Source organism: Henckelia pumila, chromosome 1, assembly GCF_033568475.1.
Source record: "Henckelia pumila isolate YLH828 chromosome 1, ASM3356847v2, whole genome shotgun sequence".
Lineage (NCBI taxonomy): Eukaryota > Viridiplantae > Streptophyta > Magnoliopsida > Lamiales > Gesneriaceae > Henckelia > Henckelia pumila.
Window position 1 is genome coordinate 95,611,251 of NC_133120.1, and position 130,206 is coordinate 95,741,456.

The 130,206-nt window shown below is 36.7% G+C and overlaps 6 protein-coding genes, 2 long non-coding RNA genes and 3 other non-coding genes across 13 annotated transcripts; 6 read left to right on the forward strand and 5 right to left on the reverse strand.

The window, feature by feature from the left end:
• Positions 1 to 8,101: 8,101 nt before the first annotated feature.
• LOC140876250 (protein DMP4-like) lies at positions 8,102 to 8,865 on the forward strand. The gene has a single exon (XM_073280166.1). It carries the CDS (start codon positions 8,112 to 8,114, stop codon positions 8,748 to 8,750), a length of 639 nt encoding a protein of 212 aa, XP_073136267.1. The 5' UTR covers positions 8,102 to 8,111; the 3' UTR covers positions 8,751 to 8,865.
• Positions 8,866 to 10,208: 1,343 nt separating this feature from the next.
• LOC140888029 (uncharacterized) lies at positions 10,209 to 14,674 on the forward strand. Of its 2 annotated transcripts, XM_073295704.1 has the most exons (8): positions 10,209 to 10,434; positions 10,509 to 10,684; positions 10,881 to 10,994; positions 11,341 to 11,409; positions 11,513 to 11,569; positions 11,741 to 11,884; positions 13,995 to 14,075; positions 14,188 to 14,674. In XM_073295704.1, exons 1-8 carry the CDS (start codon positions 10,287 to 10,289, stop codon positions 14,251 to 14,253), a joined length of 855 nt encoding a protein of 284 aa, XP_073151805.1. In that variant the 5' UTR covers positions 10,209 to 10,286; the 3' UTR covers positions 14,254 to 14,674. The 2 variants fall into 2 exon arrangements, with proteins under 2 accessions (XP_073151805.1, XP_073151810.1); XM_073295709.1 differs by lacking the exons at positions 13,995 to 14,075; positions 14,188 to 14,674 and adding an exon at positions 13,817 to 13,986.
• A 5,468-nt stretch (positions 14,675 to 20,142) lies between these two features.
• Positions 20,143 to 21,206, forward strand: LOC140874959 (uncharacterized). The gene has a single exon (XM_073278461.1). It carries the CDS (start codon positions 20,205 to 20,207, stop codon positions 21,057 to 21,059), a length of 855 nt encoding a protein of 284 aa, XP_073134562.1. The 5' UTR covers positions 20,143 to 20,204; the 3' UTR covers positions 21,060 to 21,206.
• Positions 21,207 to 40,724: 19,518 nt separating this feature from the next.
• Positions 40,725 to 40,814, reverse strand: LOC140876558 (small nucleolar RNA snoR114). Its single transcript, XR_012148862.1, has one exon. It is a non-coding gene; the product is annotated as a small nucleolar RNA snoR114 (small nucleolar RNA).
• Positions 40,815 to 40,823: 9 nt separating this feature from the next.
• TRNAG-GCC (transfer RNA glycine (anticodon GCC)) lies at positions 40,824 to 40,894 on the reverse strand. Its single transcript has one exon. It is a non-coding gene; the product is annotated as a tRNA-Gly (tRNA).
• A 1,511-nt stretch (positions 40,895 to 42,405) lies between these two features.
• TRNAR-CCU (transfer RNA arginine (anticodon CCU)) lies at positions 42,406 to 42,478 on the reverse strand. Its single transcript has one exon. It is a non-coding gene; the product is annotated as a tRNA-Arg (tRNA).
• Positions 42,479 to 43,994: 1,516 nt separating this feature from the next.
• LOC140861564 (uncharacterized protein At4g28440-like) lies at positions 43,995 to 45,599 on the reverse strand. Its single transcript, XM_073264590.1, has 2 exons — positions 45,177 to 45,599; positions 43,995 to 44,435 (listed from the first exon to the last, which is right to left on the reverse strand). Exons 1-2 carry the CDS (start codon positions 45,454 to 45,456, stop codon positions 44,242 to 44,244), a joined length of 474 nt encoding a protein of 157 aa, XP_073120691.1. The 5' UTR covers positions 45,457 to 45,599; the 3' UTR covers positions 43,995 to 44,241.
• Positions 45,600 to 46,277: 678 nt separating this feature from the next.
• On the forward strand, positions 46,278 to 48,901 carry LOC140875259 (protein DEHYDRATION-INDUCED 19-like). 2 transcript variants are annotated; one of them, XM_073278911.1, is made up of 5 exons: positions 46,278 to 46,636; positions 46,718 to 46,857; positions 47,786 to 47,863; positions 47,968 to 48,257; positions 48,567 to 48,901. In XM_073278911.1, exons 1-5 carry the CDS (start codon positions 46,534 to 46,536, stop codon positions 48,676 to 48,678), a joined length of 723 nt encoding a protein of 240 aa, XP_073135012.1. In that variant the 5' UTR covers positions 46,278 to 46,533; the 3' UTR covers positions 48,679 to 48,901. The 2 variants fall into 2 exon arrangements, with proteins under 2 accessions (XP_073135012.1, XP_073135013.1); XM_073278912.1 differs by having other exon boundaries at positions 48,570 to 48,901.
• A 1,524-nt stretch (positions 48,902 to 50,425) lies between these two features.
• LOC140875006 (uncharacterized) lies at positions 50,426 to 53,623 on the forward strand. The gene is made up of 4 exons (XR_012148298.1): positions 50,426 to 50,918; positions 51,801 to 53,006; positions 53,133 to 53,204; positions 53,338 to 53,623. It is a non-coding gene; the product is annotated as an uncharacterized lncRNA (long non-coding RNA).
• A 1,765-nt stretch (positions 53,624 to 55,388) lies between these two features.
• LOC140890503 (uncharacterized) lies at positions 55,389 to 84,667 on the forward strand. The gene is made up of 3 exons (XR_012152206.1): positions 55,389 to 55,660; positions 55,786 to 56,025; positions 84,450 to 84,667. It is a non-coding gene; the product is annotated as an uncharacterized lncRNA (long non-coding RNA).
• Positions 84,668 to 105,026: 20,359 nt separating this feature from the next.
• LOC140869548 (uncharacterized) lies at positions 105,027 to 107,735 on the reverse strand. Its single transcript, XM_073272968.1, has 8 exons — positions 107,670 to 107,735; positions 107,542 to 107,595; positions 107,144 to 107,197; positions 106,842 to 106,981; positions 106,381 to 106,497; positions 106,155 to 106,276; positions 105,966 to 106,076; positions 105,027 to 105,065 (listed from the first exon to the last, which is right to left on the reverse strand). Exons 1-5 carry the CDS (start codon positions 107,733 to 107,735, stop codon positions 106,431 to 106,433), a joined length of 381 nt encoding a protein of 126 aa, XP_073129069.1. The 3' UTR covers positions 105,027 to 105,065; positions 105,966 to 106,076; positions 106,155 to 106,276; positions 106,381 to 106,430.
• Between the last annotated feature and the right edge of the window lie 22,471 nt (positions 107,736 to 130,206).

Genomic DNA, 130,206 nt, shown 5'->3' on the forward strand with positions numbered 1-130,206 from the left:
TGGTAACTGTTGTTGTACGCGAACTCAATCAATGACAACTGATCTTGCCACGCTGGACCAAAATCCATAGAACATGCTTGCAACATGTTTTCAAGAGTACGGATCGTGTGCTCTGACTGCCCGTCAGTCTCTGGGTGATATGATGTACTCAAACTAAGAGTAGTACCCATAGCGCGCTGAAGACTCCCCCAGAACCTGGAAGTAAACCTGGGATCTCGATCGCTGACGATGCTCACAGGCACTCCGTGCAATCGAACAATATCCTGGATGTACAATCGTGCCATCCTATCAAAACTAAAGTCTCAGTTATAAGGAATGAAATGTGCTGACTTGGTGAGTCGGTCCACCACAACCCAGATAGCATCACAATTCCTCGAGCTTACCGGTAAATGGGTCACAAAGTCCATCGTGATCAACTCCCATTTTCACTCAGGAATAGGTAAACTGTGAAGCAACCCTCCAGGTCGTCGGTGCTCTGCCTTGACCTGCTGACACACCAAACATCTAGATACACACTCCTTTTCATTCCTTTCCACCAGAAAGAACATCGTTTGCAAATCTTTGTACACTGAAAGGATTCTCATACTTTATGACTAACACTTGTCATAACACCTGTGACAACGTCGTTGTCCATAATTCTTGATTTCTTGAATCCCTCAGGTTCTCTTATTGGAAATATCAATACAAATATTATTTTTGACTCAAAAGTTGATTAGTACAATATCTAGTACTAATATAATGACATCTATCTCATAACTTGAGATAACATCTGAAAATGAGAATACTGATTATCCTGCCACGGATAACATTTTCTTGCTGAATTCTAACTTACTTTATTAGATGAACAAAATTGTTTCATCAATCTATGGCAAATCCTTAAACCAAAACAATCTAGCTAACCCTTAATTCAATCTCATTGAATCAGACTTATAAATGACCTAACGCATCCAATAGACATCCCGGAAAAAAATTGGTGATAACAATCCCGCTGAATCTGATAACCTTAGATCTCAGCTGCTATCCTTTTTCCATGTCTAAAAAAAACTTGATGCTATCCTGTTAGTATCCATTAAAATTCAAATGCTTGCTAGATCAATTTCTGTCACTGAAGTCCGAGAATTACTTCAAATCATTCCTGAGAACTGAATATCTGAGTACTGTACTCATCTTATCAGTCTACCAAAAATTGAATAATTCCAATCGTTCTTTATGCAAAAGAATATTTAGCTCTTCCGTCACGGGGTTATAACATCTGTATCTACCTCAGACAAATAGTTGCAAATAGTCATTGGCACCAAACTTTCACCAATTTAACTGACCATTTCAAAACATACATGAACACCTAAGTGCTCAGCTTTCACTAACCAAGTGAATTCTCATACTGATGAATCCATGATGTAACTTAGCAGGCTCATGACATCTGTCAATAGAATCGAGTATCTTTTCAAGGTTATCAAACTGACACCAAACTATATTTTTAACGTAACTGTCGCAATGATCATAGTTCACGTCTCCCAGTATAAGTCATCCCAGTGTCCTCATCTTTGCTTGATAACCCATTAATAAAATTTCAATTCTTACAGGGAAACTTACCTAAGTAGATTCATCACTTAGAATTTCCTGTTCATCTTGTAATCAAGATCCTGATCACTAATTATACCTCTGATAGAATCAGACAATACTGGTAAAACCTCCTGGTTCTCCCCCAGTATCACGTGCAAGAACTACCCGTCCAGAATATTCACTTGTCAAGGAATCCTTTCCAAGACTATTCTGTCCACAGAAACGAAAGTCTGTATCTCTGATGAAGTCAGACGATAACTCAAATCCCTTGGAACTAATCCTGTACCAAGTATAACTCCAGAAGACTCAAATAAATCCTGAATATTCTCCTGATAGTTATACACATTGCTATGACTATACAAACAACGAGACTAAGGTAAGTCTTCCTATAATGCCAAACTGGAACAAAAGAATCCTTCCAGAGTACACCGGCATAAGGTCGCACTTACTATACCATCTCGGAACCCGACAGTCAAGAGCATCCTGGCATAAATCATCCCCGACTCTCTGATATTATGAAATATTCCTATCTGGACCAAAATCACTGGTCAAGGAAAATTATCTGTAGAGGCACAACTCAAATCCCGAGTTTGCAAACATCTGATAATTAAATCCTGTTGAATATCAATTCAACTAATCTTTGAAATCATAAATCTAGATCAAAACTTATCTACTCAGAATAATTACTTGTCAAGGAAAAATTCATTCCAAGACTGTTCTGACAACGGAACATCTTTATCTCAAATAAACGATAACTAAACCTTGATACCACACCTAGTATCTGTCCTATCCAAAGTCATACCCTGTTGTGACTGTTGCCAAATTTCCAAACTGAGTAACCTTCCCTATATAGTCCCTGGAGCACCAAGGCCTCCAAACAATCTCCGAAGTATAGAAACTTCCAGAGGAATAACCGACTAAGGGTGGCGCCCCCTCATGTCTAGTACTTGTCACAATCCACAACTCTTGGTATTAGTTAATCTGTCATCCTGATGAAAATCCATCATCACTAGGTAACAACCTAAAAGGATTAAAGCAGCCAACTGTTTTAAGAAAATACGTCTAGAACAAACATTCATGCGTCTTGATGAGTCACATCATCCCTGGAAAACACTTGGCTTAATAGAATATTCTAGGTAAAACATCTAGAACTATTCATTAAAAACATGCAAAATTCCCAAGTACTCATTTAAACAATGATAATTATTTTATTCAATATAACCAAGTTAATCTCAAGATTACAACACTTGAACCACAAATCCAGGTTCTAATACAATCTTTATTACAATCCCATGTAATACACAACTTAATCAAAAGATTACACTGAAAGATGTACAATACAACAATAACTGAGTACATCAAATACTGAAATCTTTAATACATATGATTGCAATTGAAATTCAATATTTACATTCCTGCGGAAGTCTTTCATTCCGTCTACTGATCTTGAACATGAAGTTTTGCTCAGGTCAGTAGACCTTCTTCATCGCAAGATCTCAAAGATAAAATCTTGTCAATCTACCGGATCCTTCCAATATTGTTGGGTTCCTTATCTGGTAGATGAGACAAGATTTTCCCGTCAATCTCTCCAACTACTAGTGAAGAGTCTTCCGGGGTGGCTTCCTTGGTCGACTTAGAATGGATGACTACATGTCACACATTCCGTTCAACCTGGAGAAGTGCCTGGCGTTGAAAACTGGATCTTCTCTTCCAGCTCCATCCTGCTGGGATCCACATAATATGATCCTCCGCTGCCAACCTTGGCAATGACGATCTTGGAAAAGCCTAGACATCCTGCTATTTCAATTCCTGATACTGCTATCGTTATGAATCCAACTTGTAATCCTACAAAGGATATACCAAAATCAATACTATGTCCCAAAGAATCTTATTGCATGCTTTGATACCATAAATGTAGTGACCCGCACCATGATCACCTACTAATCAGAAGCTTAAGCATGCAATTAATTAATAAAATAATCTTAATCAGAGAAACTGCGGAATTAAAGTAAGTCAAATACCAGGTAAGCAAAACCTAGTGGTCAACCCCGCTATCCAGCCTTGGTCACCACCTAACCTCCCTGTCTCCGGGAGAACTACCTGCATCTGCCCCATTGAATAGGGCATCCAGCCAACAGAAAAAATAACCGGAAGTGAGCCTAACATGCTCAGTACGAGAGTATGAGTATACACTATTAAATGTGCATGAATGAAAATGAACTGGGTACCAAGACACTCAGGTCAAGAAACAAGCTCAAAGACCGGGCCCAGGGTATATAGCACGCTGCACCGTCGCATCAGGAGGTGGCTCATATACCCAGTGGATAATGGTGACTTGATACTAGTACATGTGTCCAACCATCACGGTGACCTGACACAAGACTTACGTATCCAACCATCCACAAACTCGTAGGTTGAGCGCCCTACTACAGGATACCTCTAAGGTAAAGGCTCAATATGCTCATGTATGCAACATATAGTCGTGACATGCTGTATATAAAGGTATATAAAACATGCAATCACATAATTCATGCAAACACATAATACATGCATACTCAATCTGGATATCTCGAATAATACTTCTGTACCTTACTAAGGCAGATCCTAGAAGCTCCCCCTCTAGGTCCAAGCCTATCATGCAGCACTACAACATAAATAACCATGCATTACCTAGCATGCCAAACATCACCTACTAGGCTCTAAAAGCCTTAATTAAACTATAGCCTACTCCCTATTTACTATAGGGAACCAAAGCCATACCTTCGTCCGTCGTCAACCCGCTGATGTCGCATGCCCCAGAGCCTTGGCATAGCCTAGCTACGACTCCTAGACGCCTCGCCAGAGCTCCGCCACCTGGCTGCTACTGCGGACACTGTCCGCTATAAAATAAATTATTTCCTACTACAACTCTTAAAGAAAGAGTCCCGAAGCCCTTAAATAGAGCGATTACCGGGAGAGGAGAGGGAAAATTGCACTTAAAAATGAGGGATTCGGACCCCTATTTATAGGCCACGATCGAAAGCTCTGATCTTCTGATCGGAAGCTCCGATCGGTGCATGTTTGCCATGTTTTGGACGGCCGAGATCGGAAGCTCCGATCGCAGGATCGGTTCCGATCTCTTGCATCTGGCCACGTGTTTCAATCTCCTTGACACCTGTTTTTGGTTGAGATCGGAAGCTCCGTTCTCGGATCGGAAGTTCCGTTCTCGGATTGGAAGCTCCTATCTCGGATCGGAAGCTCCGATCTGCCCGGTAGCTCCGAACTGTTTCTCATGCTTCCGAACTGGTTTTGGTCCTCCGGGACCTCCGGGACCTACCCCACCATTTTCGGACGTTCCAGATTTGATTTTCCACTTATTTTAACCAAATAAGGACTCTTTAAACATGTTTTGACACTTTTAAAATTATATGTCATTTTCTAACATGTTTAAAATCACATAATCTTATAAAATGGAATCGGGCTACTACAAATTATCTCTTTTTCACGTGGAAAACATCAGAAGAAAAGGGTAGAGAGGCAGTACACGGATGAAACCCTCCAAACTCCATTTTTGTCTCTTAAAAAGCTTTGATTTTGTGCGCTCCGGTTGTCAGAAATTCCAGATAAATATATATCTGCGATCACCGCTCCGAGACCTTTGTTTTGGTACAAGTTTCATTCATCTTTCTCAGACTTTATTTGTATGTTGAAGATAGAAATTTATGATTTTAATATATAAACAATTATGAGCTGTACCGATTACGTATTCGCAGACGGTTCGAAAAAAAACTATCGTTCGGATTTTATATGATTTTATGAAGCAAAATTCGAACCCTACCCTATCTGATTATGATGTTTTTGATGATATTGATATGAGATTATAAGTGATCTTGATTGTTGGATTGTTTTGGATATTGTTTGGATTGCCGGTTTGTAGCCGTTACGCCGTCGATTCGCAAAATGTCAAGACTTTGATATGATTGATTAAAAGGAGCATGGTTTGAGTTGCATCTGATCTTGTTAGTTATTTGATATGTTATTTCTCAGCTTTCATTCGAAGATTGACGATTCGAGAATCCCGATTCGAACCGAGAAAGAGTTGAAGCAAGGTTTGCTAGTATTGTATTTGAAATGAAGTTGAGAAGCTGAGCAAATTTTGACATATTGTCGTTGATTGTATTTACAGATTTGAAGTAATTTCAGACTCGACATCGAAAGGTATAAATGACAGCTATCCAGATGGGATAGAACCCTCGAGATAGCTATTATTCTCGAGTAAATCACATACGTTCTTGTTATTGTTTTGTTATGTGCTTCTATGTGATTTATATGAGTATTGATGATTTGTTTGATTATGTGATTACATGTTCAAGATGTTTTACAGTCTTTAATGCATACAGCTTATGTTGCATTCATCTTCAACTTCAGCCTGTAAAGCATAAAGGGCAGATTAGCCTAGAGTGTGAAATGACGTTTGGAGAATTATAGTTGAGTGGAATGGATTGCAGCCTTAGCTTTTAGAGCCAGAAGACTCTCTATAATTGCGCCAAAGTCAGAGGATTAAAATACTTGATGCCGCCTCGATTGGGAGTGTCGGCGGTTTGATAGTTATTTTATTCCTCGGGATCCCAAAGAACCAAGTTTTATTGATATCAGCTTTGATAGCCTATTCTTCAAACATGCATTGCATTTATTTTATAGCATTAGATGAGATGCTATTGTTATTGCATGTTTTGTTATTTATACTGGGATTTTATTCTCACCGGAGGTATTCGGCTATTGCTTTGTTTTGTATGTGTGCATGGCAATAGGTGGGATAGGAGCTAGTCAGAAGAGACAGTGATGGCTCGAGATAGAGTTGTAGCATGTGAGGATACGGGTTGTAGCAGCAAAACATGTACTTTGAGTGGATAAACATGTTAGAAAAGAATACAAGAATGTTGTATAAGTAGTTGAATATGTCTTAGCTTGTGTATGGAAGATTATCAGATGTTATTAGATTGCATGTTTATTATTTTGAAGCTTGTATCAGAGTATGTGTTGGTATGTTTCAAGTTTGGACAGCAAAAATATTTCTTGCATTTTCTGGAAAATGTAGCCCGCTCGATCGGTAGAAATTCACCGATCGAGCGAGGCCCTTATTTTGCAAGGCAGAGAAATCAAGTTTTGTGCCCGCTCGATCGGTAGAAATTCACCGATCGAGCGAGGCCAAGAATGTCCTGGACCCGAGAGCTTCAAGTTTGAGCTCGCTCGATCGGGCAACTTTTGCCGATCGAGCGAGACAGTGTAATTTAAAAAAAAAAAAAAATTTAGCTCTTGGTTCTTTATATTCTTTGTGTACTTGATTAATTTTTAATTCTAATAAATTGCTCCAAGATAAGATTAGCAACCCGGATCCCCACAATATCTGTGTCATAAAATTGATTCATGAGATCGTCTAATTAATATGAGTTTTTGTGGTATAATTTTGGTCACAATATTCATATAATATATAAAATTTTATAATTATATACCAAATATATAAAATATAATTTTATGCCGCACTTTTTCAATATTAGTCACACACTCAAAAATATTTCTATATTTTTAAAAATTATGTAGTAGGCAACATATTTAGTCATAAACTGGATAATTTTAAAAAATTCCTGAAAAATACCAGATGTAATTGCAAAAATTTTCCAACCATGTTTTTATATGGTCAAGAAGTTGAGGTCTCTCCCCTACTCAAAAACAAGGAGAGGGAGACTTTAGAATAACAAAGGAGTCGGGGTCTCAAAAACCGAATCCTCACGTAAACCAAGATCCTTGTTTTATTATGAGCCCGTTTGGATTTTGTAGACATTTTTTAAAATAAGTGCTTTTAAAAGCTATAATTTTTGGCTTTTAAAAAAGCTCTAATTTTGACTTTAAAAAGTGCTTATTTAAGCACTTGTTTTGTCAATCAAACACCTTGTTAACTGAAAAGCACTTAAAAAAGTGTTTTTTTGGCCTGATTTTTGAAACCAAGGGCCTATATTTATTTATTTTAAAAACATTTGTTTGTTATAATATATTATTTTATTTATTATTAAATTTATAATATTTATTCAAAAAAGAATAAACCCAAAGAAAAGTGTTCCCAAAAAAAAATTTAAGTTATAGCGGTGACTACAACCTCATATATTCGGAATATGGACTTTACTTGCCTCTTCAAATTTCGTGTCTATATCTTCCCGCTAGCAGAAACGCTAATATGGTAGCTCGTAACATTGCACAATTTAATTTGCTCTTTCTGATCCCTCTCCTATCTCGTGAACTGAATGTATTCTTCTATCTTGGATTAATTAATGGATTATGCATCTATCTTTTCATGATATGTAATATATTCTCTTTACTTCAATAAAATAAAATAAGTTGATGAGAAAACTCACACTTTTTGTACTGTTCCGTTTCTTGAAAGCGAAAAGTATCTTAGCATAGAACACTCCCTTTGCTTGCACTCAAACAAAAATCTCCTTAATTCAACCCATAAATATACCTCCAAAGAACCAAGGAAATCTACCAAAACCAGCCTAAAAAACTCCCAAGAAATGGAGATTAACGTGGAAAACGAATCAAAATACCACGATAGTAACGAGCTAGAACTCCCTTTACTCGTCGACAAAGCACCACGCGAAATCGAACGAAACCTCGTCCAACAAGCCATCAGCCAAACGTTTGAAAGCACGGCTCACTTGGCCAACCTTCTACCAACAGGAACTGTACTAGCTTTCCAACTTCTTTCACCAATATTCACAAACCAAGGTCATTGTGATCCCGTTAGCCGTATAATGACCGCGGTTTTAGTATCCCTTTGCGGGTTGTCTTGTTTCTTGTTGTGTTTCACGGATAGCATCAAGGATCAAAAGGGGAACGTGTGCTACGGTCTGGCCACGTTTCGCGGCTTTTGGATCATCGATGGATCGATGCATCTACAACCTGAGGTTGCGGCCAAGTATGGGCTCAAGTTTATCGATTTTGCGCATGCGTGGATGTCGATACTGGTATTTTTGGCCGTAGCTTTGTTTGATCAGAATGTGGTGGGGTGCTTTTACCCGAATCCTTCGGATGAAATACAAGAGATAGTTACGGCAGTGCCTGTGGGGATTGGGATCATTTGCAGCATGTTATTCGTTGTTTTCCCGACGAGACGACATGGTATCGGCTTCCCTGTCGCGCCCAATACTTGAAATCTTGAATAATGTTGTAACAGTGGATTTTAATTATATATATATATTTTTTTTGTACATGTGAATAAATGGAGTAGCATTGGTATTAATTAATTCTAGCTTGGTCATCACAAAATTCCAAATTTAATTTTTTTTTTCATAAGAATTGGTTGATGATGGGATCATGAAAATTTAATTATAATATTACATATGTAGAGACTAGAGAGTATGTCTGTTTTAATGTATTTTGGTGTAAAATTTATCTATGATTGATGATTCCATATATCATTAATTAGCGTCCCTTCTTGGGCTATTTTACTTTTGTTTAACTTACGATGAGGATTTGTTACGATTCAGTTTTGGATTCGAAAACGTGTCTCGTATTTGAGACTTTGATATTGATTTCATAATTCGATAATATTTAATACACTTACACGTTTGATAATATTTAATACACTTACACGTTTCGTCAGTTATAATGATAATTGATGATGATGATAATAACAATAACAACAAAGATCTAAAAATGAAAAATAAAATAAAATTTACAACACTACTAATTAAAAAATGATAATATTAACGAAATTGGGATCAAAATGGTTTAATCTGATCTGACTATTAGCTTCAATTTGTTTATATTGGGTTTTGAACACGGGCAAAAAAATTTATTCACTTTTATAAGCACGGGTGAGCTTCAAATTTTTTGTATATATTTTTTAAAAAAATTAAGTTAATTTGGATACCAATTAAAATAATAGATTTTTAATTATTAATGTTAATATAATTATTTCTAAGATTTTTGCATCGTTACCATTATTATCAATTTATATAATATTATTTATTGTTATTAATTACTTCTATAACTATGATTGTATTTTCATTTAAAGCATGAAAATAATTAGACGTATTTATCGAAATATAAAAGAAAATTTTATGATAATGAGACCATGGCCCTCGAACAGTTAGAAAAAGGTATTTTGACATAAAAGTAATGTTTTCTTATGAGTTGGATATAATCGGAGATATGTTCCATAAAATTGAACTTTGAGATAATTTTAAAATAGGTTTTGTGTATTTATTTTTATTTTGCCAATTTTGATATACTATCCAATACTTACTTATTTGACACTTATAAATTATTTTCATCTGCGCAATTCTTGCGAATAAACCAATATTACTCACATTACATTAGATAAAAAATAAATAAAGCAGAAAAATAAATAAAACGATACTCAATATATAAAAATCAAAAGAAAATGCCTGATTTTCCTCCTAATTTTTACTTCTATCAATTTTTTTTTTATTTTTTTTTTCGAAATGCTTCTATCAATTTTAATGTGTATAACATGTTTTTTTTAAGGTGTGTATAACATGTATTATGCCTTAAACTTAAAAAAAAGAACCATGTTGTATTATAACATAATTTGTTATACGATCATACGAGTAAATAAACAATATTTGGTCGATACGTGAATTGGGCTGAAAAAACGATTTAAAAAAAAAAAAAAAAAAAGGTTCCCCTCGCGGTAAGATAGTCATTGGTTGACTGAGCTAGCAATGGCGGCATCGGAGTTTGTTCTTCTAGCCGCCCTCTTGTTGCTCCTTGTCTGTCTCGCCCAACCGACTGATTGCCAAACGTCGTCGTTTTGTTCTGATCGCGTCGCGTATGAGCTCCAAGAGGCCAAGCTCAGAATCGCGCGACTTGGTATTTTGTTTGCGTGAGAATCCCCCAATGGTTCACTAGACTGCTTGCTGATTTCTTTTACGTTTTGTCCGCAGAATCCATCCTGGAGGAAAGAATCCGAGATGTAAATGCCAAAAACAATCATCTCAGTGAATGTCAGAGGAAAATTGAAGAATTGGAGGTCGAGATCGATCGGCTCAAATCGCTACTCTCGCGTTTTTTGGTTGATTCATCTATTGCAAATCAGAAGCTCGATGCTCTTGAAGAAGAGGTGAACTGCGGTTAATTTAGGATTTCTCCTGTGTTTAGGATTTTAATTAATCCAGTTTGAGTAGCCAACCCGATCGTTTTTTAAATATCAACTTCGGAATTAGAATGTATGTTTTAATCTTTTAGCGGTGATAGATTAGTACCCTCTGCAGGTTTTCAGATTGTTACTGATAAGTAAATAGATGCCGGAACTGTAGGTACAACTTCTTTGGGCTGCCTCTCGGAAGAATAACTTTGAGATTCATGGGTTGGAGTACAAGGCATCAGATGCTGAAAGAAGGTTACAAGAAATTATCGATCAAGTTGAAGGGGTAACTTAACTAATATTATTCAAAATTCATTGCACCGCTAGCTTGTCATGGAATCATAATCTTTATTTGTTAGTTCCTGAACCATAATTGTTTCACTGAGAGTGTGAATGCATGCTGTCTCTGCTTTCTTGAAAAAACGTTAACACTTTCTAATATCATGAAATTCACTTTGATAAACTTCTCTTTTCGCCGAGTAATCCCATTGTGGGAAAAAAGATTGAAGGAGAATATGACTTTATTGTGTACAAAAAGAGTGTGTTGACGATATAGAGGATCCACTCGTTGGAACAAGGAGGTGCCCTGCTGTATTTTTCTGATATTCTCCTTTGTCCTTATTGGTTTGTAGATGGCTGAAATTGTATCTGAACAGTGGCTGCAAATTCAGCGACTCGAGCAGGCTGTTCACATGGCAGAGGTATTTTTATGCTCCCTTTCTGGCGGATACATTTGCAAAATACTAAATGAAAATCTTTATTTAAACTTCTTGGATTAAGCTTCGAGTGAATTTCTTGTTGCAGATTAGAACATCGAAGCTTAAATGGGAATCTGGCTGGAGGAGATGTCCGATGGTAAAGGTATTTTGCCCATTTAACATTTGTTCTGTATAGGTTGATCCATCTCATACGATAGATGACACATTCAATCCACAAACAGCTGCTTCATAGCTTGTACAATTATAATCATTTTTTGCACACGGATTTCTTCAGAAATAAAATATCCTGACCAAGTTACTCTTTGTTCTGTAGTCCTCTAAAATCCTGCTAGGCAATTGGTTTAAAAAGTTTGAGGGGATTCTGTATCCTTATGCTCCAGCAACAGGATCTGTGCTTGGTTTCTTCAAGTCTCAAGCTTTGCGACTGTTCTCTGCTACGAAGTGTTATCATCACCAGGTTGATTCTAATTTTCACCCTTGTAAATGTATTATTCTACATTTCTACTCCACCTTTTTCGTGTTGAGTTATAAAATTCTTTCTGACACAAAGCTTTAGCCTGTATGGTGTCTGCTTACAATACCCTTGCCTCAATTTCTATTTTGTTTATGGTAATCCAGTTTTGTCTCTGAAGAATATATGATTATTTGTTGTCAGATTTTGGATAAATTCACTACAATCTTGAGAAAAGAACACGATTAATGATTACATATACACATCGTATTTGGGCTACAGTGTACATAATAGACTAAAAACTGCAGACTGATCCAAAACCAAATCGAAACAAAAGACATGAGATCAGTGGTTTTTAAAATTATGTTTGATATCCAAGATTCGTACTGAATTTTGAAATATGGTTTGGTTTGCTCTTTGCAACTCTTTTTATCCCTAGTTCTGACAGAAAAGAATGAATGTCTATGCCATGAGTTAAACCAAACCTTATGCCTTTTAATTGGTTAAACTTATGTCATTTTCATTTTCATTTATATATTCATGTGTGTGAGCTTTGTATAAATATATTAGATTTAAATTAATTTTTTTTTATGCTATTAACGACCAAGAACTATGTTAATATGAAGTTTTCTTGATTGCTATCTCATCATGTTGGGAAGATGTTTTGAAATTCTCTAATACAATAAAATTTTGGCTTAAAAATTTGGAATAAAGAAAATATTAGGCAATAAAAGAAAATAATTCGTTTTAAACCACAGCGAAGCCACAATTGTCATTTTGATTTTGTGTTTGTGTGGGAAATGCATAAACTGAAACCAAACATTTCGATTGGGATGGCACTAAAATCATCCCTACCAAACTGATGCTCATCCATAGTTTTTAGGATCTAGTGCCATGACTTCAATTTTAACTATGCTTGCATATTGCATTGAAAACCACAAATTGGATTGAAATAATTTATCTAGAAAAGTGATGAGTCGCAGGCATTTCCGAAATGAAAGAGTGAGGAGAAAGAGACATGGATGATGGATCCATGAATTTCCAGTATGGTTGTGAATACTTGAATGTAAAACTGTCTTACAAAAAGGTGTTTACCAGTTGTAAATAATTACATGAATGTGATGCAACTGATTTAATAATTTCATGAATAACTCAAGCGAGGAGATGGTTTGGCTTAGCAATTTGTGTTTTTTTCCCATTGTTAAGATGGATAAGTTCTATATCTTAACTGGGTAATCAACTGGGACCAGACAACGAGGCTATTCTTTTTGCTGAAAATTTTGAAAGATCTTGTTTATGGGCTGCAGATGAAGACAGCATTTACCTAGTTACTAAGACTTGGGACAAGATCATGTTTCGTGTCCCCCTATGCTCCCTGCTTGGCCCACCAGACAATGGAGATCGATTATCTGTTTAAAATTTAAAGTTTCACTTGCACTTCATTGATTATAATACCTACTAAGTTTGGCGTTGCGTAATGCTAGCATTATTGCTTGATGGTTACATTATTTTTCAAGAAACAAAATTTGTAGAGAACTGAAAGGTGAATATCAATTGCTCGTTTTCCGCTAGCTCGTTTTGTTAGTGTGATGGGTTAAAATGAATTATAATTCACCCAATGAGAGTCATACTTGGGTTTGTATAACTATTTATGTTAAATTATGATATTATTGTCAAACCCCTTTTATAATAAGGAAGTTTTGTAACAATTGTTTTCTATTTTAGCGTTGGTACAGAAGTCACATGTTTGAAAACCTGGAGACACGATCTTCAGATTTGACCAAGGTTAATATTAGTTTTGGTCCTGTGTTCCCCGGGCATGTGAGGGGCAATGTTAAAGTATAATTCTGTTCTTCGTCATGAGTTTGTGGTTTTTTAGACTAGTGGTTTGTTAACAGTTTTTGTGTACATTATTAACTAAATTGTTTTTGCCTTCAGCTCTCATAAAAAGTTGGAACCAAAATAATATTTGAATTAAATCCTCGAAGCTTTACAGTACTGAGAAATTTCCAGCTCTTCGTTATCAGAAATTCCCGGAGACCTGTTTGCCTAGACCTCGGTAACACCAGCATTCATTGTGGTACGATGATAAATTTAATGTTGTGTTGTTTAACAGTTGCAAGGTTACGTCAAGCAGGCGATGAAAGGCAATGAATTTACTGCTGTTCTTGCTCATGAGGAGCTGATATTTATGGTGGTAGGTTCTTTTCGTTATCTTTCACTATCAGTTTTCTTCCCGCGCTCACACACCCTTGAAACATTTCTTTTCTTCCCCATTGCTCTAATTCTCACCCAACTGTCCCCTTCAGGCATCGGCCCTGGTTGCTTTTCCAATTATGAGTGCCTGCATGTTACTCCTATCACATTTTAGTTAGTTGGATGTCATTGTTGTTGGGTACACTGAGGCGCTGGCCTAATCCATCTTGAGCATATGAGGTGTAATCGAATGGCATCGGTTCATCCTCTGTCATGTGTTGCTACAACGGACTCATCTCTCAAAGGACTCGGTTTTAATTTCGGAACATCAGAGTCTGGATTTTCACTTTCGTTTAAACGACAACTTGAGCTGTTCAAGAGGGCTTATCATGAATTTGATTTCAGATTATGTATATAATTTTTTTACAAAAGAAAAAAAAAATTGTACGTGAATTCCATTTTTTGGGTCAATCACTGCTTCCTCAAGCTAACTATTGGTGGCCCTTTTTTTTTAAGAAAAAAAAAATCATTTTTATTTTGATTTTGGCAATTTTTTATCCTTTTTGTTTCTCATTTATTGAGGGATAAGAATTTTTCGACGCCACATTTCTATGTCTTGTCCCACCTATTAACTAACCCAACAACCGAGCCGGACCGCCACAATCAGCTACTGCTCAGGGCCACCCAAATAATATGCCGCCTCCTCGATTGGAAATAGAATAAACAGTACCCTGTCCCCGGGGATATTATATGGTCGATAATTTTTTTGGAACATATTATATGGTCGATACTGTTTCTAATGTTTTGTACTCTTTGTGTCACGTTATCGCATATATTGGTTGGACGCTTATCGTGTGTCTCAGATACTTACTTGTCATGCATACAATTATACAAGTCGTGGGTAATATTCATCCTTCTTTGTTTGCCACTCCCTAAAATCTCTTGTTTTTATTCAGTAAGTTCCTTCCTCGTGCTTAATTATTGTGACATGGATATTCATTTCCTTTGGAAAAGTATGATTATACCTCAAGTACTACGTACACGAGACTTGAAACTAAAACATTATGTAAAATGTAAGATTTTGGTAATGGTTTTTTTATCGCGTTGAATACAATAGTGGAGACATTTCAAAGGTAGAACTACCATTTGCTCTACTTGTACTGCCGTTATTTACTCCCTCTGGTAATGAATTTATTACTTTTATTACAAGGACTAACAAATTCAATTTTCAAAAAGTTGACTGGTTTCCTTTTTAGCATGTTTCTTGGTTGTAGATCATATTACGTATATACACGTACATGCAACTTCATGAAAGTGCCCCACCCTCTTTAGAAGTAGAGTTAAGTGTTCCAATAACATTTCAACCACCATTTGCGCCTTATAATTAGAAATTATATGACCTTTTAATTTTGATTTTTGGTTAGTGGCACATACGTTTCTCTTTATTTTATCTACAAGTGTTCCATTTTTTCCTTAGAAAATGAGCCGACATTTTCATGAACATTTCAAACCCAATTGCATCCATAGATTCCATACCATTGCATGATCTAATTGATTTTTTTTAAAATTTTTGGGGAGTTTGTTATGATTGAGTATCGAATTGATGCGTGACAAATTCTTTTTGCTACGTGGATTTCATGTTTTTAGAATTTATGGAATCCCGTCATGTTATATTGTCTCAAATTCATCAAGAAATGTTTTTAAATTTAAAGAGTTGAGGAAGGCTAAGTGGACCTCTAATGTCTTGTTGTTACAGTGATGGGTGTCACTAGGGTGAGGCGAGTCATGTGATTTAGTTGGAAAAACGAACAAGAAATGCACATGCCCATATTTAATGATGGCAAGACAAATATTAAACGACGTGAAATCGACTCCGACTAACCTCCCATATTACAAAAACTATTTTTTCTTTTTAATTTAAACATTTTCTCATTAGAATTAGGACAAATATTCAAATCGTTTTCCAGACAGTTCCACAAATTTAATGGATTTAATTATGGTTCGTACGTGGGTTATTTAGTTTTTTTTTTTTCTTTTTTTGGAGGTGAAACTCATAATTCTGAAAAAAAAAAACTCTAAAAGTTTTCGAGTTTGGCATCAAATTAACTTTCATATTCATTTTTTTATTTAGAACCCAGTTTAATTTCTAAATAATGTATTCCATATTAACTGAGTGGGGTCGGATCCTATTTGAATTCGAAATTAGTTTAAAAATTTAATGAGTAATAAATAGAATATATATATCAAAGAGGGAGGCTATTTAATATTCAACTAATTGAAAATTTATACTTTCTTCCGCCAATCACGTAAGAATTTCATGGAACCCAACAAAGGACAAAGGTAAAGGCGTTTGACAAAAGGAAAGATTTTGATTTACCTGATTGGAATCCCTAAGCTAACCAACCCCATCGTCTTAATTCCTGGATTTGATGACAACCCATTGCCATTTACTCACAGTGGGTCTCGTAAAATATATAAAATCATGTTATATAATTAAAATTTTAATGTAAATGGCATACTTATAAGTACATACACCCAACCCTATTTTAAGTTTTTTTTAGATCACTTGAGCTTATGCCATCCGTTATATCCTTTTAGGGGGAAAAGAGTATGCATATATGAATAAAATTAGGAACATTATAAAATTGATCGTGTGCATTTGTTTCTTTGTGTTTTTTGATCATTTATATGTAATTAGATTTTCATATGAATATTGTATCATTCAATGTTTTAGACAGACACGTCATCAACATCGTATTCGTGCTGCATCATTGCGAGATCGACCAAAAAGACTAAACTTGAAAAAAATTATAAATGACCAAAATATTTTATATTGGATCCAAAATTACAAGTTTATGGTAAAATTAACCATAACATGAGGGTGGGAAAACTTTAATATTAACAGGCAATTATGATGGCTCGTTCTTCATATCCATTAATCATGTTGTTTCCTTATCAACTGTCATCATAACAAGATGGTAGGCTTAATTTTGAAGAAACCCCATAATTTTAATATATGTTTTAATGAACCACATGCAATATTTAATACATAATGGGGATACTGTTGAATTAGCGACTTATAGGCTACCCAATTTAATGATTTTACTGCATCTCCATTCTCCTCCCCAAATGTTTACACAAAACATTAAATATGATGGATGAAAAAATTCGAATTATAAATATATATTTTCCATAATAATAAGATAAATAAAATAGTTTTTTTTTTTGGAAAAAAAAAAAAAAAAAGAAGCTAGATGCCTAGAAGTAGATAATGAATTGATGGTAGCTAGAACGGGGAATGGCATGCATTTGTTCGTCCAACCAATTAAACTGAAAACTGCCGTATATTTTCTCGAGTTGTTAATTCTTATGTCCAATAATCTATATTATTTTATTTACTGAAATATTATTAGTTTTTAACTATCAAGTTTCAAGCAACACAATAACTCGGTGGAATAAATACGTGATGTGTTCACAATCTAATTACAAAATCTTGTACTAAAAAAAAATAAAATTACAAAATCTTTAAAAAATTAATGTTAAAATTTGCCTTTTAAAATATAAAGATATATTTGTGCATATATTCCAAATACGTACAAAATCATTTGGAATTTACTCGAGTTGTCTTCCTTGCTCGCATTAAATTTTTCCGGTGTGTGGCTTCAAAGTGGGCGGACCCCATCCCCGCCACACCCCCTTATAATTATTATATTTGCCTTTGAGAGAAAATAAAAAGCAAGTAAATAAATAAAGGATAAAAAAGAACAAAGGAGATGGAGCTTCTTTTGCTTTTTCTAACCCAAAAACAAAGATGTTAATATATATCACAGATGAAAAAAAATGGATTTCAATTTGAAGGATCACATAAACATTATTAGAACTAGTATAATTGCATACGCGTTGCGTGTATATAAAATCATATAATATATTTAATATTGTATGTTATATATAAATATTATATTTTTAATAATATTTAAATTTATTTTTTAACATTTATAAAATAATATAAAAATAAATTTAAATTTTTTTTATCAATTTATCTTATCTACAATGTTTAGTTGAGAAAAATATGAAAATTTGAAATATCAAAATTTCAAAAAAAAAAAACAAATAAAAATAAAATTGTAATATTTATATTACATAAGGGCAATTTTGGCAATTTAAAAGATGGTGTCTGAGGGGGAGATTCTTTATATATAGGGAGAGATAAAAACGCCGGTTGAGTTCATGTTGATATAAATATAGTATCATGCTAATAAATATAACTAGTAAATATAAAAGTCCTAAATTGATTTGAACATATGAGATATATAAAAAATATATTAACCAAATATCTTTCTTTGATATTATAATGTGGGACTTTGGTTGAATACCCAACAATATTCTTATACTAGTATCTCATCGAATAATTTACATCCAACCAAGAAAATCGGGTAGTAATTTGATTTTTGATTTGAAAAAAATAATTAAAATTTTATTGGATTGGGAGGGGGGACCGTATTTGATAGGCATGCCATCGGTATAGATAGAGTGGAAAAAATAAAACAGGGTCCATGTGTTTGTACCAATTTTGTACCAATTTAGAGGGCACATGTTTTTGTATGTCCCACCCACTCCACAATCCACGCATAATAACCCGGCCAAACTCCCCACCCTTTTCTTCCCGCTTCTATGTTCTTCTCCTTTTGTTAATCCTAATTTTTTTTTTCCAATGGTATATATATTGTCGGTTAATTGAGCGGAACTCGACTCGACTCGACTCGAATCGACCGGACCAAAAGTCTAAAAAAACATAAAATCTTTTGAAAAATATTAATTGCTTAATCCAATTATACTCAAGGACTTCGAAATTGATTCTTGTATTGTATCCACCCTTGATCGCGTAATTGTCCATAGTTCACTCTCCAATATTATGTCGTATTAGTAGTATACATAGCTGAATATATTATAATTATGTCAAATTCTATAATTTTCTTGAATAAAAACATGTTTGCCACCCCAGGATCTAAAAGTGATTTTGCAATATTTATAGTGATTTTGTACCTTGAATTTAATTTTGAGTAGTCACTGTTGGGCAGGAGCAGCTAAAAGTAAGTGTGACTCCATTAATTGGACGTAACTACCCCAACCAAATTCAGTTTACATCCTTTTCCTTATTTTTCAACTGTATTTCGCTCGCGCTATTATAAACTCACTACCCTTTTCAATTTTCATTATATGTAGCCAAGTAAAGTAAATCTTGGGATTACAAATTAGCTACCTATTTTCATCATAGCAATAATAATAACAACAATAATAATAAATATAATTTATATAGTTAATTTTCATGTGAAATATAATCATATCTGAAGTAGGTTATTCGTTTGAAAATTAATAATACACTGTTTGTATTTCAAAAACAAAACATCTCTTTTAAAAATCTGAAAGAATAAATAAAATGGAGAGAGACGGTGCAACTAACTCTTCACATGAGCATGCCCAAATGGCCAAATCTTACCAAATTGTATGTTTATTATGTTTTTTAAAGCTGTAATAATAATAATAATAATAATAATAATAATAATAATAATAATAATAATAATATATCATCGATGCAGGAGACCTAATCTTCAACCGTACCCCTAGGCCTAGCTATCCCGTTTGAACCAAATAATTTTACACAAAAAGTCTTGTCGTTTCATTTTATGGATTAATTTTATAAGGTAAATTTTAAATTGAATTAAATTTATAAAAAAATATTATTTTTTATTTCAATTAAATATATTATTTTCACTTTGTATAAACATCAAATTGAATTGTCTAATGGGGTTTTGTACATGCTGCCCACACGATAGTGTCCTGTGGACAACGTGTACTCTCATGATTGATCCAAATCAATGGATCTTATGTTAGTCCCACTGATTTGGACCAATCAAAACTTGCCACACTATCCTGTGGGTAGCATCGTACAGTTCCGTCTAATGGATTATTCAACAGTAGACCTACAGATGAGTTTAAAATTTCAAATACAAATAAACACCTCACACACAAGACACACACAGAGAGAGACACCTCTCTATAAAACACACACACAACATATTCACAATTGGCTCACACACACACATCGTCTCTTTAATTTCCCTATTCGCCAATGGCTTCCTCTGTGGCCATGAAACTCTCAGTCATCCTCTTCCTTACCCTGTTTTCCTCCATGAAAACACAAGCAAGAGACAGCCAGTTCTTCAACAAAGTTTCCTCCGATGTTGTCCCAAACCAACAACAACCCGCCGCCGCCACTGTTGCTCCAAACAAAGAGCAACCTCTCAACAACCCACAGCAAGAACCCACTTTCCTGCCGGAAAACGAAAACGGCTACGGCCTTTACGGCCACGAAGCTGGCCAACTTCCTCCTTCCACCACCACCACCACCTCCACGCCCGCTTTCTCCCAAGAAATCCCCAACAAACACCTCCCAAAGAACTACAACCCGGTGGCCTATGTGACAGAACCAGAAAACGTAGACGACAGCAGCAACTCCTTCTCCGAAGACACTTACGCCAACAACAACAACGGAAACTACTACAACAACGACGCCCGAAACTACAACGACAACCGTGCGCCGCAAGAATACCAATTCCAGACAGGGCAACCAAAGTACAGAAGCTACACCGCCAACACCTTCACCGCGAACAGCAGATACAGCAACGACAACTTCAACTACAACGGCGGCAGCAGCTTCAACAGCGGCCCACAAGGATTATCCGACGCCGAGTTCGACGGCCGCGAGTACAATGGCGTCCAAGAAAGCAGCTTCCAGCCACAGGGGATGAGCGACACCAGATCCCTCGAAAATGGCAAGTACTATTACGACGTAAACAACGAGAAATACAGCGAAAACCACCCCTATGAAAGCTTGAATGGGGTTCGGGACAACAATTACAGGAACAACTATGGAAACAGTTACCAGAGCCAGTATGAGTTCCCAAATGAACAGAATTTGCCTTGAAATGAGAATAGATTAATTATATATATTTACAGTCTCGCCATTAATTAATGGGTTTCAAACGTATAGGTTTGATTCATATTGAAACTACAGATCATCATGTGTTTTTCATTTTTTTTTTCCAGCTTGTTTTTTGTTTCTCTTTTGATTCTCCAAAGTTTAAAAATGCGTGGATGAAATCTTGGATTTTTGGATTCTGTAATGGCCTGAAGACTTTATTTCAATAAATTGTACATTAATTGTTATAAATTATAATCATATATATATATAGAGAGTTTTGAGTTGATAGTTTAGATTCGATTTCATATCTAGTATACAAATTTTGGTGTCGGTCCTTTCAATTAATTCGTGTTTTGGTGATTTAAGCATTCAAATTTGGGGGTTATCATGTAATTTGGTTGAGAAATCTATGATAGTGTTTTAACGTGACATTGAACATGTTAGTGTTTTTCGATGTTAAACGAGGATAAAAAGCCAAAAATATGGTTTAATTATTGTTTTTTTTTCAAATTAATGTTGACTACTAAGATTGGGATAACAAACACTATTGGTTTTTTTAGATACATTAATTATACAAACACTAATTTTGACCTACTAAAAAGGGGCAGTTTTTTTTATATGATTGAGCTCATCTGCACCATTCATTGTGTTGATTATTTTTCATTTTGTAAATGATAAATCCACCATTTTCGAATTCTTATTATAAAATATTAAAAAAATCAGTTCGATTAATTTTATAGTATATTATGAATATATGTTCGAGTTAATTCTATCTTAAAATTATACATGTATATATACTCAAAAAAAAATTGTTGTTGCATTTAAGAGGCGGAAATGATTGTACAATTTTGTCATTTGTTAGTTGAATTAGGTCTGTAACTTGTAAGACTGTAACTACGTACGGCCTGTTCGTATCTATTTAATAATTTTCTTTTTATGCTTGTTGTTTTATTAATTTATAGCTATTACTCGGTATCCATTATATTCTAATACTATACAGTTTTATAGGAAGAGGAGATGCTGAATTTTTTTATTTTTATTTTTTGGCTGAGAATTATTCATGAAATGAGGTAGCTTGTCGCAAAAGTATTTAGTTCAATAACATAGACAAAAAATCGGGGGAATAAATGTGTAATGTAATATTTACGAAATGAATTTAACATAATGACATTCCAATTTCCACGGCAAAGAAAGGAGTCACTTCATTTCCAGACATTGCCCAAACTTAAGCGTCAAGGCTCCAACTCTTTTTGACTATGATTTTTGTGTCCCACGCGGCCCAAAAAAGTAAATATAAAGAAGAAATTAAGTAAAAGGTAATATTATATAAAGAATAAATTAATTAAATATCAAATAATTGCCAATTACACGTAAAACTAATACAAATTTAGGAATAATTGCATCAACACCCTCGTAAAAATTCTAAAAGACATAAAACACCCTGTGTAAAATTAATAGCATGTTAGACCCTATGTTTTAAAAAAATTAGCATAAAAACCCCTATGAAAGAGTATAAATGTGCCCAAGTTTGTATAACATAGGGGTGAAATACGCTACATTTTAGAAAATTGAGGGATGCATTAGCCAATTAATATTTCTTAGAGGTTTTATGACTTTTAAACTTTTCACAGAGGATATTAATGTAATTAGCCCTACAAATTTACTTTACATAAAGTGTTCTGTCGAGTGCACAAGTCATATTTTCAATCTACATATAAGAATTGTACGGATGTTTATCTACATTGTAGTTATTAATATCTAATGGTATAGGTCATGTATGTTTTGGATTATACTGGAATTTTTTTTTACCATACCATTGGTGTAATACAACAAATGTTTTTTCATGACTCTCTTATTGTCATTGGATAATGATTATTCATTGTTTGATTCATAAATAAGATTATAAAAGATACATAATAGATAAATCAGCATGATACCAATCATTTGTAAAACTTGAGTCAAACATTAGATTAAACAAAGATGAATAATCAATCGATATTTTATTTTTTACACCAAATGATACCTAACGATATTATCCTCGCGATTAACATAATTGTAGCCATGTGGCTAAAAATGGATAAAAACAACGCATATGAAATCCTACAAGGGATCATTTAATCGATTTAAATGCTTAAGAAATGATTACTATTTTAGTAAAATTAGCAACATATACATAATATTCGATTTTTCTTAATTCGAGAAGGGTATACCCATCCTTTTGGCCTAATTCATAATTGCATAAAATGATGATTATTAATTATAAGCTGTGGAAGTACTAATGTGTGGATTCCCATTTCACGAGGGCTTGGCTTCATCAATGAAATCGTGTTTCTATAACGAGAAGCTGGAAATGCGAGGTACTCATTGTGTTTGGAGCAAAAAAGGTAAAAACGTGTAAGTGGTTTCAGTGGATGGGTCGACACGACTATCGTTATAAATTATTACAGTTCCCTTCTTCGTATGAGCAATTAATTGGCCTGCAGCTGCCCCCACCGCTTACTACTTTTTTCACTACATTCTCGCCCTAAAGTAATACTATTTGGGGAAAAAAATAAATCGTTTTAATCTGAATCTATTTATTTCCTTGGTCAGAAAATGTAAATTCTATTGCTTCCGAAAAGATAGAAATAAAAATTAATTAGTAAGGCTTCAAGAATTTTTCATTTTTTTTGTGTTTTTTTTATATCTTATTTGATTATCTATTTAAGATCTTACTGTTTAACAGAATAAAGTCAAAATTCAATTCCACACATCAACTTCACCATATTCAAATAAAAACGTGAAGGGTACTTAAATTGGGTTAAGAAATTGAAAGTTGATGAGCAGAACTTGGACATTGCAGGGAACCCCAGTGGTAAAAAAGTGTCACGGTTTCACAAAATGATCATATTTATTAATATTATTGTTGTTGTTTGATTGATACTACGTTCAGCTAATCTAATTAAGATACCCTTATTTTGTAAAAAAAAAAATTGAGACTGTAAAAATATTTTAATTTACTAAAATGTATAAGCAAATTTATGAGTTCCACCTTATGCTTATCATGTATTGTTTATATGTGATTTAAGAATGATATATGATATCACATTAAGATATCCCGGGTAAATAGGACCTGGGATGACGATACCCCAGGTAGATAGGACCCGGGAAGTCTCGGGACAGCGGAGCAGGTCCTAACCCGACTATCTTTAGGAAGTGTGGTGATATCATATTACGATACCCCGGGTGGATAGGATCCGGGAGGATGGTGTAACCGCAACATATTAAGGAACCCGGGACTGGGTGGCAGTAACCTGGGATCTACGAGGAAGGGTTAACCTGGGAGGCCTTAGCACCCGGACCGATACAGGAGATCGAAAGGAACCCGGGTAAGGGGCCTGGGAGCTAGAACCTCCCGGAATAAGCCTTCGGAAGTTAGGAAAGGAAAGGAAAACCAGTGGGGCCCCGGCCTTTCTATTTTTAGGGCCACGAAACGACCACGTTTATTTGAAATGTGTCAGGTTCAAATCACAAATCCAATCATTATTAAACACGATCCAAAGGAATGGGCTCTGTCCGGAAATTATGGGGGTTTAAATCACACGTGATAACCAGCTTATCACCCTAAAAGTTGTCAGTAAGGCCATACCCAATAATCATTGAGGACCCGGGTGGACGAGTATAAAAGCCCATCCTGGGGGGCAAGGTAGGGAGATGGACTCACTCTCTAAAAAATATTCGTAGAACTTCGTCTCCAAACGGATAAGATATTCATATATTTTGTATCTTCACCTACCTTTTTCGCTCGGGAATTTACCCATCCCCAGGTAGTCATTTTGTGATAATCGCATCATTGGCGATCTTGGACTTCAGACAATTTTTGCTTCCAACTATGAAGAGACCGGATTTCCGCTTCATGAGCCTCTTGGAACCGGGTTGCCTGGGTACGGAGCTAGGCAATGCATTCTTCAAGGGAGCCACACCGGTTGCTCTCTTTAACCTGGTTTGAATTAGCTTCATCCAGGGCATGTGTTAGCATGCACAAACCTTGTAAAAAAAAAAAAAAAAAAGAAGAGAGAAAAACAAGTTAGGCGAAGCAAAGTGCAAAAGCTTTTCTTTATACAGGAAGGAAGGGATTTACCGTGTAGGCGTAGGAGATACCCTCGGAGAATTTGGAAGCAATATCACGGGCGGACAATAGGGAGTGATCCTCAGGGGACAGTAGACTCTGGAGCTGAGCCATTTTGGAGGAGGTGGTGCCCGATAGAAAGAGAGGGGACCGGGATCCCCAGGCAGCGGCGCTCTGCGGACCACCCCAAACATGGCTGGTTTGCTCTTGGCTAGCAGCATATGTTTCCCAGCCGGGCACCTGAAGGCCCATCGGAGGAGTCGGGGTTGGAACCTTCTTAGAGGAGACCCCCTCAGAGTCGCTCAGGACAATCATCTCGGACACCTGAGCAGCCTTCCTCTTACGATGGGAGAGGGGGATCTCATCTTCTAGGTCCTCCTGAGATAAGGACAGTAGATCTCGAGACTCCAGTTGAGGTGGGGCCAACATCAGGGTCCGGGCCTCCGGAACACCAGCGCTCCTTAGGGGGGAGATAGGAACGGAGAGGGTTGGCTGGATGAGAGCAGGGACGGAGGAAGGTGGAGGATGTGGCTGTGCCAGGGCGCGGGTTTCCTCCTCCGTCCTTGCCTTCTTCCTCCGCTCTGCCAAGGCTTGAGTTTTTTCTTTGGCAGCTCTCCTCTCTGCAGCCCGCCGGGCAAACTCTTACCTCATCATGTCGAACGGATCTGCAACGAAAAGGGCAAATTAGGGACAAAATGATTAAAATTGATAAAGCAAGCAGTGGGGACAAATCCAGAGATTACCAGGTTGAGCGCCCGGGACACCGTAAGCGTCGATCACCTGGTTAAGGGGATCTTCCTCCCGGGTACCCAACCCGTAAGCTATCATATTTTCATTGGTTAAAAGAACAGGGGAAGAGAAGTTTTTGTTGCCAACCAATGCCAGGCTGCGGACATAAGGCTCCTCGACTTTATAATGATCCGGGAGCTCAGGTTGAGAAGGGAGGCTGGATAAGAAGCCAGTCCTAAAGGTAAAAGGGGCCGGGGGACGAATGAAAAAATATCTTTCCTTCCATCCCTTCATAGAGGAAGGGATGTCGGAAAGAAAGCGAGTGTTCAACCGGGCAGCCAAAGAAAAAGCCCCTTCATTAAATCGGCAGGTAAAGAAATAGTGAAGAACGAGAGGGGTGATGGCTAAATTGTGCATTTTAAAAAGAATGTAAGTGGAGGCCATAATGCGGAAAGAGTTCGGATGAAACTGGTTAATAGGAACCCTAAAAAAATCGACAACTGCCAGGTAAAAATGAGATATGGGAAATCGAAGGCCGCTACGAATTTGGTCTCGGAAAAAGGTGTAACAACCTGCTGGGGGGGTATCGGGAGTACTCCCCGGTAAAGGGCGGAATAAAGAATGGGATAAGGGGATTTCCCCCGAGCCGCGCAGTTCCTCTGCGGCCCCTTGAGATAGGGTGCTGGGAAGATAGGTGTACCAACCTAAGGCCGAAGGGGCAGAGGCGAGGGGTGTGGGGTTTTTTACTTTCTTTTTTCCTTTTCCTTTCGTAAAGGAAGAAGAAGCAGCGGAAGTTTTAGTACGAGAGGAAGAAGTTTTCCTATAAACGCGGGGACGGGAAGGAAGAGCAGAGGCGGAGCGAGCATCGCTCGAGCTACCACTTGGCACTTCATCTCTCGGCGAGCCTTTGGAATTCGCCCCAAAGGTAGAGGATGTACCAGTAGACATAAGGAAAAGAGGAACTTACAGGATAAAGATTGAACAAGGGTGTGCGTGGAACAATCGACGAAAAACATGAGAGGATTGCAAGAAAACAAAGAATAATCGCGCAAAGAAGAAAGACGGTGAGAAGAAGAATGAAGGGTCGCGAGGATTAAATACTAAAAGGGGCCAAAATAATCTGAGCCGTGTATTTTGAAATGAACGGTAGAGATACGCAAAGCGTACTCAAGAAGCTGAAGCGACGTCTGACAAATTCTCTGACAGGCGCACTACGAAGCGTCTAGGGCTGACGTAAGGGTAGCGACTCCCAGGTAGATACCCTGAATGGATATATCACAATACCCCGGGTAAATAGGACCTGGGATGACGATACCCCGGTTGGATAGGACCCGGGAAGATGGTATTAGATGCTCGGGACAGCGGAGCAGGTCCTAGCCCGACTATCTTTAGGAAGTGTGTGTTGGAACACGTGTCGCTCTCACGATCAAATCGATTTGATACCCGGTGCATCGGAAGTTTAAAAATTTTATATGGAACAATTCCATATCATGGATATCAAATTCTAACGATTAAATTATGCAAGTAAAATAATAATAATAATAATTAATATTTTACCTCTTCAAGCAATGGCTTGATTAGTGGACTCCAACAGATTTAATCTGCTCTTGTTGTAAATCCCGGGAACCGATGACTCGCTCGATCTATCTCCGGAATCAGGTCCACGAATAGAAAACAGAAACCCTCTGATTGATTGCACTAGAAATCAATCAGATGTTTATCGTAGAGAATAAACAGATTTGATCTGTCAATTCAGAAAGTGACTTTTCAGAAAAATCACGGACTCAATTTTCTCAAAAGGGAGAGAGGATTTTCGAAAAACCCTCCTTTTATTTTATGTGATTTTTGAAAATACCAAGTAGGAATTAATGTAGTGTTTTCGAAAACTTCACATGTATTTATATATAATTTCTAGACTGGATTAAGTTATATCTCTATTAGGACTCTAACTCCTTAGGGCCCATAATCCATAACTTAAGCCCAACAAGTCAAGCCCGTTATTATAAAAATTAATATAAAATTCATCATGACTCCGATTGATAAACCGATTTCACCAATGTGCACAGAAACCATTTCTGCACCTTTTAAAGTCAAGATAATTTTTCTGAATCCGAATTCAGTGATTTCCAAAAATGCTCATCCCTATGTCATTTTAGAAAATTCTACTCCCTTTAGTTAAGAAGTCCAACTTCTCTTTCATTAAATTTAACTCTTTAAATTTAACTATCTCAACGGGGTTTAGTAATCAATTACTTGTGTGACCCTCAATGGTTCAGGGATACAGCTAGCCGCGGGCTCACAACTCCTTGTGACTCGGAACAACAATTTCCGACTTACCCATCGAATCATGGTAAGAGCGTCTAGCAACATCGCCCCATGATTCCCTAGGTATCACTGATAGTGCCTGCAAGAACCAGTAAGTTTTGGTTAGCGTACAGTACAGTCCCTTCATCCATATATCCCGATCGAATCAACAACCATTGGTACATCGTGAGTCGTTCGAGATTTGACAACTATGCAATGCATCTTGAAGATCAAATAGTGACATCGCATGTGCTACTAGGAAACCAAGTAACCTAAATCACATCGAGTACTCTGGCCAGAGATTTGTCACACTAATATTGAAAGAGTGGGTGCCCGGTTAGCCAACTTGTGGCTAAGGGCTTTTATGACTCTATGTATAAACAATCTTTGTTTAATATAATTTACATTCATTAATGACATTTTCTTTATCTTTCTTCATATTGTTATATTGTGATATGCTATTGTTGTTTTGATAAAGACCTTGAATATGCTATAGTGTAAGTAAGATGAGATAGTGAATAAAGAGAGATCACTATTATAAAACACATCTTATAGTCACTGTATATTCTAAACAGTTCCTAGTCAATTGAGCCGTCCGCTAATAAGGATAAGGATCGCTCGAGATTGAGACTAGCATTTGTGATGCCAAGTACCACGTTTCATTGGTAATGGACATGGAGATGTTCAAAGCATGCAAATGAATGTTCATATGATGAATGATAGAACTACCCTATTCGGACTTTCCAAGTGGTTATTATTATTTGAGTGGATAAGTCCGCGGTTTTGGTTGTACACCATTAGTCCTTACTACTTGAAACATCATTGAGACTCTATATGCTAGTACTGTACTTTGACTCGTTTACCGACTCTATTGGGGTCATCAGGTGTCGGGATTGGGTATAGTTACGACACATATAGGAGTCGATGCTTTGTTGTCAAAGATTCACCACATACTTGCGAGTGTGGATATCCTATGTGATCTGAAGAGATATTAGTGTGATGAATCTCTGGCCAGAGTACATGATGTGTTTTAGTTTACTCGGTTTTCTAGTAGCACATGCGATGTCACTATTTGATCTTCAAGATGCATTGCATAGTTATCGAATCTCAAACGACTCTTGATGTACCAATGGTTGTTGATTCGATCGGGATATATGGATGAAGGGACTGTACTGTACGCTAACCCAAACTTACTGGTTCTCGCAGACACTATCAGTGATACCTAGGGAATCATGGGGCGATGCTGCTAGACGCTCTTACCATGATTCGTTGGGCAAGTTAGAAATCATTGTTCCGAGTCACAAGGAGTTGTGAGCCCACGGCTAGCTGTATCCCTGAACCATTGAGGATCACACAAGTAATGGATTACTAAACCCCGTTGAGATAGTTAAATTTAAAGAGTTAAATTTAATGAAAGAGAAGTTGGACTTCTTAAATAAAGGGAGTGGAATTTTCTAAAATGACATAGGGATGGACATTTTTGGAAATCACTGAATTCGGATTCAAAAAAATTTATCTTGACTTTAAAAGGTGCAGAAATGGTTTCTGTGCACATTGGTGAAATCGGTTTATCAATCGGAGTCATGATAAATTTTATATTAATTTCTATAATAATTGGCTTGGCTTGTTGGGCTTAAGTTATGGATTGTGGGCCCTAAGGAATTAGTGTCCTAATACAATTATAACTTAATCCAGTCTAGAAATTATATAAAGATATGTGTGTAATTTTTGAAAACAACAATTTTTCATTCTCTCCTTGGAATTTTCGAATTACACACTAAATATTCTAAGGGGATTTTCGAAATCCATTACTCTTTTTTGAGATAATTCAGTCTGTGATTTTTGTGAAAAATTACATTCTGAATTGACAGATCAAATCTGTTTAATCTCATCGATAAACATCTGACTGATTTCTAGTGCAATCAATCAGAGGGTTTAAGTTTTCTGTTCGTGGACCTAATTCCGGAGATTGATCGAGTAAGTCATCGGTTCCCGGGATTTACAAGAAGAGCAGATTAAATTCTGTTGGAGTCCATAATCAAGCCTTAGCTTGAAGAGGTAAAATATTTAACTGTGTTTATTATTTTACTTGCAACAATTTTAATCGTTAGAATTTGATACCCACGATATGGAATCGTTCCATATCAAAAAATAAAATTTTTAAACTTACGCTGCTCCGGATATCACATCTGTGTGATCAGAGAATGCGTGTTCCAACAAATATCTCCTCGGATCGCATAGGATATCCACACTCGCAAGCGTGTGGTGAATTCTTGACAACAAAGCATCGACTCCTATATGTTTCGTAACTGTACCCAATCCCGACACCTGATGACCCCCCATAGAGTCGGTAAACGAGTCAAAGTACAGTACTAGCATATAGAGTCTCAATGATGTTTCAAGTAGTAAGGACTAATGGTGTACAACCAAAACCGCGGACTTATCCACTCAAATAATAATAACCACTTGAAAAGTTCGAATAGGGTAGTTCGATCATTCATCATATGAATATCCATTTGCATGCTTTGAATATCTCCATGTCCATTACCAATGAAACGTGGTACTTGGCATCACAAATGCTAGTCTCAATCTCGAGCGATCCTTATCCTTATTAGCGGACGGCTCAATTGACTAGGAACTGTTTAGAATATACAGTGACTATAAGATGTGTTTCATAATAGTGATCTCTCTTTATTCACTATCTCATCTTACTTACACTATAGTATATTCAAGGTCTTTATCAAAACAACAATAGTATATCACAATATAACAATATGAAGAAAGATAAAGATAATGTCATTAATTAATGTAAATTATATTAAACAAAGATTGTTTATACATAGAGTCATAAAAGCCCTTAGCCACAAGTTGGCTAACCGGGCACCCACTCTTTCAATCTCCCACTTGCTCTAAAGCCAACTAGTCATACTACGTAATCCCATTGCTTCGCGATGTTTGTCAAACAATGGTCCTGGCAAGGGCTTAGTAAGTGGATCAGCGATATTGTCTGTAGAGGCCACTCTCTCGACAGTGATGTATCCTCTTTCCACAATCTCCTGGATGATGTGGTATTTCCTCAGTATGTGTTTGGATCTTTGATGAGACTTTGGTTCCTTTGCCTGAGCAACGACACCAGTGTTGTCGCAGTACACCGGAACTGGACCAACAGCTTCAGGAATTACGCCCAACTCTTGGACGAAATTCCTCATCTAAACGGCCTCTTTAGTAGCAGCTGATGCTGCAATGTATTCTGCATCAGTGGTGGAATCCACTGTGGTGTCCTGCTTGGAACTCTTTCAAGAGACAGCACCGCCATTGAGCATGAATACAAATCCAGAGGTTGACTTCGAGTCATCCACGTCGCTTTGGAAGCTATAGTCAGTATAGCCTTCCAATTTCAATTCTCTTCCTCCATAAACCATGAATATATTCTTAGTCCTTCTCAAGTACTTAAGAATATCCTTCACGGCTTTCCAATGCATTTGACCGGGGTTGGCCTGATATCTGCTCGTGACACCCAAAGCAAAGCTACATCCGGTCTGGTAGATATCATCTCATACATAATACTACCTATGGTTGATGCATCTGGTATGTATGTCATTTTCTCTATCTCTTCGTCAGTCTTGGGACACATAGACGTGGATAGAGAAACTCCATGACACATAGGTAGATTTCCTCTCTTGGACTCATCCATAGAAAACCTTTTCAATATGGTGTTGATGTAGGTTGCTTGAGTGAGTCCTATCATTCTCTTAGATCTATCTCTATAGATCTGTATCCCTAGAATATAGGAGGCCTCACCCATATCCTTCATCGAGAATCTACCTGATAACCATATCTTTGTTGACTGCAACATCCCTACGTCATTCCCAATGAGTAGGATGTCATCAACATAAAGCACTAAGAACGTCACCGCATCCTTAACTACTTTCTTATACACGCACGGTTCCTCCGGGTTTTTGATGAAACCAAAGTCCTTTATTGTTTCATCAAATTTCTGGTCCCAACTTCTTGATGCTTGTTTGAGACCATATATTGATCTCTGAAGCTTGCATACCTTATGCTCGCTTTCCATAGATGTGATCCCTCGGGCTGCATCATATAGATCTCTTCCTTAATGTTTCCATTAAGAAATGCAGTCTTCACATCCATTTGCCATATGTCATAGTCATACCAAGCTGCTATGGCAATAAGGATTCTTATGGACTTAAACATTGCAACTGGTGAAAAGGTTTCATCATAGTCAACTCCTTGTCTTTGAGTATAACCTTTTGCGACCAATCGTGCCTTGTAGGTCAATACCTTACCATCAGGCCCAAGTTTTATCTTGTAGATCCATTTACACCCTATTGGAACAATTCCATCAGGAGGATCTACTAAAGACCAAACCTGATTTGTATGCATCGAGTCTATTTCCGACTGCATAGCATCAAGCCATAAATTCAAATCCGCATCAGAAATTGCTTCCTTGAAATTTCTTGGATCACATCCAATGTCGGGTTCACTTTGATCCCCTTCAAGAAGAAGACCATATTGAATAGAGGTCTAGAAATCCTCTCGGATCTTCTAGAAAGAGGCGTGTCGTTTAATGGTTTCTGAGGTGTGGGATCGTTATTTTGTATCTCTGGTTCTTCTCGAATTTTTTCGAGTTCCATCATCTTGTCTTTCTTATCAAGTAAGAACTCCTTCTCCATGAAGGTGGCATTCCTCGAAACAAACACTTTTGTTTCATTAGGATGATAGAAATAATATCCGATTAAATTCTTCGGATATCCTACAAAATAACATAAGGTGGATCGACTATCCAACTTATCTCCCACTGTCTGCTTCACGTAAGCAGGACATCCCCAAATCCTTAAGTACGAATACTTAGGAGCTTTGCCATTCCATAACTCATATGGAGTTTTATATACTGCTTTAGTGTGGACATTGTTCAACAACAATACCGCCGTTTCAAGCGCATAGCCCCAAAACGAAGGTGGGAGCTCAGTGAAGCTCATCATAGATCGAACCATGTCCAACAAAGTTCGATTGCGACGCTCCGAAACATCATTAAGCTGAGGTGTCATAGGAGGAGTCCACTGAGAGAGAATCCCATTCTCTTTTAGATAGTCCAAAAACTCGGTACTTAAGTATTCTCCACCTCGATCCGATCGAAGTGCTTTAATACTTTTTCCTAGTTTTTTCTCTACTTCAGCCTTGAATTCTTTGAACTTTTCAAATGCTTCAGACTTATATTTCATCAAATATAAATACCCATACCTAGAAAAATCATCAGTAAAGGTAATGAAGTAGGTGTGTCCAAATTTAGTACCAATACTAAATGGACCACAAACATCTGTATGGATCAAATCCAACAGATTTTGACTACGCTCTGGTTTTCCTTTAAAAGGAGATTTAGTAATTTTTTTTTTTAGGCAGGACTCACAAGTAGGTAGATAGTTAATATCAGACATATCAAACATGCCCTCTCCCACTAGCTTGTTCATCCTCCTTGAGAAAATGTGACCTAGCCTAGCATGCCAAAGGTTTGCTGGGTTTTGACTATCGTTTTTCCTTTAATTTGTTGTTACCGATTTATCAACATAATTAATTGGAACGTCTTTTAATTTTAAGTTATATAGATCGTTTTCAAGTTGTCCATTTCCAATTAAACATTTATTCTTGTAAATATTACAAATCTCATTCACAAAATTGCAAGAAAAACCATCTCTATCAAGCATAGAAACAAAAATAATGTTTTTAATCAAATCTGGCACAAATAAAACATCTCTTAAAAGTAACTTAAAATCGTTCTGCAAAACTAAATAAACGTCTCCCACTTCTTTGGCTTCAACTCTGGAACCATTTTCGAGCCTCAGCTGGGTCTCACTCATCCTATGCTTACGACTTCTTGTCATCACCTGCAAATCATTGCAAATGTGAGATTCACATCCGGTATCCAATACCCAAGAAGTAGTATTAAGTGAAACATTTATTTCAATGTAAAACATACCCTTTGCAGTTCGCAACTGCTCGAGGTATTCCTTGCAGTTACGTTTTCAATGACCGGGTTTTTTGCTGTGATGGAAAACATCTCCAGATATGTTCACGTTTGAAGCTTATGTCTTGCCCTTCTTCTTTGGTACAATTTTTTTTGGGTGGGACAGAAAGTTTCTTACCCTTTTCACTTGGCCCCTTCTTGGAGTAAGAAGAGGAGCCAACCAAGAGTACCGGTTTTTCCTTCTTTAATTTGGCCTCAGAAGACACAAGCATATTGACCATCTCTTCAAGGGTGGCCTCTATCTTGTTCATATTGAAGTTCACCACAAATCCGTCAAACGATGAAGAAAGTGAAAGAAGCAATAAGTCCATATTCAATTCATGCTCCAATGTCAAATCGAGTGTTACCAACTTTTCAATTAGCCCAATCATGTGTACCCCATGCTCACGGACAGAAGTTCCATCTCGCATGCGGCATGTCATGAGCTCTTTGACGGTGGCATACCTCTCCGACCTTGACTGAGCTCCAAAAAGTTCCTTGAGGTGCATGTGTATGTCAGCAGCATTCACGGCATCCTCAAATCGCCTCTGGAGTTCATCAGACATTGAAGCTTGTATATAGCATTTAGTCTTGATATCATGGTCCCACCATTGATCAAGTTTTGCCAATTCTTCCGGACTTATATTAGCCGGTGCTTCCTTTGGAGGATTCTTTTCTAACATGTAGAAAATTTTCTCCGAGTTTAGAACAATCTTTAATTTACGGAACCATTCCGTATAGTTTGCGCCAGTCAATTTGTTTTGTTCGAGAATTGAGTATAGTGGATTGCGCGAATTCATTGTAATGAAATACTGAAAAAAATAGACAATAATTAGTGATTGTTTAATTAATTTACTAAGATATAAAATATGGCGAGATTTAATTTTATGAATTTCACTCCCACTATTTTAACGATTTCACTACCCTCTAGTGAAAACGGGAAACTTATTTTCTTAGTGGGAACATGGAGTCCAATTGACAAACTATAGTTCCGAATAATATCAGCCAACTATAATTTTCAAAAGGTAGAACCCAATTGCTTCCAAAGCAATCCCCATGTTTTTTACCTCATGTCCAATAAGGGCCCAATAATATGACGCCGTTTATTGTGACATGTCAAGATAACCCATCAATATTAAGTTGTGATGGACGGTCGCCATGTGGATCCCCAATAATATGAGCCAATCCCATGGGAGTTCCACCCAACTTACAACTTGTGTCGATCCAATGTACAGCTTTCCGACGAACGCCCCCCCCCCCCAATAATATGAGCCGGACCGTGCCTGCGGGTAGCATCTCATACATTGATCGTTGATGGAAGGTAGGAACATTTAAACAATATTTAAATTTCCTTTATTTATCTTGATATTAATTTTAAATCATATTTAAAATGAGGGATTTTTTAATTTTTGAAAACTGTCTCATCATTTAGTATTTGTATGCTTGCGGGATTCATACAATTTAGTCTAAACATGCATACCACAATAATATCATATATTATTTAAAGGATGATCGACCCCAATAACTAATCGATCCGTGGTTGTCAATCACGAGTCTAAGTCCAATCCTAGGTGATATGTAGGTATGCAATGCAATCCTATTACATTGAGCTTCCAATTTACATTTCTTCGGTCTTTATTGTCTGCTGGGCCCACCATTGTCTTCAAATCTTTATCTCCCACTACGTCTAATAAATTTACAATAAATTTCGATGACAAGTAGGGGATACATATTTAAGGGTGGGAACGGGCCATAAACCAGACCCACTTTTTATTACAAATGACAATTCAAATTGGGCCATAAACCAAGCCCATTAATAAAACCCAACAACAATAAAACCAAATGTAAACAACCTAACATACACCTACAATATTGGTCATGGCAATCGATCATCCTCTTATCCAATAATTAATTCAATAATTAAATAATTGGATAACATGCAATGGTATCATAATTAAAAAGATAAAATCAAATTTTATCTATTATTCTCATAAGATCATATCTTATCATCAATTGTACCAAAATAATTAATTTTATAAAATCTAATTTAACGAATAAAATTTATAAATTTTTCAAAAACTTCAAATTTATCCAAAAATCAATTTTAAAAATTTCGGACTCAAACAATTTGATCCGATGCCTCGTGGACCAATCAAAAACAATTTTCGATCGGACCAAAAACTAAAATTTAAAAAATTTCAAATTTCAATAAAAATCAAAATTTTTATTTTCCGGGCTGCCCGGGACATTCCCGGGCAACCCCGCCTCCATGTGGGACAGGGCTGCCCACGTGGAGGTGGGCAGCTCGTCGCTTCCCGTGATGCCCTTGTTTTCTTTAAAAATTTTAATTTAAAAATTTCGTTTTGTTTCCAAAACCCGAGGCTAAAATTTTTGTACAATCGATTAATTTAATCGTTTGATCCGAGAGAAACCTGGCTCTGATACCACTGTTGGAACACGTGTCGCTCTCACGGTCAAATCGATTTGATACCCGGTGCAGCGGAAGTTTAAAAATTTTATATGGAATAATTTCATATCATGGATATCAAATCCTAACGATTAAATTATGCAAGTAAAATAATAATAATAATAATAATAATAATAATTAATATTTTACCTCTTCAAGCAATGACTTGATTAGTGGACTCTAACAGATTTAATCTTCTCTTGTTGTAAATCCCGATAACCGGTGACTCGCTCGATCAATCTCTGGAATCAGGTCCACGAATAGAAAACAAAAACCCTCTGATTGATTGCACTAGAAATCAATCAGATGTTTATCGATGAGATTAAACAGATTTGATCTGTTAATTCAGAAAGTGAATTTTCAGAAAAATCACAGACTGAATTTTCTCAAAAGGGAGAGAGGATTTTCGAAAAACCCTCCTTTTATTTTATGTGATTTTCGAAAATACCAAGTAGGAATTAATGTAGTGTTTTCGAAAACTTCACATGTATTTATATGTAATTTTTAGACTGGATTAAGTTATATCTCTATTAAGACTCTAACTCCTTAGGGCCCATAATCCATAACTTAAGCCCAACAAGCCAAGCCCGTTATTATAGAAATTAATATAAAATTCATCATGACTCCGATTGATAAACCGATTTCACCAATATGCACAGAAATCATTTCTGTACCTTTTAAAGTCAAGATAATTTTTCTGAATCCGAATTCAGTGATTTCCAAAAATGCCCATCCCTATGTTAATTTAGGAAATTCCACTCCCTTTAATTAAGAAGTCCAACTTCTCTTTCATTAAATTTAACTCTTTAAATTTAACTATCTTAACGGGGTTTAGTAATCCATTACTTGTGTGACCCTCAATGGTTCAGGGATACAGCTAGCCGCGGGCTCACAACTCCTTGTGACTCGGAACAACAATTTCTGACTTACCCATCGAATCATGGTAAGAGCGTCTAGCAAACATCGCCCCATGATTCCCTAGGTATCACTGATAGTGGCTGCAAGAACCAGTAAGTTTTGGTTAGCGTACAGTACAGTCCATTCATCCATATATCTCGATCGAATCAACAACCATTGGTACATCGAGAGTCGTTCGAGATTCGATAACTATGCAATGCATCTTGAAGATCAAATAGTGACATCGCATGTGCTACTAGAAAACCAAGTAACCTAAATCACATCGAGTACTCTGGCCAGAGATTTGTCACACTAATATCTCCTCAGATCGCATAGGATATCCATACTCGCAAGCGTGTGGTGAATCCTTGACAACAAAGCATCGACTCCTATATGTGTCGTAACTGTACCCAATCCCGACATCTGATGACCCCCCATAGATTTGGTAAACGAGTCAAATTACAGTATTAGCATATAGAGTCTCAATGATGTTTAAAGTAGTAAGGACTAATGGTGTACAACCAAAACCGCGGACTTATCCACTCAAATAATAATAACCACTTGGAAAGTCCGAATAGGGTAGTTCGATCATTCATCATATGAATATCCATTTGCATGCTTTGAATATCTCTATGTCCATTAACAATGAAACGTGGTACTTGGCATCACAAATGCTAGTCTCAATCTCGAGCGATCCTTATCCTTATTAGCGGACGGCTCAATTGACTAGGAACTGTTTAGAATATACAGTGACTATAAGATGTGTTTCATAATAGTGATCTCTCTTTATTCACTATCTCATCTTACTTACACTATAGTATATTCAAGGTATTTATCAAAACAACAATAGTATATCACAATATAACAATATGAAGAAAGATAAAGATAATGTCATTAATTAATGTAAATTATATTAAACAAAGATTGTTTATACATAGAGTCATAAAAGCCCTTAGCCACAAGTTGGCTAACCGGGCACCCACTCTTTCAGTGTGGTGATATCACATTAAGATATCCCCAGTAAATAGGACCTGGGATGACGATACCCCGGGTGGATAGGACCCGGGAAGTCTCGGGACTGCGGAGCAGGTCCTAGCCCGACTATCTTTAGGAAGTGTGGTGATATCATATTACGATACCCCGGGTGGATAGGACCCGGGAGGATGGTGTAACCGCAGCATATTAAGGAACCCGGGACTGGGTGACAGTAACCTGGGATCTACGAGGATGGGTTAACCTGGGAGGCCTTAGCACCCGGACCGATACAGGAGATCGAAAGGAACCCGGGTAAGGGGCCTGGGAGCTAGAACCTCCCGGAGTAAGCCTTCGGAAGTTAGGAAAGGGAAGGAAAACCAGTGGGTCCCCGGCCTTTCTATTTTTAGGGCCAGGAAACGGCCACGTTTATTTGAAGTGTGTCAGTTCAAATCACAAATCCAATCATTACTAAACACGATCCAAAGGAGTGGGCTCTGTCCGAAAATTGTGGGGGTCTAAATCACACGTGATAACCAGCTTATTATCCTAAAAGTTGTCAGTAAGGTCATACCCAATAATCATTGAGGACCCGGGTGGACGAGTATAAAAGCCCATCCTGGGGGGCAAGGTAGGGAGATGGACTCACTCTCTAAAAAATATTCGTAGAACTTCGTCTCCAAACGGATAAGATATTCATATATTTTGTATCTTCACCTACCTTTTTCGCTCGGGAATTTACCCATCTCCGAGTAGTCATTTTGTGATAATCGCATAAATATACGTACCTGATTATTGTAAAATAATGTATCTCATATAATCCAAGCCTATAGCCATCCACACCAAAATAAATAGAGTTTTCGCAGAAAACATCCTCATAGCTAATTAGATGGTAGAGTCTACTGCATTCCGTCGTATGATTCAGGAATGCTCAGCTTATATCAAATTATTATTGTTTTTTACAACTTTTAGGAAACGGCAAAGAAGTAAGATTGACATGTTATTAAAAAAAATGACATAAAAAATATACAAACTTTTTATATAATTAAATAAATTAACCTTAAAATAACCTCTCCTTTTAAAAATAAAAATAAAAATTATGTATAAAGTGGACTTGTATTTGTGGCACATTCTTATGACTTCTGATCCAATCTGAACTAAAAACATGATAAATATTGAGCCCTGTTTGGACATTGCTATAAAATGATTTTTTACACAATTTTTATAAAACGTTTAATTTTTTTAAAAGAATAAATACACGGTTCAAAATGTGTTTGGAATTTGGATAACTATTTAAAAAAATATACCATGTTTAAAAATAATTAAGAAAGTGTTTGGATAATTGTTCTATAAAAATACTTTAATTTTTGTTCAATCTTCGTTTTGTATTCTAATAAAACATAAAATAAAAAAAAAAACACCCGCATCTTAGTTTTGCTATAAAAATTATAATTCGAAAACATTTGAAAAAAATTCAAAATGTTTTACAAAAATTTTATCCAAACACATGCTTTAAATATTTTCACTTATAAAACATCTAATATCTATATCATATTAAACATTAAGAGGTTTTGATACATTGATATGGTCTCCCTTATATTTTTTTGCTATGGCTATGTAATTACAAAAATACCACATTCATTATATTTTTTGTCCTTTAATGAATATGCATTTACAAAATTGTAATTTCTTTAATTTCACTATTTATTATTATTTTTCTATTTTAAATTTAAAAAAATGGACAATAGAAGGCACACATCGCGTGCGTTCGGGTACTAGTGTTTATTAAGTATTGACCAGGAAAAACCTTATTAGCTTCAAAAAAACAAAAGCAAAAATTTAATGTGGAAAATTATGATATTAAAATTGCAATAATAAAATTTTACATTGATATATATTTTTGCAAAATAACTTCATCATAAATTTTCCGAAGTACGAATATTATTCGTAAAGTTCTTATAATCTTTTGTGACTTTTATTTGACAACATACAATTTCTAAATCTTATTTTTGAATTAACTTACAAAATAATAAGGCCTATCCATACGCATATTGATCAAATAGTTCATACATATATTTTTTTTCAAAAAAAAACACACATACGCATTTAATTTTTTTCGAAAATTCTAAAAAGATTTTATAAATATTTTAGTAGGGGGAAAAAATTTAAGGGCTCAGATGCGCCTGCAGAATCGTCCTGAAATCGGACGGATGTGGAGACCCAATCACCACTGGGAGCGCAGATTAATCCTCACAGCCAAATTATCATTGCACCAGCCGGGAATCGAACCCGGGTCTGTACCGTGGCAGGGTACTATTCTACCACTAGACCACTGGTGCTGTTTTGCTAAGTTGGTGGAATATAAATATATTATATAAACAATCAGACAGACCTCCACGTATTTATGCACATCAATACGTTTTAAAACGTAGACCTCAATTTTTATTCGAAAACTTTGGTTCTCAATTTTAACTATTCAAGTTGATTCGTGAGATTTTTGACATTATTTCTATCAAACTTGAAACGAACTTGAACTCTATAGCTGATTAAAATTTAGGTGGTGTTAAGAAAGAAAAAACTCAAAAGTAATTTTAGAAACATTCTCAAACACTACTTTTAATATCATGCTATATATGTTGCACAATACACACTCAAAAATGATTGTAATAAAGTGATGCGATTATCATAAAATAGGTACCTGAGGGTTGGTAAATTCCCGGGCGAAATAGAAAGCGAGTTCCTCGTCTTCTTGGAGGTGAAGCCTACACGCTGAAAAATAAGGAAACTCGTATGTGGGGAGCCGGAATGGTTTTCGGCGTCGCCACTCCGATGCTTAAGTCAGACTCAGATGTATGAAGTGGGCTTATGGTATTTTAGAAAGTGAGTGTGTGCGGAAAATGATAATGATAAAAGAGAGATTCTCCAAAAAGTTCCCTAGGCTAGACGCCCGAGCCTGGTCTTTATATTCGTCCGGCCGGGTCATCAATGATTATTGGGTATAGACTTTCTAACAGCTTTTGGGGTGATAGGATGGTTACCAAGTGTGATTTAGACACCCCGTAATCTCAGGAAAGAGCTCATTCAGTTGGAACGTGATTAGTAATGATTTGGTCTGTTCTTAGGGCTTGAAATACTCAAAGTAGACGTGACCACTTCTTGGCCTCAAGAATAGAAAAACTCGGGTCCCACCATCTTTCCTTCTTTTCCTACCTCCCGAGGGCTTATTCATAGATGCCCGACTCTCATGCTTTTATACGGGCTTCTCTCGATCTCCTAGGGTCCCCAAGACTTCCGGGGTCTTTGGGAAGGCCCGGATGCTTAAACCCTATGGGCTATTTTATTATCCGAGGTAGGACCCGGGTTATCATCACTGTCACTGTGGTGCCTTTGTTTTGCCTCGAGATTTTTACTCACCCGGGTATTGAAACCCTCTCAGGCTTTTTCACCACCCGGGTTATCTTACTAGGACATCATAAAGGATCAGAAATTGTTATGAAGAAATCAACGAACAGTGAAAATTAGAACCTTTCATTAGTCCGTAACAAGGGTTAGAACTTGGAAGTTGGAACCTTCAAATGCAATTTTTAAATGAAGTGTTGTTGGTTAAAGACAACCACACAAGTAGAAAACTGACGAGAACATGACATGAAAAAAAAAAAAAAAAAAGTTTCACTTGCAAAAGCATAAAATGACATTAAAATTCTGGATCCCTTGAGAAATACGAACTACTGTAATCAAATAAAAGCTATCAAGAACAAAATATAACTAACTATACGGCAAAAATAAATATAGGAAAATGTATACGGATGGCGATGCAGAACAGAGGGGAAAGAAAAAGAAATGTGCATGCCGCGCCAGGTAGGGGTCGAACCTACGACTTTCTGCTTAGGAAACAGACGCTCTATCCACTGAGCTACAGGCGCGCTGTATTAGTCGTCTGAGGTAAATATGTATTTAATTAAGAATAATTTGAAACGCAACGTGACATAAACAACTCGTGTGTAAAATAAGACCATTTAGGTAATTACGCGATTCCGCTTTGATAATTTCCATCGCGCAAAATGCGTACGACAGAACGAAGAAATTATGCAACATCCTAAAGATAACTAGGTCAATTGACAATAGGAAGACTAAAGTTGGCTTTGCATAACAAAATTTTAGGAGCGGTTGCGATCTTTAGAAATAAGAAACAGTTGATTCTTTTTTACAAATTTTCACAATTTATTTATTTTGGAATACGCAAACACTACCTTAAATTCGCTTGTTTTTATTAAACTTTGATAATTTGATGTATGAAAACCAATTATTTTACAATCCGAATCTAATCAATTCAATCACCGAGTAACATAAACCATCTCCACACCGAGGTTTTTCCGAGTCCACTGCTCCTAATACTTCGTTAGCCACCTTTAGCCGAAACAAACACCAGCCTCACCCTCGCTAGGGGTGTTCAACGATCGGTTCGGTTTTAATTTGTCTAATTTCGATTCGATTTTTCGGTTTTCGGTTTATAAAAAATGTAATCCGAAGTCAAACCGTTCTACTTCGGTTCGGTTTGGTTTCTGTACTATAATGGATCGGTTGATACGTTTCGGTTTGATCGGTTTGATCATTAATAATACATAACACAATAAAAGAAACATAAATTTCATCCAACATATAATTTATACTCCAAATCACAACTTAAAGTTATAGTCATATAGTGAAGAAACAAAAAATAATAAACAATTATTAAAATTAATAATAAAAATACATTATAAAATATAATATGTTTTTTTACATGATTTCTTAGTAAAAAATTTAAAAATAAAGTGTAAATAACTAACATAAACAATAATCAACTAAAAATTACATAATGAACAATCAATTAATCAACAATAAATTACATAAACAACACCAATGAATTAAATAAACAATAATCAACAAAAAATTATTCAAAATGATTATTCATTAATTAAATATCGTCTCATAACTTGCAATATAAATTAAAAATATAAATAAAATTATTAATTTAATTAAATTTCGATTTTTTCGATCGGTTCGATTTTGACAAATATAATCCAAAACCGAACCAAATTAACTTCGGTTTTAATATTTATATCCGAATTACAAAATACGATTTTCGGTTCGGTCTTTGATTTTTCCGATTTGGATTTTCGGTTTTTTTTCGATTTTATCCGAAATATGAACACCCCTAACCCTCGTAGGTGTAAGATACGATCGCCCTCCACAACATAAATTGTTATTAAAAGAAAATAAAGGGCAAATTTAAATAATCCATCGGCACAAAACAAGCTATGCTTCCTTTAATCAACAGAAATTGTGCAGCTTTATGGCCTATTTCATACATACAGGCTATTATCTCACAATTTATAAGAAATGATAATAATCATTTCTTAATATCAGAAGCAAACAATAAGTGAGAAGAAGCATATCGAGTAGACACCATCACACCAAGAATTTCATTCCTCCACATTTTGATTGAAGCCATTTGCGGTGGAGCTAAAGGACAGTCTTTTGTACACACCAGCACTTGAACCGAAAATTAGATTAGTCCCATCACATGCCAATTGACTTAAATGAAAAAAAACAAGAAAAAAACACCTAACCCCATAAATCTGTATACCAAAACCCCATAGTCACAAATTAAATTGAACCCCAACACCATCAAGGTAAAATGTCCTTTTCAAGATTCATCCGTCACATTAACCAACTCGTACTCGACTAGGGACAGATTATTGTCCTCCTTGGCCACAAAATTTGCTGGTTCAGCTACTTCAACGAGTCCCCACTTATCCACAGCCAGCCTCATCGACCCTTTGAACATATCAATCTTTGAATTCCGAAGTATCACAGTGTTACCTGGCTTCATTAGCTCAACTGCAAAGAAATTAAAGCCTTTTCATCTACAAATACAAGTACACAACATGCAGCTAGTTGTGGCCTCAAAAAACAACTATCTAACAAAACTACAGAATCAAAGAGCTAAAATAGCATGACAAACAAATGGATAATAAAAAAAAGTAAAAATGTTTTTGAACATATTTCTGAATGACCCAACAGGGAGCATCAGGAAAAAAAATATGACCATGGAAAGAACCACGATCAAAAGGCACAATCTGCCATGGAAGCAAGAAAGTCTAGCTAGCTATTTCAACGCATTAAAGATTTAGAGAGCCGTGCAGAGGAAGCCTCCAACCAACCAACACAAATGATAAATATACGCAAAATAACTAAAACAGTCTCCACCCTTCGTCATTCAGATAACGAGCAATAAAACTACAGCTTGCAAAGCATAAATCTGGGGAGCTACATTAGCCCACCCAATCTCAAGTCTTGGACACAAGTGTTACTCATATGGGATCATAAAGAAAAGGGAGCTCCTGTACAACAAATATCGATCCTTAGATCAGAAATCATTATGCACAGGACAGCTTAAAATAGAAGTTTGACCAAGAACATAAATTATGCAAACAAAAAAGCGTTAAACAAACAGAACTCTAATTTCAGCAACAGCATTATGTAAATGAAATCATAAATTGATGCTGAAATAGTCTAATCCGACATTTTACAACGAATTTTGAAAAAAAAACATGAGAAGAGTGGCGAGGGGAGGTGTACCTTGCTCGTTACGAGCAGTGAAAAGTATAGTCCCAGTTTCATCCCCGACAAGGCATTCAGCGATTCTAGTACTCTGGTTCTGCGGCCCACGAAAATTGGGGTTCCGGGGTTTCTTGTTGAGGACAGTAGTGGAGCTCACCACTTTCACCAAGATTGTATGCCCATTTGTCCCCGGTTTCAAGGCATCGACTTTGACAAACACCGGCTTCCTGAGTCCGGGCTTTTCCACAGCGGCGGTACCACTTTGCTGCGATCTTCTTGGAGGGGCCTTGGTCGCCATGAGCTGAGATATACAGAGAGATGGGTGAGGTGAAACGAGATTTGTTCTAGGGTTTTACTTGATGTGTGGTGTGTGAAATGAAACCCTAATTGTTGGTGGAATTTAAACGACGCCGGGTTTTACTTGATGTGTGGTGTGTGAAATGAAACCCTAATTGTTGGTGGAATTTAAACGACGCCCCTCGTCATTCCCTTATTCGTTCTCTATCCTATTGTTACCGGGTCGGAGGCCCAACAATATGGAAGACCTAAGGCCCAATTAGACTAATCCACCGGAAGAAATCCTCTTCTACATTTTTTACAATTAAAATCGTGTTAAATTATCATATCGATTTATACGTCAATTTTGTGATACAAATTTATAATTTAATTTAATTCATAAAAAATATTAATTTTTATGTCAAAATTATTATTTTTATAATAAATATGGATCGGATCGAGTCAACTCATTTAAAATTTGTGAGATTTTCTCGCAAAAAAACTTATGAATTTTAAAATAAATTAAAAATATATGCATGTTTACATACAAATATGACAATTGACAACAATCACTCTATCTGGCTTGGTTATCAATTCCTAAATTCATATTTAGTACCTTTTTTTTGGAAATATTTAGTACTTAAAAAACATTTTTTTAATGAAACCTCTTAAATTACTATTCATATAATGAAAAAAAATATTCTTATCTTTATCATACTCACTAGTATTTTATTATATTTTTACTAAAAAAAAATGAAATCGGGTCCAAATTCAATATATCCAATTCAGAAGGAAGAAAAGAAGGCAGATATATTTTTGTCTGATTTCGGGAACCATATCCATCGGACACATAAAAACACAAATATCGAGAAAAAGTCAAAAGAGCTTCCGAATAATCGACCGTAGAGCTAATTCCATAATCGATTCATTCTAAAACAAGAAATATATCCATTTTATCATTTCTTTTTCCGAACAAAAATCCACAAGCACCTTCCGAATATATTTCTATGAGGTGATTCATCCTCACTGTTTTCGATTTCGATCCGTCTGTGTATTTTTTTTTCTCAAACTCTCATCGATCTCACATATACTGTAATCCATGGATTCTGATTTCTGGACCACTCGCCTGGCCGCCGCGAAAAGGCAGTTTCATCTGCAGCATCAACACCATGTCTCGCATGCCCATGGCTTCTCTCAATTGGGTTCGTTTCAATTTTTCTAATTTGTAGTGTTTATGCTTCTTTCGTTTTATTTTCTTTTACATTTTTTCTGGGTTTTCGTAGATCGATTCGGAAGGGATGGTTTCGAGGTGGAAGAAGACATCAGATCCGATCTCCCGTGCCCCTATTGTTTCGAGGAGTTTGATGTAGCGTCCCTTTGCCCACATCTGGAAGATGAACATCCTTGTGAATCCAGACCCGCCGTGAGTTTCTCTTTGCATTTGTATACGTGTATGTATTTCAATCTAAGCTTTAGATTGTTTTTGTTCATTTGGTTCTGATCCCGTTTTAATAAGGCTTTCTTTTTATAACTTGTTTGTTCTAGATTTGGCGGAAAGCTTGATTTTTGTTTCTATAATTGATGCAACATGGTTAATTCATTTTATTTTTTTGGTAAAATCACATTTCTTTTTCCACGTTATTATTATTTCTTAATTTATTGATAGGACATTTTTTATATTTCTGATTTTGGGATTTTTCGATCAATGAATTGAAAAGGCCATGTGTTGGTTTTGAGGATATGGTGAGAAGCACCATCTTTAAACTTCCATTTTTGAGATTTTTTCAATCGTTATACTTCTAGTTATATCCTTGATATTTTTTGCTCCATTTGAATTATATTTTGGAATTCAAGATTTTAGTTATGTAACAAAAAAGTCATGACTTTGAGGGTATTTTTCTTGATTTGGGTCGGAGAACCAATCTTATTAATTTTTACCAGTTACTTATTGGGTTCGTGTTCGTTAAAATGAACTTGGAATAATGCAACTGAGGCAGCTGAGGACCTGGGATTTGGTTTGAGGAAGGCATGATACATTTTGGAAGACGAAACTTTTTAAGTGTTCAGACCAATATTTGTTTGTTTATTGATCTTGTAAGGTTTGTTATTGTGTCCGAAGTATCGGTTTTAACATTTTATACATGTTTCCAGTTTCTCTAACAACTGGAAGGCATATAGCAGTTTGATCGTCGTGGGCCTTCAGTTAGATATCTCTCATTCCATGACAAAAATTGAAATTTTTTGTGTGCTTGCCACCAACTCTATTTGCTGCCAATTGACTTAATCATTACTGTGATAATTGTTGTTGTAAATATTATGAGACTTAACCTTGATTTATTCATTTCACGCAGATCTGCCCAGTTTGTTCGGCTAAAGTCACAAGGGACGTGTTAAGTCACATAACGCTACAACATGGACACTTATTCAAGATATCCTTTGTGTGAAAAGAAGATTCCAGTATATTATTGCATATTTTTATTTTACTCACTCCTATACTCAAACCGTGTCAAAGATTTCTTTAACTTACAGTTACTTTCAGAGGCGTCGCAGATTGCGTAGAGTTCCTGTTCCAAACAGTCAAGCGCTGTCTCTACTTGGTAAGGATCTTCGTGAAGCCCATCTTCAGGCACTTCTTGGAGGCAGTGCTTACCGATCCAACAATGCAGCTTCATCCAATGCTGCTGCGGTTGCGGATCCTTTCCTGTCGTCTTTTGTTTTGAACTTTACGGGTTCTGAAAGTGAGGAGATTTCGAAATCTGTGATGTCGAGTATTGAGGAAATTTCTTCACAAAGTGATGCATCACTACCTATTTGGAAATCGAGGTAAAGAGTCTATTTTCCCTTCGTTGAATTGGACATTTTTAATTCTTTAGTTTTCTTTGTGATGAGTCAACTGCCCTTGTTGAGTCAGAAAAATGAATATAGAGGCCTAATGAAAAACTATAAATTGTTACAATTAGCGAGGTGAAAACTCTGTTATGTCATATGTGCGCTAAAAATGAAATATGTATACACTGATAAAAGTTCTTTCATTTGATGAGAGGCATAAATTTGCGCTACTCGATCCGAAAGGTAACATTTAATGAAGTTATTTACCATTTTTATCTAAACCCTTTCCCTTCGTGGTTGCAGCAGTTTGGATTCATCATTGAGTCGCGAAGAGCGTGAAGAAAGAACGCGACAGGCAGCCGGGAGAGCCGTCTTTCTCCAAGATTTGCTTGTATCCGCTGTGTTTTCTGATTAGCAAAAAGAGCGAAGTCTCACTCGAAACTGTGTTAAGTTCAGGTTGGGGAACTAACCCGGATCCCGCGCCTTAATATTGGATTTGTCTTGTATTCATTGACAATAATAATTATTGTATAAGATCCTAGTAAGTAATAACGAATATAGTTAGTATTTAATCAGGTTGCCTTAACATTACAGTCTTTGTACCTGTAGAGTTTGTACATTGCCTCCGCAAACTTTAATTTACCTCAAAATTTTATACAATAACGAGCTGATGCTATTTACCTTATCCCGTTCCGCACCATTTGTACCCGTTTGATTCGGGTCAAATGTAGAGAACGGATACACTCCAAGAACAGTACTTGGAAAGACTTTAAGACGTATTTTACGACTTTTCAATAAATTTTCAATCTTAAATATTAAAATCCTCAATGTTCGCTTTCAATTCTAGAAAGTAAAAATCTTAATATACTTGCATAATATTTAAAAAACATAATATATATCATTGATTACACATTTATCTATAAATAAATTTGAAACACGTACCTATATTTGAAGTTGCTCTTGTCTGGTATCGTTCCGCATGCGCCACTTCTTCTTTATTTGAAAAATTTTCAGTCGATTGTCTTTGTTTTTTGTCAGTTAATAGTAGGGGTGGAATCGGGTCGGAACCCGTCCCATAACCCCCTTATCCGATTCTCGTCCCGATAGAAATTGAAATATTTTTTTTCTCCCGATCTCGCACCCATAAAGTGTTGGGACCCGAATGTTCGGGATCCCGTCGGGTCGGGAGAGGGTAATCCCGAATAATATTTTTTTTAAAAAAAATTCTATGAAAATATTTTTTTGAAAAAAATTTATGAAAAAAATCAAACAAATTTTTAATACATTACAAATAAATTAAAATTTCTTTATATATAACCATTAAAAAACTAAAACATTTTTTTAGTACATTACAAATAAACTAAAACAACTACTTGATAAATAAAAAAAAACATATAATTGTTCATAATAATAAAAAAAACAAAATAAAAATGTATAACTCAATGTTAATATTAAAAAAGATAAATAAAAAAATATTATATGTTATATAATTATAAAACATTAATATTAAACATAAAATTTTAAAAAAATTATTTTTTAAATTAAAAAATATTATTAAAAAATATTATTTTTATATTCGTGTCGGGTCGAGAATCCCGTTGGGAAGGGTTGCCTATTCCGATCCCGATCCCGAAATTGATCGGGTCGGAAAAAATTCCGACCACTCGGGTCGGAAAAATTTCGAGACGGGAAAAATTAGGGACGGGAACGGGTTGGAAATGGGGACGAGTCGGGATTTTTGTAAAATTTGCCACCCTAGTAAATAGTTATGCAATTTACTCATTTAATAACATTTTGAATTGGGCTTAATCATTAAATGGGCTTAAAAATTTAGTCGGTGCTTTCTTGCTTTCTTTATTTTTTGTGTGACAATGGTTTTACAAATTTAATAACTCCTTTTAATGGTTCTAAATCATAATAGTGATATGTAAGTGAATGAGCTTTAAACATGCATAGCTAGCGTAAAAAAAACAAAATTTCTGCTGAGCTAATGCCCAACTTTGCCCACGTTATTCTCCGCCCCTTATCTTATCTACGAGTCAAACGACACCTACATGACATAAAAACATAATCCGTGCTATTGGCGATTCCAACCACGCGATAATGTGGTCACGAAATAAATCAGTCGAGGGTCGAAAAATTACACCGCCTGAGAAAACAGGGCCTCGCCATGCCAACTCAACTGGACTGGACGGTCGGCAGCAGTACAGCACCGTTACATCAGCATCATATTGGTTGGCTAGAAGACCTTGGATATATATCATATTCATCGTGAAAGATAAAAATTTTAAACAGCAATTGATATGTACAGTGCTTAAACATTTATTTATACACATATTATTTTAAGATTATGATCTTAAAATAAAGTATTATGTTAAGTGCTGCTAATTTTACTTGTTTGGAATAAATTTATGTGACAATTTGTTAAATTTATTATTTTCGTACAAAATAAGTATGACCGACTTTTCCTTCTTATATCCCTTCCCTTCACTAGCTTCCGCTCCATATAATAATATAATATAACTAATTTGTGGAGGAAGAATCGAAGATGCTGGAGCTTTTCCTGTTGGGGTGCACGGGAGTGGTGGTGCTCCTCCATGGAGCCAATTTCTTCTTCCATACTCTCACTTCTCATATGGGCATTCGTGCGATCAGGTTTGATTTGTGTCTGACCTCAAATCCCTTACTTCCATTTTAATATTTGCTGTTCTGATCTCTAATCCCTCACGTTATTGGATGCTTTTTTCCATATCGATCTTCTTCTTCTCAACTGAAAACAAGAGTATGTGCAGCTCAAATCACAAATCCCGTGGCGCTCGATTAATACATTTTTGTTATTAAAATCTAGATCTTTTTAATTAAAAATCGGTTTTCGGATGACGAAAAATGGTGTCATGTATTGTTTATTTGGTGTATTTCGTATGTTTGTTTTTCCCCTTTCATAAACTTCATGAAATTTAATAATTTAATTGATTTTCTTGGCTTTTACTTCTGATATTTAATGTTTGTTTTCTGAAAATCATAATGGGGGAGCCAAGATTGTGCAATTTAATAATGTTCGCTTTCCCAGTAAAAAAATAATAATAATAATGTTCGCTTTCACGCAATATGTCGTGGGGAAAAGGTCAATTTAAAACCCACGAGATTCTTCGTTTTGGAATTATTATTTTATTTATTTGTAAGTAGCCGTATGTGGTACTTGGTCCACTCGCTTGCTTTCTTATCAATCCGACCCACCTTGAGAAAAATTCAGTCGTTTGGCAACGGATATTAAAATTCGAGTTCTTTGTTTTTTCGTTTTTTTTAAAGAAAAATTATTTAAAACATCAAATGCTTCTCTCCCACTGTTTTTGTCATTGTTTATGACTATGATTATAAATGAAACAAATAACTTGAAAAAGTAGTAGACATAAAATTGATTTTTTATGAACACCAAGTTATGCATAAACTGGAAGCCAGCCACAAGCGATGCAAAATTATCGAGCTTTTATTGATAAGCCACAATTGCTAATTGATTTGTTTGTTGTTTTGCAACAGTTTCCTGGGTTTTGCTGCATGGTAAATTATGGCAGCATGTTATTTGATTTCTTCAAGTATCCAATCCAGGAGGAATAGGAGATGCTTGCTAACGGAATAGGACTATGGGAGGGTGTTTCTTTACACATATTTTACTTATTTCCAGTACTAGTATTATCTATGTTGCCAGTAGTTAAGTGTGTGTGTTGTCTATAGCTACTAATTTGAATATTTATAAATGTATATATATGTTTCTATAAATTCTGCCTTTTAGTTCTCAATAATGGCAACCTTTCTTTCTAAATTTCTAAAGAAGTTGATCCCAGTACTGTAGCTAGCTAGTCCGTAGTCGACGTTTGTATACTTGAACATGGTTGTTGCTAAGAATATTGGTTAAGAAGGTCTTATCGCAATAAATATATCATCACAAATATGAGAACTGTGCTTCAATCAATTCATAAACGTCCCGTGCCAAACTAAGATTTGTGTGCAGATCAGAAAGAAAAAATAGATGTCGCCAGGATATGTGGTACATACATATATGTAGAGTTTTTCACCGGAAATTGAATGCTTTTTGCTGCCATTTTTTTCCAACAACTCGAAGACAATGTATCTGATCAGGTTTAGATCTATCAGTAAAAATTCAAGATTTGTTGAACAATGTAAATTAACATACATTTCTGTTAAAAAACGACAGTATGCAATTAACTCATGCTCATTTTGGATCAAACATTATGTATGTGCATAAGTTCGAGTACTGCTTATTGTTTTGCGAATAAATATTTAGTAGATCTGCTGTTTCATATGATTCTGAATCAATTTCTCTCTATAAGCAAGTCCTTGTTCGAAATGTTGAAGAAGTAATCCTCTATCTTTGTGCTGGAATATTATAAGGATTGGAATTTGGACGTAACAAACAATAAGCTATTGCAAAAATTCAATGAATACTAGTGATAAAATGAAGTAGATTGGGGCCTGGGATCATATTCTTTCCTCATTGTATTCCTCGTTTTTCCACTGATGGTATTGTCTGAACAGCCCGGCAGTTATTGCATGGCTTGCCAAATGACTGGAATAGTTTCTGGCTAAAACTTTTTCGCCCGGTGCCCTTTTTGTTCATCTGTTCTGCTCGTCTCCGATTGCCTTGAATCGGTGACAAGAAATCTTCTAATTCCATTCGCTTTAGAACTGGAGGTTGATTCGATAGAACCGCGGCGGCCTCGTATGGTAAGTGCTGACCATTGGGAAACAGGCCGTCTCCTCCCTCTTCATAACTCTCGTTTGGGTCTTGAGTCATAGATTTAAATTCAAACTCTGGTTCTTGTTTCTTCACTTTAGCACCTTCTTTTACAGGGTTTAGACTCTGGTCGTGAATGCATACGAGCCCCGCGAAGGACAGAGACTCGCTGGAGGCTACATCTTCAGGCAAGTCTGGTGACATTTTCTTAGGCATTTTGGTGTAGACTTGTAGCAAGATGCGGAAATCCTTGCCGAATTTCCAAGAATTTATATGACAACCGTGGAGATGATGATTGGATGAATCGTATTTCTTTTATAGGGATTGTTGTGGATTTGTACTCATTCTCTTCCGGCCTTCGTGACAATGAGATGCCTATCTCACTCTTTGTTTTATGGATGACTCGATTTTAAAGTTTTTGTTTTCCATGGATTTGGCCGATGCATTCAAGGATAAACATGTCGGATACTCCAAGACAATTAAGACATCAAGTATTGGTGCACCCTTTTGAACTTGTTGACTCTGTCATTTTCACTTTATATGTATATTGTGATGAATATTCCAATGTAACATGTGTATTGGTTTTGAGCGACAACATTTGCTTTGGCAGGACGGGCATGGTGGGGGGGGAGCAACAAAATCACCTTCTTCGTATGGAGAAAAAAAAAAAAGAGTGTTTACAAATATATTTTAAATGTTTTGTATGTTTTAATAAAATAAATAAATATAAGGTTTTTCCATCCATCCTCACTTTTATTATGTTCATTATGCGTGAATTTTTTTGTGGAGTCGTTATGTAGATCTCTAGGCCTTGTGATGGGCCTCCTCTATTGATCTGCAAGCTATAGCCGAAATCTAAGAATTACAATTAGCCCAACCATCATAATCCTTGTAATTTCGTTTGTGAGTGAGTAGTGTTTATTTTATATTGACATATCAAAAGAAACTAGTAGTGATATAAATAAATAATATGGTCGGCATCACAATGTTTGCAAGGTATCACCATGGAAACATATACCATAACACAAAACTGAAATCAATTAATTACCTTTATCATTTGGACCACAATATATATATAACTTCAGCCATAAAAAAAAACAACTCTTATCTAAAAACTTTAAGGATAATGTTATGTGTACATAGAGTTGTACATAGAGGGTTACTCGTCCTATAAATTAGGAAAATATATCAAAATTTTTTTAAAATATCTTTATTTTCAATAGTTTGTCTTTCTCAAAAATACTCTTAACGAAAATATTATTATTTTTTATTTTATTATTTATTATCCAGTTTTAGGGGGTGTCAAAATTGAACCCGACCCGAGCTGACCAGAAAATTATCGGATTAAGGTTTTGAGGTTTTGGGATTCGGGTTGACCTGAAATATTTGATATTTTTTTATTTTTAACAAAATAATTAAATACACATAATAATAATCAATATATTTTAATTTAAATACATAATAACAAAATCTCACTTATATAGTTTTATATAATTTAAATTAAAAGTTTAATTGTACGAAATTTAAAATATACTTACTACACAAAATAAAAATTATTTTTAAAAATCAATGTTTTAAAAATTAATTATTACATGTGGAAAATCTATGATAAAATATACAATAAATTTTTTTCAAACATATAATATATAAAAATATAGTAAATATTTCTTAATTAATCTATAAGTAAGTACAAAATTTTTTAAAAATTTCTCAAACCAAACCCGAATAAATCAATAGCGACCGACCCGAACTCGACTAACTCGATCAACCCAAACCTACATGATTTGAGTTTTGATTTTGTTTTTTTTAACAAAATATTAACTATTACACATAATAATAATAAATATATTTTAATTTAAATACATAATAATAAAATCTCGTTTATATATGATTTAAATTTTAAAGTTAAATTTTAAAAATTATAAAATATATTTACTAAAAAAAATAAACAATTATTATTTTTGTTGAACTCAGTAAAAAGTTATATATATTTTCATAATTATTTTTTAAAATTTTATAAAATAATTATTTTTGTTGAACTCGGTAAATTAATTTTGAAAGTAAGTAATAGAATAAAAACAATAATATTTTAGAGAAAGGTTTTTAGAGTAAGACAAAAAATTGTAGGTTGAAGAGAAAAAAAAATTAAATATATTTTCCTAATTTAATTGACGTGTAACCCTCTATGTACAACTTTATATACACGTAGCATTGTTCAAACTTTAATGAATCAAAAAGGAAAATAATAAATTATGAACATACAATTGGACAGCAACCTCCCAAGCCATCTGTCCTACAGTCACTCCTACGCTCGAATCCAAACATCTACCTTCAAGTTTTCATCTTTATCTTAACCCATATACTCTCTTTCTCCACTCCTCGTTTTCCATCAACCACACCATTTGCCAAGATTTACAAGTCAGTCTCAACCCTTAAGTGTCTGGAAATAGTAAAACATCAGACTTGGAACAGATATTTCGGCAACGAACTCTCTATTTATATTCTCCTGCTTGGGAAGAAGATTCAAAGAAAGGAAAAATGGTGTTGCTGGATCATCTCTGGGACGATGTTGTAGCCGGGCCTCAGCCCGAGCGTGGCCTCAAACACCTCAAGAAAGACTTTGCTAGGCCATTGAACGTCAAAGGTAATAAAGTTAATTAATCAGCCACCACATCCCACGGCGGCCCGGCCCGTCCCGTCCCTTTTTTTATTTCTCTTACCAAACCCAGTGATTGTGTGTTTGTTTGTCTCGATGTTGATGATTATCAGATATTCGGAGGAGAGGGAAGTAGCGGTGGTAGTCCGTAGTAGCAAGTACGCGAGGTCTTTGTCGATGCCGGCGAGCCCCGGGACGCCGCCCACGACTCCGGGGGCGCAGTATCCCACGGCGGTGCGGAGGGACAATGTCTGGCGGACCGTGTTCCACCCCGGCAGCAACCTAGGCACTAAGAATGTCGGCGCTGATTACTTCGACAAGCCGCATCCCAATTCCCCCACTGTCTACGACTGGTAATTAACGAGATAAAACCCAATTACGTTCTCAAAGTTTTTTAACTTTCCCAAAAATATATTAACACTTTATTTGTTCCTCATTATGTCCTTTATTTAACAAATAGTTTCCTTAATATGTCCCTCAAACTAAAAATTGTCTATAATACCCTTATTTTAACAATTATTATTAATATTTTCTTTGGGCTCAAAAAATGGTATCAGAGCCTAAGTAATTTTATTCAAACTTTATATTATTAATTAAATCATACTTTTCTTCGTTGAGGAAGAAATTTTCAACAAACCATGGATCAAACGAGAGTTTGAACCAGAAGGGTTTCATTTATATGAAATTTCATAAACAAGTAAATCTATTTAAAATAGATTCTTTACAAAAGAGACTTAGGTCTTTTATACTCTCTGAAGAGATTAAGAAATATGATTTCTAATTCTCAATTTTTAGAGATCACACCAAATTCCTCTAAACTCTCCGGAGATCTTAGAGAAATTCAAAAGACGGTACAATATTACAACAATCAGTTGTATGAAATACCTCGGCAGATTGAAGAAATCCTTAAGAAACAAGAAGAAATTCTTGTAACTCTAAAGGATCTTCAAACCAAAATCATAAATCTAGAACACATTTCTAGTTCTAGGAAGGGAAATACAGGAGGAAGGTTACCACTCGCGTTTGGTACCGAACCTCTGTTACATCAGAAAGGTAAAACCAAAATGATTCAAAAACCTTTAACTGATGATGAGATGATGATTAATCTTATAAAAGCGGTATCAGAGAAAAATTGAAACATCTACTACTAATAATAAATGCGATTTTTTATTTATTTATACTAATTAAGATATATGTACACACATGCCCATACATATATGCACAGAATAAATAGATTTAAAAATAAATAACTTAAATAAAATGCAACATTTAATAAATTAAATGTCTGAGTCATGCATTAAATAAAAATGTTGTCCTAAACAATTAAATAAAAGTTTGCATGCACTGAAAATATTTAAATAAAAATAAGTATTAGTACCAACCACTGAAAACGAATAAAAAGAACAACATGTTTAATATTTCATAAAAACATAATCATAAAAACTCAGACGACGGCCGCGGGGGATCACTGCATGTCCGCTCATAGGTCCTCGCCTCCGGTGGGTACTACGTCCTCTACGTACTCACCTGCACCATACCAGTGTAGTGAGCCTAGAGGCCCAACATGCTAACATAACAAGGATTTAAAATAATTTAAATCACTTTAATACTAATACATAACATATACATGAATGAGCATGCTTAAAATATCATGAACATAACATAACTTAAATTAAACTTGAATATCATAATAATACATAAACATTGTTGAGCAAAGTATTTTCTAACATCGCATGGTTGTATCCATAGTGTAACCTTAAATCATACATTAAATACTGATCAGCGTGGAAACCAACGTACGTGGCGGTGACGAATCACCTCTTAAATTGGCAGTAAACTGCCCTTCAATAGTTCATATATGGGGACGAATCCCCCTTAAATAGTCACACTACTTCAACTTCCAACATAAAATATTTTCTTTTGCTCAACCTTAAACATTAAATCATGCATAAAAAAAATTATTTCATGAATGCATGTACTTAAATAAAATGTGTGTCCTTCATATATATTTAATTTAATTTCATACTAACATATAGATATAAAAATAACTTCCATGCATAAAAGTAATTAAATATATATTCAGGACACATGCAATTTCTCATGGGTTGTACTGAACTGCTGGCCCTCACACTCAAGCCCATTTACTTAAATCTGGCCCATTAACACTGAGACTGGCCCATTAACATACTTAAGCCCAACATTACATTGCTAAGCCCAATTAATTAATTAAAGCCCATTAAAACATTCCTGGCCCAATAACAACCTATTCTGGCCCAATGGGCCCAAAAGTCCAAAGACTAGCCCAATAACTTCCATGGGCCCCAAGGCCCATAAAAATTTAGTGGACTCACTTAATTAATTTAATTAAGCACAAAAATATTTAAACTCAACCCAAAATAATTAATGGAGCCCAAATAAATTTTTGAGATTTAATTAGGCCCATTAAACACTTAATTAAACTTAAAACCTAAAAATAAAAATACCCGATACCGACTAACTTAACCCGGACCCGGACCCGGACCCGGACCCGGACCAACTCGACTTGACCCACTACCATCCAGACCCGACCCAGGCCCTTGACCCGACCCGGAACCAGCCCTAACACTTAACCCGATCCCCCCTCTTCCCTGCAGCCCGCGGCCGCGAGCAGCAACCCTTCTAGGGCTGCTGCTGCCCTGCTCCAGCCGCCCCTGGCCGGAGCCCCGGGCTACGTCTGGGCGGTTCGAACCAGCCCATGGCCCCAGCCCCATGCAGCCTAGACCACCAACACCGAGCCCCCTTCTTAGAAGCCCTAATCTGCACACACACAAGAGCCGAACACTCCCTGACTGATTTCTGGGCTCATTTGGCTCGAGCCATTCGAGCCACTCGAGCCTAGACCCATCTTAGACCCCTTACCAACCGCAACCAGCAGCTAGAACCAACCATGTCCAGAAAAAATCGTGAGATGAAAGAATAAACATATAAACAAGCTTCAACCACAAAACCTATCCTCTTTTCTGAAAATTCTTAAAAAATTTTCGATGCACACACAACACACACCTATAATACTGATATGGTGAAGGAAAAGTGAATGAATACATGCCTTGCACCGAGGAAATCAATAGAGCAACGTACGTAGAACGTTTCCGGGACGACGGGACGACGAAGAACACCAAAAATCCTTTAAGAGATCGACTAGGGCTTGAAGTTTTCTGTCAAAAAGGGTCATGGGAAAAACTGATGGAGAAGATGGAGGCGGCTGAAAGTTTAGGTCGTGAGGTTTGGGGTGAAATTTTAGGTGATTTTTGATTTAATTAGGATATAGAATAATTAAGATATTGATAAGGGTTTTAAATATACAATATATAACTTAAAAGCTCTAAATAATATTTAAAAAATCTGATAACTTAACTTAAATCCCGAAATTTATAATTAAGGGAATTTTAAAAGTAATTAAAAGTCAATATTTTGGCTCAATTTGGATAAAAATGGACTCCTAAAATTATATAAAATTAAATATTGATAATTTTGAGGAAATAAAACTCAAAATAATATTTTTGGGCTCTTAAAAAGGCTCATGAAATAAATTGGATAGAAAGTTGTCATCTCGTCCGTCCACGGTCCCGTCTACGCGATAAAATAATTCAAATACCAATAATTCATAAAAATCACTAATTAGGGGTTAAATGCTTGAAAATAATTTATGAAACATCCTAGACTTATAAATTTCTAAAATGCGGAAAATTTAAAAATTTTTCTTTTTCTTTTAATTTTAAAATAAATACTAAGTAAAATATTTATATATATATATATATATATATATACATATATGCCCATACATATATGTACAACCATAAAAGAGATTTAAAAATTTAATAAATAATCATGCAACATAAAAATAATTACTAAAGCGTCTGAATCATGCAATACTTAAAATAATTCAAAACAATTTAATCAACAGTGCATACCCTAAAAAGTTGCATAAAAATAATACTTAAATCTCAACACTGGAATAAAATCTTCAAATAAAATAGTGTTTAAAATATTCATGCATAGACCACTAGCACGATGCAGACTACGGTCACGGGGCCACTGCAGCTCCGCTCATACGTCCTCACCACCGGTAGGGGTAACCTGCTCCTCTACGTACTCACCTGCACCATATCAGTGTAGTGAGCTTAGAGGCCCAACATGCATACTAACAAGGGTTTAAAATAATTTAATACACTTTCATACATAATACTTAACCTATAAATGCATGAGCATGCCTCCAAAAATAATAACATAATTGTTGCTTAAAGAAATCACTGAATTATACGTAACATACATAATATCATACATACTTGAGTTGTTGAGCACTTATTTTCTTAACATCGAATGGTCCTATCCGTAAGTGTGACCCATACTTATAGTGCGACTGATCAGTCTAAGAAACCATCGTACGAGGCTGGTGGCGAACCACCCATACATAAATGGCAGAAACTGCCCATACATAAATGGCCACACTACTTCAATTTCCACCTAAAATATTTTATTTGCTCAACCATAGAACTTCAATCATAGCATAAAAATTGATTTCATGAATGCATGTACTTTAAATAAATTGTGTGTCCTTCATATATATTTAATTTAAAGTTCTTACTAACATATAAATATTAAATTACTTCAATGCATAAAAATAATTAAATATATATTCAGGACACATGCAATTTTCTCATGGATGGTCTTGGACTGCTGGCCCTAACACTCAAGCCCATTTACTTAAATCTGGCCCATTAACACTGAAACTGGCCCAATAACATACTTAAGCCCAATAAAATTTATTTTAAGCCCAATTAAATAATTAAAGCCCATTAAAACACTCTAGGCCCAATAACAACTTAAATTGGCCCAATGGGCCCCAAAAAGCCCAAAGACTGGCCCAATAAATTTCATGGGTCCTAAAGCCCATAAAGATTAGTGGGCCCACTTAATTAAATTAATTAAGCCCACATAAAATTAAACATAACCCAAAATAATATTTAAAAGTGGCCCATACATTAATTAAATCTAGTAGTCCACATAAAAACCCATTAACTTATTAATTCATTTAAAATTAAAATACCCGAGCCCGGCCCACCGAACCCGGACCCGGACCACCTGACCCGACCCTAGACCTACCAGACCCGACCCTGACCCCAAGCCCCGACCCAGCACCCCAGCCCAACCCAAAACCCGAACCCCCCCCCTAGCCCTTCTACCCGTTGCGCGAGCAGCAGCCCTTTAAGGGCTGCTGCCGCCTTGCTCCGGCCATGGCCGGCCGGAGCGCCGCCGGCAGGACCTTCCCAGGGTCCTGCCGGTCCTAACCCAGGTCACACCCCGCTGGTCCATGGCCCTGCGTGGACCAGCCGAGCCCTCTTCCCCATAACCCTAATCTGCAACCACTTAGGACCAACACATGAACCCCTTCGAACCTAGCCCATTCCAGCCTGAACCGTCTGACCCCAACCGACCCTAAGGCACCCTAGGACACCTCTGGACCGAGCCATCAGCCTTAGACCAGTCCATATCCAAAAAAAAACGTGAACATGAAACAAACATGGAAAAATTCGAACCCTTCAAACCATTTTCTGAAAAAATTTGAAAGTTTTAATGCATACACAAATCACACAATTATAAAACTGATAGGCACGAAAAAGTTGAAAGAAATTCATGCCTTTCACCGAAAATGGAGAGAAAAACGGGCGTGAGACGACTCCGGGACGACGGGACGATGAACGACCAAGTTTGAAGCTTGAAGAACCGCGGCTATGGCTTCCTAAGGGTTTCTGTCAATGGAGTAGAGGAAGAGAGGTTGAGGTAGACGCTCGGTTGAGAGAAAAGGGGAATGAGGCGTGGAAAGGGGGTTTGGGCGCTTAGTTTGGTAGATTAGGATTATAATTTAGGTAGATAATATGTTAATAACTAATTAGGAGATATTAACAACCTAAAAAGATCTCCTAACTAATTTAAATACTAGCTAACTTAATAAAATATTTAAATCCCGAAATAAAGAATTAAGGGAATTTTAAAGATAATAAAAAGTCATTAAAATGGCTTAATTTGGATAAAAATGGACTCCTAAAATTATATAAAATTAAATACTTAAAATTTTGAGATAATAAAACTCAAAATAATATTTTAGGGCTCTAAAAAGGCTCATGAAATAAATTGGATAGAAAGTTGTCATCTCGTCCGTCCCTGGTCCCGTCTACGCGATCAAATAATTAAAATATTGAAAATCATAAAAATTACTAATTATGGGTTAAATGCTTAAAAATAAATTAAATCATGCACAAATAATTCACATAATTATTTAACCCATAAATCTAAAATTTAAATAATTAAATATCCTAATTATGCATGCGGATTTACGTATTTAAAATACCGGGTGTTACAATTCTCCCCCCCTAAATTGAATTTCGTCCTCGAAATTAAAGTACTTACCCGAACAACTCCGGGTAGCGAGTCCTCATGTCTGCCTCGGTCTCCCAAGTAGCTTCCTCCTCTGAGTGATTCAGCCACTGGACTCTGACCATCGGTATGACCCGCGTCCTAAGCCTCCGCTCCTCCCTAGCCAAGATTCGCACTGGCCTCTCCTCATACACTAGATCTGGTGGCAATTGTAAGGGCTCGAAATCCAATACATGCGACGGGTTGGAGACATATCTCCGAAGCATGGATACATGGAAAACGTTGTGCACTGCCGCTAACCCTGGTGGTAGAGCTAAACGGTAGGCCAACGTGCCAACTCTCTCCAAGATCTCGAATGGCCCTATAAATCTCGGATTAAGCTTGCCTCTCCGTCCAAAACGCACTACTCCCTTCATCGGTGACACCTTCAGGAATACGTGATCACCTACAGCGAACTCCAAATCTCGTCGTCTGGCATCTGCATAACTCTTCTGACGACTCTGAGCAGTCCTCATCCGGTCTCGAATCTGAGTCACTATGTCAGCTGTCTGCTGCACAATCTCAGGACCCAGCAAAATGCGCTCACCAACCTCATCCCAATGCACAGGGGATCTGCATCTCCTCCCATACAATGCTGCATAAGGAGCCATACCTATAGACGACTGAAAACTGTTGTTATAGGTGAACTCCACTAATGGCAGTCTAGTCTCCCAAGAGCCCCGAAAATCAATGACACAAGCTCTCAGAAGATCCTCGAGAACCTGGATCACTCTCTCAGACTGACCATCTGTCTGGGGATGAAATGCTGTACTGAACAGAAGCCTAGTCCCCATGGCCGTGTTCAGACTCTTCCAAAACGCAGATGTGAATCTCGGATCTCTGTCTGACACAATAGACACTGGTATGCCATGCAGTCTAACAATCTCTCTGATGTAAAGCTCTGCATACTGTGTCAAGGTATAAGTAGTCCTCACCGGCAAGAAATGAGCTGACTTGGTGAGTCTATCCACAATCACCCAAATCGCTGTACAACCTCTGGCACTCCTCGGTAAGCCAACTACAAAATCCATCGTAATATTCTCCCATTTCCATTCCGGAATAGGAAGAGGTCTAAGAAGTCCTGCTGGACGCTGATGCTCTGCCTTGACTTGCTGACAAGTCAAGCACTCTGACACCACTCTCCCGATGTCACTCTTCATCCCGGGCCACCAATACAATAGCTGCAAGTCTTTGTACATCTTCGTACTTCCGGGGTGAATGGAGTACGGAGATGTATGAGCCTCTGCTAAAATCTCAGCTCTCAACTGATCGACGTTCGGTACCCACATCCTACCACGGTACTGAACGATACCATCCTCCACTGTATACAAGAGATTCCCTCTAGCCTCATCTCTCTGTCTCCATCGCTGTAACTCCTCATCAGTAGACTGTCCCTCTCTAATCCGATCTCGCAGAACTGGCTGCACCGTCAACACTGACAAGCTCGGTGCCTGGCCACTCGGATAACACTCCAAGCCAAAACTCTGAATCTCGCTCTGTAGTGATAACTGTACGGTCAAACATGATACCACTGACGACTTCCGACTCAAAGCATCGGCCACTACATTAGCTTTACCCGGATGGTAGCTAATGTCACAATCATAGTCCTTCACCAACTCCAACCATCTGCGCTGTCTCATGTTCAACTCCTTCTGTGTGAAGAAGTATTTGAGACTCTTGTGGTCTGTGAAAATCTTGCACTTCTCGCCATACAGATAGTGCCTCCAGATTTTCAAAGCGAATACCACTGCTGCAAGCTCCAAATCATGCGTCGGATAGTTCTGCTCATGAATCTTCAACTGTCGCGACGCATATGCGATAACTCTGCCACTCTGCATAAGTACTGCGCCCAAACCAAGCTTGGACGCGTCGGTGTACACCACTAACTCCTCATATGGCACTGTCATAGCTAACACAGGTGCTGAAGTAAGTGCACCCTTCAGTTGATCAAAGCTCCTCTGACAATCTGGACTCCAAATATACTTCGCGTTCTTCTTGGTTAAGGAAGTCAAGGGTACTGCAATAGAGGAAAAACCCTTGATGAACTTCCTATAGTATCCTGCTAAACCCAAGAAGCTGCGAATCTCCGAAGCATTCTTTGGAATCCCCCAATCCCTCACTGCCTGCACCTTGGACTGATCAACTGCAATCCCATCTCTCGAAATAATGTGGCCAAGAAATGCCACCTGCTCAAGCCAAAACTCGCACTTGCTGAACTTGGCATACAACCGATGCTCCCTCAAAGTCTGCAAGGCTATCTGAAGATGCTGTCTATGCTCCTCGATGCTCCTAGAGTAGATCAAAATATCATCAATAAAGACTATGATGAACTGATCTAGATACGGCTGAAAGAGTCGGTTCATGAGATCCATGAAAACCGTTGGAGCATTGGTCAACCCAAAGGGCATCACCAAGAACTCATAGTGTCCATATCGTGTCCTAAAGGCCGTCTTAGACACGTCTGAATCTCTGACTCTCAGCTGATGGTAACCAAATCGCAGATCGATCTTGGAGAATACCGAAGCTCCCTGCAACTAATCGAATAAATCCTCTATCCTCGGTAGTGGATACTTATTCTTCACTGTGACTCTGTTGAGCTCTCGGTAGTCGATGCACAATCTCATGCTGCCGTCCTTCTTCTTCACAAACAATACTGGAGCTCCCCATGGAGAAAAGCTAGGACGAACAAAGCCCTTCTCCAACAGCTCCTGAATCTGCTCCTTCAACTCTCTCATCTCTGTAGGAGCAAGTCGATACGGTGCCTTAGAGATAGGCACAGTATCCGGCAACAACTCAATACTGAACTCCACCTCTCTCACTGGTGGAACTCCTGCAACATCGTCAGGAAAAACATCTGGATAGTCACGTACCACCTCTATATCTGATAAAGATCTGCTAGAAACGTCTGAGGTAGTGACCACACTAGCAAGAAAGCCCTGACATCCATGGCGCAATAATTTCCTCGCACGAACAAGTGATATCATCTGAGGAATACTGCTAGACTGAGATGCAAAGAAAGTAAACATCTCACCTCCCGCTGGCTTCACTGACACTGTCCTACGTCGGAAATCAATCGAAGCTCCATTAACTGACAGCCAGTCCATACCCAAAATCAAGTCAAACCCGGTCAATGGAAGAACCACTAGATCTGCTCGAATGGAGTGTCCCTGCAACTCCAATTCCAGGTCCCTGATAACACTAGTGGTAGTGATAGTCTGTCCGGATGGCATGGTAACATCGTAACCACAGTCGACAACCTCCGGTGTAATGCCTATCCGTCTGATAAAATCTCGGGAGATAAACGAATGCGTGGCTCCTGAATCTAGCAACGCAAACGTGGAGTTGCCTCCAACTAGAATTCTCCCTGCACGCAGAAGATTCCCAACAATTCATACCACTACGCTCCCAAGGTTAAAACACTACAATCCTTAATTCTAACCACAAAGAAACAAAATTCTTATTCTAGCATGCTGATAGTTAAACTCAAGTAACAGGCATTCAGATATAATCGCAATAAACAAAAGCAAAGAATTGAAAAAGTTCTAGGGGTTAGGTATACCGGTGATCAAGGAGGTATCTGGGTCTGCCTCCTCTGCCTGCATCACATATACTCGCCCACTGACGTTCTGCCTCTGCGGGCAGTTGGCAATCTGATGCCCCGGCTCTTTGCAACGATAGCAGACTCCTGCTCCCATAAGACACTGCCCGGAATGCATCTTCTGACACTTCGGACATACTGGATATCTCCCTGGAGTAGGGGCCCCGCCCCTAGTCTGCTGCTGTGGCTTCCCCTGAGGCCTCTGCTGATTCGGGCCCTTAGATGGCCCTGCAAACTGCTTCTTCGCAGGAGGCTGCGAAGATGGTCGCTGATACCCCGTCTGCTGAAACTGCCTCTTACCCTGCTGCTCTCTCTGGATCTCTCTCCGACCCTCCTCGGAACGCAAGGCCCTACTGACTGCAGACTCATAAGTAAGTACGTCTGCCATGCGAACATCATGCTTGATATCCGCCTTCAAACCTTCCACAAACTGCCTCAACTTCTCTGGTGGACTATCAGAAATCATAGGCACAAAGCGACAGCCCCTCTCGAACTGTCTCACATACTCGACCACTGTCTTGTCCCCCTGACGGAGACTCATAAACTCCCGGATCATGCGACTGCGCACATCCTCAGTGAAGTACTTGGCGTAAAAGATACGCCTGAACTCGGTCCACGTCAGTGTAGGTAGATGGACTCCTCTAACTGCACCCTCCCACCAAAGGGCTGCATCTCCTCTCATCATGTACGTCGCACAGCTCACCCTGTCGGTGTCTGTGATCCCCATATAATCAAAGATGGACTCAAGAGAGCGAATCCATCCCTCAGCCACCAAAGGATCGGTGGTACCAACAAACTCCTTGGGCCCCTTCTTCTGGAACCTCTCAGCAACGTCCTCCTCATGGGACAGTCTGGGACGTGCAGCCTGCTGCTCCAACAGAGCAGTAATACCCGCCATCATATTAGCATTGGCCTGCTCCAATGCTGATAAAGGATTATGCGGAGGTGGCGGTGGAGGCGGAGGTGGAGGTCCCCCACGTCGGTTCACTGGTCTGGGAGGCATTCTGCACCACTACATATTACTTTACGTAAATCGCCATGCATAACTAAGTGGTTTAAAAGTAATGCTAACTTAAATTCAAAGAATTAAATCATGCTATAAACACTTAAAACTTACAGACCGGTAGCGTGGATTTCTGAGCTAGCATAGCAGTAATGACCCCTCCAAGGACCGTGCTTTGATACCAACTGAAACATCCTAGACTTATAAATTTCTAAAATGCGGAAAATTTAAAATTTTTTCTTTTTCTTTTAATTTTAAAATAAATACTAAGTAAAATATTTATATATATATATATATATATATACATATATGCCCATACATATATGTACAACCATAAAAGAGATTTAAAAATTTAATAAATAATCATGAAACATAAAAATAATTACTAAAGCGTCTGAATCATGCAATACTTAAAATAATTCAAAACAATTTAATCAACAGTGCATACCCTAAAAAGTTGCATAAAAATAATACTTAAATCTCAACACTGGAATAAAATCTTCAAATAAAATAGTGTTTAAAATATTCATGCATAGACCACTAGCACGATGCAGACTACGATCACGGGGCCACTGCAGCTCCGCTCATACGTCCTCACCACCGGTAGGGGTAACCTGCTCCTCTACGTACTCACCTGCACCATATCAGTGTAGTGAGCCTAGAGGCCCAACATGCATACTAACAAGGGTTTAAAATAATTTAATATACTTTCATACATAATACTTAACCTATAAATGCATGAGCATGCCTCCAAAAATAATAACATAATTGTTGCTTAAAGAAATCACTGAATTATACGTAACATACATAATATCATACATACTTGAGTTGTTGAGCACTTATTTTCTTAACATCGAATGGTCCTATCCGTAAGTGTGACCCATACTTATAGTGCGACTGATCAGTCTAAGAAACCATCGTACGAGGCTGGTGGCGAACCACCCATACATAAATGGCAGAAACTGCCCATACATAAATGGCCACACTACTTCAATTTCCACCTAAAATATTTTATTTGCTCAACCATAGAACTTCAATCATAGCATAAAAATTGATTTCATGAATGCATGTACTTTAAATAAATTGTGTGTCCTTCATATATATTTAATTTAAAGTTCTTACTAACATATAAATATTAAATTACTTCAATGCATAAAAATAATTAAATATATATTCAGGACACATGCAATTTTCTCATGGATGGTCTTGGACTGCTGGCCCTAACACTCAAGCCCATTTACTTAAATCTGGCCCATTAACACTGAAACTGGCCCAATAACATACTTAAGCCCAATAAAATTTATTCTAAGCCCAATTAAATAATTAAAGCCCATTAAAACACTCTAGGCCCAATAACAACTTAAATTGGCCCAATGAGCCCCAAAAGCCCAAATACTGGCCCAATAAATTTCATGGGTCCTAAAGCCCATAAAGATTAGTGGGCCCACTTAATTAAATTAATTAAGCCCACATAAAATTAAACATAACCCAAAATAATATTTAAAAGTGGCCCATACATTAATTAAATCTAGTAGTCCACATAAAAACCCATTAACTTATTAATTCATTTAAAATTAAAATACCCGAGCCCGGCCCACCGAACCCGGACCCGGACCACCTGACCCGACCCTAGACCTACCAGACCCGACCCTGACCCTGACCCCAAGCCCCGACCCAGCACCCCAGCCCAACCCAAAACCCGAACCCCCCTAGCCCTTCTACCCGCTGCGCGAGCAGCAGCCCTTTAAGGGCTGCTGCCGCCTTGCTCCGGCCATGGCCGGCCGGAGCGCCGCCGGCAGGACCTTCCCAGGGTCCTGCCGGTCCTAACCCAGGTCACACCCCGCTAGTCCATGGCCCTGCGTGGACCAGCCGAGCCCTCTTCCCCATAACCCTAATCTGCAACCACCTAGGACCAACACATGAACCCCTTCGAACCTAGCCCATTCCAGCCTGAACCGTCTGACCCCAACCGACCCTAAGGCACCCTAGGACACCTCTGGACCGAGCCATCAGCCTTAGACCAGTCCATATCCAAAAAAAAAACGTGAACATGAAACAAACATGGAAAAATTCGAACCCTTCAAACCATTTTCTGAAAAAATTTGAAAGTTTTAATGCATACACAAATCACACAATTATAAAACTGATAGGCACGAAAAAGTTGAAAGAAATTCATGCCTTTCACCGAAAATGGAGAGAAAAACGGGCGTGAGACGACTCCGGGACGACGGGACGATGAACGACCAAGTTTGAAGCTTGAAGAACCGCGGCTATGGCTTCCTAAGGGTTTCTGTCAATGGAGTAGAGGAAGAGAGGTTGAGGTAGACGCTCGGTTGAGAGAAAAGGGGAATGAGGCGTGGAAAGGGGGTTTGGGCGCTTAGTTTGGTAGATTAGGATTATAATTTAGGTAGATAATATGTTAATAACTAATTAGGAGATATTAACAACCTAAAAAGATCTCCTAACTAATTTAAATACTAGCTAACTTAATAAAATATTTAAATCCCGAAATAAAGAATTAAGGGAATTTTAAAGATAATAAAAAGTCATTAAAATGGCTTAATTTGGATAAAAATGGACTCCTAAAATTATATAAAATTAAATACTTAAAATTTTGAGATAATAAAACTCAAAATAATATTTTAGGGCTCTAAAAAGGCTCATGAAATAAATTGGATAGAAAGTTGTCATCTCGTCCGTCCCTGGTCCCGTCTACGCGATCAAATAATTAAAATATTGAAAATCATAAAAATTACTAATTATGGGTTAAATGCTTAAAAATAAATTAAATCATGCACAAATAATTCACATAATTATTTAACCCATAAATCTAAAATTTAAATAATTAAATATCCTAATTATGCATGCGGATTTACGTATTTAAAATACCGGGTGATACAATTTAAATCATGCACAAATAATTCACATAATAATTTAACCCATAATCTAAAATTTTAAATAAATAAATTTCCTAATTATGCATGCGAATTTACGTATTTAAAAATACCGGGTGTTACAATTCTCCCCCCCTTAAATTGGATTTCGTCCTCGAAATTAAAGTACTTACCCGAACAACTCTGGGTAGCGAGTCCTCATATCTGCCTCGGTCTCCCAAGTAGCTTCCTCCTCCGAGTGATTCAGCCACTGAACCCTGACCATCGGTATAACCCGTGTCCTCAATCTGCGCTACTCCCTAGCCAAGATCCGTATAGGCCTCTCCTCAAATGCTAACTCCGGTGTCAACTGAAGAGGCTCAAAATCCAACACATGCGACGGGTTAGAGACATATCTCCGAAGCATGGATACATGGAAAACGTTGTGCACTGCTGCAAGCCCTGGCGGTAGAGCTAAACGGTAGGCCAACGTGCCAACTCTCTCCAATATCTCGAATAGCCCTATATATCTAGGGTTAAGCTTGCCTCTCCGGCCAAATCGTACCACTCCCTTCATAGGTGACACTCTCAGAAACACGTGATCACCTACTGCGTACTCCAAATCTCGTCGTCGAGTATCTGCATAACTCTTCTGACGACTCTGAGCAGTCCTCATGCGATCCCGAATCTGTGTCACAATATCAGCTGTCTGCTGCACAATCTCAGGACCAAGTAAAATCCTCTCACCGACCTCATTCCAATGCACATGAGATCTGCACCTCCTCCCGTACAATGCTGCATAAGGAGCCATACCTATAGACGACTGAAAACTGTTGTTATAGGTAAACTCCACTAATGGCAGTCTAGTTTCCCATGAGCCCTGAAAATCGATGACACAGGCTCTCAGTAAATCCTCAAGAACCTGTATCACCGTCTCAAACTGACCATCTGTCTGGGGATGAAAAGCTGTACTGAACAAAAGTCTAGTCCCCAATGCAGTGTGCAAACTCCTCCAAAACGCAGACGTAAATCTCGGATCTCTGTCTGATACTATCGACACTGGTATGCCATGCAGTCTAACAATCTCCTTGATGTAAAGCTCTGCATACTGTGTCAACGAGTAAGTAGTCCTCACCGGTAAGAAATGAGCTGACTTGGTGAGTCTATCCACGATCACCCAAATAGCTGTGAAACATCTGGAACTCCTCGGTAAGCCAACTACAAAGTCCATCGTAATATTCTCCCATTTCCATTCCGGAATAGGAAGAGGTCTAAGAAGTCCTGCTGGACGCTGATGCTCTGCCTTGACCTGCTGACAAGTCAAGCACTCTGACACAACTCTCCCGATGTCTCTCTTCATCCCGGGCCACCAATACAATAACTGCAAATCGCGATACATCTTCGTACTTCCGGGGTGAATGGAGCACGGAGATGTGTGAGCCTCTGCTAAGATCTCAGCTCTCAACTGATCGACGTTCGGTACCCACATCCTACCACGGTACTGAACAATGCCATCCACAACTGTATACAGACGATTACCCTTGGCCGCATCTCTCTGTCTCCAACGCTGCAACTCCTCATCAGTAGGCTGTCCATCCCTGATCCGATCTCGCAGAACTGGCTGCACCGTCAACACTGACAAGCTCGGTGCATGCCCACTCGAGTAAAACTCCAAACCAAACCTCTGAATCTCACTCTGCAGTGGTAACTGCACTGACAAACACGATACCACTGACGACTTCCGACTCAAAGAATCAGCCACTACATTAGCTTTACCCGGATGGTAGCTAATGTCACAGTCGTAGTCCTTCACCAACTCCAACCATCGGCGCTGTCTCATGTTCAACTCCTTCTGAGTGAAGAAGTACTTGAGACTCTTGTGATCAGTGAAAATCTTGCACTTCTCGCCATACAGATAGTGCCTCCAGATTTTTAAAGCGAAAACCACTGCCGCTAACTCCAAGTCATGTGTCGGGTAGTTCTGCTCATGAATCTTCAACTGCCTGGACGCATAAGCAATAACCTTACCACACTGCATAAGTACTGCGCCTAAACCCAGCTTAGACGTGTTGGTGTACACCACTAACTCCTCGTGTGGTACTGTCACCGCTAACACCGGTGCAGTGGTGAGTGCTTCCTTCAGCTGATCGAAGCTCCTCTGACAGTCTGAACTCCAGATAAACTTCGCGTTCTTCTTGGTTAAGGAAGTCAAGGGTTTTGCAATAGAGGAAAAACCATTGATGAACTTCCTATAATATCCTGCCAAACCCAAGAAACTGCGAATCTCCGAAGCATTCTTCGGAATACCCCAATTCTGCACTGCCTCAACCTTCGACTGATCCACTGCAATCCCATCTCTCGAAATAACGTGGCCAAGAAACGCCACCTGCTCGAGCCAAAACTCGCACTTGCTGAACTTGGCATACAAATGATGCTCCCTCAAAGTCTGCAAGGCTGTCTGTAGGTGCTGTCTATGCTCCTCAATGCTCCTAGAGTAGATCAAGATATCATCAATGAAGACTATGATGAACTGATCTAGATACGGCTGAAAAACTCGGTTCATGAGATCCATGAAAACCGCGGGAGCATTGGTCAACCCAAATGGCATCACCAAGAACTCGTAATGCCCATAACGTGTCCGGAAAGCAGTTTTGGACACATCTGCCTCTCTAACTCGCAGCTGATGGTAACCAGATCGCAGGTCGATCTTGGAGAACACCGAAGCTCCCTGCAACTGATCAAATAAGTCCTCTATCCTCGGCAGTGGGTACTTATTCTTCACTGTGACCCTATTGAGCTCTCGATAATCGATGCACAGTCTCATACTGCCATCCTTCTTCTTCACAAATAACACTGGAGCTCCCCATGGATAAAAGCTAGGACGAACAAAGCCTTTCTCTAATAATTCATGTATCTGCTCCTTCAACTCTTTCATCTCGGTAGGAGCAAGTCTGTATGATGCTTTAGAGATAGGCACGGTGTCTGGCACTAAGTCGATGCTGAACTCCACATCTCTCACTGGTGGAATTCCTGCAACATCCTCCGGAAAGACATCCGGAAAGTCACGAACCACCTCTATCTCTGATAATGATCTGCTAGATGGTTATGAGGCCGTGACAATACTTGCTAGAAACCCCTGGCAGCCCCGTCTCAACAACTTCCTCGCCTGAATAAGAGATATCACCTGAGGAAAATCACTGCTCTGAGATGCATGGAAAGTAAACGGGTCGCCTTCTGATGGTTTCACTGACACTGATCTCCGACGAAAGTCAATCGAAGCTCCATTGACTGTCAACCAGTCCATACCCAAAATCAAATCAAAATCACTCAATGGCAAAACCACCACATCTGCTCGAATGGAGTGTCCCTGAAGCTCCAACTCCAGTTCTCGAATGACCTTCGAGGTAGAAATAATCTGCCCTGACGGCATAGTAACATCATACCCACTGTCAATAATCTCAGGTGTGATGCCTATCCGCCTGATAAACTCCAGGGAGATAAACGAATGCGTAGCCCCAGAATCTAGCAACGCAAACGTGGAGTTGCCTCCAACTAGAATTCTCCCTGTACGCAGAAAATTCCCAACAACTTCATGCCACTACTAAAATTTCCCCCAACGAGACACTAATAACCCTTAATTCTAATCACAAGTAAAACATGCTTCTTATTCTAACATGCAGATAGATAACCCAAATAACAACAATTTCGCAAGAAAACGAGATTCTTAACCAAAGGAAAAATTATAAAATACTAGGGATAAGATATACCGGTGATCAAGGAGGTGTCTGGGTCTGCCTCCTCTGCCTGCATGACGAACACTCTACCAGCCGTGTTCTTCTTCCTCGGGCAGTTAGCTATCTGATGCCCTGGCTCCCTGCAGTGGTAACAAACTCCTGCTCCCAACAGACAAGGTCCCGAATGCATCTTCTGACACTTCGGGCAAGTAGGAAAACCTATAGCATTAGGGGCCCCGCCCCTCTGCTGCTGTGGCCTCTGCTGCTGCGGCCTCTGCTGCGGATTCGGGCCCTTAGCCGGCCCAGTAAACTGCTTCTTCGCAGGAGGCTGCGAAGATGGTCGCTGATACCCAGACTGAATCTGTCTCTTCCCCTGCTGCTCTCGCTGCATCTCTCTCCTACCCTCCTCTGACCTCAGTGCTCTACTAACTGCCGCCTCATATGTAGCGACGTCCATCATACGTACGTCGTGCTTGATATCCGCTCTCAGTCCCTCCACAAACTGCCTCATCTTCTCCGGTGGACTGTCTGTAATCAGAGGCACAAAATGACAGCCCCTCTCGAACTGGCTCACATACTCAACCACTGACCTGTCCCCCTGCCGGAGACTCATAAACTCCCGGATCATGCGACTCCTCACATCCTCCGTGAAATACTTGGCGTAGAAGATACGCCTAAACTCCGCCCAAGACAGTGTAGGGAGGTATACTCCCCTGGCAGCACCCTCCCACCAAAGAGCTGCGTCTCCCCTCAACATATACATCGCACAGTTCACCCTGTCCGCATCTGTGATCCCCATATATGCAAAGATGGACTCCAAAGAACGAATCCACCCCTCAGCCACCAAAGGATCGGTGGTACCAATGAACTCCTTCGGCCCCTTCTTCTGGAACCGCTCAGCTATGTCCTCCTCATGAGACATTCTAGGACGTGAAGCCTGCTGCTCTAACAGAGCAGTAACCCCTGCCATCAAAGTAGCATTGGCCTGCTCCAATGCTGCAAGTGGGTTCTGCGGAGGTGGAGGTGGAGGTGGAGGTGTAGGTGTAGATTCCCCACGTCTGTTCATCGGTCTGGGAGGCATTCTGCACCACCACATATTTCTTTACGTAAATCGCCATGCATAGCTAAGTTCTTTAACATTAATGCTACCTTAAATTCTTAAAAGTAAATCATGCTATAAACACTTAAAACTTACAGACCGGTAGCGTGGATTTCTGAGCTCGCATAGCAGTGATGACCCCACCAAGAACGCGTCTCTGATACCAATTGAAACATCTACTACTAATAATAAATGCGGAATTTTTTTTTATACTAATTAAGATATATGTACACACATGCCCATACATATATGTACAGAATAAATAGATTTAAAAATAAATAACTTAAATAAAATGCAACATTTAATAAATTAAATGTCTGAGTCATGCATTAAATAAAAATGTTGTCCTAAACAATTAAATAAAAGTTTGCATGCACTGAAAATATTTAAATAAAAATAAGTATTAGTACCAACCACTGAAAACGAATAAAAAGAACAGCAGGTTTAATCTTTCATAAAAACATAATCATAAAAACTCAGACGACGGCCGCGGGGGATCACTGCATGTCCGCTCATAGGTCCTCGCCTCCGGTGGGTACTACGTCCTCTACGTACTCACCTGCACCATACCAGTGTAGTGAGCCTAGAGGCCCAACATGCTAACATAACAAGGATTTAAAATAATTTAAATCACTTTAATACTAATACATAACATATACATGAATGAGCATGCTTAAAATATCATGAACATAACATAACTTAAATTAAACTTGAATATCATAATAATACATAAACATTGTTGAGCAAAGTATTTTCTAACATCGCATGGTTGTATCCATAGTGTAACCTTAAATCATACATTAAATACTGATCAGCGTGGAAACCAACGTACGTGGCGGTGACGAATCACCTCTTAAATTGGCAGTAAACTGCCCTTCAATAGTTCATATATGGGGACGAATCCCCCTTAAATAGTCACACTACTTCAACTTCCAACATAAAATATTTTCTTTTGCTCAACCTTAAACATTAAATCATGCATAAAAAAAATTATTTCATGAATGCATGTACTTAAATAAAATATGTGTCCTTCATATATATTTAATTTAATTTCATACTAACATATAGATATAAAAATAACTTCCATGCATAAAAATAATTAAATATATATTCAGGACACATGCAATTTCTCATGGGTTGTACTGAACTGCTGGCCCTCACACTCAAGCCCATTTACTTAAATCTGGCCCATTAACACTGAGACTGGCCCATTAACATACTTAAGCCCAACATTACATTGCTAAGCCCAATTAATTAATTAAAGCCCATTAAAACATTCCTGGCCCAATAACAACCTATTCTGGCCCAATGGGCCCAAAAGTTCAAAGACTAGCCCAATAACTTCCATGGGCCCCAAGGCCCATAAAAATTTAGTGGACTCACTTAATTAATTTAATTAAGCCCAAAAATATTTAAACTCAACCCAAAATAATTAATGGAGCCCAAATAAATTTTTGAGATTTAATTAGGCCCATTAAACACTTAATTAAACTTAAAACCTAAAAATAAAAATACCCGAGCCCGACTAACTTAACCCGGACCCGGACCAACCCGACTTGACCCACTACCATCCAGACCCGACCCAGTCCCTTGACCCGACCCGGAACCAGCCCTAACACTTAACCCGATCCCCCCTCTTCCCTGCAGCCCGCGGCCGCGAGCAGCAGCCCTTCTAGGGCTGCTGCCGCCCTGCTCCGGCCGCCCCTTGCCGGAGCCCCGCCGCCCAGACGTAGCCCACGTCTGGGCGGTTCGAACCAGCCCATGGCCCCAGCCCCATGCAGGGCTACGTCTGGGCGGTTCGAACCAGCCCATGGCCCCAGCCCCATGCAGCCTTGACCACCAACACCGAGCCCTCTTCTCAGAAGCCCTAATCTGCACACACACAAGAGCCGAACACTCCCTGACTGATTTCTGGGCTCGTTTGGCTCGAGCCATTCGAGCCACTCGAGCCTAGACCCATCTTAGACCCCTTACCAACCGCAACCAGCAGCTAGAACCAACCATGTCCAGAAAAAATCGTGAGATGAAAGAATAAACATATAAACAAGCTTCAACCACAAAACCGATCCTCTTTTCTGAAAATTCTTAAAAAATTTTCGATGCACACACAACACACACCTATAATACTGATATGGTGAAGGAAAAGTGAATGAATACATGCCTTGCACCGAGGAAATCAATAGAGCAACGTACGTAGAACGTTTCCGGGACGACGGGACGACGAAGAACACCAAAAATCCTTTAAGAGATCGACTAGGGCTTGAAGTTTTCTGTCAAAAAGGGTCGTGGGAAAAACTGATGAAGAAGATGGAGGTGGCTGAAAGTTTAGGACGTTAGGTGATTTTTGATTTAATTAGGATATAGAATAATTAAGATATTGATAAGGGTTTTAAATATACAATATATAACTTAAAAGCTCTAAATAATATTTAAAAAATCTGATAACTTAACTTAAATCCCGAAATTTATAATTAAGGGAATTTTAAAAGTAATTAAAAGTCAATATTTTGGCTCAATTTGGATAAAAATGGACTCCTAAAATTATATAAAATTAAATATTGATAATTTTGAGGAAATAAAACTCAAAATAATATTTTTGGGCTCTTAAAAAGGCTCATGAAATAAATTGGATAGAAAGTTGTCATCTCGTCCGTCCACGGTCCCGTCTACGCGATAAAATAATTCAAATACCAATAATTCATAAAAATCACTAATTATGGGTTAAATGCTTGAAAATAATTTAAATCATGCACAAATAATTCACATAATAATTTAACCCATAATCTAAAATTTTAAATAAATAAATTTCCTAATTATGCATGCGAATTTACGTATTTAAAAATACCGGGTGTTACAAAAATACTATCTGATGATTACTTTAGAAAGATTAAATCTCGAGGATCTACAAGATCTTGCGGATTCTTTTGCGAATCTCAAAGTATTAGATCTAAAAATAAATTCCCCTGAAGGTGAACAACCTATATGGAATCCCCCTAGATATGTGGTTAAAACAGAAGAACCACATAGTGAGTTCCATGTTGGAGAAAAGTCACATTCAGCAGGAACCAGATCAAGAAGGAGTAAGATATCAATACATCAAACTCCTTATGAAAAAACTGTTTTAGACCCGTTACATCCTTATGGGGTTATGTTAAACCTGGATGTTCTGGACTTCAAAACAGAGAAGATCTCATAGATGACTGGACGTCAGCTATGAGAATTGCAGCAGGGACTTTGGATCTCAATAAAGAAGGATTCATTAAACTTCTAGAAATGAGTCTAATGGGATCTGTTAAGATCGCATGAGAGATGACTATGCCAGAAACTAAGGAATCAATCTTAGCAAGAGAATCCCTCAGCGAGATTGGAGGAAGAATGACCACCCTATTTAAAGCACAATTCATAGGGGTAGACTATTTCAATAATCAAGATACAGAGAAAAAGAAAAGATATACCCAAGCTCTATATAGCCTCGAATTACATGATATCTGTTTAGTTGATGAATACATTATGTTATTCACTAAATACAGATGGAATTCGGGAGTCGAGGAAAATATAGCTATTCAGCTATTTTTCGCAAAAATGTCAAGTCCCTGGAGAGAAATGCTGATTAAAGAATACGTTCCAGGAAATCTTGATACTTTGGCAAGACGCGCCTCTTTTCTGAAAGGAAAAATTGGCAGAATGGTGCCATATGGCAGCATTACAGAAGAATTACAAGAAAATAAGGGGTATAGATAAGCGTACACCTTTATGTTGTAGAGAAAATGATCTTCCAACGATCATTGGAAACAGATCACAGGGATTTAAAAGGAAAAAATTCAGAAATAATCCCTATAATAAAAGAATGAAGAGTTCTTGGAAACCAAAAACATTTTGGTCCAAACAAAAGGCCAGATCTTATAGATCAGGTAGAAGAAGTAGACCTACAAGAACATCCCCAGCAACAAGCTCATCACAAAGCAGGGGAAGAACACCATCAAGAAGAACTTTCAAAAGAACTCATACAAGAGCAAGTGAAAGTTTCAAGGATTGCAACTGCTGGACATGTGGAGCAAGAGGACATATATCTACAAATTGTCCAGAAAACGAGAAAAAAAGAGTTAAACTCTTTGAAGCAACACCAGATATGGATGATGCGGTCTTCTTTCAAGATCTAGTCCAAGTATATCAATTTGAGGATATCCCCTCAGATGAAAACATATACGAAGAAGAGATATTGTTTAGTCAAGAAGATTTCGAGGATGAATCAGAATCAGAATCAGAATAAAGAGGAAGTGTTTCGGCATGAAACACATGAAAGTTTGGCTGGATTCTTTAGCCAAACCACGATATCTCATAATATGGTCCAAAGGATTATGAGAGAAAATCCAACGTTACAAAAGTATCAAGGATTTTCGGCAGGACAAGTAGAAAGAGTCTTAAACAACCTAGGACTTAGACAAAGAAGACATCATTTGATTTACAAAGTATCCAGAAGGGAAATGGCAATCCCTATGGAGTTAACAAGTAATCAAATAGAGATGCAGTTAATTCCTTTTGAAGAAGTAAGAGAGGAATTGCAGAAGTTGAAAAGTGAGGTAGCAAGAACGATGTCTTGGATTCATATTGGAGCAATCCAAATAATGATCAAGGCAACTTTTAAAGAAGAAATAGATTCACCCATAGATATCGTAGTATGTGATAAAAGAATGAGGAATATCCAAGATGCTGTTCTGGGTACGATCTCAGGAAATCTATGTGCAGGGAAAATTGTAGGAGTTATTTATCCAAGAATAGCCTACAATTTAGCTGACAGAGATTTTAGTCGAGCCTTGACGTTGCACCAAAACTTCAAGGAAAAAAGATTAATGAAGGAAGGTAATAGACCATATTCTATTACTTATCAAATTTCATATGCTCTTTCTAATACTCATCACTCTGAATTATTCATTAGAAATGAGTTTATCGAAATTCCAGAAATCTTTGGGAAAGTTGCTCAAGCAATATACCCGGAAAGAATCGAGTTTCCTTTAATTCAAGAAACAGACATTCAAATACAAGATAAATCGGTTCTATACAGAGACCTTAAAATAGAACTCCGAAGGTTATCTTTCCAAGGTGACCGAATGACAAGTCGAAGGTGGGAAAAATCTCCTATTCAGGAAATTTCCACCAGAAGAAAAAGAGTTTTCAATTATAGGAAAACTTAGATCTCCAGAAGTATGAAAAGAAGTCAAAATAGTATTCGAGATTACAAGTCACAGGAACCAATTTCCTTGTAACTCGATTTACTATTTAGAGCAGCAGGTAACAGGAACTTACCAAGGATTAATAAATATTGGAGAATTGGAAGTTCAAATCTGTGGAATTCCAGGAAAAGAAGTGGATCAGCTCATTCTTGGCCTAGAGTTTCTAGAGGACCATAAACCATGGAAACGCCTTGAAAAAGGAATAGAGTTTATAGCAAAAGAAAAGACTTGGAGAATTCAATAATAATTCTACGAGATGGAAAACCAAGAGAATTGGATAAGGGACAATCCCTTATTCAGATTCGAAAACTCTGTTTACAAACAGAGAAAGAAGCAACTGTTGAAATTAGTAAGTCATGAACATGATTTACTAGAACGCATTGAAGAAGTGGAAAGGAGTAATCATACTCTACCTTCTGAGGCCTTAGGAAAACTAAAGGTGAATAGTCTTAATCGGATTATTGAGTTACAACACAGTCTGATAAAAATGGCGGGGCCATTTAGTAATCCTTTTAAAAAATGACAACAAGTCCTTTCTCCATATACATTCCGATAGGGATGTTGTATGAACAATATAAGGCTGAGTACTTTGCAGCTTATATTGATTCAGGAGCAGGAATTTGTACAGCAAAAAGAGGAGTTTTTCCTGAAGAATGGGAAGAAGAATTGCCAAAAATTGCTGGACGAGATTTCTCTCGTAGAATTTTAATTCTTTGCAAAGGAATAAAACAAGCAGAGATCCTTATGGGAGGAGCAGGTCAAACACCTTGGTACAAAGTAAAGACATCACCAATCTATTTCCATGATACAGGAGCTGATATCCTGTTAGGAAATAACTTCTTACAAATGTTTAAGAAGTACACACAAGATAATGAGTCAAGAAAACTTATATTCACTACAATTTGTGATCATAAAATTATCGTTCAACGACTCAAGGTTGCTTTCTATCGACAATTGCCGATAATATTTCGCAGCTAGCGTGGTGATAAAGGACAACTTTTCCACCCAAAAATGAAAGATCCAAGAAGGTTTGGAGAAACCATGTTGAAAATAACAACATAACAAGAACTCCAAACAGAGGATATGGTGTTTCTCAAGGCAACTCTTAATCACAGAGATATAGAGTTAGAAAATAAGGTATCCCTTGAAGATGTCAAAAATAGGCTCAAAGAAAGTTACAACGAGCATCCTTTGGCATGGTGGGATAGAAATCAACTCAAAGTCAGTCTTACTCTAAAGGAAGGCAAAGAGTATGAATTCGTCAGATATAAGTCTATCCCAATGAACATAACAGATCAAAGAGATATGAGAATGATTATCAAGGAACATTTGGACCTTGGTCTAATCAAAAAAGGAGTTTCACCATATAGCAGCCCAGGTTTTCTGGTCAGGAATCATGGTGAAATAAAAAGAGGGAAACCCAGGTTAGTTATTAACTACCAAGGTATTAATAAAATCCTGGAGTTTGATGGGAATTCATACCCAGTAGAGAACATCTAATTAGCTGTGTACGAAATGCTAGAGTGTTCTCAAAATTTGATTGTAAGTCTGGATTTTACCAGATTCGAATGGAAGAAGGCAGTAAGAAATTCACAACCTTCTCTACACCACAAGGACATTATATCTGGGAAGTAATGCACCCCAAATATTTCAAAGAAAGATGGATAATCTTTTTAAAGATTATTTCAACTTCATGTTTGTTTATATTGATGATATTCTTATAGCATCAAAAAATATAGATAAACATGTTAAACATTTAGAGATTTTCTCTAAAATTTGTAAACAAGAAGGACTGGTTTTATCTGAAAATAAAGCAGTCATAGCAACAAGGAAAATTGAATTCCTTGGAATTGAGATTGATGAAACTGGAATAATTCTACAACCCCATATTGTGGAAAATATAAAAAAAAATTCAGATAAACTCAAAGATGTAAAACAACTCCAAAGTTTTTTAGGAGTAGTTAATTTTGCAGGGATGTTCATAAACAATCTGACAATGTACAGAAAGGTGTTCAGTCCTTTGTTAAAAAAGGATGCAAGGTTTATATGGACCGATGACCATACTAAAGAGGTGAACCAATTAAAGGAGATATGTAAGAATCTCCCAAAAATGGCTATACTCGTGGATGAAGATGATCTCGTGCTATTTACGGATGCTAGTGACGAATGGTGGACAGTAGTGCTTACTAAAATCACTCCAGATGGAGAAATACCATGCAGATATTGTAGCGGTCTTTTTTCAGAATCTGAGGCTATCAGATGACATATCAACGAGAAGGAATTTTATGCAGTTAAAAGGGCTTTCGAAAAATGGCCATTATTTTTACTTGCTAAAAAATTCACTTTGAAAGTTGATAACACTCAGGTAAAAGCTTTCTTAAGAAATAAGATTGAATCTAAACCTGAGAAAGCTATGTTATTAAGATGGCAAGCTTTATGTCAAAATTATATTTTTGATATTATTATTATTAAATCTCATGAAAATATTTTTGCAGATTTCTTAACAAGAGATGGAAGGCAGTGACGTAGATTCTATCATGAAAATGCAGAGGCATCTCAGGGAACACCTTGGGTTGCTTCAAACCGAGTTCAACCAACTTGTCATAAGTGCTGATATGGCGGGCATGTTACAACAAGCTGATCGGATCAAAGTATCCAATCGAATCACAGGATGTATGCAAGCTCAAACTCAACTATGGGCTGCTATTCAAGGGCCAATTATGCGTGCCATAGAGAAACCATTGGTTTCTCAGAAACAAGAAATGTTAAAACCATTGGTTTTACAAGAACAAGAAATACAGCTACCTGTTGAAAATCAAGAAACAAGCGCTAATCTATCATCAGCTTTTGATGATCTAGTCAAAGCAACAATCGATGAGGATAACTCATCAAGTCAACCCTCCGCCTCTGGGATAAAAGAGGAAAAGATCAATCTTAGGCCCAACACTGACAAGAGCAAATCTAAGATTGATACTAACCCAGCTGTCATTTCTCCATTTCAGGTTTATCAACAAAGATGAGAGAAATTAAGTACAAGAAGTGAAATTAACCCAATCACTTGCAGGGTTGATGTTGCAGGAATATATCCAAGGGTTTGGCTAAAAAACAATGTCAATCCTAAGGATGTAAAGCTATGGTATGAATTTGGGGCTTTAGCCTCAGTTTATACAACTTCACCAGGCTTCCAGGAAATATCACAGCTACCAAAATGGATTCAGGAATCAGTCCAAGAAACATGGGCAAATAATGATCATTTGTCCAGAGGAGATGTGCTCGAGCTATACTTCTTTAGTGTAGCTCCAGAACCAACAGGGAAAGGATCACATGAGTCCTTTCATTTCATCAAGCTAAGGAGACCTGACATAAATAATCAAAAATTTATCAAGGATCCTATATCTGAAGAAATACCATTGGTGTCCACTTTTGGAGAAAATGAAATCTCAACCAGAAGGGCATGGGATATTTGGGTTTGTCTCACCGAGATGGACAAGGTCAAGTTTCCGTTCAAATTTTATCAGAATTCTGTGAATGGATCATTCCTGTTAAACACAATGACAGGAAAAACTACGGCTTTTGCGGAAGAACTCTTCGAAAAGAAGAGGAACTTTTTGTGGAACAACAAGCTTCCGGGGAGTAAAGAAACTCGCCGAAAATTCTGTAACATGGCTCACATCGGAAGACGGTCAGAGAATATCTGCCCAGAATGTCCAAACCAGAAGGAGCCAGAGTTCGGAAAAACCTTCAAACCCCGAACAGATCGAAAGGATTTTTTCGAGACAAGCAAAGGTGGACAAGGACCATCAAAACCGCGTTTTTCCAGGGGCCCACTGCAAAAGCAAAAGATGCCCCGACAACAATAAAGAAGACATGTGAGGAGAATAAATCCAAAAGAAAAAGTCAAGAATGTGACTCCTCCACTAGTAAAAGATGCCATCGGGCATGTGACTTGCCCACTAGCAAAAGATGCCATCAATAATGGCATAAAGAATTCAAAACAGCTGTAAGATTCCCTGAAGTTTCTCGGTGAAACGAGTGGAACTTCAGCTATAAATACAGGCTCTTAAGGAAGCTGCAGATATCGATCATTCCCTTCAGTTTTCTTACAAATAAAACATTGTAATATTTCTCTTTCTAAGTTTGTATTAAGTTTTACTTTTATGTTTTTCAAGAACAAGACTACTATGAGTAACTAAACTAGTCATCTCCTCCTCTTCAAAGGAGGTTGATTTATGTAATAATATGTTGTCTGAATAAATTTTCTAAGTCTCTTGTTCATCCATGCTCATATTTTATAATTAATTTTATATACCATACGCCTTAAAGTAGAAAAAGAATTAAGCCTGTGCTGGGTGTCGTTGAAGGAGCTTGTGCAGAAAGCATCTGTTGCGACTGCGTGGTTGAGTGTGAGGAGCACTTCGTAAAACTCGGCAGGTATGACCCGACGACACTATGGTCAAAGAGGTATTTAATTTTAATTAATCTTACGGAAGCATGATGGTCTTATGCACTATTTTAATTAAATAAAAAAATAAAGGGTAGAATGGGCATTATTTAGTTTTAACGACAAATTCAAGAAACTGTTTAATGAATCAGGGATATATTTGAAACATGAAAAGTGAGAGGGATATTATACGAAAAATAAAAAAGATACAGGGACATATCTAGGAATTATCCCGGTAATTAACTAATGAAATTGCAATCTTTCTCCACCGCCCATGCATCTGATTGCTTTTTTAATGGAGTTCAAAAGAAATGAATTTTAGTTCGTTGATTTGATGCATGACAGGCTTTACAGGGGGGATACGAGGAGCAAACATCATCGTTAAAAGTCTCGTTACTGATTATATATATATATGGTAGCAGCTGCATGTGTTTCTTGATTTCCTGCGAGCTTGGTTTGCCTTAATGATTATATGTAAATTAACTAGCTAGCTTTCTTTTTTTTGAATAATGTCAGACGTACGATCAATATATCGTAAAACGATATTTACAACTATATTACTAATTATTATCACTATTAATATTACTATTACTATTAGGCCACCGTTTGTTTTGAGGTATGATATAAGTAATATATAGATAGGTAGTATAATGTAATAAAATTAAATAAGAAATGATAGTTAAACTAGCATTAGATTTGATTGATAGATTATGGTTTATTTGATTTGATTGATTAAATTTTATATAAAAATGTTAAATGACTATTTTGTCTTTTTAACAATAAATAAAATGAAATTTATATTATTTATAAGGGGTAATATAGTAATTTAAATTCAATGATTTGATTGATGTGATATAAATAATTAATGATTTGATTGATGTAAAATAAATAGTTAATTTATAGATAAATAATATGATGAAAAAAACGTGGGATAGGATGAAATGAGTTATACATATATTAGTAATATGGTGAACAGAACGGTGCCTTACTATTCTATAAACGCCGAGAACACCTTAGAACCTCTTCGAATACTACGTTCATATAACCTTGATGCAATCATGGATAATATCTGGGTTTGCGTTTCTACTTGATTTTGTTAATGATCTTGATATTGATGGTACTAAAAATCATTCATATTATTTTGCTACATTTTTTTTACTGTGTTTTCATGTTCAAAAAAATATTTTATTGGCAATTTTAAACCACTACAGGCCAAGATAGCAAAAACTAAATCAACCCAATCATCGTCGTGTAAGAAATCTGTTCTTCATATTTTTCAATCCATTGTTTCATTGATTAATTTTACTAAACCACAGTCAGTTTATTTTTTTGCACTATCAAAAAACTTAATCTATTTATTGTCAAGTTTTAGTTTTATAAATGAATTTTAGTTTTATTTTAAAACCACCTTTTTAGTAGCAAAAAAAAAAAAAAGACTGACTGACTGACGGATATAAGAGCATTTTAGTAGCAATCCACCTTTTAAAAGTCGTCATTCTTTTGACATTGCTTCGTTTTATTATTTTCATTTCAATTTATGTTCTATCTATTTCAGCATCTCTATGTTATTAGCTTATTGCTATTTGCAGATGCAACAATGGCATGGTGAATATATCTGAGGAGTTTGAATAATTATTTAAAATATTCAGAAGCAAGTTGAGGCAGTTTCATGATTGTTTTTTCTTTTGTTTCTTTGGCTCTATGCTGAATTATTTTGTACTCTATTTTAAGTATAAATTTTTTCTATTACTGGGAAGTTACGAAACTAATGACATGCAATTATCCGAATACCAATTTTAGTATTTTATTAATTTCGCAGACCGGAAGCATATTTCATTATTCACCAGATGCAACATCCAGAGCCATTCTTGCAGAACATTTGGATAGCAAATTCGTCTAGATGGGATGCTCTTTCTAAATCTCCAAGTCTTAGGATTATTTATTTTCATAATGCACATTATATGTCTATCACTATATCATTTTATTTATGTCTTTGTTTGATTTTGCTCTGTTTGAAATTTATGGAATGTATTTTAGTACAAAGCGAACGGATTTAGAAATTATGTAATTGGATATCAAAATTGGATATTTATATATTATATTAGACACACTCTCAAGTCTCAACGTGTGTGTATTGATGCCTTGGTGGTTGAAGCTCAAGCAAGCAATGACTCATTGATGATGCGATAACACTTGAACTCAAACTTACATTATGTGTATTTTGGACAATTAATATTTGAGTCTATGAAATCATGTGGATGTGATTAATAATATATCGTAATTATGTTTTCTAAATTTTATGATTGTTATCAAGAAGGACAATAGTAATGCATAATGCTTCCAATATATGTTTTTTTTAATAATATTTCATGCATTTGTCTTTCATATCAACAACTATGTAATTTCAACTGTGGTGCGATACAATTATTCTCTTACATTTTTAATCTTAGCATAAAATTAAATCATATAACACACATGGTTACTCATGTTACGTTCAATATGCATGTACAAACATCGCACACGCATCGCGTGAGCCTCGGTCGCATACATATTATTATTGTGTGTATATATATATATATACATATGTATATTAAAGTGAATAAAATCACTATCGAAAATTTTGAGTTATAATAAAAATTAAACTACATATTAAAAAAATTTATAGAAAATAATTAAAACATCAAATTTTATATAATAAATAATGAATTAATCATAAACAATAATTATTTTTATTTTCAACTCATGATCAATAAAATATTATAATTTTGTGTAGTGTATTATAATAATTTTTTATTTTAAAAATTTAATAAATATGATTATTTTTAGGTAAGGAATTGTGGTTAATAAAATAAATTAGAGCTCGATTGGTCGGAGAAGTCAACAGGTTAAAATCACTTAATTTTAATTTTTTTATATTTATTTTGTTTGTTTACCAAAGTTGTTTTGAAAACATACTTAAAAAAGTTTTTTTTAAGAAGATATATTTTCTAGCGTTTTGGTTGTTGCTTCCGGTTCTATTTAAAAATTAAAACAAAATATTTTTCAATATTTATCCAAAAACTAAAAACTTTTGCTTTTTTAAATAAAAACACTTGAATGAACTTTATTAAACATTTTTTAAAATTTCAAGTTTTGTATCTAAATTGACTCCTGACAGACGAATTATTAGATGTGTTGTTTGGACAACTTTATAAGTTATTAGCAAGCGTGACACACGCGTTGCGTGTGTAAGGTAAAATATGGCAAACACTTCCTATGTAATTAAAAATTTGATTCATATTTCATATACATGTCCCAAAATAAATTTAATGCAATCAAATAAGTTAACTAAAATACTTAAAAACACACACGCAACTAGGGCTGGGAAAAAATACTAAATGCCGAAAATACCGTCATACCGTACCGAAAAATTTACCGAATATACCAAAAAATCGGTATACCAAAAATTTCGGTACGGTATCATACCGTGCCGAAATTTTTGGTATCGGTATCGGTATATAAAATTTTTTATTTCGGTATACCGAATATACCGAATATACCGATTTTTTTTTTAAAAAAAAATTCACAGTATACCGAGTTTTTTTTCGGTATACCGAATTTTTTTTATTTCCGATACGGTATCCGGTATAAAAGTTCTTCATACCAAAAATTCGGTATATAGTACCGGTATGAATTTTTTCATACCGGTATGATACGGTACGACATACGATATCGTAGTTCGGTACGGTATATCGTACCGTACCCAGCCCTACATGCAACCACATAATACACACATTGTTTTAACTGTAACATGCAATGAATTAAAAGTTACAAAAAAAAAATGAATTCATCACAAATTGTTTCCCCCTTACAGTTTTAACTGTAATTGACCTTAAAATAAACTCTAACAAATACAACAAATAAATAATACCAAATACAAATTAAAGGTTAATCCTTACTATAAGAAACAATATATATCCAAAGATGCCCGAAACATAAATATTTTATTTGTGTGGTATGACCTCAAAAATTAATAACTTAAACAAAAAAAGCTAAAAAATTAATTGATAGTAGAGTTCTTCTAGCAGGGGCTTTCGATCCGGCTTAAACCGATGCAATGAAAGCTAAAAGAAGTGTTAGGAAATTTATTAAAGCCTCTAGTTTATACTTTATATTGAGGGAAAAAAATTAATTCCAAAAAATTAAAAATTCAAATTTAATTTTTTTCTACTAACTTTGAGTTTCCAAGAAACCTTGAAACAGACGTCGAAATATACACAGGTCCCAAAGTTTTCCAACCTCTTCCCCTCGTTTTTAAATATATGGACACTAAGATAAATTTATTTAAAACTTTAGATGAAGAAATTGTTGTACAAAACTATTACGTAAACTTTCCTTCAAACCAAGAAAAACATAACCGAGGCTTGTAAAATTACAATTTCCTTAAAACAGATTCGTCCCCTCCGATGTGTGCTTCAAGGATGACAACAGACTTCTGTTTCCCAGGATACAACGACAAAATCGAGTAGTCACCTGGCACCAAGGTACTACTCTGGTGAACTGAATATATACAGTAACGATATCACGTAGAAGGTAATTTAGTAGTTCATGAAAGATCAAAACAAAGAACACAATAGCTGGAGCGAGCTACTGCATGCATGGACAAAATCAATATCCAAAGTAAACAAAGCACTCAAGAGCTGAAACTCCAGAAGCATATACAAGCATGAGTGCAGTTGCCCGGAAATAACGAAGATAGCAGTAGCAGTAGGCAGGCGCACGAGCAAAGTTTTGGAGTGCACAGCTGATTGGGGATGAAGAGGAGAGCAGAAGAAGCAGCGTGTAGAAATTATCAATTTTTATTTTTTTTTTTGGTTAAGAATATCATACTTCCACTTCCATAATATAGGCATTCGGACGCACATGTATGGAGAGCCATCAAACAACCGAGCAGTTGGATAATAAATATGGAGGGCCATGTGCCATTATAAGTTTATAACTGTAATGCCCCGATTTTATTATAATTGAGTTTAATCGAGATAATCAGGGTTTTCAGTAATTGAGGATTGTTTTGTTATTTAGCAGGGAGTTACTTTGCAAGATTGGAGAAATAAAGGACTGAAATGCAAAAGATGGGGTTTTATTATTAATATCATCAACTTGGTTGACCCATCACCTCACCCCATACCTCTCCTTCCTCCCCACTCTCTCCCTCTCGATTTCTCTCTCCCGGAAGCCATGAAAATCGATTTCCAAGCTTTTCTTTTTGTTCGATTCGCTCGATCCGACCGTTAGATTTTCATTCCGAGTTGAAATTCACGATCACCACAACGAGGGCTTCGTTTAGACGTAAGTTTTGCTTCGATCTCTTGAACTTCGATTTTGTTGAGTTGTCAGAATTTGATAATATTGGAGTATGTCGTTCTTGAGCTAGTATATATCGTGTATTCGAAGTTGGTTTGGAAAAAAACGAAGTTTGGATTTTATATGATTTTAGAGGCATATTTTCGAAAATGGTGATTTTTGATTGAGGTTGGATTTGAGTTGTTTTGATGGATTGTGATGATGATTGAGTTATTGTGATGTTGTTGGATGATTTGAGTTTTTCCGGATAGTCGATTTATAGCTGTTATGCCGTCGAAATCGAGTTTGAGTTATCGGTTTTGGTTCAGTTTGATTTGTATATCGAATTTGATTAAGTTTGAACTCCGAGTTGATATCGAATCCGTGTCTCGATGTTTTGACAGTTGGTTAGAGATTGGAATTGGAGGACTTGGAGATCGGTTACCAATCGAAGAGTTGGAAGAAGGTATAGATTGTTTGATTTATCGACTTTGAGTTTCGAATTGTTTAGAGTTTGAATCGAGTTGTCTCTTGTTTGACAGGATTGATTGAAGCTTCGAGAAAAAGGTAAAAAGTCGACATTAAAATGAATGGGAAAGAATACTCGAGATCGACTTATTCTTGAGTTTTCGAAAATCACATACCGCTTGTTTATTTGCTTGCGTGAACTTGATTTAGTTATTAATGCACTTGCATTCATATTGAGCCGACTTTCGATTCGTTTTGAAATGAGACGTTTTAGAGAGCTATATTGAAGTGGCTTTGGATTTCGAGTTTTTCCAATTGCCAGAATACTTCTTATAGTTGCTCTGAAGTCTAGGGGATCGAGTTAATCGACTTCCACCCCGAAAGGGTGCGTCGGTGAGCTGTCGTGAAGACTTGACCCTGGGATCCCAACCGAGTACCGATCGATTTTATGATTATCTGACTTGATAATCTTGACTTTTAAATCCATGCATTCATTCAATATCATTTCGATGTTATGATTTATGTTGACACATTTCGATTGAGGTGTTTATTTGATATTGAGTGCATGTCTCTTTTACTTAGAAATTATATTTCTAACCGGATTATTCCGGCTGTTGTCTTTGTTTTGTATGTGTAACTTGGCAACAGGAGGATCAAGAGCTGGACCGAGTCGTCCTGGTTAGCTTGGGGGTGAGATTGATAGAAGTGAGACTTCGGATCGTAGGGTCGAGTCTATTTGGAATTGTATTAGTTTTGTTGAGTCGGTGGAACTCATTTATGAAACTCGACTGGTTATTGTATTTTGGGCAGAACCTAGATTTGGTATGTTCTAAATATTGATTTGTATTATGTTTGAACTTGGAATGTTTAGAATTTCCTTGTTGGTTGTTCGAAGGCTCCTCGACCCCTCTGCCCATTTTTGCCTGCGCACGGGCGAGGCAACACCTCGCGCGCGCACAGGGAGTTTGAGAGGCTCGGGAGATTTTGCCCGCACGCGCGCAAATTCCCTTCTCGCGCGGGCGCGAGTATCTTCGCGAGTCTCTGTTCGCGTAGCCTGCGCGCGTGCGAGGTGATGACCTCGCGCGGGCACGAGGCTTCTTTAAAAAAAAAAACTTTTGATTCGTTTTCCGCGGCTTATTGTGTTCGATTATGATTAATTATTCGAGTTTAAAAGATTAGAAACGGGGTCTCACAATAACCAAGGAACAAAACGTGTGAACATGTATATATTCAAGGAAGGTGGCGGCCTACAACCATTAAATTCCATTCAATTATTTCAACAATCCCCCACATGAATGAAAATTTAAAGATAAACGAAGATATACGTGATAAAGTTCAACAGTTGAATCCTGCATAGGATATGTAGGTGTTATCCTTTGAACCTTCCCTTGTGATAGCATAATAATTCACTGGTTGAAAGTAGATAAGATATCTTTGAACTGTACATCCGTTTGTGTAAATTAGAATATACTTTACACATGAATCTACCTAATACAATTCAGTTCTCATGATCTTGTTTGTTTTGGCCATGAACACTTGTCTGGTTCTGTGAAAGAGTCTAGAATTGTGTCTTGCAATTCCTTCGAAGCGGCCCTACTTCTCTCTCACATAGGCGATTCTATGTTTAACTCCATCAGAATCATTAAAAGCTATATGCTTATTCTCAACATTCACTGTTTATAATAGGAATAGAATGAGTATAACTCCCACAGTGATCTACCAAACCAGTGCGATTAGATTGTCCCATTGAACCTAGTTCTTGGGATCTCCAGTCAGCATAGGTTGGGTTTTCCTTCGCACCGATTTATTCCATTGGCTTCAGTCTCATTTCTTTTTATGATTTTGCAACTAACTCTCTGTTTATCCTTTGGTTAGCGGATCTGCTATATTATCCTTTGACTTTACATAGTCAATAGAGATAACTCCAGTTGAGAGTAGTTGTCTAATGGTATTGTGTCTACGATGTATATGTCTAGACTTTCCATTATACATTTTGCTTTGTGCCCTTTCGATCGCAGATTGGCTATCACAATGAATGCAAATAGTCGGTACAAGTTTCACCCATCCTGAAACATCTTCTAAGAATAGACGCAACCATTCAGCCTCTTCAGAACACTTATCAAGTGCAATAAATTCAGATTTCATCGTGGATCTGGCTATTACAGTTTGTTTAGAAGATTTCCAAACAATTGATGCACCTCCTAAAGTGAATACAAATCCACTTGTAGATTTTGAGTCTTTCATATCAGATATCCAGTTTGCATCACTGTATCATTCAATAACAGCAGGATATCTTGTATAGTACAGCCCGAGATCACGAGTTTATCTTAAATACCTTAGCAATCTGATAATTGCTTTCCAATGTTCAGCTCCTGGATTACTCGTGAATCTGCTCAATTTGCTTACTGCATAGACTATGTCTGGTCTTGTACAACTCATTAAGTACATCAGACTTCCAATTACTCGAGAATATTCTAATTGAGAGATACTCTCACCCCGATTTTTCGATAGATGTTGACTTGTATCTATCGGGGTTCTAGTCAATGCAAAGTCATCCTTACTGAATTTTTCAAGTATTTTGTGCACATAATGTGACTGACTTAGAACTATCCCTTCTGATGTTCTATGTATTTTAATTCCAAGGATGACTTCGGCTAATCTCAAATCTTTAATGTCGAATTTTGAGTTCAACAATTTCTTAGTGGATTGAATCATCTTATCATTACTCCCGATGATAAGCATGTCATCTACGTAAAGACATAAAATGACATATCCATTTTCAGTGTCCTTAATGTATACGCATTTTGTGGGGATCTCGGGTTGCTAATCTCGTGTTAGGACAACTAATGATTAATTTTATAATTAATCAAACAATTAAAGAATAATAAATCAAAAGCAGAATTTTTTTTTTTAAATCTCCGAGCCTCGCTCGATCGGACAAAGTCAGTCGATCGAGCGAGCAAAATATCAAATTCTCGGGTTTGCACATATATTGGCCTCGCTCGATCCGGCAAAAGCTACCGATCGAGCGAGCAATAAAATCGAATTCCCTGCTCATGAAAAACAGGCCTCGCTCGATCGGTAACATTCACCCGATCGAGCGGGCACCCTTTCCGGAAATACATCAGAACATTCTTTTGCTGTCAAAACTTGGATCATCAATCCAAATGCATTCAATATCAACTCAATTCATGATTTATAAATTCTAAAACATGCATATCAACATGTATAAAGTTTCAAGTATCAAATCATGCATTTAATACATCAATTGAATAGCCTAAAAGATATAAAACTACAAGCTATTCAACATAGCATAAATAACTTCAAGTCTTAAGTTCTTGCTATGTTTGATGCTATCACTATATCAAGCTTTAACTTATAAACCCGAGTCCACACTTGCTACATTTCTCTCCCGAGCTATCAATGCCGTCTCAACAAAGCTCCTGCCCCTCCTATTGCAATGCGCACATACAAAAAAAAGCAACAGCCGGATAAACTCCGGTGAGAAATCATTCTCCGTATAATCGACATATAAATGCGTTAAATAAATTCATATCAACTCTAAACATATCAACTCAAGAATAGAGTAAAAATAACGCATGTATCGACTCAACTTCAAATCAATACTCAATTTATATAGCGCGCTTATCTCAAGAATTTATTCTTATCACTTCGTTGCCATCAAGATTCGTATCCGATCTTGACATGGATATCCATCTATCGTAGCCATTCCGGGCTAGAAAATAAGGTTAACCGCAACCTTGGCATAGAATCAATTCAATATACAATCATATCGACTCAAAATCAAAGATCCACTACCTGAGATGGATCGACAACATCAAACATAAATCAAAACATATCAAGTATGTAATTTTTGCGGGCCAACTCAAGAATAGTCGTTCTTGAGTTTCAAAGTCCCTAACTCGTGATGTCGTCATTATACCTTTCATTCTCGAGTTGACGATGTTCCACATCTGGATAGGAAGTACAACAACTCATAGCAAATCTGCTCATTCAAATAACATTCGATCTTTAAGGTAGAACAACTTCAACTATCATCATTTCTTCTTCAGTTTCAAGTTGAGGTTCTTGAGTCAATAGTCCCTATTAAACTCTGAAACATATCATCAAAACATGTATATCAAACCTCATTCTATTCAATCATTTTAGAATTGAATCAAAATCATCAATATAGACTCAATCAACATCATTTCAAACTTCAACTTCTTCTTATTCGATATAACTCGGAGTCTTGAATCGTTAGCCTTCGAAACTCAAATGAAATCGAGAAATACAAATGCCATAACATTCATAACATCTAAACAACTATCTCAACTCAGTTATAGGCTATCAAAACGAAGTCAAAACATCAACCGACGGCGTAGCGATTGAAAATCGATAACCGACGAAATATCGAATGCGAAGCTAACTTCTCTCCAACTTCTAATCAATTCATATCATTCATACTCCTCATATCAGCAGCTATAATCGTATGCTACAATACAAATACATGCTGAAATATTCAGAAGTTCATATAACAATAACTCATCGTTCCGGTCTCGACAACGAAACACATATACGATCAAGAACATGAAACTATATCAAAGTACTGATCTCTGCCATATTTTGTTCTTCAAAACATGCCGAGATAACAAAATACTTACATCAAATCGAAGCCCTCATCGCAAGGATTCCAGAACATCTTTCGGAATCGAAATCGGACGAGCGGATCAAAAGATATCAAAGTTTTAATTGTTGGAAATGGTTTGGAGCCTTTCTTCTCCTTCACTCTCGGTTTTTCTCTTCAGATAAGATGAAGAATTCTGATATTTACAATCCTTACACGTTTTTAAGGCAACTTGCAAGGAAATTGCATATTGGCCCCTCAACTCTTCATTAATTGCAATTTAGTCCTCGACCTTCTTTTTAATTCAATTTCAATCCAAAATAATTTAAGAATATTAGAATTAAAAACGAAACTCTAAATATTCCCAAATTAAATATACTTGGATTAAAATTAAATAAATTCGGATTAGATCAATAATCCCGGCCTTTCGCACTTTAGCCCTCGAATCTTCGATGTTTTCAAATCAGTACCTAATCGGGTTTCGTCTTCAAAATACATCTTCTTTAATTTCCGAAATATGGAATTTAATCTCAAATTCCATAAATATTCAAATCGAATATTTATTCTTTTAATTTAAGAATTCTCGGAATTTAATTCTCAAAATCCATAAATTCTCAAATTAAATATTTTTGACTCGGAAATTAAATCTATCATTTCTTTCACTTCTCAAATCGATATTAGCCCATAATATGGAATTTAATTCTCAAATTCCATAATTAATAATTTCATATTTTCGGGCCTTACAATTCCTCCCCTCTAAGAAATGATTTCGTCCTCGAAATCGTATTCATCCGGAATATCAAATCTAATAAACTGAATGATTATCTGAAGTGATTCTCACTTCAATCATCCACTCTGTATTTCGTATCTCACTTCATCTTTCAATCTCTTGTCAGATTACTACTTCGAATCTGCTTCTATTCTTTTGTAATCAGTATCTATTCAGTTGCACTTTAAGTCATTGAAACGACTTTGTTCTGAGCTGTTTCTTTCTTCAATCAAGGATTTGTTGAATAATCGACTGAACTCAGAATCTCGTCAATATCTATCTCATCTGAATAAAGTACATACGAAGAATCTACTGATACTTCTTTCACTCTCACTTAGATACTGAATTTATTCAGTTGAAAAGAATACATTCAGTCAATGAAATCATCAATTCTGTCTGACATCTCAGTCAGTGAAATTCAGCTTTGGTGACGACTTGATTCTTTCTCTATATCATTCTATACAGAGTATAGAACATAAATCAAGTCTACACTGTTCTTCAATTCATCGCTTCAAAATCATTATTCATCGTCACATTCTGAATCTGTAAATTAAACTCTGCTCTTTCTCTATTTTGAATTCAATGATGTTTCAAGAATAACTTTTCCACTTAACTTATCAGTTTCAGCTTCAAAGTTATATCTATCATTCAATTACTAATTCTGTTTCTTCTTCTCTGTTCTCACTTCGTACAGATTCATATTCATCATCTTTGTGTGTCTTAAATCAAATCTGATCTGATATCGACAAATCATGTCTGATCTGATGTCATATACTTCAGTAGTATCATTTCAACACAAAGAAATCGGATTTTCTTTCATCATATCCTTATAGCATTATCTCAAAATCGGCTCAATAGTTGTTACAGGAATTATAATCATCAAGTGGCAACACATCAAGTCAAGTAATACCGAATCAGGTATTAAAGTTCTGAGAATATTCTCAACATCTGGAAAATCAACTCAGATAATCCATCAATCGAAGAATGGTATAATGTAATCACATATAACCAACTCTCAGAACATCAATCAATCAATCAATGCCACATTCTGTCGAATAAATCTAAAGTCTTAATCCTGACAATAGATTTTAATCATTCCTGTACTTTCATCATATCTCTATCTTCTTCACAGATCTGAATAGATAACTGTTATTCACATCTCATACAGTGTATTCTGCAAAAATCTGATTAGTCTATTCGGACTATTCATTAATCATAGAATACTATGCTGCATTCACAGATTTCAAAGTATTCAGAGCTGTTGATAATCGGTACCATATCAAGTGAAGTTCATTCTCGAAATTCGATTCATCTTCTCTGACTATTCTTCCAATTCAAGGATAATAAACTGTACCTTTACCTCAAAAAGTACTCAAAGTCTTCGGATCATCTGTATTACAATTTAATAGTAAACCCAATGTTTCAATCTGAAACATTATTTCGTGGCTTACTGTTCTTATTGCAATGAATCTAATCACAATTCAGTGATTTGATCATACAGACAGATCATCGTATACAGTAATTTCAATAAATATGTTCATAACTACCACCTGTTTACCTCATCTATACTGTTTCATCATGGTAGTTTCGCAAAATATTCTTTCAAATCATAATCTCATTTCAATTTCTGGAGTTTCTAAACTATCACTGAACTAATCTAGTCAATGATTTTCAACCTCTTCAGAAACTCTCTATACGTTTAACTTCGAAAACGTACTAATTCTGTTACATCTGTTTGCTTTATCTTCTGATAAAACAATTATTGAAAGAATCTTAAATTCATTGTTGTGCATTTTCTTCAAAATCTGATATTTCTTTTCGGAAATATCAAGCACAATCAGATAATCAATCATAATAGAATTCATTCATTCTGATCTGAGGCTTCAATTCATATCTCAATCTGGCATTCTTTACTGAATTCTCATCGCTTCAGTTTACTTTCTGTGTTTCTTTCATATTCTGAACAGTTCTGGCTTACTTCCAATCATAAATCATTCTGATTGGTGGTATATTCGTCTGAATATCAATACACAAAAATCTGAAATCAATTCATCAGATTCCTATTTCATTTCTCATTTCTATCTCCAAATACCGACAATTCATATCATTTAACCCAAAAATCATGGATCATATTCAAATTCTTCTATCAATTACGAGTCAACAATCTTAAAATACGCTGAAATATCATCAAAGGATCAATAATTCTCAAAATCAAAAGAAATAAATCAAGATTGAGAAAATCTCTCAATCAAGGTCATCCGAAAATCAAATCTTCTGGATAACAAACTCTGCGAAGTGAAAACAACTCGCTCGCATCACACAACTCAAAATGAGTGAATCACTCAGGCTCTATGAACAAAATAAGGAGAGCCACTCGAAATCAAACATTTCAAGAATTATATGTCCAATTGATGTATTCGATTCAGCATAATCAAAGAAAAGACTCATATGTAACTGATTTTCATATCATCATCTATCTTTCATACACCTCCAGATCAATATTCAGTTCATAATCTCATCAAGTCGGTAATTCATAAATTCATCAATTCATCAATTCTCTATTGAATTCCAGTTCACAACTTAAACTAAAGTAAAAAATCTTACTGGAACATATCTGTAATCTCTATTCATTGGCATACCTATCAATGATGATTTAGATCTTGAACATATCTAGTGCATCGAATATACTGATTTCGGAATATTTCTGTAATCAAACATCATATATCAAACCGAAATCACATAATCTTAATTCGAGATTCTATATCATATCATCATATTCATATGCACATCATGTTCTTATTGATCTAATTCAATCGTTTCTTCTATTCATCAATTCTATTTCAGTTCTCCTTTGATCAGACTATTCATACTTCTCAATAACTCGAGTTCTGATCAAGAACCAATTCTACTTCATTTTCACGTAATATATGCTTCCAAGAAACTCAGATATTCAGGTAAACATGTACTTCATAAAGCATAAAGCATACTGATTGGTTAACTCACAAAAACAAGAGATTCAATAATCTGACACTATCACTAATCAGTACTTGGTTATAGTCTCATCATCTATCATGCATCGTAACCAAATATTTCACATATGAACAAAATCATCTTCAATTTCAGTTCATCAAAGCAATAGTTCCATTCTTCAGTTCAATTCACACAGTCTCTTTTCTGATATAGAGGTGATCATATAATAAGCTTTCAGTTATCATGAATCTATTGCACCAATAATAGACAGGTCAAAATAATATAAATCTGTTACCTGAAATTTCATTCTCAGGTGCAATTTCATTCTGATTATCTGTATACTTCTGGAATAGAAATTGTAGCTAAATATGTGTTTCTCTCACACACTATAGCATCTTTACAATTTCAGTCCTTTTGCTTCATCATTCAGCTTCAGTTCTATTAAACAAGACTATGTATTTCATAACATGTTTCAGTCGTCAACATTTATTCGGACATATTCTTCGAATTCAAGCCATAATTAAACAACTCAATCTTGAGCTTCATTATTATCATCCACAATTCAAAGAATCATAGTAGGCTTGCAAAGTCTAATAAAACATTCTTCAATATTCAAAATATTCAACTTCGAGATGGTATATTCTTCTTTCTCATCATTTCTATCTGTTGTGGTAAAGAACTATAAACAAAAATCATGTTCTAAGCACTTACCAACAAATTAATATACCTCTGTTCTGTCATCATTTCTTCATCAAAATTCATCAGCTGATTGCTAGGTTTCGAAGTTGGTAGACAGTCAATCTAATACATCATTCATCGGTATCTTTCAGGTATCTGAACGATTGATCAAGTTCTTCAGAACAACTTCTACCTGCAATACATCTATTCATTCGGTGATATTCCGTTTTGTTCAATCAGAGATATTTCATTCAGCTGAGCATTAATACAGTTCTGTTCAATCTGACCATACCATTCTGTTCAGTCTGGCCATACTATTCTGTCAGTCTGGGGTGCTTACATCACCCAAAGAACAATATTCTCTTCGATTCTGGGTGCTTATATCACCCGAGGAAATTCTTATAATAACATCGATAAGAATTCAAAAATTTACAAATCAGTAAATTAATCAATTCAATTTCAAAAGTAGATCAAGAGCACATGCAATTTATTAAATAATCGAATCAAATACTGCATAATCATGCAATACTATAAATGCATATGACTCACTCTACCCCGCTCAGCTTCTATCTAAGTCCAGAACCTACGCTCTGATACCACCTGTTGTGGGGACCTTGGGTTGCTAATCTCATGTTAGGGCAACTAATGATTAATTAAATAATTAATCAAACAATTAAAGAATAATAAATCAAAAGCATAATTTTTTTTTTAAAATCTCCGAGCCTCGCTCGATCGGACAAAGTCAGCCGATCGAGCGAGCAAAATATCAAATTCTCGGGTCTGCACATATATTGGCCTCGCTCGATCTGGCAAAAGCTACCGATCGAGCGAGCAATAAAATCGAATTCCCTGCTCATGAAAAACAGGCCTCGCTCGATCGGTAACATTCACCCGATCGAGCGGGCACCCTTTCCGGAAATACATCAGAACATTCTTTTGCTGTCAAAACTTGGATCATCAATCCAAATGCATTCAATATCAACTCAATTCATGATTTATAAATTCTAAAACATGCATATCAACATGTATAAAGTTTCAAGTATCAAATCATGCATTTAATACATCAATTGAATAGCCTAAAAGATATAAAACTACAAGCTATTCAACATAGCATAAATAACTTCAAGTCTTAAGTTCTTGCTATGTTTGATGCTATCACTATATCAAGCTTTAACTTATAAACCCAAGTCCACACTTGTTACATCTCTATCCCGAGCTATCAATGTTGTCTCAATAAAGCTCCTGTCCCTCCTGTTGCAATGCACACATACAAAACAAAGCAACAGCCGGATAAACTCCGATGAGAAATCATTCTCCGTATAATCGACATATAAATGCGTTAAATAAATTCATATCAACTCTAAACATATCAACTCAAGAATAGAGTAAAAATAACGCATGTATCGACTCAACTTCAAATCAAGACTCAATTTATATAGCGCGCTTATCTCAAGAATTTATTCTTATCACTTCGTTGCCATCAAGATTCGTATCCGATCTTGACATGGATATCCATCTATCGTAGCCATTCCGAGCTAGAAAATAAGGTTAACCGCAACCTTGGCATAGAATCAATTCAGTATACAATCATATCGACTCAAAATCAAAGATCCACTACCTGATATGGATCGACAACATCAAACATAAATCAAAACATATCAAGTATGTGATTTTCGCGGGCCAACTCAAGAATAGTCGTTCTTGAGTTTCAAATTCCCTAACTCGTGATGTCGTCATTATACTTTTCATTCTCGAGTTGACGATGTTCCACATCTGGATAGGAAGTACAACAACTCATAGCAAATCTGCTCATTCAAATAACATTCGATCTTCAAGGTAGAACAACTTCAACTATCATCATTTCTTCTTCAGTTTCAAGTTGAGGTTCTTGAGTCAATAGTCCCTATTAAACTCTGAAACATATCATCAAAACATGTATATCAAACCTCATTATATTCAATCATTTCAGAATTGAATCAAAATCATCAATATAGATTCAATCAACATCATTTCAAACTTCAACTTCTTCTTATTCGATATAACTCGGAGTCTTGAATTGTTAGCCTTCGAAACTCAACTGAAATCGAGAAATACAAATGCCATAACATTCATAACATCTAAACAAGTATCTCAACTCAGTTATAGGCTATCAAAACGAAGTCAAAACATCAACCGGCGGCGTAGCGATTGAAAATCGATAACCGACAAAATATCGAATGCGAAGCTAACTTCTCTCCAACTTCTAATCAATTCATATCATTCATACTCCTCATATCAGCAGCTATAATCGTATGCTACAATACAAATACATGCTGAAATATTCAGAAGTTCATATAACAATAACTCATCGTTCCGGTCTCGACAACGAAACACATATACGATCAAGAACATGAAACTATATCAAAGTACTGATCTCTGCCATATTTCGTTCTTTAAAACATGCCGAGATAACAAAATACTTACATCAAATCGAAGCCCTCGTCGCAAGGATTCCAGAACATCTTTCGGAATCGAAATCGGACGAGCGGATCAAAAGATATCAAAGTTTTAATTGTTGGAAATGGTTTGGAGCCTTTCTTCTCCTTCACTCTCGGTTTTTCTCTTCAGATAAGATGAAGAATTCTGATATTTACAAGCCTTACACGTTTTTAAGGCAACTTGCAAGGAAATTGCATATTGGCCCCTCAACTCTTCATTAATTGCAATTTAGTCCTCGACCTTCTTTTTAATTCAATTTCAATCCAAAATAATTTAAGAATATTAGAATTAAAATCGAAACTCTAAATATTCCCAAATTAAATATACTCGGATTAAAATTAAATAAATTCGAATTAGATCAATAATCTCGGCCTTTCGCACTTTAGCCCTCGAATCTTCGATATTTTCAAATCTGTTCCTGATCGGGTTTCGTCTTCAAAACACGTTTAAGTGAAAATAAGTGATTTCTAAAGGCCATAAATTTTGATTTTGTCTTTCTTTGTTTATGTTTCTATTTAAAAAAATCAATTTTTTAACAATTTTCCGAAGGCTCAAATCGTTTTTTTTTTTCAATAAAACCACTTTTAAAAAAATAAATTTATTTAAGTCTTTTTTTAAGCCAATGACTTGTATTATATTAAAAAAAATCTAAGAGATTTATTTATCTAAAAATTATCATAAAATACTCGTATTATATAAAATTAAAAGAGAGTTTTTAATTTATAGAATAAATTTGTTAATTGTTAAAATTAAAATAGAAAGATAAATAAAATATAAATAAATGATAATAATATAGTCCACGCAGGGTGTGTTTAGTTGGTGTGATGGGATAACTCAGAGATTGATAAATTGATTGATAAGGAATGGAAAAAATATAATAATATATGTGTTTGGTGTGAATGATTATTAACATATGTTAGTGTGTATTGTGTTTGGTTTATGTGATAAATTGAAGTAATAGGTATATGTTATATTGTGATACCTATATTGCCCCTATTAGCCAGATTATTAAAAGGAAATATGATAAAGACCGAACTAATAATTGATGGCAATTGATTGAGGCATCGCGAAGATGGAGAGTCATTCCTTCTAATCTTCTTCCCTTTTCGCAAAATATATAGGTTTAATGCCCATATATTGTTTCCTTTTCGCATAATCGACGTCTAAACTTCTGCAAATTCTTGTAATTAGAATGGAAAGGTTTGTAACCCAGAAAAAGTTTCATTCAATTTCCTCAATAAAAGATTCAAAACAATGTAAGGTGCTTCCTCCGATTTCTGGAATTTTCTAAAACGAGATCGTAAAAGAAAACGTCAGAAATTTATCTACCAAGCTTGGATCTTATCGTGAGCAAGGTGCTTCCAACTGACATACTTGCGTTTAGATTGGTTTAGCTCGGAGAAAAAAACAGTTACGCATCATCCAGTTGTCTACAATATTGAGGCGGCCAAGGGTCTGCAATATTAAGGCGGCCAAGGGATATTTATGGAAAGCGCAAATTAGATTGAAAGAAGGATTCTGTTAACCCTTCTTTATTTAGGTCAATCTATTGTAGGTTTTATTATGTAGGTTAAATATAAAAGGCTACCGAACGGGGATTACTTATTTTATAACTCACTATTCTCCTTAATATGAGCTACCAAACACACCGGCAATAGTTTGATAAGATGAGGGACAATAACTCTATACAGTTGGTATAAAATGCTCTTTGTATTAAATATATATTATAAAAATTAATACAAAATATAAAATTAAATAAACAAAATAATAAAAATATAGACATTGATAAATATAATATAAATATAAATAAATAAAATACACTGACAAATTAATAATCCTAAGTTATTGATAAAATAAGGTTGACAAGGATATTAGTGTAAAATCAATAATATTAGGGTATGTTTGGTACAAATGATGGGATAAATAATATATAGATAAGTAATGTATTGTAATAAAAAATAAATAATAAATGATAGTGGATAAAATATTTGATTTGACTGATAGATTATATTTGATTTGATTGATTAAATTTTATATAAAAATTATAAATTACTATTTTATCCTTTTAAAAAATAAATAAAATATAAATAATATTATTTATAGGGGTAATATAGTAATTTAAATTCAATGATTTGATTGATGTATGATAAATAATTAATGATTTGATTGATGTAAAATTATAATTAATAGATGGATAAATAATATGATGAGAAGAACGTAGAATTAGAAAGGATAAATTTGTACATGAATTATTAATAATGCTACCAAACATAGCAATAGAGTAATAAATAATAGATAAATAAAAGTTATAATGTGCATCGCATCATTGGTCATATTGATGCCACATCAATAATCTAATAGTCATGAGCTTCGTCTTCCTCTTCAGATTTTCACTGCATATATAAACCAAAAAATTAAATAAAAAAATGTCACCTCAGGACATATAAACGATAATCATAATACCACGAAATTGACAAACATATTTGCAATTTCCATTTTCATCACACAGGGTGAAGCACAGACCAAAATACAAACCTCGGTTGTTTCAAAAGCTTCATATATCCTTCACCCTTGGTTTTCGGTCTTTTCATTTACAACGCGAGGCTGGGTCGCATGAAATTTTAGCCTTGAAATTATATATGTTGACCATGCCTACAGATAAAATTAAAATAAAAACGATGAAACTAAATGAAACAATATACCTCAATCAGCACACAATATTTCCAACAAATACGTGCACACAGGAAAAGGAGCCCATAAATACCAAGAGCAAGAAACCAAAATGTAGCAAGAAACCAAAATGTATGTATGCTTACCATCCTTAAACCACACACAAACAAACTAAGTATAAGAACATCCACAATGGCCACATCTTCGGTCAAGTAACCAAACAACTCATTCAATGACACAAGAGTTGCAGTATACGCGACGTTGCTCCCAAGTTTGTCAGCAAAGGAGAAAGCAATCTGCCAAGGAGCAACAAATTTATTTACATATTTTTCGTTAAAATGTTCTTGATAAAGAAAAATCATATAGTGGAGAATGAATACTTGGCAATAAACTAGCTAAGTGGAACAACATGAAATCACATCCCCTAAGTAGTTTTAACAGCTGTAAAGTTGCAAGAAAGAAAAGGGTAATCTGAACACTCATTGATGGATCTCGAGTACGCAACACATTAACAAATAAAGGTTGTATAATGTTTTCTTATGTGTGAACATCATTGTTTTAAATAGTTCGAGTCTCTCTATATTTACTGATATGCTAAGATCTCAATGACAAGATCATCCTTGTAAAAACATGCAACAACCAAGACAAAAAATTTAGCTATTTCACTTTTAATAAAGCAGGGAAACAGGGCACTGAAACAAAAAGTCAAAGACGAGGAATTCTGGATATGCATATTTTGGGATTCTCTTTTCTATTGTATTGAACTTTCAACGTTCTACTTAAACCAAACTACCAGAGTATGTATGGTGACGAGTTTGCTTCGAAAAATAGAAGGTATAAATAACTCTAGATATTTGTGCAGATAGTCAAAAGGTTATGAGATAAGATTTCAAACACAAAAGTTAGGTACTGAGCTGAACTTACATTTCTAGTATCCACAGCATCATTTGGACTCATGAATTTTGAAATCAGATTTATTCTGCAATTAGAGAAGGGGGGGGGGGGGGGGGGAAGAAAAACAAAATCTCTATTAGCTATCCAGGATCCAAATATAGAACCAGTCCACACATAGAGGTGAACAAACTGCCACCACTGTTGGCTAACTAACAAGTCAGCTACAAATAGTTAAATGCAAATGAAACTGAGAAAACTTTTCATAGATGAACATATATACTATCTATACTTTCTATATTAAAGTTGAGAGGTTGGTATGACCAACCCTTTTATTTGTTTGACCTTTAGCATAGATTTAATTACTAAAAGGTCATTTTGTTTTATCCACTGACAACTAATTATTTACGGAAATGACACTTTCAATTTTTTTTTTTGTCTTTTTATGGATATTTATTTACAAACATGTCATTTTATTATTTCACCATTTATTACTTTTATTTTTATTCTCAGTTAAAAATGAACATCATGCAACCGTACATCCGAGTACTAGTATTGATGATGCATTAGCCATGAGACAAGACACGAATTAGTAGTGAGTAGTGACACAGAAATCAACATTCAAAATACAGGACTGACAGTTAACTCCACAAGATAAAAATTGGAGAAACTAAAACCCCGAGCTTAACATACACATGAACTGGTTCAAAAAAATTGAACTCCGAAAAAACAAATACCAAAGAAACAATTAATCGTAGACAACTTGGTTGTCCTAGGGGCTAGGACATAGATCCTAATTCAAGAGATACCAGCTCCAGCTCCCAAGGATAATAATAACAATAAAAATGAAATAGGTGTAAAGAAACTATCAGACATTGCTCGACACACCAGCTCCAACTCCCACGGATTAAAAATAATGATAACAATAATGAAATAAATATAAAGAAACTATCAGACATTGCTCATTAACCATCAAATAAAAATCCACCTTGACAACCAACAATCGAGTGCCAGCCCTAATGAAGCTCGTTCAACAAATTTTAGGAGTAGCTTCACAATTTTACCAGCTTCTGTGGCAGGGACCATTGGGTTCAATTTTCTGTAAGATATTCAATTTCATTCAATATGTTATAAATGGTATCCAAGTTTAAGCTATGTATTTAAGAGAACAGCTAACCTGCATGCAAGGATTACTAGTACCCATAACAAAAATGTTCCAAGAAACGAGATTGCAGCATTGTCCAAGTTAACTTGTTCCACACTGTCTTTTTCTTGTTGGGAAAAATTACTGTGAATATACTAGATAAAAATGAAAATAAAAAGCTCAAGTTCGATAACTCTGCATTAAATCATAAATGAGACGATATAGCATGTGGAAAACTAACTATAAAAAAGATGCATACATTTCCAAACATGCTCCTACTTAGAGGAGCTAATGCGTCAAGTCCATGTGTCAGGAAAATGACGAGGTTGAAGCCACTCTGACTAAGAAAATAGTTCCTCGCCAGCTCTCAACTGACCTGGAAAAACTAGATATATGTTAACAAATGTTTCTAGAAACAAAACAACAAGAAACAACATCCACCGGAAACATGAAATGTTGTACATTGAGATGTTTGTTAAAGATATTTAGCTGCGACTGTTGTCCCAAAGTGTAGAAAAGATTTTTAATTGTTCATAAAAAAGATTTTAATTGTCCTATATATTTGTAAATATCAAGTAAACAAAACGAACCCCTTTCTTCTTGGATTTGAGAGATGATTTTGGGTTAATGACCATGTATTTTACTAGATGTTAGTTTTCCACGTTAGGGATATTGGAACTGCAACCCGGTCAAAAAATTTGGCAGGAAATTGGAAATTACCTCGCTAAGTTTAAGGTGGTGACAATAAAACCAGTGTCCACAGACGAGCCTGAATTTCGGGAACACGAGCCCTTACATAGCAGCTCATAATCCCTTTTACGAAATCTATCAGGAATATTTGCGCTCCAACAATTTTGTTTCTGAAATGCATTTAAGAAACCATGTCAAGTTCCACCAAGAACAACCGAAACATTAAATGGATGGATGACAATGAGAAAAGAAACGATATAATTTAGATATTAGAGTCATCAAAACGGGTTATAACAGAAAAAGGAAATAAGGTTTAAAAAAAAGGAGCATACCACTGAAACCGATCGCAGATTAGATTCCAGAAAAATGTTTCTTGTTCTCAGATTCTGCAGGAAGGCCAATGCGAGAATAATACAAAAAAAAAAAGAAAAAAGGAAAAATGTAGGAAAAGCTTAAAAAAACACAGACTCGCTTATCCAATACAGGTATTATTAAATAATTTTAAAAAACAAAAAATTAATGTGGATAGTGGAGGTTTGCAAAAATACTGGCAAACCTCCAGTATCTTTGGCGTTCTTGTTCCTGTTCCGGAACGGCCGTTCCGGCAGAACCCAATTTAAATACGCTAATCGGATTTCGAAAGCAATTTACTTAACGATAATAAACCCACAATAAACATTTTGAAAACGTTATACAGAAAAAGAAAAGAATGGTTTCAAAAGAACAGTACCATTGAAACTGAGCGCAGATTAGAGCCCAATAAGCTGCCTCTTGTTCTCGAATTCTGCAAATATGAAAACGATTGCTTACGGAAAAGGAAAAATGATAGTGGGAACTCGAACGAAACAAAAATTTTACCCGATTTTCTCTGACGTCGGAAATTCCAAATTGAAGGGCTAGTTGCCTCAAACCTGTCGAAGCCATCTTCGCAGACAACCCTAGCAATGAATTTTTAAGTACAACAAATATATATATATATATATATATATATATTTCTATCTTTTTAAATCTTTTAATTTAAAAAAGATAGAAAGATAGAAAGATAGAATCTGTTTTGTATGTTTAATATTGCCCAATCAATTAACAAAAAAAAAAAAACCACGAAACTTCATTTTGGTATGACCAAACCCATGAAACAAAATCATCCTCTTGCTCTTCACCATCGTGGTGACATAGAATGGAAGAAGAAAACCATACCCATCGGCAGAAATAGCTAATTCTGGAATATCTTCATCGTCATTTACTTTCATCAATGATGCACAATTTTCCTTTATTGTGTTGTAAAGGAATTCAGAAGAGAAGTGTGATTTCAAGGACTGAAATTTATATTCAATTTTTTGGTCCCTGTATACATTTAATTTTAGCAAATGTCTTCATCATTTGTATTTCCATTGACGGGTTTTCATACAATATGGTCTATGAAATACAATATTTATGATAGTATTAATGTTTCTAATATTTTTTGTTGTATTTAAAATTTATTTATGACACAAAAACAGAAAATACAAACACAACAAAATAATTAACGTTTGTAATCAATATTATGTTCATATTCTGAGCAAATATATGTTTGCTCCAAAAATAAAACAGAGCAAATATATGTTCGTATTTAATAATACAAATATTTGTATTTGATAAAAAAAATGTTTACTGAGAAATGCTGCTTAAATATAATTCATCGTTTGTATTTCATGATTCAACTTGCTTCAAATTACATTTTTCTCATGGGAAATTTAGACTCCACTGTAAAACAAAGGTAAAATAGATTTCATTTAGGGAATATAAACAAAGGTAAGAGCACTTTCTTTACCGGTATCTATTTAAAAGATCTCATTGTCTTGCATCATATAATTTTATTGCTATGGTAAATAGGTTTTGTTTTGGTTATAATTAGGTATCTTTAAATGAAGAAATGAAAATTAGTGTTTTATCTAAACACAATACATATCATGATAGATTTAATCATTATATTGATGTAAAATTACTGGAAATAATAATAATTAATGGATTCATAAAGTATAAAGGCTTGAGATTGTATTGAATCATAACATTCAACTTTCATACACGTGCTCAGATATGGATTTAATTTTTTTCCTTTCTTCCTTTAGATTTGTATTCCAAGCAACGAGAAAGAATTGATTCTTATCACTTCGTTGCCATCAAGATTCGTATCCGATCTTGACATGGATATCCATCTATCGTAGCCATTCCGGGCTAGAAAATAAGGTTAACCGCAACCTTGGCATAGAATCAATTCAATATACAATCATATCGACTCAAAATCAAAGATTCACTACCTGAGATGGATCGACAACATCAAACATAAATCAAAACATATCAAGTATGTGATTTTCGCGGGCCAACTCAAGAATAGTCGTTCTTGAGTTTCAAAGTCCCTAACTCGTGATGTCGTCATTATACCTATCATTCTCGAGTTGACGATGTTCCACATCTGGATAGGAAGTACAACAACTCATAGCAAATCTGCTCATTCAAATAACATTCGATCTTCAAGGTAGAACAACTTCAACTATCATCATTTCTTCTTCAGTTTCAAGTTGAGGTTCTTGAGTCAATAGTCCCTATTAAACTCTGAAACATATCATCAAAACATGTATATCAAACCTCATTCTATTCAATCATTTCAAAATTGAATCAAAATCATCAATATAGATTCAATCAACATCATTTCAAACTTCAACTTCTTCTTATTCGATATAACTCGGAGTCTTGAATCGTTAGCCTTCGAAACTCAACTGAAATCGAGAAATACAAATGCCATAACATTCATAACATCTAAACAACTATCTCAACTCAGTTATAGGCTATCAAAACGAAGTCAAAACATCAATCGGCGGCGTAGCGATTGAAAATCGATAACCGACGAAATATCGAATGCGAAGCTAACTGCTCTCCAACTTCTAATCAATTCATATCATTCATACTCCTCATATCAGCAGCTATAATCGTATGCTACAATACAAATACATGCTGAAATATTCAGAAGTTCATATAACAATAACTCATCGTTCCGGTCTCGACAACGAAACACATATACGATCAAGAACATGAAACTATATCAAAGTACTGATCTCTGCCATATTTCGTTCTTCAAAACATGCCGAGATAACAAAATACTTACATCAAATCGAAGCCCTCGTCGCAAGGATTCCAGAACATCTTTCGAAATCGAAATCGGACGAGCGGATCAAAAGATATCAATGTTTTAATTGTTGGAAATGGTTTGGAGCCTTTCTTCTCCTTCACTCTCGGTTTTTCTCTTCAGATAAGATGAAGAATTCTGATATTTACAATCCTTACACGTTTTTAAGGCAACTTGCAAGGAAATTGCATATTGGCCCCTCAACTCTTCATTAATTGCAATTTAGTCCTCGACCTTATTTTTAATTCAATTTCAATCCAAAATAATTTAAGAATATTAGAATTAAAATCGAAACTCTAAATATTCCCAAATTAAATATACTCGAATTAAAATTAAATAAATTCGGATTAGATCAATAATCCCGGCCTTTCGCACTTTAGCCCTAGAATCTTTGATATTTTCAAATCAGTCCCTGATCGGGTTTCGTCTTCAAAATACATCTTCTTTAATTTCCGAAATATGGAATTTAATCTCAAATTCCATAAATATTCAAATCTAATATTTATTCTTTTAATTTAAGAATTCTCGGAATTTAATTCTCAAAATCCGTAAATTCTCAAATTAAATATTTTCGGCTCGAAAATTAAATCTATCATTTCTTTCACTTCTCAAATCGATATTAGCCCATAATATGTAATTTAATTCTCAAATCCCATAATTAATAATTTCATATTTTCGGGCCTTACAATTCCTCCCCTCTAAGAAATGATTTCGTCCTCGAAATCTTATTCATCCGGAATATCAAATCTAATAAACTGAATGATTATCTGAAGTGATTCTCACTGCAATCATCCACTCTGTATTTCGTATCTCACTTCATATTTCAATCTCTTGTCAGATTATTACTTCGAATCTGCTTCTATTCTCTAGTAATCAGTATCTATTCAGTTGCACTTTAAGTCATTGAAACGACTTTGTTCTGAGCTGTTTCTTTCTTCAATCAAGGATTTGTTGAATAATCGACTGAACTCAGAATGTAGCGACCCGACCCGGATCCACTACCTAATCAGAGTTAAGAGCATAATTAAGCATGCATTAAATCAAATTGCTGCGGAAGACTAAATACAAGTAGACCGGCAGAATACAACCGGCTAATCAAACTCGATTTATACAACCCAATCGAATTACTTTAAATAAAACCTACAGCTAATCCTGCTGTCTTCAAGGTCACTGGCTACTCCAGGCTCCTGGTTCTCAATCCTGCACCTATACCTGCCCCATCGAATAGGGTATCCAGATACACAGAAAATACTGGACGTGAGCTCTAAGCTCAATACGAAAGCACAGATAAACATACAAATATGATGCATGCAAATGACCGGGTATCCATATCTGGGATAACTGTATACAAACTGCTCAAACTGGCGCCTGGGATATAAGCTCGTCACATCGGGGTAGCTAACCACTGTGTGCGACCACTCATTCCCGAATCCCGGACGCGGACCGCGGAGTCCTCGAGGTATCAGTACCTAAGGGTACTCGATATCAAACGTCCTAACAGGGCTGAGCAACCCTAACTGGCTCATCTCGAAAGATATACAGATGTACAGGCACAAGATGATATGCACATGCCGCATAACAATAATAACATGCAAACACATAAATGCAACATATAAGCATGCATATCCGCTGGAAATCTCAGTCAGTACTTACGTACCTTTCTAAGGCAGTCCTAGTAGTCCCACTCTAGGTTCCAAGCCTATCATCAAGTCTACAATGCAAATACCCATGCATCATTCAATAAGCGCTAAAAGCCTTAACTAAGCTATTGCATACTCTTAAATAATTTAAGGAGACCATAGCTATACCTGCGTCCGTCGTCAGCCCCCTGATGACGACTATCCCGCAACTAGGATACTCCCTTGCTGCGAATCCACAGCCTCGAACACGGCTCTACAACACGAGCACTGCTCCGCTACTATGTCAGACACTGTCTGACTATACTAAAACAAATATCCTACTCCAACTCTAGAATAAGAGTACCCAAAGTTTTAAAATAGGACCACGAGGGCGAAGGAGAGAATTCGGAATTGGCAAGAAATGAATGCCTCGGACCTTATATTTATAGGCATCGATCGGAACCTCCGATCCTCGATCGGAACTTCCGATCCTTGATCGGAACGTCCGATCCTGCCATCGGAGCTTTCGAACATCCTTATCTGCCACATGTCAAAATATCACTGGTTGACTTCGGATAGGGGTGATCGGAGCTTCCGATCCTGTTCGGAGCTTTCGATCAACCACACGTCATGGATGACGTAATTCGATCGGAGCTTCCGATCCTTCATCGGAGCTTCCGATCACCCTCGGAGCATCCGATCCTAACTTCGGAGCTTCCGATCTGTCTGACCCACTGGATCATTTCTGATCATTTTGGGTCTATATCCAGGCTCCGTTAATCCATTTAGAAGTCTCCTTAATCACGTTTTTACTAAATATAACATGATCAAACGATAATTACTCATTATCGTTAATTCTGGATATGGGACACTACATTCCCACCACCTTAAAAGGATTTCGTCCTCGAAATCTAAGGTAAACCTCGGGACTATAGTATAAACCATTCGTCCAATTCATTAGTAGTTCCGGTTCAAAACATCTGGTCAAATAACCTTCGACAATACCAAACCTCGCTAAACCTGCAAGGTCTGTTCATTCACTGAACCACATCAGAACATAAACTCGATTTATAATTCGCACTGATTTCAAACTCGTACGCTTTTAACAATCACTCTGGAAATCACTTCCTTCTTATCAGCAATCCTACGAGAATCGAGTAACACTACTGACTATCGTCAGTTATCCACCGATAACCGAAACAACATGGCACCTTCGGTCCAAATTATCGACTGTATCAGCCACACTGCCTACAAATCTTAGCGATGACACTCCTGCTAAGATTGTAACTAGCCATCAGCTATTCTCTAGACATGCACGAACTCCATCGCTACCCACGATAAAACCAGATACAACACATTGTATTTCACTGGTCTAACGATAACATCGCATCCCTTGACGTTATCGCAAAGTTCTAAACAAATCGATCTAGATTCGACTCTCGGTCAAATCCTAGATATCCCTTTTTCAAGAACTCGTGTGGGTTACTTTTTATCACGAAGGATAAAATTTATCTTCCAAAACAGTACTTTATGCGAATAGAAATGGAAACTACTGGCCACCAGCTCGCAGAGCAATCGCACCACTGCACACGACTCTAACCATCTGAAACCCTCAGACTGATTGCAATAAACCTTGATCCGAATCTCGCTATCGTAGATAGCATCTACTCAATCGTATTAGTCATCCTTCCATGGATAACAACAAAATCCTGACAATTTCTGGCGTTATAGTACGTACTTTCAGTACTCACTTTTCTCAATGAATGTTTCCCAAAGAGTACCAGCTAAGTAACCAGATGACAAAATCTTTATACACAATTTCTTGTCTAAATGTATCCTTCGAGGTCGTCGCCTCGAAATTCACTATCATCCTGTTGAAACTCCCAGATGGACCAACACCATCCTCAGCAGTAGTCTATATCAGATGCTTACTTCTATCTCGAAACTAGAAATAATATCGACGAAAACGATTCCGGTTAATCCTGTTCCAGATAACCAAATCCTTGGCCCCCTAGCGGGGATAACCAAACGGATTCAACTAGATCCCACACAAAATCTATCAATACTAGCGGCAGTCCCGCTATCTCAACCTCTCAATGACACAGCATATCAGAACGCACTGGGATATCAGTGACAACAATCCTGCCAGACTCAGAAACACAAGTCTCAGCTGTTGTCTCATCCCATGAAACAACTAATTCAAACTTGCTAATGTTCATTGAACTCCATAAGCACTTGTCGAATCGCCTCTCAAGAACAAATCTCGAGAAATCTGCTGGAAGCATCCCAAGCAAAACACTCTGACCAATAGTCTTCAAAATTCGTCCACTGACAAACCTGGGACAATCACTGAATCATATTTCCGCAAACTGAATAATTCATTGCTAACACCAAGCAATGCTCAGATCAAAATCCGTCACTGGTAGCTGAAGCAACGTTACTAACAACTACGATCACAAGAGCCAACTAATGACCACTTTCGTGATCCGCCGAATCCAAAAGTCTCGATTCCCGCATTCCTGGAGATCCCTTAGCGACTAAAGAATTTCCTAAATGCACGTGAATCGTTATATCAAAGCATACCATACTTAAAGTACCATTCCCAGTACTTCTTGATTCACTATATCTCATCTGTACCGATTGGAATAATCTGATCAATCAAATCGATATACTGTAGCTCTCGCCATGCCTGACGATATCAACCCTAATCAGACAATCACTGATCAATAAAACTCTCATGGCTCGATCAATATCGATGATCTCACTGCCACACGTCCGCATATCCCAAATACTTGGAATAAAAAGAATCACAGCTGATTCAATCACTTATCTTTGACAGAGTCAGACAACAGCATTTAGTAGTCACCAGTACCAATCTCGCATCGATACTGACTCACTACCAACTGTCGCTAAACTTGCTCCTGATAACTATATCTCTTGCTAAGACTGCAACAAATCGAGACTGAGGTTACTTGCCGCGGTGTCCCACCTGAAATCACCACCAAGTGTACACTGGCATAAATCACGCTATCCTCACGCCTCAAATAGTCATGTACAATCCTTAGCATCGGATATAATCTATCACTGAAGGAAACCATTAATGCTGAAAACTACTCATCTCCGAGTCAAATGTTTCAGGAATTTCACAAACCAAAACTCCTGGATAGCCCCTATCACAAGAGCATCCAAACTCCGACTAGATCCACTAGTCTAGCAGTACCCAATAGACTAAAACTATCTGTTCAGAGTACGTACTCGTCAAGGAAAATCCCTCCAAGACTGGTCCTTGTGACAAAACTGCAAACCAATATCTCTGACGACAGTCAGACGATAAATAAACTGCTGACACCTAACCATGCATCCAATCCAATGTCATACCCCGTCGTGACTGTTACCAAAACTCTAGACTAAGTAGTCTTCCACCGCCAAATCCTGAAGCACGAAGGCTTCCAGGCGTTCTCCGAAGTACGAAAGACTCCCAGAGTAACACTGGCATAGGGTCGCGCTCCATCTTGTCTAGTCATGGTCCTAGTCCACAACTCTCGGCATATACCCGACTTGGTATCCCGATGAAATCCCATCATCACGAAGTCTCAATCTATGCAGGTCAATCAGAATACTGTCCTAAGGAAACAACTTAGAACAAAAACTCAAAATTCCAAACAAGATCGATATTTCCATGCTCCCAGATAAATTACCTCATCAATGACACTAACTTAGTCAAACGACTAATTAGGTCAGCCCTAGGAAAACACCTAGACTAACCCCATGTCAATCCGTTACCGTTGACTTACTCAAAATCCATGAGCTATCCTAGTTGATTAGTCAACTAATTCCAAGCCAAACTTAGTAAAATTACTTGTAATCAAACACGAATCTTTGAATAAGTAAAACATGTATCATTACTTCAAGTTATGTACAATTTCCTTTATTACAATTCCATGTAATACATACAGTATTCAAAATACAACAAAATGTACATCCAATAACTTGAACTGATACAACCAAATTCTGATGATTCATTACAACTGAAATACTGTTTACAAATACATCAATACAGTATTTAAAATCGTCGAACTTATCTTCACTCCTTGAGCATGAAGCTTCCAATCGACACACGCATCGATACAAGCATACTTCCGTCCAAGTCTCTCTACATGTCCTCCAGCGAAGAACTCCGGAGAAATGGCACGTGATAGCTAACTAGCTATGCTCTGCGTCAGTGTATGTCAGTCGACTTCTTCTGCTCACGATCTACCATCAGCGTTCTTCTTGTATCTAAATCATGCTTTTGAACATGAAGTTTTCCGTATGCCTACCAAAAGCATCGATACAAGCATACCGGCAAAACCATGTTCTGCACGAGGTTAAAGACCTCACTCTCGAAACCTGTCGTGCTTTAGGCACTCGAGGCATTCTTTGGTGAAGGTCTATCTGACAATCTCTCCAACTACGAGTGGAGAATCTTCAAGGACTGGAACCACATGGATTACTAAACACCATTCGTTCCAAAAAGCCCTCAGAGGTATCTGACGCGATATAACCGATCTTCTCTTCCAGTCTTCCCTGGCTGAAATCCATATGTTCTTCGATCAACATCCCAATGCATTGAATGATGAACCGTCCACAGCAGTCAGTCTATCTATCGATATGCTACTACTGGTGTTCACTGTTTGCATTCCTTATAGTAAAAACTTCTGCCGCAAACCTTGGCAATGAAGAACCAAATCTTCTTTCGCTAGCCTCAATCAATCCTACAAGGATAATCAAGAGGTCTTATTATCAATTTCCTAAGTCCCTTGCATGCAGTGCTCTGATACCATAAATGTAGCGACCCGACCCGGATCCACTACCTAATCAGAGTTAAGAGCATAATTAAGCATGCATTAAATCAAATTGCTGCGGAAGACTAAATACAAGTAGACCGGCAGAATACAACCGGCTAATCAAACTCGATTTATACAACCCAATCGAATTACTTTAAATAAAACCTACAGCTAATCCTGCTGTCTTCAAGGTCACTGGCTACTCCAGGCTCCTGGTGCTCAATCCTGCACCTATACCTGCCCCATCGAATAGGGTATCCAGATACACAGAAAATACTTGACGTGAGCTCTAAGCTCAATATGAAAGCACAGATAAACATACAAATATGATGCATGCAAATGACCGGGTATCCATATCTGGGATAACTGTATACAAACTGCTCAAACTGGCTCCTGGGATATAAGCTCGTCACATCGGGGTAGCTAACCACTGTGTGCGACCACTCATTCCCGAATCCCGAACGCGGACCGCGGAGTCCTCGAGGTATCAGTACCTAAGGGTACTCGATATCAAACGTCCTAACAGGGCTGAGCAACCCTAACTGGCTCATCTCGAAAGATATACAGATGTACAGGCACAAGATGATATGCATATGCCGCATAACAATAATAACATGCAAACACATAAATGCAACATATAAGCATGCATATCCGCTGGAAATCTCAGTCAGTACTTACGTACCTTTCTAAGGCAGTCCTAGTAGTCCCACTCTAGGTTCCAAACCTATCATCAAGTCTACAATGCAAATACCCATGCATCATTCAATAAGCGCTAAAATCCTTAACTAAGCTATTGCATACTCCTAAATAATTTAAGGAGACCATAGCTATACCTGCGTCCGTCGTCAGCCCCCTGATGACGACTATCCCGCAACTAGGATACTCCCTTGCTGCGAATCCACAGCCTCGAACACGGCTCTACAACACGAGCACTGCTCCGCTACTATGTCAGACACTGTCTGACTATACTAAAACAAATATCCTACTCCAACTCTAGAATAAGAGTACCCAAAGTCTTAAAATAGGACCACGAGGGCGAAGGAGAGAATTCGGAATTGGCAAGAAATGAATGCCTCGGACCTTATATTTATAGGCATCGATCGGAACCTCCGATCCTCGATCGGAACTTCCGATCCTTGATCGGAACGTCCGATCCTGCCATCGGAGCTTCCGAACATCCTTATCTGCCACATGTCAAAATATCACTGGTTGACTTCGGATAGGGGTGATCGGAGCTTCCAATCCTGTTCGGAGCTTCCGATCAACCACACGTCATGGATGACGTAATTCGATCGGAGCTTCCGATCCTTCATCGGAGCTTCCGATCACCCTCGGAGCATCCGATCCTAACTTCGGAGCTTCCGATCTGACCCACTGGACCATTTCTGATCATTTTGGGTCTATATCCAGGCTCCGTTAATCCATTTAGAAGTCTCCTTAATCACGTTTTTACTAAATATAACATGATCAAACGATAATTACTCATTATCGTTAATTCTGGATATGGGCCACTACACAAAATCTCGTCAATATCTATCTCATCTGAATAAAGTACATACGAAGAATCTACTGATACTTCTTTCACTCTCACTTAGATACTAAATTTATTCAGTTGAAAAGAATACATTCGGTCAATGAAATCATCAATTCTGTCTGACATCTCAGTCAGTGAAATTTAGCTTTGGTGACGACTTGATTCTTTCTCTATATCATTCTATACAGAGTATAGAACATAAATCAAGTCTACACTGTTCTTCAATTCATCGCTTCAAAATCATTATTCATCGTCACATTCTGAATCTGTAAATTAAACTCTGCTCTTTCTCTATTCTGAATTGAATGATGTTTCAAGAGTAACTTTTCCACTTAACTAATCAGTTTCAGCTTCAAAGTTATATCTATCATTCAATTACTAATTCTGTTTCTTCTTCTCTGTTCTCACTTCGTACAGATTCATATTCATCATCTTTGTGTGTCTTAAATCAAATCTGATCTGATATCGACAAATCATGTCTGATCTGATGTCATATACTTCAGTAGTATCATTTCAACACAAAGAAATCGGATTTTCTTTCATCATATCCTTATAGCATTATCTCAAAATCGGCTCAATAGTTGTTACAGGAATTATAATCATCAAGTGGCAACACATCAAGTCAAGTAATACCGAATCAGGTATTAAAGTTCTGAGAATATTCTCAACATCTGGAAAATCAACTCAGATAATCCATCAATCGAAGAATGGTATAATGTAATCACATATAACCAACTCTCAGAACATCAATCAATCAATCAATGCCACATTCTGTCGAATAAATCTAAAGTCTTAATCCTGACAATAGATTTTAATCATTCCTGTACTTTCATCATATCTCTATCTTCTTCACAGATCTGAATAGATAACTGTTATTCACATCTCATACAGTGTATTCTGCAAAAATCTGATTAGTCTATTCGGACTATTCATTAATCATAGAATACTATGCTGCATTCACAGATTTCAAAGTATTCAGAGCTGTTGATAATCGGTACCATATCAAGTGAAGTTCATTCTCGAAATTCGATTCATCTTCTCTGACTATTCTTCCAATTCAAGGATAATAAACTGTACCTTTACCTCAAAAAGTACTCAAAGTCTTCGGATCATCTGTATTACAATTTAATAGTAAACCCAATGTTTCAATCTGAAACATTATTTCGTGGCTTACTGTTCTTATTGCAATGAATCTAATCACAATTCAGTGATTTGATCATACAGACAGATCATCGTATACAGTAATTTCAATAAATATGTTCATAACTACCACCTGTTTACCTCATCTATACTGTTTCATCATGGTAGTTTCGCAAAATATTCTTTCAAATCATAATCTCATTTCAATTTCTGGAGTTTCTAAACTATCACTGAACTAATCTAGTCAATGATTTTCAACCTCTTCAGAAACTCTCTATACGTTTAACTTCGAAAACGTACTAATTCTGTTACATCTGTTTGCTTTATCTTCTGATAAAACAATTATTGAAAGAATCTTAAATTCATTGTTGTGCATTTTCTTCAAAATCTGATATTTCTTTTCGGAAATATCAAGCACAATCAGATAATCAATCATAATAGAATTCATTCATTCTGATCTGAGGCTTCAATTCATATCTCAATCTGGCATTCTTTACTGAATTCTCATCGCTTCAGTTTACTTTCTGTGTTTCTTTCATATTCTGAACAGTTCTGGCTTACTTCCAATCATAAATCATTCTGATTGGTGGTATATTCGTCTGAATATCAATACACAAAAATCTGAAATCAATTCATCAGATTCCTATTTCATTTCTCATTTCTATCTCCAAATACCGACAATTCATATCATCTAACCCAAAAATCATGGATCATATTCAAATTCTTCTATCAATTACGAGTCAACAATCTTAAAATACGCTGAAATATCATCAAAGGATCAATAATTCTCAAAATCAAAAGAAATAAATCAAGATTGAGAAAATCTCTCAATCAAGGTCATCCGAAAATCAAATCTTCTGGATAACAAACTCTGCGAAGTGAAAACAACTCGCTCGCATCACACAACTCAAAATGAGTGAATCACTCAGGCTCTATGAACAAAACAAGGAGAGCCACTCGAAATCAAACATTTCAAAAATTATATGTCCAATTGATGTATTCGATTCAGCATAATCAAAGAAAAGACTCATATGTAACTGATTTTCATATCATCATCTATCTTTCATACACCTCCAGATCAATATTCAGTTCATAATCTCATCAAGTCGGTAATTCATAAATTCATCAATTCATCAATTCGCTATTGAATTCCAGTTCACAACTTAAACTAAAGTAAAAAATCTTACTGGAACATATCTGTAATCTCTATTCATTGGCATACCTATCAATGATGATTTAGATCTTGAACATATCTAGTGCATCGAATATACTGATTTCGGAATATTTCTGTAATCTGTAATCAAACATCATATATCAAACCGAAATCACATAATCTTAATTCGAGATTCTATATCATATCATCATATTCATATGCACATCATGTTCTTATTGATCTAATTCAATCGTTTCTTCTATTCATCAATTCTATTTCAGTTCTCCTTTGATCAGACTATTCATACTTCTCAATAACTCGAGTTCTGATCAAGAACCAATTCTACTTCATTTTCACGTAATACATGCTTCCAAGAAACTCAGATATTCAGGTAAACATGTACTTCGTAAAGCATAAAGCATACTGATTGGTTAACTCACAAAAACAAGAGATTCAATAATCTGACACTATCACTAATCAGTACTTGGTTATAGTCTCATCATCTATCATGCATCGTAACCAAATATTTCACATATGAACAAAATCATCTTCAATTTCAGTTCATCGAAGCAATAGTTCCATTCTTAAGTTCAATTCACACAGTCTCTTTTCTGATACAGAGGTGATCATATAATAAGCTTTCAGTTATCATGAATCTATTGCACCAATAATAGACAGGTCAAAACAATATAAATCTGTTACCTGAAATTTCATTCTCAGGTGCAATTTCATTCTGATTATCTGTATACTTCTGGAATAGAAATTGTAGCTAAATATGTGTTTCTCTCACACACTATAGCATCTTTACAATTTCAGTCCTTTTGCTTCATCATTCAGCTTCAGTTCTATTAAACAAGACTATGTCTTTCATAACATATTTCAGTCGTCAACATTTATTCGGACATATTCTTCGAATTCAAGCCATAATTAAACAACTCAATCTTGAGCTTCATTATTATCATCCACAATTCAAAGAATCATAGTAGGCTTGCAAAGTCTAATAAAACATTCTTCAATATTCAAAATATTCAACTTCGAGATGGTATATTCTTCTTTCTCATCATTTCTATCTGTTGTGGCAAAGAACTATAAACAAAAATCATGTTCTAACCACTTACCAACAAATTAATATACCTCTGTTCTGTCATCATTTCTTCATCAAAATTCATCAGCTGATTGCTAGGTTTCGAAGTTGGTAGACAGTCAATCTAATACATCATTCATCAGTATCTTTCAGGTATCTGAACGATTGATCAAGTTCTTCAGAAAAACTTCTACCTGCAATACATCTATTCATTCGGTGATATTCCGTTTTGTTCAATCAGAGATATTTCATTCAGCTGAGCATTAATACAGTTTTGTTCAATCTGACCATACCATTCTGTTCAGTCTGGCCATACTATTCTGTCAGTCTGGGGTGCTTACATCACCCAAAGAACAATATTCTCTTCGATTTTGGGTGCTTACATCACCCGAGGAAATTCTTATAATTGAAAGAGTGGGTGCCCGGTGAGCCAACTTGTGGCTAAGGGCTTTTATGACTCTATGTATAAACAATCTTTTGTTTAATATAATTTACATTTTTATAATGGCATTTACTTTATCTTTTATCATATTATTATGTTGTGAAATACTATAAGATGTTTAGATGAAGACCTTGAATATACTATAGTGTATGTAAGATGTGGTAGCACATGGGGATGGCTATCATGAAACACATCTTAAAGTCAGATATTCTAAACAATTCCTAGTCAATTGAGTCGTCCGTTAATAATGATAAGGATCGCTCGAGATTGAGACTAGCATTTGCGATGCCGAGTACCACGTTTCATTGGTATGGAACATAGAGATGTTCAAAGCATGCAAATGGATATTCATATGATGAATGATTGAACTACCCTATCCGGACTTTCCAAGTGGTTATCACTTATCAAGTGGATAAAGTCTGCGGTTTTGGTTGTACACCATTAGTCCTTACTACTTGAAACATCATTGAGACTCTATATGCTAGTACTTTACTTTGACTCGTTTACCGACTCTATTGGGGTCATCAAGTGTCGGGATTGGGTACAGTTACGACACATATAGGAGTCGATGCTTTGTTGTCAAGGATTCACCACATACTTGCGAGTGTGGATATCCTATGCAGTGTGACGAATCTCTGGCCAGAGTACATGATGTGTTTTAGGTTACTTGGTTTCCTAGTAGCACATGCGATGTCACTATTTGATCTTCAAGATGTATTGCATAGTTATCGAATCTCGAACGACTCTCGATTTACCAATGGTTGTTGATTCGATCGGGATATATGGATGAAGGGACCGTACTGTACGCTAACCAAAATCTATTGGTTCTTGCAGGCACTATCAGTGATACCTAGGAAATCATGGGGCGATGTTGCTAGGCGCTCTTACCATGATTCGATGGGCAAGTCGGAAATTGTTGTTCCGAGTCACAAGGAGTTGTGAGCCCACGGCTAGCTGTATCCCTGAACCATTGAGGGTCACACAAGTAATGGATTTCTAATCCCCGTTGAGATAATTAAATTTAAAGAGTTAAATTTAGTGAATAAAGAAGTGGGACTTCTTATTTAAAAGTAGAGGGAGTAAGATTTCCTAAAATGACATAGTGATGGACATTTTTGGAAACCACTGAATTCGGATTCAGAAAATTTATCTTGACTTTAAAAGATGCAGAAATGGTTTCTGTGCACATTGGTGAAATTGGTTTATCAATCTGAGTCACGATGAATTTTATATTAATTTCTGAACATGCGGGCTTTGCTTGTCAGGCTTGAACTTATGACTAATGGGCCCTAAGCTGTTAGCAGCCCACATTATAAATAAGTTATTGCAGTAAAGAAATTAAACAACACAGGTCATAATTTTCAAAAAACCTAGAGCACTCTCTCTAGAGAATTCGGCCGCCCCCCCTCCCCTACTGTGTTCGAAAATTCAGTCTGTGAATTTTTGAATTTGCAGACTGATTTAACAGATCATATATGTTCTATCTCTTCGTAGAAACTTCTGATAGACTTTCTAGTGCAGTCTATCAGAGGGATTAAATTTCTGTTCATGGACCTGATTGAAGAATTGTTCGTTCATCAGTTCCTGGGATATACAACAAGAGCAGTTTAATCTGTTGGTGTCCATAATCTCGCTTCGAGATTTTAAGGTAAAATTTATATTGTTTAAATTTTATATATTATCAATTTTAATCGTAGGAATTTTATACCCATATGAAATCGTTCCATATAAAATTTTAAAACTTCCGTTGCACCGGGTATCACTTTCTTTTTCGATCCAAAGAACGACCGTGTTCCAACAGTGGTATCAGAGCCAGGTTGCTCTCGGATAATACGATTAAAATTTTATCAAAATTGTACCATGCCTCAATTTTCAAATAATAAATAAATAAAAAAAAATTGGGGTGGCTTCCGGGCAGCCGCCGCCCGCCGGCTTTGCTGCGCGCCGCTGGGCTAGGGCAACAGTTGCCCTAGCCCATCATCCAGCTGGGCTGCGTAAGGCGGCCCAGCAGCTTGGCGGCTGGGCCAGGGCAAATGTTGCCCTAGCCCAGCGCGCAACTGGGCCGCAGGTGGCGGCCCAGTGGCCCAGCGCGCAACTGGGCCGCAGGTGGCGGCCCAGTAGCCCAGCAGCTGGGCTAGGGCAACTGTTGCCCTAGCCCAGCGCTCGGCTGGGCCGAAAGCTAGGCTGGGCTATGGCCCAGCCTAGCAGGGCAGGGCGGGCTGCCCGGGATTGTCCCGGGCAGCCCCAAAAATTAAATTTAAATTTTTATTATTATTTTATAATTTTAGAAATTATAAATTTTAGACCAATTGAAAATTGTTTGGATTAGTCCATGAGGCAATGGGTCAAAATTGTTTGAGCCCAAAATTTTAAGAAAATTAATTTTTGGATAAATTTTGAATTTTGGAAATTTATAAATTTAATCCAATAAATTAAATCTTTAATTAATAATTTTGGTACAATTGATAATAAAATATGATTTTATGTATAAAATTGGATTTTATATTTAAAATATGATTTTATGGATAAACTAGATAAAATATGATTTTGTATATAAAATAAGATTTTATATGTGAAATATGATTTTATCTATTTAAATTTATTGTCACTGCATGTTATCCAATTAAATTAATTTGGAATTAAATATTATTGGATAAGGATGATCGATTGTCATGACCAATATTATAGGTGTATGTTAGGTTGTTTACATTTGGTTTTATTATTGATTGTTGGGTTTTATTAATGGGCCTGGTTATTGCCCAAATTTGATTTTATCATTTGTAATAAAAGTGGGCCTGGTTTATGGCCCGTTCCGACCCCTATAATGTATCCCTTTATTTGTCATAGTAATTTATTGTAAATTCACTAGAAATAGTGGGAGATTTTGAAGATGGAGGTGGGACCAGCAAGCAATGATAAAGACTGAAGAAATGTAAATTGGAAGCACAATGTAATAGGATTGCATTGCATACTTGCATATCACCTAGGATTGGACTTAGACTCGTGATTGACAACCACGGGTCGATTAGTAATGGAATCGATCATCCTAAAATATAATATATGATATTATCGTTGTATGAATGTTTAGACTAAATTGTATGAATCCCGCAAGCATACAAATTTTAAATGATGAGACAAATTTTCAAAATTAAAATCCCTCATTTTAAATATGATTTAAAATTGATATCAAGATAAATAAAGGAAATTTAAATATTGTTTAAATGTTCCTACCTTCCATCAACGATCAATGTATGAGATGCTACCCGCGGATACGGTCCGGCTCATATTATTGGGGGGGCCCGTTCGTCGAAAAGCTGTACATTGGATCGCCACATGTTGTAAGTTGGATGGAACTCCCATGGGATTGGCTCATATTATTGGGGATCCACATGGCGACCGTCCATCACAACTTAATATTGATGGGTCATCTTGACATGTCACAATAAACGGCGTCATATTATTGGGCCCTTATTGGACATGAGGTAAAAAAAAACATGGAGGTTTCTTTGGAAGCAATTGGGCTCTACCTTTTGAAAATTATGGTTGGCTGATATTATTCGGGACTATAGTTTGTCAATTGGACTCCATGTTCCCACTAAAGAAAATGTTTCTCGTTTTCACTAGAGGGTAGTGAAATCGTTAAAATAGTGGGAGTGAGATTCATAAAATAAATTTCGCCTATTTTATGTCTTAGTAAATTAATTAAACAATCACTGATTATTGTCTGTTTCTTTTCAGTATTTCATTAAGATGAATTCGCGCAATCCACTATTCTCTATTCTCGAACAAAGCAAACTGACTGGCGCAAACTATACGGAATGGTTCCGTAAGTTGAAGATTGTCTTGACCTCGGAGAAGATGTTCTACGTGTTAGAAAAATCTCCTCCGAAGGAAGCACCAGCTGATATAAGTCCGGAAGAGTTGGCCAAACTTGATAAATGGTGGGACCATGATATCAAGGCCAAATGCTATATGCAAGCTTCGATGTCTGATGAACTCCAGAGGTGATTTGAGGATACCGTGAATGCTGCTGACATTCACATACAACTCAAGGAACTTTTTGGGGCTCAATCGAGAGCTGAAAGATTCGCTACTGTAAAAGAGTTAATGACGTGTCGCATGCGTGAAGGGACTTCGGTCCGTGATCATGGGGTACGCGTGATTTGGCTCATTCAGAAGTTGGTAACGCTTGAATTGGTATTGGAGCATGAACTCAATGTGGACTTATTACTTATCTCTCTTCCTTCATCGTTTGACGGTTTTGTGGTGAATTTCAATATGAACAAGATAGAGGCCTCCCTTGAAGAGATGGTGAATATGCTTGTAACTTATGAAGCCACTTTAAAGAAGGATAAACCGGTTCTCTTGGTGGGCTCCTCTTCTTCTGCTAAGAAGGGGCCAAGTACAAAGGGTAAGAAACGTTCTGCCCCATCCAAGAAAACCGGACCCGAGAAGAAGAACAAGACAAAGGCTTCAAACATGGAAAAGTCCAAGGATGTTTGCCATCACTGCAAGAAACCCGGTCATTGGAAACGTAACTGCAAGGAATATCTAGAGCAGTTGCGAACTGCGAAGGGTATGTTTTATATTGAAATAAATGTTTCACTTAATACTACTTCTTGGGTATTGGATACCGGATGTGGATATCACATTTGCAATGATTTGCAGGTGATGACAAGAAGTCGCAAGCTTAGAATGGGTGAGACCCAGCTGAGGCTCGGAAATGGTTCTAGAGTTGAAGCCAAAGCTGTGGGAGACGTTTATTTAATTTTGCAGAACGATTTTAAGTTACTTTTGAGAGATGTTTTATTTGTTCCAGACTTGATTAAAAACATTATTTCTGTTTCTATGCTTGATAGAGATGGTTTTTCTTGCAATTTTGTGAATGGTATTTGCAATATTTACAAGAATGAATGTTTGATTGGAAATGGACAACTTGAAAACGATCTATATAACTTAAAATTAAAAGATGTTCCAATAAATTATGTTGATAAACCGGTAACAACGAACAAAAGGAAAATCGATAGTCAAAACCCGGCAAACCTTTGGCATGCTAGGCTAGGTCATATTTCCTCAAGGAGGATGAACAAGCTAGTGGGAGAGGGAATGTTTGATATGTTTGATATTAACTCTCTACCTACTTGTGAGTCCTGCCTGAAAGGAAAAATGACTAAATCTCTTTTCAAAGAAAAACCTGAGCGTAGTCAAAATCTACTGGATTTGATCCATACGGATGTTTGCGGACCATTTAGTATTGGTACAAAATTTGGTCACACCTACTTCATTACCTTTACTGATGATTATTCTAGGTATGGGTACTTATATTTGATGAAATATAAGTCTGAATCATTTGAAAAGTTCAAAGAATTCAAGGCTGAAGTAGAAAACAAACTAGGTAAGAGGATTAAAGCACTTCGATCGGATCGAGGTGGAGAATACTTGAGTACCGAGTTTTTGAGCTATCTAAAAGAGAATGGGATTCTCTCTCAGTGGACTCCTCCTATGACACCTCAGCTTAATGGTGTTTCGGAGCGTCGCAATCGAACTTTGTTGGACATGGTTCGATCCATGATGAGCTTCACTGAGCTCCCACCTTCGTTTTGGGGCTATGCTCTTGAAACGGCGGTATTATTGTTGAACAATGTCCACACTAAAGCAGTGAACAAAACACCATACGAGTTATGGAATGGCAAAGCTCCTAAGTATTCGTACTTGAAGATTTGGGGATGTCCTGCTTACGTGAAGCAGACAGTGGGAGATAAGTTGGATAGTCGATCCACCTTATGTTATTTTGTAGGGTATCCGAAGAATTCAATCGGATATTATTTCTATCATCCTACTGAAACAAAAGTGTTTGTTTCAAGGAATGCCACCTTCTTGGAGAAGGAGTTCTTATTGGATAAGAAAGGCAAGATGATGGAACTCGAAGAAATTCGAGAAGAACCCGAGATACAAAATAATGAACCTACACCTCAGGAACCATTGATTGACACGCCTATTACTAGAAGATCCGAGAGGACTTCTAGGCCTCCTATTAGATATGGTTTTCTTCTTGAAGGGGATCAAAGTGAACCCGACATTGGATGTGATCCAAAAAACTTCAAGGAAGCAATTTCTGATGCAAATTTGAATTTATGGCTTGAAGCTATGCAGTCGGAAATAGATTCGATGCATACAAACCAAGTTTGGACTTTAGTAGATCCTCCCAATGGAATTGTTCCAATAGGGTGTAAATGGATCTATAAAAGAAAACTTGGGCCTGATGGAAAGGTACTGACCTACAAGGCACGATTGGTGGCAAAAGGTTATACTCAAAGACAAGGAGTTGACTATGATGAAACTTTTTCACCAGTCGCAATGTTCAAGTCCATAAGAATTCTTATTGTCATAGCAGCATGGTATGACTATGAGATATGGCAAATGGATGTGAAGACTGCATTTCTTAATGGAAACATTAAGGAAGAAATCTATATGATGCAGCCCGAGGGATTCACATCCATGGGAAGCGAGCATAAGGTATGCAAGCTTCAGAGATCGATCTATGGTCTCAAACAAGCATCAAGAAGTTGGAACCAGAAATTTGATGAAACAATAAAGGATTTTGGTTTCATCAAGAACTCGGAGGAACCGTGCGTGTACAAGAAAGTAGTTAAGGATGCTGTGACATTCTTAGTACTTTATGTTGATGACATCTTACTCATTGGGAATGATGTAGGGATGTTGCAGTCAACAAAGATATGGTTATCAGGTAGATTCTCGATGAAGGATTTGGGTGAGGCGTCCTATATTCTAGGGATACAGATCTATAGAGATAGATCTAAGAGAATGATAGGACTTACTCAAGCTACCTACATCGACACTATATTGAAAAAGTTTTCAATGGATGAGTCCAAGAGAGGACATCTACCTATGTGTCATGGAGTCTCTCTATCCAAGTCTATGTGTCCCAAGACTGACGAAGAGATAGAAAAAATGACACACATACCATATGCGTCAGCCATAGGGAGTATCATGTATGGGATGATATCCACCAGACCGGATGTGGCATTTGCTCTGAGTGTCACGAGCAGATATCAAGCCAATCCCGGTCAAATGCATTGGAAAGCCGTGAAGGATATTCTTAAGTATTTGAGAAGAACTAAGAATGTATTCATGGTTTATGGAGGAAGAGAACTGAAATTGGAAGGCTATACCGACTCTAGCTTCCAAAGTGACGTGGATGACTCGAAGTCAACCTCTGGATTTGTGTTCATGCTCAATGGGGGTGCTGTCTCTTGGAAGAGTTCCAAGCAGGAAACCACAGCGGATTTCACCACTGAGGCAGAATACATTGCGGCATCAGCTGCTGCTAAAGAGGCCGTTTGGATGAGGAATTTAGTCCAAGAGTTGGGCGTTATTCCTGAAGCTGTTGGTCCAGTCCCGGTGTACTGTGATAACACGGGTGTCGTTGCTCAGGCAAAGGAACCAAGGTCTCATCAAAGATCCAAACACGTACTGAGGAAATACCACATCATCCGGGAGATCGTGGAAAGAGGAGACATCACTGTCGAGAGAGTGGTCTCTGCAGACAATATCGCTGATCCACTTACTAAGCCCTTGCCAGGACCATTATTTGACAAACATCGCGAAGCAATGGGACTACGTAGTATGACTAGTTGGCTTTAGGGCAAGTGGGAGATTGAAAGAGTGGGTGCCCGGTGAGCCAACTTGTGGCTAAGGGCTTTTATGACTCTATGTATAAATAATCTTTTGTTTAATATAATTTACATTTTTATAATGGCATTTACTTTATCTTTTATCATATTATTATGTTGTGACATACTATAAGATGTTTAGATGAAGACCTTGAATATACTATAGTGTATGTAAGATGTGGTAGCACATGGGGATGGCTATCATGAAACACATCTTAAAGTCAGATATTCTAAACAGTTCCTAGTCAATTGAGCCGTCCGTTAATAAGGATAAGGATCGCTCGAGATTGAGACTAGCATTTGCGATGCCGAGTACCACGTTGGTATGGAACATAGAGATGTTCAAAGCATGCAAATGGATATTCATATGATGAATGATTGAACTACCCTATCCGGACTTTCCAAGTGGTTATCACTTATCGAGTGGATAAAGTCTGCGGTTTTGGTTGTACACCATTAGTCCTTACTACTTGAAACATCATTGAGACTCTATATGCTAGTACTTTACTTTGACTCGTTTACCGACTCTATTGGGGTCATCAGGTGTCGGGATTGGGTACAGTTACGACACATATAGGAGTCGATGCTTTGTTGTCAAGGATTCACCACATACTTGCGAGTGTGGATATCCTATGCAATCTGAGGAGATATTAGTGTGACGAATCTCTGGCCAGAGTACATGATGTGTTTTAGGTTACTTGGTTTCCTAGTAGCACTTGCGATGTCACTATTTGATCTTC

What these genes read in the sequence shown, in the direction of transcription:
- LOC140876250 (XM_073280166.1), top strand. Translation starts at nt 8,112, where the DNA reads ATGGAGATTAACGTGGAAAACGAATCAAAATACCACGATAGTAACGAG.
- LOC140875259 (XM_073278911.1), top strand. Translation starts at nt 46,534, where the DNA reads ATGGATTCTGATTTCTGGACCACTCGCCTGGCCGCCGCGAAAAGGCAG. An exon ending in CCATGGCTTCTCTCAATTGG is followed by an intron (nt 46,637 to 46,717) that starts GTTCGTTTCAAT and finishes GGGTTTTCGTAG; the next exon opens with ATCGATTCGGAAGGGATGGT. An exon ending in CTACCTATTTGGAAATCGAG is followed by an intron (nt 48,258 to 48,566) that starts GTAAAGAGTCTA and finishes TCGTGGTTGCAG; the next exon opens with CAGTTTGGATTCATCATTGA.
- LOC140861564 (XM_073264590.1), bottom strand. Translation starts at nt 45,456, where the DNA reads ATGGCGACCAAGGCCCCTCCAAGAAGATCGCAGCAAAGTGGTACCGCC. An exon ending in CACTGCTCGTAACGAGCAAG is followed by an intron (nt 44,436 to 45,176) that starts GTACACCTCCCC and finishes ATTTCTTTGCAG; the next exon opens with TTGAGCTAATGAAGCCAGGT.
- LOC140874959 (XM_073278461.1), top strand. Translation starts at nt 20,205, where the DNA reads ATGGCTTCCTCTGTGGCCATGAAACTCTCAGTCATCCTCTTCCTTACC.
- LOC140888029 (XM_073295704.1), top strand. Translation starts at nt 10,287, where the DNA reads ATGGCGGCATCGGAGTTTGTTCTTCTAGCCGCCCTCTTGTTGCTCCTT. An exon ending in AGGCTGTTCACATGGCAGAG is followed by an intron (nt 11,410 to 11,512) that starts GTATTTTTATGC and finishes TTCTTGTTGCAG; the next exon opens with ATTAGAACATCGAAGCTTAA. An exon ending in GGAGATGTCCGATGGTAAAG is followed by an intron (nt 11,570 to 11,740) that starts GTATTTTGCCCA and finishes TTTGTTCTGTAG; the next exon opens with TCCTCTAAAATCCTGCTAGG.
- LOC140869548 (XM_073272968.1), bottom strand. Translation starts at nt 107,735, where the DNA reads ATGGCTTCGACAGGTTTGAGGCAACTAGCCCTTCAATTTGGAATTTCC. An exon ending in ATCTGCGCTCAGTTTCAATG is followed by an intron (nt 107,198 to 107,541) that starts GTACTGTTCTTT and finishes GCCTTCCTGCAG; the next exon opens with AATCTGAGAACAAGAAACAT. An exon ending in ATCTGCGATCGGTTTCAGTG is followed by an intron (nt 106,982 to 107,143) that starts GTATGCTCCTTT and finishes AATGCATTTCAG; the next exon opens with AAACAAAATTGTTGGAGCGC.